Source organism: Dipodomys spectabilis, unplaced genomic scaffold (genome assembly GCF_019054845.1).
Source record: "Dipodomys spectabilis isolate Male_0828 unplaced genomic scaffold, ASM1905484v1 ptg000004l, whole genome shotgun sequence".
NCBI classification, from domain to species: Eukaryota; Metazoa; Chordata; class Mammalia; order Rodentia; family Heteromyidae; genus Dipodomys; species Dipodomys spectabilis.
The window spans coordinates 6,696,550-6,818,272 of record NW_024870681.1 but is presented as its reverse complement, the minus strand read 5'-3'; the positions used below and the strand labels follow the sequence as shown (position 1 = coordinate 6,818,272).

The 121,723-nt window shown below is 40.9% G+C and overlaps 1 protein-coding gene across 2 annotated transcripts; it reads right to left on the bottom strand.

Moving 5' to 3' along the window:
• Nucleotides 1-496: 496 nt before the first annotated feature.
• Ap2b1 (adaptor related protein complex 2 subunit beta 1) lies at nt 497-120,675 on the bottom strand. Of its 2 annotated transcripts, XM_042693795.1 has the most exons (22): nt 120,532-120,675; nt 110,672-110,731; nt 106,547-106,652; nt 99,503-99,638; nt 92,067-92,312; nt 85,820-86,010; nt 82,866-83,087; nt 82,143-82,263; nt 81,940-82,035; nt 80,087-80,202; nt 77,243-77,408; nt 75,818-75,916; nt 72,882-73,141; nt 68,244-68,436; nt 59,905-59,946; nt 58,948-59,094; nt 55,603-55,748; nt 53,858-53,987; nt 21,364-21,448; nt 20,282-20,368; nt 9,381-9,535; nt 497-1,981 (listed from the first exon to the last, which is right to left on the bottom strand). In XM_042693795.1, the coding sequence occupies exons 2-22, from the start codon at nt 110,706-110,708 to the stop codon at nt 1,907-1,909; spliced, it is 2,856 nt and encodes a 951-aa protein (XP_042549729.1). In that variant the 5' UTR covers nt 110,709-110,731; nt 120,532-120,675; the 3' UTR covers nt 497-1,906. The 2 variants fall into 2 exon arrangements, with proteins under 2 accessions (XP_042549729.1, XP_042549737.1); XM_042693803.1 differs by lacking the exon at nt 59,905-59,946.
• Between the last annotated feature and the right edge of the window lie 1,048 nt (nt 120,676-121,723).

Here is a 121,723-nt window from a genome sequence, read left to right as displayed (position 1 = left end):
CCAATGGACTCTATGAATGAGTCCCAATAAGGAAACTTTGTCAACTTGCTTTTCCACCCCACACATCACCAGCCTACCCACCTCCCACACACTCCTGTGCTATTTCCCATTTCTCATGTGCCTGAGGGGTGGTAAGAGAGGGATGTATTTTCACTCCCCCACCCAGTAATTCTTCTTTTGAAGATCCTCAAGGTTTAAGTAACTGAATTACAGCACCCACTTGTCCCCAAGCTTTGCAACTGGTGTGACACAAGGTCATTTCAGGCATAGTGTGGCAGGGGGTTGGCTTCTGATCATTTCCCACTGTCCTGAGCCCAGTGGGTTAGGTCTGAGTCCAATACAAGGCCTCTGGACCCTGGAGTGCTTCGAAATCCAGAAGAGATCTGAGAAGAGTTATCATGGTCATGGAGCCTGAGTACCAGATGCTTGGCTCTGCCTCACAGATCAAAACAGTGAGCACGATTAAGCAGGGTGGTGTATTGGGCATAATTTTTTGGACAAATCATCCTTGATGTGTCTGGGAGAAGATTTTCACATCTCCAAGGCCTCTGAAAAATGACAAGAACTACCTGACCTTCCAGGATGATCCGAATTTGTTTTGGAGCTCAAGTCACATAGAAGAGCTAAAGGGATAAACAGACATCTCTCAGTTCACTTCCTCTATGTACCTGCCAGCTGGCCTCAAAAAACATTAGCCACCCCTTTATTCTGGCATTGTATATACATTTAAGTGACTGAAAAGATGCTCTGCTGCCATCCAACGCCACTGAACAGACACGGTGCCAAAGTCAGCATGGAGGAGATAAGAGCTACAGAGCAGAAAGGGGCAGGGAAAGGAAAAGAGGAGGGCATTGAGGAAAGCAACAGCTCGAGACAGTCCTGCAGTGAAAACAGCAGGGCTGGAGCAGCCTCAGCTCTGCCACCTGATAGCTGGCAAGCCTCAGAAATAATGACATTTGTCCCGGTTAGCTTTCTCCTTCATAGAAATATGGGATTGGCTAAGCCATCAAAGTCTATTTCAATGGTGAATCTGTCTGATTTGATCTGATTTGGACCTGAAAAATACAGGGAACAAGGTTGGGAGAGGGCATTTTGGTTCCTGTTTTCCATCTCTACTTAGCCTCCTTAATTGCTAATAGGTTAGTTTGGTGGAAAGGAATGCAGAAAACTCTAACTTCTCTCAGTTTTGGAGTTGACAGGCCAGGCCCTATACTTCATGCACCCTGAAGCACCATTCAATGAAATGCCATTGTGGAGCAATGAGGTAAGAGGCAAGGGAAGTGTGAAGGTTTGGAGTTTGGAGAGGAAAAAAAAACCAAAACTACCACCTCCGAGAATCCAAATGACCAGGGACAAGGCTGCAACAGCTCAAAGGTCTCACAGAGTCGGGTGGTCATTGTATCTCTTCCTCTAAGACTGCAGTTAAGAGTGGTCAGTTGTTTCAACACTTTCTTCTGGTTATTCCACCTCAATTTCTCATATGTACAAAAGTATAAAACAATAAAGTGCAGTTTATGTTTCAGTGACACTTTTCCTTGCTTTAATATTTGTTGTCCTTTCTGCTTTTGAAATGCGCTTTCAATTACAAAATATTAAACTACACTCAAAAGAGGTGTAGAAAAAGCCAGCCATTCGGCACAGCCTGGAAAAGCTCACAAGCAAGGATGGAGAAGTGCAGAGGTTGAGAAGTGACTGAAGCAGTGGCTACAAATGCTCACAGGAAGCTAAAAACTATCCAACAGGGTATGCTTAATGTCAGCACAGGGTAGACTGGTCACTACCAGAGTAGGTGGCTGCATTATGATTGACTGGGTTAAGATTCTACACAACAGTACAATGTCTTTCCAGTTAAAGAGTTCTTGGTCTGCACCGATCACAGGGTGGCTGGGGTTACTGGATCAGTTTATTAGTTTTTCAAAATGCTGTCGTAGACCTGATAGATGTATTGAGAGACTTCAGGAGCTCTACACTTCAGCGACAGCTGTTGGAGAGAAAAGAGAAGGAAGATTAGCATGGAGGTCCACAATGAAAAGTTATCCACACATTCAGTCAACTTCTGACGCAATGAAAGAGGACCTTCTATTCCAAGAGTGGGCCAACAAAAGAGTATGTTAATAGTGAGCATTTTGTAATTTCAATAATACCAATGTCTAGTTGTGCTACATTCTATATGGGTCTATGAGGTAGGAAACCTGATTACAGGATGAAAAGATGCTCTGATGCTTTGTCAAGAGTTGTGGGGCGTCATTACCAAAAGAAACCCGTTGGCTTAGCAACAGTCATTTTACTTCTCTGCCTCTGTCCCTCAGGATGTAAAAAAGCCATTGCATAAAAGCCTAAGGTAAATTCAAGGCACTAGGCCTCTTGTGTATTATGGAGAATGATAACACAAAAAGACACTCAGTATGGCTGGACAACCAATCATGTCAAACATTTAATTCTTTCATTTTCTGCCTTGTTAGACATGCAAGTCAGTTATTTCCAATACCACTCTACTCCTCTCCTACTGTTGTTCTTTTAATATAATCATCATCAAGGTAAACATCAATATTAAAAGATTTCAATGTTGAATCTGAGCATTTAACTCTGTGAGCAGACAAAATTTAAACCCTTAAACACTAATAGCTTAGACAAAATCCTATCAACAATAATAGCATGTTATAAGCATTTGAAATGCATTTTAGAACCAGGAAGATATACATTTTGTATTACTGACATCAATGCTTAATGTATTAGGGAAGGGTAACAAAAGTTGTTTTAGTCAGGTGCTAGTGGCTCCTGCCTATAATCCTAGCTACTCAGGAGGCTAAGATTTGAAGACTGTGGTTCAAAGCCAGCTTGGGCAAGAAAGTCTGTAAGACTCTTATCTCCAATAAACTATCAAAAACCCTGAAGTAGAAGTGTGGCTGAAGTGGTAGAGTGATAGCCTTGAGCAGAAGCAGCTCAGGGAGAATGCCCTGGCCTTGAGTTCAAGCCCCAGGACAGGCAAAAAAGAAAAACGGCTATTTTTAATCATGTATTTCTAAGAGATTTAATTTCTTGTGCCAGTCCTGGGGTTTGAATTCAGGACCTAGGTGCTGTCCCTGAGCTTTTGTTGCTCAAGGCTAGCACTCTACCATTTGAGCCACAGCTCCACTTCTGGCTTATTGAATACTTAATTGTCCATAAGAGACTCACAGACTCTCATAGATTTTTCTGCCTGGGCTGAATCTGAACTGAATCTGAATCCTCAGATCAAAGTCTCCTGAGTAGCTAAGATTACAGGCATAAGCCACTGGTGCCCAGTTGATTTTTTTTTTAATTACCTTATAATTCTCATTAGAGATGTTGGATGATTTAAAATAGTATCAAAGGTACAAAGATACTGGCCCGACCTTGACAAAAAGCAGGTACCTTTAAAAAAGTAAAGATGATGGGCTGGGAAGGTGGCTCAGTGGTAGAGCGCTTGCCTTGCATGCATGAGGCCCTGGTTCGATTCCTCAGCACCACATAAGCAGAAAAAAAAAAGCCAGAAGTGGCACTGTGGCTCAAGTGTTAGAGCGCTAGCCTTGAGCTGAAGAGCTGAGGGACAGCGCCCAGGCCCAGAGTTCAGGCCCCACGACCGGACCCCCCCCCCAAAAAAAAAAGGTAAAGATGAATAAAAACAAACCCCAAAAAAAGAAATCATTAAAAGATACTCAAGGCCAGGCACCTGTAGAAAACTAGTACTCAGGAGGGTGAGATCTGAGGATCATGGTTCAAAGCCAGCCCCAGGCAGGAAAGTCCGAGAGACTCTTATTTTTTTGGTTGGTGTGGGACCTGAACTCTGGGCCTGGGCGCTGTCCCTCATCTCTTCAGCTGAGGCTAGCACTCTATCACTTGAGCCACAGCACCACTTCCGACTTTTTTCTGCTTATGTGGTGCTGAGGAATCAAACCCAGGGCCTTATGCATTCAAGGCAAGCACTCTACCACTGAGCTACCTTCCCAGCGGCCCCTCCTTCCACCCCTCCTCCCCCGCCTCTTATCTCCAATTAACTACCAGAAAACTGGAAATAGTCCTGTGGTCCAAGTGGTAGAGTGCTTATCTTGAGTTGAAGAGCTCAGGAACAGTGCCCAGGCTGAGTTCAAGCCCCATGACTGACCAAAAAAAAAAAAAGATACTCTACCCTTTATATAACAAATACATGCTAGTTTAAAAAAAAAAAAAAAGAAAAAAATATTATATTTAGAGCTTAACTCTTCAAGGCATTTCCTAAAGTGCTGCTTAATATCATCCAGGAAAGTAATTCCAATGAGCATAAAAACCCAAAACACAGCAACCAACCAACCAATAGTAAGAATATAAATATGTGTAGAAAAAAACCCTTCCTTCTTTGGTTCAAGTTGCAACTTTCTTCTTTATCTTTTGGCTTCCTACAGAGGCAATCCTTTCCTTTCCTTTCGTGGTGTGTGTGTGTGTGTGTGTGTGTGTGTGTGTGTGTGTGTGTGTGTGTGTGTGTGTGTGTGTGTGTGTGTGTGTGTGTGTGTGTGTGTGTGTGTGTGTGTGTGTGTGTGTGTGTGTGTGTGTGTGTGTGTGTGTGTGTGTGTGTGTGTGTGTGTTTTAGAGAGAGAGAGAGAGAAAAAGAGAGAGAGAGAGAGAGAGTATGTGTGTATGTCCTGGGGCTTGAACACGGCACAGGCTTTGTCCCTGAGCTTTTGTACTCAAGGCTAGTACTCTACCATTTGAGCCATAAGGCCACTTCTGGTTTTTATTGGGGATAAGAGTCTCATGGATGCCCAGGAGTGATCCTCATATCTCAACCTCCTGAGTAGTTAGGATTACAACAGGTGTGAGCCATGGGTGCCTGACTAAACTTACTTATTTTCTTTCTTTCTTTCCTTCTTCCTTCCTTTCTTTCCTTCCTTTCCTTTCTTTTTCTTTCTTTCTTTCCCTCCCTCCCTTCCCTCCTTCCTTCATTGTGGGGCTTGAATTCTGGGCCTGGGCGCTGTCCCTCAGCTCTTTAGCTCAAGGCAAGCACTCTACCACTTGAGCCACAGCGCCACTTCTGGTTTTCTGAGTGGTTTATTGGAGATTAAGAGTCTCATGGACTTTCCTGCCCAGGCTGGCTTTCAACCGAGGTCCTCAGATCTCAGCCTCCTGAGTAGCTAGGATTACAGGCGTGAGCCACTGGCACCTGGCTAAACATACTTTCTTAATGAAATAAAACAGGAGTCAGGGTTGGGGGAAAGGTGTTTTATCTCTTAGGATTCCAAGACACTATCAGTTCTTTATGCACTGTTATTGACTCAAGTGGACTTCTTTCCTCCTAAATACAGGCTGAGATAAGATCAATGGTGTATTGAATGGGCCTTGAAGGTGATGGAGAGAAGGCAATGAATCTGGGTGATTTTGATGTCTAGAGCACTGCTTAAGGGCAATGGACCTAAGTCAGGTGCTGCCTTTTAATGAGGATCATCTCATACAAGGAGAGAGCTCATGCATGGGTTAACTTTGCTATGAGCTCTGTATAGCACAATACTCAACTTGAGTCTTTGTTCACCTGGACATATCTAATTACCAGTTCAAACCATGAGTGGGGAACATCTGGCCCATGGGCCATATGTCAAAATCATTTGGTATATGAGAAGGCAGACATGTATGCTTCTAGTCATCTGTCTGACTGCACTGATTATTTTTTATGTCCATAGAAGTTTCTAAGTATCTTAATTGTCATGGGCAGAAAAAAACCAGTTCCCTACCCCAGCTAAAGCATTAAGTTCAGCACTATTCTGCATTTTTTTTTCTTCTGTCAGTCGTGGGGCTTGAACTCTGGGCTTGGGCGCTGTCCCTAAGCTCTTCAGCTCAAGGCTAGCCTTCTACTGCTTGAGCCACAGCGCCACTTCCAGTTTTCAAGTGGTTTATTGGAGATAAGAGTCTCACGGACTTTTCTGCCTGGGCTGGCTTTGAACTGTGATCCTCAGATCTCAGCCTCCTGAATAGCTAGGATTATAGGCATGAGCCACCGGCGCCTGGCTCTATTCTGCATTTTCAAACATGTGCAGCAGCATTCAGTGTTCTTTTTAGGCCACCGACCCTGTGGCTCCACTGTTTGGCTTAGGCACACCTACCAACTCCACCACTGTAATATGGAATGGCACACAGGGCTTCTGCAAAGTGTCAGCTTGAAGATACTTTGTGTGTGTGGATTTTTGGGTAGGAATGCCTTTTGATAGCATAGATACTTTCAAGTGTTCTGAAAGTGCCCATGAAGACCCAAATATCTTCATTTGCATGCTTATGTTTTAAGTGAATAGAGATCACTTTCAGAGAACTCCTCAGGCTTCTATAGGAAAAGCTCCCTCACTATTTCTAAGAACCATGTGCAAATCTGTAACTCTCTCAAAACACAAATTAAACAAAATAACAAAATATATAGGAAGGCTCAGGCAAAACAGCTATAATTCCAGTGTCTCTATTCCTCTTCAGTTAATATGGAGCCCATGGTCTATGCATATTGTCAACTACTTCTTGATCACAAAAAAGGACAAACTTGCTGATTGCAGGTGACTCATGCCTGTAATCCTAGCTAATTATGAAGCTGAGATATGGAGGATCACAGTTTGAAGCCAGTCCAGGCAGAAAAGTTTGTTAGTGTCCATTCAAAATAACCAGCAAAAAAGAGGAGTGGAGGCATGGCTCAAGTGGTTAAGTGGTAGGTGAACTTATACACATCTAGTCAAATGATAAAATTGCATAGTACTACATACTGCCCAATCGAAAAAACGGATTGGGCAGTATGTAGTACTGTGACTGGGGGAAAAAAAAAGCCCAGAGAGTATGAAATATAAAAAAGTGGTTGGACACCAGTGGTTCACACCTATAATCTTAGCTATTCAGGGTGCTGAGATCTGAGGATCAAGGTTCCAAGCCAGCCTGGGCAGAAACTGTGAGACTCTTATCTCCAACTAATCACCAGAAAACTAGAAGTGGTGCTGTGGCTCAAAGTGGTAGAGCACTAGCTTTGAGCGAAAAAGCTCAGTGACAGCCTCCAGGCCCTGAGGTTCAAGACCCATGACCAACAAAAAACAAACAACAAACAAACAAAAAAAGAGAAAATGACAAAAACCTGGTAAAATCTGAATAATGTCTATTAGTTAACTACAGTGCATTATACCTATTTTGTAGGTTTTTTGTGTGTGTACACATGCATATGTGCACAAGTACGTTGGTCCCGGGGCTTGAACTCTGTCCCTAAGCTTATTTGTTCAAAGCTATTGCTCTACCACTTGAGCCACAACTCCACTTCTGATTTTTTTGGTGACTGGCTGTAAATAAGCGTTTCAGACACTTTCCTACCCAGGCTGGCTTTGAACTGTGATCTGTAGATCTCAGCCTCTGAGTAGCTAGGATTATAGGTGTGAACACTGGTATTTTCTAGTTTTGAAAATATAATACCAGTATATAAGATATAAATAGGAAAAACTGGGAAAAAGAGACACAGTACTTTATGTCCCACTAAAAAAAAAAACTCATGACATAAGGTTCTAAAATTTTTACACAAACTATATTTATAACAGTGATACCAAGGTACCAAGAAGCCCTTCTCAAAATAAAGAATATAGTTCAGTAAACATCAAGAAATGCAAGCAGCTGGGTGCAGGTGACTCAAGCTTGTACTTAGGAGGCTGAGATATAAGAAGCACTGAAGTCAGCCTGGCCAGACATGCCTGAGAAACTCCTTTCCCCAAATAACTAGCAAAAAGCCAGAACTGGAGGCATGGCTCAAGACAGCTAAGAGTGAGAAATACGTGTGCACACACACACCTAACAGGACTTGGGGATCTTACAGTGAAAATGTGTCCTTTCAGCCATATTTCAGAGGTTTCCTTTTTTGAGGAACTTAGCAAATGACAGGGTAAGTTACTCTCCAAAAACACAAGAGATTGGTGGGGAACAGAAATGGAGGAAAGTATACTTTATGGAGGAGGCCTTTAACTTGACAGGATATAACACCACACACACACACTCACACACACACACATGCACCCATGTGCGTACACGTACAGACTTGGGACTGCCCCACACACACACACATGCACCCATGTGCGTACACGTACAGACTTGGGACTGCCCATTCCAGCTTACTTCAAGAAAGAGAACCAGTAGAGAAAAAAATATAGTTCTGGATATGCACTAGTGAAAAGATAGTTGACAAAGTTAACAAATAGGGTCACATGTATGTTTTCCCTCATATGTGGAAGCTAGATCTAAATTACAACATACATAATAACATGTACAGGGTTTTATGCATATTCACGCAAACTGACTAAAATATGGCATACAAAACAAACACAGGAGACAGAAACAATTTTTTTTGGGGGGGGCAATGGTGAGCACAGGAATGGAGGGAGGAAGGCACAAATGCAGGCATTATATTCACATTATGTAAAAAATGAACTACGTAACGAGGGCAGGAATGGGAGAAGGAAAATGGGGAAGAATGATAAAAGAGGTGATACTAAGATGTACTGCACTCATAACCTAACTTATGGAACTGAAACCTCTGTGTACAATTATTTAATAAAAAAAAGAGAGAAAAGAAAAATGAGGCCACATCTTTTTCTTAGCTAAATGGTTGGAGGGTTTCCCAAATCAACTTATTATTCACCTTCCTCAGAACTAATAAACACTGAGCCTCTTCTCCTCTCTGTCACTTTCCTCTTACCTTTCAAAACACTTTATGCTACAAGATAAGGTATTTCCCTTCATCTTAAGGGTCTGTCCTTCATTTTACAAAATGCAGATTACTGGAGAACATTATATAACAGCAAACAAATGACCAGTGCTTAAGGAGTCAATCTTTGCTGTTCAATGAAGCTTCTACCCTATAAAGTAGTACCTGAATTTTTATATTAGTTCCTTTAATGTAGTACTGAAGGAAGTTTTCCAAATTAAAGGGAAAACTGGTAGGCTGGAAAATGCCCTCCTGGTTAAGGAAACCATGATTAAGAATGATGAATGACTTGTTTAGAATTATGTAATTCATTGACAGGTGTCTTGATTCTTCCTATATCATAATCTATTTTGAGAAGGTTCACTTACAGGCTGCCGAGTGTCTTCTACTTTGCCTTATCTCTCATGGGTCATGTGCTTGTGACTCTAATATCTTTAGGTCATAAGCTCCCAAAATGAGAGGGATGAGTTTGTTGCATACCCTGCTTCCAGAGCCACAGCACTATTCTTGTGGTTGGGGCAGCACTGCAGCAGGAAGGTTTCATCAAGGCAGCTGAGGACCTCTTTAGTTTTAAGTTCCTCAGGACTGTGGACTGCTTGTTAGATTTCTCAAGTCCGAAGTACCTCCCTTCTAAGCCTTTGCAACCTGCTCTAATTCATCTCACCTGTTCTGGGAAAGGTCTTACCGTGTAATTAGGGTTTCCTGGCTGAATACGCAGCTCGGCCAAAATCCAAATGCCATTAGTGAGCTTCAGGGATTGGTACAGCATGTCCTGCCCTTCCACATTCCTCTTGGCAATAGTGTAGACATTATTGTTTTGCAACTTGCTGGAAACAGTATCTAGAAATGTAAATGCAAAAGCTTCAGTTACATTTCAGACAAATGCACTCTCTCAACACTCTTTAAGAGCCACATATGATCAAGTACCATCATGTGAGCATCTGTGCTATTTCAGGAAACCTCTCTCTCACAAACAGCAAAATGAAGGTTTATCAAGTCCCGAACTATCGGATTCTCAGACAGTTAGTGCACTATTAGTTTAAGAGTTACTTACAGGCTGTGAAATAGATGGCCCTAAAGATGTTTTAGTAAGATTAAACTAGTGCTAGATGGTGAAAATGCTATGAAAAGTGTATGGGGTGTCACAGTGGCTGTTGGTGGTGATATTCATTTCTTGAATACTAGGATCAAGCTTTTGATCAAATCCACACACTTCTTCACAAAGTCACCATTACTTCACAGTGATCCACTTGGACCTCAATTGCCAGGATCAGAAAAGGACACAGAATGAAGTTCTTTCAAGTCAAATTTATTAATCTGAATGCTCAAGAAGTTTTTCTTTCTCCCTACAAAAGGAAATTGGGTCAGGTGCTGTTGGCTCATGTCTGTAATCCTAGCTCTCAGAAGGCTGAGAGCTGAGGATCACAGTTTAAAGCCAGCCCAACCAGGAAAAGTGAGACTCTTTTCAATTAACCTCCAAAAAAACAAAGCTAGAAGTGGAGCTATGGCTCAAGTGGTAGAGCACTAGCCTTGAACAAAAAAGTTCAGGGACAGTGTTCAGGCCCCAAGTTCAAGTCCCCATTACTGGCACACAAAAAAAGGCAACTGATTTATCAGATGATTGTATCAAAGATTGAACAAGAGCCCCTATGTGTGCTGGGTAGGCACTTCACCACTTGAACCAAAAGTCCCATCCCTTTTGTTTTGCATTTTGTTTTGTTAATTTTTGTGTAGGTTGGCTTCAAAATTTCAATCTAGATTTTCTTGTAGCATGTATCACCAAGCCTAGCAAGCAAATAAATTAAGATAACAGACCTCTAAATAAATAATGAAACAATGTGTCAACAAAGATTGGGGATGATAGAATGTGCAAAGGTGACTTCTGTCAGACTCTCAAATCCCCGATGCAACTCCTAGTCAGATGGAAGTGTGGAGACACCAAAGGATAAGCATATATTTGAATTTGACTCTTACTCAGGATTACAGCATCAGAGACACAGGAGTTCATAAGTAAAGGTCATTTCTCTTTCTGTGAGATGCTATAGCTTTTTTTTTTTCTGGGTCCGGTTGTGGGGCCTGAACTCTGGGCCTGGGCACTGTCCCTCAGCTCTTCAGCTCAAGGCTAGCACTCTACCACTTGAGCCAAAGCACCACTTTCGGCTTTTTTCTTATGTAGTGCTGAGGAATCGAACCCAGGGTCTCGAGCATGCAAGGCAAGTGCTCTACCACTGAGCCACCTTCCCAGCCCCGCTACAGCATTTTTAAGATAAGAAACTTTAAGAACAGAGATGACAAACACAGCTTGTTAACTGTTTGTTATGTTCATTTCTGATGAGAATTCAAATTACTCATGCCTACTCCAGGAACTAAATTCTCCCACATAAAAATCTGTCATATTCTAGTGCTCTCTAGGAAAAGGAAGTCATGGTGGACAGCCACTACCCTCATAAACAGTAAGCTCCCAGCACAGGGATCCTGAAGATGTCCCATCAGGGATACAACAGATAACCTGTCATCAGTATCTGTGACGACGTCTCTGATTTAGATCCTGACTTAGCAATATTCCATAACGCTACCTTCTGCTCTGATGTAGGCTGCTTTTGGAGGTGTGTCTTACTGTGATGTCCTTCCATACTCAAATCAGTGATAGCTATGTGGAGGAGGCACTAAGATGTCATTTAGTATTCTCACCACAGTTAAGGGCTCTTACAATTTACACTTGGTTGTTAAGCACCATCACCAGTTGGAGTTTGGCTACTGCCTTTTGACAGAACTGTCTTCAATACACAGGGGCTTGATTTTAGTTGTGAAAGCTACACATGGTAGGAACCTTTGTTCAAGAGTCTTCCTGTTGTATGGGCGCTGGTGGCTCACGCCTAGCCTAACCCTAGCTACTCAGGAGGCTGAGATCTGAGGATCGTGGTCCAAAGCCAGCCCACGCAGTGAAGTCCTTGAGACTCTTATTTTCACTTAACCACCAGAAAACTGGAAGTGGTGATGTGGCTCAAGCGATAGAGCACTCACCTTGAACTAAAGAGATCAGGGACAGCGACCAGGCCCAGAGTTCAAGCCCCATGACTGACCAAAAAAAAGGCGTCTTCCTGTTGCATAGGTATACATTGTAGGCTATACACAGATGCTATAGACTTATGAAGATTTCACCACTTGTGTAAGAGTAACAGGCCAGGAACTTGGTTTTGCTCATACAGTATGGCTGTATTGTGATTTCTATTAGAGGATTAAATGAAAGGAGAGTTCTATAACAAAGTATGCATGTTTTAGACCTTTTATCTACTTTTAATTTTTACAGGACTGAGGATTGAACTCAGAGCCTTGTGCATGCTAAGCAAGTGCTGTACCACTGAACTATTCTCATAGTTCATACATTTCAGGTACCAAGTTTGAATTTGAAGATTTATAGCGTAAAGGATAATTGGACTCTGCTAAATGTTATACAGAGTGACAATGGTGGTGGTACATGCCTGTAATCCCAGAACTTAGGAGGCTAAGGCCAGAGGATGAGGAATTTGAGACTAGTCTTGCCTATATGTAAGACTGATCTCAAAAATACCACCACCACCACCAAACAAAAAACTGGTGGCAATGAGAGCCAGATATAAGGAGGCTTTAGGAATAGACTTCTTTTTTTTTTTTTTGTCGGTCGTGGGGCTTGAACTCTGGGCCTGGGCGCTGTCCCTCAGCTCTTCAGCTCAAGGCGAGCGCTCTACCACTTGAGCTACAGCGCCACTTCCGGTTTTCTGGTGGTTTATTGGAGATAGGAGTCTCACGGTCTCTCCTGCTCGGGCTGGCTTTGAACGGCGATTCTCAGATCTCAGCTTCCTGAGTAGCTAGGATTACAGGCGTGAGCCACCAGCGCCCGGCTAGGAATAGACTTCTTGAGAAACTATGTGAACTCTTGGGAAACAGGAGGAAACTTGCAGTTTTGAGTCTTTGGGAATGCAAATTATTTCAATGTGTGCTAATGATGTAATCTCAGGCATAAGACACTGAGATCTGCCCCAAAGTACAGGGGAAAGAAAAATAGTCAAATACCATCACACCAGCTTCAAGATGTAATTTCCTCTGGTTTGTTTCCTTCCATAAGTTTAGATTTTTGGATCTGGTGTTTGAACTCTTACAAGGTATGAATATGGTTATCTTTCACCTTTCTTCTTTATACAAGGTCAATAAAGGAAGTCTGTGAGGCTCTTTTCTCCAATAAACTACTCAGAAAAAGCCAGAAGTCGCACTGTGGTTCAAATGGTAGAGCGCTAGCCTTGAGCACAAAGAAGCTCAAGGATAGTGCCCAGGCCCTGAATTCAAGTCCAGGGCTGGGGAGAGAAAAAGAGAGAGAAGGTAACTCAAGCAGAGTTTGGGAATGGGAGAATTTGTATCAAAACCACTAGGTCTGTTGAAAAGATCATTTGTTACCACCTGAGCAAACAAACTAGAATGAAGTGCTAGCTAGAAAAGTTCTTTTTGTTCTGGTACTGGAGCTTGAACTCAGGGGTACCATGTGCCAAAGGTTTGGAAGAAATGCAAGGAAACAGAAATTGAACTCAGTTTTACCTAGTGCCTATGCTTGAAGAAATATTTCTCACTACAGTGCCTACCTAGTGACAACAGAGTAACCTTATCTCTGAGCTTTGCAGAACACTTATTTGCGCAAACAGATCTCAATACATATAGAAACAACTAGCAGTAGGAAGTTAATAGTCCTGTCCATTTAGAACCTTCCTCTTCTTTTCATTTTTTGAGATAAAGTCTAAGGAGTGTTGCCCAGACTGTTCTTCCCTGTACTACACCCCAAGCAATAAATCATCATCATCATCTTTTTTTTTTTTTTGTACTGGAGTTTGACCTCAGGGCCTTGTGCTTGCTAGGCAGGTGCCCTACCACTTGAGCTATGTGCCCTAGCCGTCAGAACCTGTCTTACCTAAAAATAAAAGAAACAACTTATTTTTTGTTGGTTGTGGGGCTTGTCTGGGCCTGGGCGCTGTCCCTGAGCTCTTCTATTTATTTTTGTTGTTTGTAGTCCTTGAATTTAATCTCTGGGGCTTTATGAATGTTAGGCAAATATTGAACCATTTAAACCAATCCTCCAGCTCTCATTGTTATTGTTTTTGAGATAGGGTGGTGCTGCCACCTTTGCCCTGGCTAGTCTGCCAGTGCCTTCCAAGTACTTGGGGTTATAAGCATGAATATCTGGCTACTTCTTATCTAAAATTTTCCGGTATTTAAAAATCAGTGTCTTCATCAGCTCCCAATCATCTATAATTTTCTATCAAGATCTGACTATTTACTAAGCCTTGGGAAGATATCTTCCTTTTTTCTTCTTTTTAAAAAGAGATGAAAAAGCAAAAGTAAAAGCCTAAAGCTAGACTGGTAAAGTCCTTTAAGGCTATGACTTCCTGTAGCCCTCAGTACTCGCTTCATCTGTAAATGTCTACACTAGCAAAGAAAAGCTATTTTAAGTGTTGGTGCTATTGTGATTAGGGCAGATCAGCTGGAAAGGATGGTATTTTTAGCTCTCAGCTAGACACAGGGTGTTGAATCAGAAGGCACAAAACCAGCAAACACTTCTGTTAATAGATCCCTTAAGACTAGAAGGAAATGTAAGGCCCAGGGCATTCTAGGGTGGAGCCAAAGGAAGAGGTATGAAGAATGAGTTATAGAAAGTGGACTAGTAAGATTGGCAGTGATTTACTGTTAAAAATGATGGCCTTAGCCTCCATGTGCTCTGCTGCTATATAGAGCAATGTGTCACTAGAAAACAGGCTTGCTGTATTTGGAACACCTAAGGCAGGTGGGACTGGCATGGGGCCATGGCAGAATTAATCAAAACTGCATCTGCTCTAAGGACAACATCAGAGGATACAACCTCACTGGGAGAAAGGCCAGACATTTCCTCTTTGGCAAGATCACATAACCAAGGCTCAGTAAAGGTTTAAAACTCGAATCTGAAATACATATATTTTCTTTCTATTATATTTTGGCAGGCTGGACTTAAGTCCTTGGTCATCCAAACTTTGTGTGTGTGTGTTTGACAAAAGGGTCTTGTTATGTAACCCAAGCTGTCCTGGAACTCATTATGCAGCCCAAATTGGCCTCAAACTCACAATCTTCTTGCCTCAATCTCCTGAATATGGAGATAACAGGGATGCCCCACAATTTTCTTTCTTTTCTTCCTTTTTCCTTCTTTTCTTCCTCTTCCTCCTTTTTTTTTGGTCAGTCATGGGGCTTGAACTCTGGACCTGGACACTGTCTCTCATCTCTTCAGCCCAAGACAAGCACTCCTACCACTTGAGCCACAGCACCACTTCTGGTTTTGTGGTGGTTTATTGGAGATAAGAGTCTCATGGACTTTCCTACCTGGGTTGGCTTTGAACCTTGATCCTCAGATCTCAGCCTCCTAAGTAGCTAGGATTACACGTGTGAGCCACCAGTGCCGGGCTCACAATTTTCTTTTAAGGAAAAGCATGTCCCTTTTACACCAGACCAGAAACAAAACCAACTTTCCCAATTACTTGGTCTTTGGTATATGCATATAAATATATCTATGTATATACAGATAAATAATATATGTATCTATCTGCATATTTATCTACTATGCACACAGAGAGACAGACAGACAGAGTCAGAGACAAGAGAGGCCAGGTCTTCCCAAGTATTATGTTCAAGGAACAGTGGTGTTTCCATGTTAATAATAAGCACTGTCTTTGTGTGTATACTGGTCCTGGGGCTTGAACTCAGGGCCTGCCTACTATCTCTAAGCTTTTTTTTGTTCAAGGCTAGCATGCTACCACTTGAGCCACAGCCCCACTTCTAGCTTTTTGTTTGTTAATTGGAGAGAAGCATTTCACAGACTTTCCTGCTTGAGCTGGCTTTGAACTATGATCCTCAAATCTCAGCCTTCTGAATAGTGAGGACTATAGGTGTGAGCCACCAGCACCTAGCCTGTCACTTTAAATTTCATGATCAAATAAATCTAGTTAATATCGAATTAAACATATTTGTGAAATGCAGGACTTTATTATCAGAGATAAATGTGCATCAGGAACTTCTAAGAGGACATATCATATGCTGTTATTTTTTTTTTTTTTTTTTGGGTCCGGTCGTGGGGCCTGAACTCTGGGCCTGGGCGCTGTCCCTCAGCTCTTCAGCTCAAGGCTAGCGCTCTACCACTTGAGCCACAGTGCCACTTCCGGCTTTTTGCTTTTTGCTTATGTGGTGCTGAGGAACCAAACCCAGGGCCTCAGGCATGCAAGGCAAGCACTCTACCACTGAGCCACCTTCCCAGCCCCTAAATTAGGATTCTTTTTTTTTTTTTTTTTTGGGTCCAGTTGTGGGGCCTGAACTCTGGGCCTGGGCGCTGTCCCTCAGCTCTTCAGCTCAAGGCTAGAGCTCTACCACTTGAGCCACAGCGCCACTTCCGGCTTTTTTTCTTTTTTGCTTATATGGTGCTGAGGAATCAAACCCAGGGCCTCAGGCATGCAAGGCAAGCGCTCTACCACTGAGCCACCTTCCCAGCCCTGCTGTTATTTTTTAACCTTGTTTGAGTGACAAGTATTCTCAGTATCATACTATCTCAAATGTTGCCATCAGAACAGCTGCTACAGAATGATGGTTAACTCAGAGCGTGATCTCTACCAAATGGGCAGTGATGGCTTCTCTAGGGAAATCTACTCTGGTTTTTACAACCAGCCTCTGTGGGACCACCCTGAAAAGCTGCCTAATCTCCTATGCTTACCAAGTGAGTTTTACAGTAACTGATTCATGATCACAGTGAGGAACAGATAATACTGTTGCCCACTTAAAAATGTGGCACAAGCTGGGTGTTGGTGGCTCATGCATATAATCCTTGCTACTCAAGAGGCTGAGATCTGAGGATCACGGTTCAAAGCCAGCCTGGGCAGGAAAGTCAGTGAGACTCTTATCTCCAATAAACCACTCAGAAAACCGGAAGTAGTGCAGTGGCATAAGTGGGAGAGCACTAGCCTTGAGCTGAAGAGCTGAGGGACAGAGTTCAAGCCCAGAGTACAAGCCCCATGACCGACCCCGCCCCCCCCAAAAAAGTGGCACAAAATGAACAGACTCAAATAACTATATATAATGAAAGAAATCTTAAAAGACTGTCTCCTCACACTCCTCTCCAGTGGCTGGGATATTAGATAACCCTTATCAGAGATAAGCTTCTATCTCAAGTTTCTATACTCAAAAGATGTCATTTATGTCTCAGGGTTCAAGCATGGCTTCAGGCTCCTAAAAGTACCATAGAGGGACAATAACATTAGCACATTGAAAGGGGGGAAATCAAAGGAAGAAGGTGGTAACTATGCAGCTGGATTTCAAAATCTTTGTATGAAAAGATCATTCCAAACATAGAAGATTAAAAACTATGCATGGAAGATGAAATGATGGATAAATTAAAAAGGAAGTACCAAGGTTTACTTTCATTCTAACTCACAGTTTTATACTAATCTCTGAAAGAGAGGAAAAGGCTGGGTGTCAGTGGCTCACCCCTGTAACCCTAGCTATTCAGGAGGCTGAGATTTGAGGATCACAGTTCAAAGTCAGCAGGGGCAGGAAAGTTTGTGAGATTCTTATCTTCAAGTTAATTATTCAAAAGCCAGAAGGAGAGTTGCAGCTCAAGTGGTAGAGCACTAACCTTGAGCACAAAAGCTCAGGGACAGCACCCAGATCCTGAATTCAAGCCCAGGACTGGCACAAAAGAAAAAAGGAGGGCAGGGAAGGTGGCTCAGTGGTAGAGCGTTTGCCTTGCATGCATGAGGCCCTGGGTTTGATTCCTCAGCACCACATAAGCAGAAAAAAAAGCCGGAAGTGGCACTGTGGCTCAAGTGATAGAGTGCTAGCTTTGAGCTGAAGAACTGAGGGACACTGCTCAGGTCAAGGAAAAAAAGATGTGTGTGGGGGGGGGGGGGGCGGCAGAGGGGGGAGGGGGAAGAGGAGGTGGGGGAGGGGAGAGGTGATACAAAAGACAGGACTCCAGGAAAACAAAACCCCAGACTTGACACCTGCTCATTTCTCCACTTGGATTACCCTATTTTATGTCCTGTAATCCTAGCTACTCAAGAGGCTGAAATTTGAGGATCCTGATTCAAAGACAGTCTAGGCAGGCAAGTCCATGAGACTATCTCCAATTAACCACCAGGAAACAAGAAGTGGTGCTGTGGCTCAAAGTGGTAGAGTCCAAGCCTTGAGAGAAAAAAAGCTCAGGGGCAGCAGCCCTGAGTTCAAGGACTAAGATTGACCAGCAACAACAAAAAATTAACTCTAAAAAGGTTTGAGGATTAATAGTAATTTAGATAGTAATTATGTGACACAAGGCAATAAAGAAATTTCCAGCTAGGCTTTAATCAACTATAATGCAATCTTTAATCATAAACAGAATTTTATTCTATAGGGTCAGAAAAATAACCACCTTCCTTTTACTACCAAAGGCTAATATAAAAGATGAAGTAGGTGGGCTGGGAAGGTGGCTCAGTGGTAGAGCGCTTGCCTTGCATGCATGAGGCCCTGGGTTCGATTCCTCAGCACCACATAAGCAGAAAAAAAAAAAAAAAAAAGCTGGAAGTGGCACTGTGGCTCAAGTGGTAGAGCACTAGCCTTGAGCTGAAGAGCTGAGGGACAGCGCCCAGGCCCAGAGTTCAGGCCCCACGACCGACCGGACCAAAAAAAAAAAAGATGAAGTAGGTGAGGCCACTGGTAATCTGTAATCCTAGCTACACAGGAGGCTGAGGTCTGAGGATTGTGGTTCAAAGCCAGTCTGGACAGACAAATCTGAGATTTATTTTTAATTAACTAGTTAAAAAGCTGGAACTGGAGGTATGGCTCAAATGGTAGAGTTTCAGGCTTGAATTAAAAAGCCAAGCAAGGGCTGGGAATGTGGCTTAGTGGTTGAATGCTTGCCAAGTATGCAGGAAGCCCTGGGTTCAATTCCTTGGTACCACATAAATAGAAAAGGCTGGGCACTATCCTTGAGTACAGAGAAGCTCAGGGACACAAACAAGGTCCTGAGTTCAAGCCCTAGGACTGGCAGAAAAAAAAAAAAAAAGCCAACCAAGTGTGTGAAGCCTAGAGTTTAAGCCTCAACACTAGCACAAAAAAAGAAAAAAAAAAGATGACTAAATGGCATTTTCACAATAAAAACTTATTAAAAAAAAGATGATTAAATAATCTTTTGGTCTTTTTTTCTTTTTCTTTTTTTTTTTGTCAGTCGTGGGGCTTGAACTCTGGGTCTGGGCGCTGTCCCTCAGCTCTTCAGCTCAAAGCGAGCGTTCTACCACTTGAGCTATAGCGCCACTTCCGGTTTTCTGGTGGTTTATTGGAGATAGGAGTCTCACGGTCTCTCCTGCCCGGACTGGCTTTGAACCGCGATCCTGAGATCTCAGCCTCCTGAGTAGCTAGGATTACAGGCGTGAGCCACCAGCGCCTGGCTCTTTTTCTTTTTTGCAGTACTGGGGATTGTACTCAGAGCTTTGTGCTTGCTAGGCAGGCACTCTACCACTTGAGTACATGTCCAATCCCTTTTTACCTTTGTAATTTTCCAAATAGGGTTTTGCTTTATGCCTGGGCTGTGATTCTCCTAATCGTGCTCCCTGTGTCACTGGAGATACAACAGACATGTAACACCATGCATTGGTTGCAAATTTTGTTTTGCCTGGGTTGGCCTTGAACCACAATCATCTGACCTCTGCCCTCCCCAAGCTCCTGGCATATGTGCTTGAGCTACCATGCCCAGCTGAAATGGTCCTTTCCTGCTCTTCTGTTTTTTGTTTTTTTTTTTTGGTTGGTCATGGGGCTTGAACTCTGGGCCTGAGTACTGTTCCTCAGCTCTTCAGCTCAAAGCTAGCACTCTACTACTTGAGCACAGCGCCATTTCTGGTTTTCTGGTGGTTTATTGGAGGATAAATCTCACAGACTTTCCTGCCCAGGCTGGATTTGAACCACAATCCTCAGATCCCAGCCTCCTTAGTAGCTAGGATTACAGGCATGAACCACAGGCACCCATTTTTTTTTTTTTTAAATTAATTTCTTTAGAGATAAGGTATCATTGTGGAGTCCAGGGTAGCCTTGAACTTTTGATCTTTCTGCTTGAATACTGAGTATATTTCTTCTGAGTATTGGCATTACAGGAATGTATCACTATGACTGACTGACATCTCAAGTTTTTAATTTTTTTGTGATGGTCCTGAGGCTTAAATTCAGGGCCTGGATGTTGTCTCTAGCTTTTTTGCTCAAAGCTGGCATTATATCACTTGGGCCACAGTTCCACTTCTGGCATTTTGGTCGTTAACTGGATATAGGAGTCTCACAGATTTTCCTGCCTTGGATGGCTTTGCACTACAACCCTTAGACTTCAATTTTTTGAGTATTTAGGATTATAGGCATGAGCCACAGTGCCCAGCTTTCAAGTTTTTAAAGAGAGGGTTGCAAATGTGCATAACACATACCCACCAAAAACATGTTAGATATGGAAAGAAAAGGCAGGTAGAAGAAAGGTGAAACAGTCAAATATCTAATTTGACTTACTAAGATGAAAACTAAATAAAAGTTACTACTCACCAGCATTTAAATGGCATTCCTTAATCTGAAACTGGAGTTCATTTTCATTAGGAATATCCTTCCATGTTGCAAGAAAGACCTGGCGCTCTGCAGGAGGAAGCAGAGAAGATGGTTTCCTAGTTTGTGATTTCTGATGTCTGTCACTGTTTTTCTCTGGCTTGCAGCTCTTACAATACAGCTACCACAGCTATGCTGAAGTGCTACATACTCAAGCCAATTAACCCATCATCATTATCACTTACACATACTGAAGAGTTTACATCCGGAGGTTTGGTTCCCTAATTTTCCTAATTTGGGTGACTCTGGGAAAGTCTTGTGACCTTTCTGTGTCTTAATTTCTTCACATATAATAACATCTGTCCTAAGTCACCTAAAAAGCCACTGATAAATCAAGTAAGTGCCAATAAAATTTTATATGTACCAATGAGCTAGTTTTATTGGATGGTGGTTTCATAAGTATAAGAAATGTCAATAGCCATTTGGGGGTATTATAAACATAAATTCTTAAATTACTGAGTTTATTATAATTACTTAATTTTTATTCTTAGCAGTCTAAACTCCACACAAGGATATATATCTATACCAGTATATCTGTAGATATATATTATATCATCATTAAATCATTATAAAAACAATTTTTATTTTGCACACTTGGAAACTGAGAAGCTGAGCATGTAGCTGGGGGCATAGCTCATGTAGTACAGTACCTGCTTAGCAAGTTCAAGGCCCTACATCCAAGCCCCCCTCCAAAAAAGAGAAAGCTAAGAATCTCACTTGTGTTCACATAGCTAATAAATGGCACAGCAAAGGTTCAATCTACATCTATCTGTCCCCAAAGCACTTACTCTATATCCTGTGATGATTCAATTTTTCAGATAATAGGCTTAGTGATTTAGACACCAATGGCAGAAAAAGAACAATGACCTTAACAAATAAATAACAAGCAATTATTAGAGCTTTCAAATATCTTTACCCAATTTTTTAAGTCTCAAAATAACTTGTACATCTGAGGCTATGCTATGCCTAATGTTCAGAGGAAGAGCAAAGGTATATTTAGCCAAAGGACTGGAAGACACACTTACCCATTTTACCATCTTCTACAAAGAGCACATTGAGTGGGATGAGGCAGCTGAAGTAGAAGACATCAATATTGTTTTTAACAGCCACCTGCCAGGAAAGCAATAGGGAAAATGAGGACATCAATGTGGAGGCCAGGTTGATGTGTGTCTAGAAATCTACCTCCCCATTACAGTCAGTGTACGCCTCTCCAAATTAAAGACACAGTGGCCCATATACTGCAAAACACATACTCCACTGTCAGAATTGTGACCACCTGCAGTTTACTTCTCTCTAGGAGAGCTGTCTTCATGGTACAACTTCTATATAAAGATCAATCTATTAAGTTATTTTTTTGTTTCTGTATTAATTTTTAAAGACAATTTCTATGATTATGCTACTACTAAATATATACTAATAACACTATTTATAATCCTTTTATAAGTATCACAAAGTATCATTCCTCTCTCATTTTACAGATAATAAGAAAACCAAGCAACTTGCATTTTATGTCACATAAACTGTCCAGAAGATTCAGGACTCAAATTCAAATTTGTCTGATCCATAAAACTTTTTTTTTTCCCTTTCATAAAAACTACAGACTGCTGGGCGCTGGTGGATCATATCTATAATCCTATTCAGGAGGCTGAGATCTGAGGATTGAGGATCAAAGCCAGCCTGGGCAGAAAAGTCCCTGTGGGACTCTTATCTTCAATTAACCACTCAAAAGCTGGAAGTGGCGCTGTGGCTCTAGTGGTAGAGTGCTAGCCTTGAGCACAAAAAAGCTCAGGGACAGCGCCCATGCCCTGAGTTCAAGCCCCAAAACCAACCAAAAAACCAAAACCAAAAACAACACACACACACACACACACACACACACACACACACACACACACACACACGAACATACACCTCCACAGACCTTCTTTCTCCTATCTATCTATCTATCTATCTATCTATCTATCTATCTATCTATCTATCTATCTATCTATCTATCTATCTACCTACCTACCTACCTACCTACTTACCTACCTACCTACCTATCTACCCATCTATCTATCTGTATAATTGGTGGTGGTGTTAAAGTTGTTTCCCAGGTCCTATTTGTAGGAAAAAGCTTGTTGGGTCAAGTACTGGTAAGCCTGATGATTGTTAGAAGAAAGCAAGCAAAGAAATACATTTTCTCACAATACAAACTTGTGATTTATGGTGATTTATTCAATTCTGAGCATGTGGCTTTTAGAAAAAATGGAAGTATGGCTCAACTGGTACGAGGCTAGCTTGAGTGAAAAAGCAAAACAAGAATTTACGACCCTGAGTTCAAGACTGGTACCAGTATGCACATGCACTCACAAATGTATACATGCATGCCAGCATGCACAACACAGTATCATAACAATGTGCTAATAGACCAAATTAAAAAATAATAAAAACAAATCTTCAACTTTACATTAGGTACTTTTATTTGGGGTGACATCAATTGGTGCAGAAATTCTAAAACAGGCAGATTTTGCTGCAGCAGATTATAGGATCCATATTAAGAAAAAGAAGAGAGAGTAGGGAAAGAACTGCTCTAAACCATCACCTCCCACGGGTTCAGTCATTACCGACTTTTCTACCTATGCTCTTGGTACTATAGGAAAACACTTCTCTGGGCAAGTTTTGTTATCAGTAACCATGTCTATTTTGTTCACTGTGATCTAAAGACATAACTGAAAAAAAAAAGTGCTTATCTAGTCTATTTTCCTCCGCCTTTCTACGGAAATTATGTACACTTCAACTGCCTATCTATTTCTTCATCAAAATGTTGGCTATGAAATCCAAATATCTTCTTTATGACATGCCTATAGTCCTTTACACTCATTACCCAAACTCATCTTCTTCCTTCTCCCTCTGTAACTGTCAGGTATGTCTCCTGGTACCTGTCTTCCTGATCTCTCCCAGAAGAACCCCTCCAATTACTTCCTTGTCACTTGTGCTTTTAACCTTTCAATTATTTCCTGGAGTTTCTTCCCAAGTTTCTTCCTCCTTCCATCCTTTCCTTCTTTTCCTTCTTCCCTCCCTCCCTCCTTCCCTCTCCCCCGCCCCCATTTTTTGAGATTAAGAGACACTAGTTTATTCAAACAGCTTTCTTACATTACAAGAGGGATGCATTTACACAGTTTAAATACTTAGCCAGATCTACTTCAGAACCATGGCATACTTCCCAAGCTCTTACATCCAACTATATGAAAATACTAAGCCTAGGAGTTTGTGACCTACATCATATAGCTTGATACTCAAAGCACTGAGATGGCAGAACTGTCACAAAGACTGAGCCTGGTTAAATAAGGGAGAGTAAGAAAGATATTCATTAAGGTTCATTAGAGGACCACTTTCAAAGATGTAAACTAACTGCGGGCTTCTGAGAAGGAGGTATTTTCTAATTCACCTGGCATTCAGTAGGTGACTTAGAGAAAGGAACTTTTATTTCAAATCAGGCCACCAAGAAGATCAGGCTTGGAAAAGGACATTTAAAAGTGAAAACTTGAGAAATGAGTAGGGCACAATAAAGGTATCATGTGAAATATGTGTGACTATCATTATTCTCACCTTTGAATAAAAAGCAATGATAAGCCAAGCATCAGTGGATCATGCCTATAATCCTAGCTACTCAGGAAGGTAAGATCTGAGGATTGTAGTTCAAAGCCAGTCCATGAAACTCTTATGTCCGGGGCTGGAAAGGTGGCTCAGTGGTAGAGTGCTTGCCTTGCATGCATGAAGCCCTGGGTTCGATTCCTCAGCACCACATAAGCAAAAAGAAAAAAAGCCGAAGTGGCACTGTGGCTCAAGTGGTAGAGCACTAGCCTTGAGCTGAGGGACAGTGCCCAGGCCAAAAGTCAGGCCCCACGACTGGACCCAAAAAAACAAAAACAAAAACCCTCTTATCTCCAATTAACAACAAAAAGCAAGAAGTAGAACTGTTCAAGTGGTACAGTGCCAGTCTTGAGCAAAAAAACTCAGGAACAGTGCCCAGGCACTGAGTTCAAACCCAGAATTGGCACATACACACAAAAAAGCAATTATAACTTGCAATGTGCCATCAAGTATTTATTAATGTTTATTGTGCTATTTAGATAAAGAAAATCTAATCCTTGTCCCCTTGGGAGATATTGGTTCTTAACCAAAGACTTTTATTAGAATCACCCAGACACATGCCAGGGATCCACTCTGAATGAAATGATAACAATCTCTATATCTGGGACCTGGCATGAGTATTCCAGAAAAAGTAATTAGTCTGGAATAATGTTTCCTAAGAAATATGAATGAGTCCATAAACAGCTGCTCTTACAAGATCACTATTCCACTCAGAGACCTTTAGTAAAAGGCCACAAAACATTTGTCTATGCTAGCTGCCTTCTTAATTTTTTTTTTTGTCAGTCATGAGGCTTGAACTCGGCCTGAAGACTGTCCTTCAGCATTTCAGCTCAAGGCTAGCGCTCTACCACTTGAGCCACTGCACCACTTCCAGTTTTCTGAGTGGTTTATTGGAGATTAAGAGTCTCACGACTTTCTGCCTGGGCTGGCTTTGAACCACAATCCTCAGATCTCAACCTCCTGAGTAGCTAGGATTACAGGCATAAGCCACTCTCACCCAGCTCTCAATTATTTTAAAACAGATGAAAGCCAGGAACTGCTGGGGGCTCACGCTTGTAATCTTAGTTACTGAGGAGGCTGAGATCAGAGGATCGAGGTTCAAAGCCAATCCAGGCAGGAAAGTCCACAAGACTCTTATCTCCAATTAACCATCAGAAATCCAGAAGTGGAGCTGTGGCTCAAGTGATAGAGTGCTTGCCTTGAGCTGAAGAGCTGAGGGACAGCACCCAGGCCCAGAGTTCAAGCCCGAGGAGTGAAAAAAAATGGAAAAGAAAAAAAAAAAAAAAGAAAACCAGGAACCATCGTGCTGAAAAATGCAGAGGTGACAATCTGAGACAAACTATAGGCATTCCAGGACACCCTGAAAACTGCCCCTAGACTTCTATCCTCTGAGAAGTAGGGATACCCTATAAGAGGCAGCAGACACAAGTGTTTAGAGCTTAGTCTGCGGAGCCAGAACACCCGATTTCAAACTCTGTAATTGGTACTTGCTAGCTGTGGAACTGGGCAATAGTATTCAGATCAGTTTCCTGTCCAGAAAAGGTCAGAATGGTGCTGCACTCACTGTTGTTATATGGAGAGTTGGTATTCAAGACGCAAATAGAATGCCTGACTTTGCCTACTCAATAATGGAAAAAACAACCTCTGCTTGTACCATCTTCTATTTTACCTTCTTACCCAGAATTTTTCATAGTTAACAGTGACCATATTAGACTTCTCTGAAATTTTTGTATTGTTTTTATGGTAGAAATAGGTCAGAAGATGAGTCTTTAAAAAGCTTATTGGCAAAAAAAAAAAAAGAAAAAGAAAGAAAGAAAGAAAGAAAGAGAGAGAGAGAGAGAGAGAAAGAAAGAAAGAAAGAAAGAAAGAAAGAAAGAAAGAAAGAAAAAGAGAAAGAAAGAAAGAATCATTGAAGATCTCTCCACACAGACACTGAATGCAAGGAAAGCCTGGGAAAGTACCATCCGAGCCCTGAGAACCAATATCTGCCTGCCCAGATTGGTATATCCAGCAAAGCTAGCATTCATATTCAATGGAGAAACTAAAATTTTTAATAGTAAAGAAAAACTAAATGAATTCATAAACAATAAGCCAGCATTACAAAGAATATTAAGAGGGGGATTACAATCCGAAGAAAACAATCAAGATCAGGGATCCATACCAGGTAGATATTGTTAGGAGAGCAACTTAGTAAACACAGAAGGAAAGAAAAGAAGAAAAACCTAGGAAAGTAGGAAAATAACAGGAAACACAATATTCCTCTCTATAATAACCATAAACATTAGTGGACTCAATTCACCAATCAAAAGAAAAAGGACTGCAGATTGGCTCAGAAAACAAGATCCATCAATTTGCTGTCTTCAAGAGATCCACCTCACAGCAAAGATAAAGCAAACTCCAGTGAAAGGATGGAAGAAGATATACCAAGCAAATGCCCCCAGCAAGAAGGCAGGAGTTCCCATCCTGATATCTAATAAAATAAACTTTACATTCAAATCATGACGAAAAGACAAAGAAGGTCACTACATATTAATACAGGGAACAATCCAAGAAGAGGATATCACCATTGTCAATCTATATGCCCCAAACATCGGTGCACCCAAATAGATTAAGCAAATACTCTCAGATTTACAGGAAAAGATGGATCCAAATGCAATAATACTAGGAGACTTTAATTCTCCACTCTCACCAAAAGACAGGTCTACCAACCAAAGAATTGTCAAAGACCTCTCTGAATTAAGTGATACCCTATCTCAAGTGGACTTAACTGACATATACTGAGCTTTCCACCCAACAACAACCCTGTACTTCTTCTCAACAGCCCATGGAACTTGTTCTAAACAATATCATATCTTCATTCATACAAGGAATTTAAGAAAGTACAAGAGGATCAACATAATCCCCTGTATTCTATCTGACCACAGTGGAATCAAACTAGTTCTCAACAGAAAAAACTCAAACACATGAAAACTAAACAGCACACTACTGGGCAACACCTGGGTCACAGAAGAAATTAAAGAAGGAATTAAAAAGTTCCTATAATTCAATGAAAATGAAGATACATCACAAAGAAACCTATGGGACACTGCCAAAGCAGTCCCGAGGGGCAAATTTATTGCTCTCCGTGCACACATCAAGAAAACAGAGACAGACCAAATAAACAATCTCATGATGCAACTAAAACTGCTAGAGAAACAAGAAAAAGTTGAACTTAAAGTGGCTAGACAGAGCAAGATAACCAAAATAAGAGCTGAAATTAACAAGATAGAGACTAGGAAAACTGTAAATAAAATTAATAAAACAAAAAGCTGTTTTTTTTAAAAAAATCAATAAAATTGACAGACCACTGCAAGATTAACTAAAAAAAGAAGAGAGGAGACCCAAATCAATAAGATCAGAGATGCCACAGAAAAAATTACACCAAACATCCAAGACATCCAAACAATTATAAAGAAATATTTCCAGATTCTATACTCACTAAGGAAGGAAAACCTAGCAGAAATGGATGAATTTCTAGAGAAATACAAATTGCCCAAACTGAATCAAGAAGAAATAAATCAGTTAACTATGCCAATAACCTACAATGAGATAAAGGAAGCAATCAGAAACCTTCCAACAAGAAAAAGCCCAGGAGGAGATAGATTCACTGTGGAATTCCATAAGACCTTTAAAGAGGAACTAATACCCATACTCCTCATGCTCTTCAGAGAAATAGTAACTGGGAGTAATCCCAAACTCATTCTATGAAGCCACTCATTCCCAAACCAGGCAAAGACCCAACAAAGAAAAGAACTACAGACCAATCTTTTTGATAAACATAGATGCAAAGCTCCTCAATAAAATTCTAGCCAACAGAATCCAGAAACATATCAAAAAAAATCATACATTATGACTGAGTAGGCTTCATCCCAGAGATACAGGGAAGGTTTAACATACGTAAATCAATAATGTAATCTATTACATCAAAAGATCCAAGGTCAAGAAGCACATGATTATCTCCATTGGAGATGGAAAAGGCTTTTGATAAAATACCACACTCATTCATGTTAAAAGCTCTGGAAAATATAGGAATAGCAGGAACATTCCTTTTTCTTTTTTTTTCTTTCTTGTCCGTCATGGGGCTTCAACTTTGGGCCTGTGTGTTGTCCCTCAGTTCTTCAGCTCAAGGTGAGCTCTCTACCACTTGAGCCACAACGCCACTTCCAGTTTTCTGACTGGTTTATTGGAGATGGAGTCTCATGGACTTTCGTGCCCGGGCTGGCTTTGAATCTCAATCCTCAGATTTCAGCCTCCTGAGTAGCTAGGAGTACAGGCGTGAGCCACCAGTACCCAGTGAAGGAACATTCCTTAAAATAATAAAAGCCTTATATGACAGACCAACAGCCAATATTATACTTAATGGGGAAAAACTACAACCAATTCCCCTAAAAACAGGAACAAGACAAGGATGTCCACTCTCTCTACTCCTCTTCAATATAGTTCTGGAATCCTTAGCCAGAACAATAAGGCAAAAAAGGACATTATTAAGGGGATCCACATAGGGGAGGAAGAAGTTAAACTATCTCTTTTTGCAGATGACATGATTTTATATCTTAACGATCCCAAAAGCTCCATCCCCAAACTCTTAGAGCTTATAAACCACTACAGGCTACAAAATTAACCCACAAAAATCAGTCACCTTTCTGTACACCAATAATGTACAAGCAGAAAGGGAAATCAAAGCAACAACCCCATTCACAATAACCTAAAAAAAAAAATGTATCTAGGAATTAACCTAACCAAAGATGTAAGGGGTCTATTCCATGAAAACTATAAAAGCCTAGTGAAAATGACCTTACTGCCAAAATTGATATACACATTCAATGCAATTCCCATTAAAATCCCAATGATGTACTTCACTGAAATAGAGAAAACAGTCCAAAAATTCATATGGAACAAAAGACCTAGAATAGCCACAGCAATTCTAAGCAAAAGAAAGAATGCAGGAGGGATCACGATACCGGATTTCAAGCTCTACTATAGAGCCATAATAACAAAGACAGCTTGGTACTGGCACAAAAACAGACAGGAAGACCAATGGAACAGATTAGAAAACCCAGAAATAAAACCGCATACGTACAGTCAGTTAGTATTTGACAAGGGAGCCAAAGACATATAGTGGAAGAATGATAACCTCTTCAACTGCTGGTGCTGGGAAAACTGGTGGCCATATGCAGAAAAGGGTGGCCATATGCAGAAAACTAAAAGTGGACCCTGGCCTGTCACCAGGCACTAACATCAACTCAAAATGGATTAAAGACCTTACTATCAAACCTGAATCTCTGAAACTACTGCAGGACAGAGTAGAAGAGACATTTGAACTTATAGGCACAGGCAGGAATTTCCTGAACAGAGTCCCAGGGTCACAACAAATTGGAGAGACTCGATAAATGGGACTACTTTAAAATAAAAAGTTTCTGCACAGATAAATAGCAACCAAACTAGAAAGAAAGCCAACTAATTGGGAAAAAATATTTATCAGCAATATATCCATTATATACAGGGAACTCAAGAAACTACTCCCTCCCAAATCTAATAAACCAATCATGAAATGGGCAAGGGAGCCAAAGAGAGGCTTCTCAGAAGAAGAGATAAAAATGGCAAAGAAACACATGAGGAAATGTTCATCATCCCTGGCTGTAAAGGAAATGCAAATAAAAACAACACTAAGATACCACCTTACCCCAGTCAGAATGGCCCACATCCTAAATTCAGCCAACAATAAATGCTGGAAGGGATACAGATAAAGAGGAACCCTACTGCACTGCTGGTGGGAATGTATACTAATACAAGCACTTTGGAAAGCAGTCTGGAGGTACCTCAGAAAGCTAAATATAGACCTCCCCTATGACCCAGCCATACCACTCCTAGGCATCTACCCTGAACAACAGGAACCAGGATACAAGGACACATGCACATCTCCATGTTTATTGGAGCACTGTTCACAATAGCCAAGATATGGAAACAACCCAGATGTCCCACTACTGATGAGTGGATCCAAAAATTGTGGTACCTATATACAATGGAATATTAGAAAGGACAAAATAATGGCATTTGCAGGGAAACGGATGGAATTAGAGTTATTTTGAGAACAAAGAGACAAATGGCTTTCCTGATATGTGGATGCTAAAGCCGAAATGCAAGGAGATATGACAAAGTAAACAGGACTCAAGGACAGCCACTCATTGCTAAATGACTCCATGTTCCTGACCATATATAATGGTATATATATAAACACAACAGAGGGAAGCCAGAAGGAGGATGCAGAATAAGTGGGAAAGGGAGCAACATACAACAGAGGGACCCTTTGGATGCACAGGATATAGAAGAAAAAGAACTGCCGGGCGCTGGTGGCTCACGCCTGTAATCCTAGCTACTCAAGAGGCTGAGATCTGAGGATTGCGGTTCAAAGCCAGCCCGGGCAGGAGAGACCGTGAGACTCCTATCTCCAATAAATCACCAGAAAACTGGAAGTGGCGCTGTAGCTCAAGTGGTAGAGCGCTCGCTTTGAGCTGAAGAGCTGAAGGACAGCACCCAGGCCCAGAGTTCAAGCCCCATGACCGACAAAAAAAAAAAAAAGAAGAAAAAGAACTAAGCAGCCCAGACAGAGATGGGAAGGGAGGAATGAGAGGGAAAGAGGGAACAGCCTACACTAAGCAAAAGGAAAGAAATGTAGCCGGGCGCTGGTGGCTCACGCCTGTAATCCTAGCTACTCAGGAGGCTGAGATCTGAGGATCGCGGTTCAAAGCCAGCCCGGGCAGGAGAAACCGTAAGACTCCTATCTCCAATAAACCACCAGAAAACCGGAAGTGGCGCTGTAGCTCAAGTGGTAGAGCGCTCGTCTTGAGCTGAAGAGCTGAGGGACAGCGCCCAGGCCCAGAGTTCAAGCCCCACGACCGACAAAAAAAAAAAAAAAAAAAGGAAAGAAATGTAAACATCACCTGATGTGGAAGAAATAATTGTATTGTCAAAGCGCATAGAATTCACAATTTATAGACCATGATAATGATAATTTGCCTTGTGAAGGTTAAAATGTCATTGTGACTTTAACTAAGTATTACTATCTACAATACTGTGAAATATGTGAAATTTATGTAATCACTTAATCTCAATTAAAAAAAACAAAAAGATCTGGGCGCCGGTGGCTCATGCCTGTAATCCTAGCTATTCAGGAGGCTGAGATCTGAGGATCGAGGTTCAAAGTCAGCCCAGGCAGGAAATCTGTGAGACTCTTATCTCTAATAAACCACTAGAAAACCGGAAGTGGTGCTGTGGCTCAAGAGGTCAGAGCACTCGCCTTGAGCTGAAGAGTGCAGGGACAGCGCCCAAGCCCAGAGTTCAAGCCCTACCACCGACCAAAAAAAAATAAAGAGAGAAAAGGGATGGGTTAGGAGCGATGGGTGACAATGTTGTCAGACACCTCGTATCCATATACTATTTTGTAGAATTGGAGCTTCTTTGTACAACTACTTAAAGATAATAATAATAATAATAAAATGTTAAAAAAAAACTCATTGGCAAATTGTTAGCTTCTTAAAATTTTTACTGGTACCAGTGGGGTTTGAACTTAGTCCTGTGTTTGCCCAGGCCTCTACAGCTTATGATAGGTTCCCATCCCTCTTTTGCTTTAGGGTCTGGAGTTTTTGCCCCAGGGTATCCTCCTAATCTCTCTTTTTTTTTTGTTTTAAAGCCAGTTGTAGGGCTTGGACTCAGGGCCTGGGCACTGTTCCTGAGCTTCTTTTACTCAAGGCTAACACCCTACCACTTGAGCCACAGTGCCACTTATTTTTTCTGTTTATGTGGTACTGGGGAATCGAACCCAGGGCTTCATGCTGTCCCTCAGCTCTTCAGCTCAAGGCTAGCGCTCTACCACTTGAGCCACAGCGCTACTTCTGGCTTTTTTCTTTTTGCTTATGTGGTGCTGAGGAATTGAACCCAGGACCTCAGGCGTGCAAGGCAAGCACTCTACCACTGAGCCACCTTCCCAGCCCTACCTCCTAATCTTTTTAACTTAGCTTCCTATGCCTGGACCAACTTTTCTTTTTGTCATATAACAATTTTATTTTTAATTTTCCCTCCAAATATTGCAATTTTAGCATTCAGAGAAAAGCTAATTATATTGAATTTATAACATATGAAATTTGTAACATAATATATAATTACATGGAAAAGTGTAATGATCTTTCTTGCTAGCATGTCTTGGTAAAATATCATCTTTTAGGCCCAAATGCACAAGTCAGTTGGGAAAATGTGTAATCTTTTTTTAGATTTAAAAAATCTGTATGCTGGGGCTGGGAAGGTGGCTCAGTGGTAGAGAGCTTGCCTTGCACGCTTGAGGCCCTGGGTTAGATTCCTCAGCACCACATAAGCAAAAAGAAAAAAGCCGGAAGTGGCGCTGTGGCACAAATGGTAGAGTGCTAGCCTTGAGCTGAAGAGCTGAGGGACAGCGCCCAGGCCCAGAGTAGGCCCCACGACCGGACACCCTCCCCCCCCCCCCCAAAAAAAAAACAAAACAAAACTGTATGCTTGCTGGGTACTGGTGGCTCATGCTTATAATCCTATTCAGGAGACAGATCTGAGAATTGTGGTTCAAAGTCAGCCTATAGGGGCAGATAAATACAGGCCACTCCTTGCTTCAATTAACAGCTGAAAGCTGTAAGGGGGAGGTGTGGCTCAAGTGTCAGCCTTGAACAAAAAAAGCTAAGCAAGAATGAGGCCCTGAGTTCAAGCAGGAGAGTGCAAAACAAGCAGACGAAAAAAACTAAAGAACAAAACAAAACAAACCCCATTGTATATGTATTTTGTGGTTTTCAAACTTTTACCATTGGCTAGTTAGTTTCAAGAGCAAATGCCTCTTGGATCTGACTCCTGTCTAACGTCTCCAGGCTATTTTCCTGACAGTACACTTACTAAAATTACTTCATTCTCCAATATTGAGGCTCACAGCTGTCTTCGAAAAAGTTGTTCTTCCAGCTTAAACAATTCTACTCTTTAAGGTTTGACTATCTAAAGAATAGTTATTTAATCTTAAGACTCAGTTCTGTCTTGGACTTTCTCAGAAAGCTCTAACCCTTCTAGCAACCAGTGTATATGCTTCTATTACAAAACAGAACATACTACTTGTTTACATTGGGCTCATTCAAAATACAGAGAGCTCTGAGAGTGCAGGAGGCATCTTTCATCTCCATTAGCTTAATGTCTGACTCAATAAACACTGGTTGGAAGAAATTAAGGTTTCTCAACTTCTGTCTACTACCTCATTCATAATATAATCCTACATTGGGAACACAGATTCTGAATGAGGCAAAAAGGGGGAAAATGGGATGGTGTGGAAGTTCTGGCTTCAAATCACTGAGCTAAAATAGTATTTACGTATTTTAAGAAAGAATAACATAGGTAATGGATCATAATCCAAAGTATATTAGATTTTCCACAGATGTGCCATTCATTCTTTGGATGCTTAGGTAAAAATGGAATCAAGGGGAAGCCAGGCGCTGGTGGCTCACGCCTGTAATCCTAGCTACTCAGGAGGCTGAGATCTGAGGATTACGGTTCAAAGCCAGCCCCGGCAGGAAAGTCCGTGAGAATCTTATCTCCAATAAACCACTTGAAAACTGGAAGTGGTGCTGTGGCTCAAGTGGTAAGAGTGCTCACATTTAGCGGAAGAGCACAGGGACAGCGCCCAATCCCAGAGTTCAAGCCCCACGACTGACCAAAAAGAAGAAGAAGAAGAAGGAATCAAGGGGAAAATATAGTATAGAACCAGTTAAATTTCAATCCTGATGTTGACTACTCTTATCAGAACTGAATCAGACTAAAAGTGCATGATACAGACTAATGGGGAGAAGAAAGAAACAAAATGGATTCAGGGGAATTCCTTGTTTTCTTATTTTAAGATTCAGTCTCCCAATAAATTCAGAATAGCAAGATATAATCTTGAAAAGCCAGAGAACTATTTTCCAAGAACTTTTAATACTGTACCCATAGAAATCTGCCTACTTTGTATATTCACTTTGATAACAGATATCCCACAAGGAACCCATCCAAAGTCAAACATTTTTTTGTTTAGCTGAAGTAGAACTTGGAATCAGGGTGTTAATTTACTACTTGAACCATGTTCCTAGCCCAAATATAACCTCCTGACTATGTGTGTATATGTGGCCATTCTAGGGTTTGGACTCAGGACCTAGGCACTGCCCTTGAACTTTTCTTACTCAAGGCCAGTGCTCTACCACTGAAGCCACAGCTCCACTTCTGGCTTTTTGGTAGTTTATTGGAGATAAAACTCATGGACTTTTCTTTTCTTTTTTGCCAGTCATGGGGCCTGAACTCTGGGCTTGGGTGCTGTCCCTCAGCTCTTCAGCTCAAGGCTAGCGTTCTACACTTGAACCACAGCACTACTTCTGGCTTTTTCTGCTTATGTGGTGCTGAGGAATCAAACCCAGGGCCTCATGCACGCAAAGCAAGCACTCTACCACTGAGCCACCTTCCCAGCCCGAAGCTCATAGACTTTTCTGTCCACGTTGGCTTCAAATCAAGATCCTCAGATCTCAGCCTTCTAAGTAGACAGTATTTCAGGTATGAGCCATCAGCCCACAGCTTAACTTTAAAAAAAAAAAAATCTGTGTGTACAATGTTAGGGCCTTGTACATGCTAGGTAGTGCTCTACCATTGAGTTGTATCCCCAGCTCTTGTTTCTTTGAGACACAGTCTTGCTATGAAGCCCAGGCTGGCCTTGATTTCTCAGTCCTCTAGACTCAGCCTCCAGAGTGTCAGGATTATAAATGTGTACCACCAAAACCAGCTTCTTTTTATCATTTTAGATAGCAAATGGAATATAGCAGAGCCTTTTCTTCTTTCTTTCTTTTTTGAGTCAAGGTCTCAATATGAAGCTCATGATGGCCTTGAACTTTCTTCTCCATCCTCAATTCAGTCTCCTAAGTGCTAGAATTACAGGGATGGATCACCACCCCCAGCAAAGCAAAGCCTTCACATCAGTCTTCTGAGTGCAGGGATTACAGGCATGCATCATCAACCCCAGTACAGCAAAGCCTTTTAATGTCTCCCTATTAAAGCATTTTGTCTCACCATCCCTCTGTAACTCCCCCTTCACAACACCTAGCTTCCCCTATCTATTCTCAACAAAGCAACCAAAGTGATCCTAAAATGTAGGCCAGCTCATAAATCTCTGCTCAAACTTCCAATGACTTTCCATTTCACTCACAAACCATGCTAATTTTCCCCTGCCAGCTCCACTGCAGCCACTGAGCACACTGCTGTTTCTTGCATAAACCAGTTGTGTTCCTACTTTGGGTTTTCACATTTGCTGTTTCTTCAGTCCAGCATGATAGAAATTTGCATGACACATTCTTGACCTCTTTCAGGTCTTTCCTTTGATCAAATTTCATCTTTAGGTAGGTCTTCCACAACCAACGTGTTTACAAAATCACATCATTCACCTCCAATCTTTCCAATATTTGTTTTGTTTTTTTAAACTTACTTGTTGGCTTATGGCTTGACCTAATACCACATTCTATCTCTAAGAGAATATACCACAAAGGAAGAGATTTTGTTTGTTTTTACTTACCGGAGGATTTTGCTGTTTCTAGATTAGTGTCTGGTACAGAGCCAAATTTTAAAAATTTGAGAAAGAAAACATCACCATACATCTCATAAACAGTAATATTTCCAGTTTTACTTTTGTGTATGTACTGTGAGTACATACTATGTAAAATACATCTCTCACTGTATGCTGCAATTTAAAAAACATAAAAGCTACAATATTCACACTTCAAACTCAAAAGTATAGAGGAAATAGGTTCAGTGAGCAAAGGAATAGAACTCACACCTCAGCTTCCGCTTTGAAGCTGCCCAAAGTAGATCACAGATGGTACCAAGAAGTGGGTTACCTAAGCCTCTCTTCCTCAGGCAAGTCACGTGCGACATGTGGCCATAACAATATTAACTTGCTTCTCAGAGACACCAATAGGAAGAACAAACAGAAATGATTATTATAAGGCACTTTGAAACAAAAAGCAGGCTAAGAATGCTTAATAACAATAATGTTATTTAAAAGTTACTTTCAGTGGCTGCTGGGAAAGAGCAGCCTGTCAGCTTCAGCCTGTACCTAGCAATTAGTTTCTTTCCATAGTATAAGAAGTCTGCCGCAGTAGCTGTAGCCTCTTTGTGGAGGCACAGCTGGAGATGAGCAGGCTAAATATCCTAACCTTGCTCCAGTGCACTCCAAAAGCACTATAAAAAGGTCTGAGATGAACTCAGTGTGACCTCTGGCAAATCAGGCCTCTGACCACACCTTTCAGCACAGGTAACCAAAGGAGGCACTAACCTACATCCAGCGGCCCAGGACTCACCTTTGAGTGAGACGAGCTCATCTATTCTTCCATGACGCCACTTCTGACCTTTCAAGCCTCTGAGTGTTTTTTCTTTTATTCTCTTCCCTATTTAGCTTGTGGAAAGATTATTTACAGGCTGGTCCAAGTTAGGACTAGGCAGTGACGCCAGCCATCCCCAGTTCTCTGAGGAATGATGATTCAGATGTGTTTTTTAAGCACCACACAATCTAGTCAACAGATCCTAGGAGAATGGCTCTGAGTGGCAAGTTTTTCATGGCATAGACTCCAACTGTGTGATATATGTCATCAGAGACCAAACATAAGTGCCAGCTAGAGGAGTTAAATCAACCTGTAGCTCTATTCTAGTCAAAGCCAAAAATGGCTTCCATCCCAATTTAAAGAGTGTTCCATTTCAAACCCTAATGACCAATGAATTATCTGGGAATTATCAGAGATAAACTAACAAAACAAAAAGGTCTACCTACAATGTTCAACAATATCTGAATACAGTTACAATATAGCAGAAACTGGCATGAAACCCTCCATAGAAAATGTCAATTTAAGCCGGGCTACGGTGGCTCACGCCTGTAATCCTAGCTACTCAGGAGGCTGAGATCTGAGGATCCAGGTTCAAAGCCAGCCCGGGCAGGAAAGTCTGTGAGACTCTTATCTCTAACAAACCGCTAGAAAACCAGAAGTGGCGCTGTGGCTTAAGTGGCAGAGTGCTTGCCTTGAGCTGAAGAGCGAAGGGACAGTGCCCAAGCCCAGCGTTCAAGCCCCATGACCCACCAAAAAAAAAAAAGGAAAATGTCAATTTACTTTATTTCTGATACAAATTAAATTTTAATCTGCATAGCAGCTTTAGTTCAATTTCAAAGCTTCTAAGATTCAAATAAAAACTCTCTAAACTCTCTTTATATTCCTTCTTAGGCCACTGAAAGATCAGAGAGGATTATATGAAAGTTAAGCAGCCCTAAAACAGTATCAACCTACTGTGCATCCTAGATAAAAGACATACTTATTTTATTCTCAGGGGATATTAGAGCATTATATTCACTGTTAAGAAGAGTGTGTGAGGGCTGGGAATGTGGCCTAGTGGTAGAATGCTTGCCTTGCATGCATGAGGCCCTGGGTTTGATTCCTCAGCACCACATAAACAGAAAAAAGCCAGAAGTGGTGCTGTGGTTCAAGTGGTAGGGTGCTAGCCTTGAGCTGAGGGACAGCGCCCAGATCCATAGTTCAGGCCTCAGGACTGACCCTCCCCCCCCCCCCCCCGAAAAAAAGTGTGTGTGAAAGCCAGATGCCCATGGCTCATGCCCATAATTCTAGTACTCAGGAGGCTGAGATCCAGTGGATCAAAACTCAAAGCTACCTGGAGCAGAAAAGTCTGTGAGACTTCATCTCCAAAACAACTAGCAAAATGCTGGACTGGAGGCATGGTTCAAATGGTAGTGCCAGATGAGCAAGCAAGTGAGAAGCCCAGAGTTCAAACTTCAGTATTGGGAAATAAGTGTTGACAGTAGAAGCCCTGACAAGGAAATAGTCAATTCAAGGTGTGCCTACTGCCAGTCATAAGTGGAATAAGGGAAGTAGTAAGCAGATGAAGCCAATAATCTTGTACAGTTTCATAGAACTCTGTCTTCTCTGCTTAGAAAAGTAAGGATGCAAGTGATATGAGTGATCTGGTTATATGAGTTTAAAGATAACAAGCTAGTGATGAAGAAAGAGTTAAGCAACTTTCACAACTCTAATGGACCATTCCCATGTCAATGGTGGCTTCCAGGTGCCTCATAAGGCACTGCATGGTGAAGAAAATATTCCAATATACACTGCTTCTGTTCTCATTCAGGTAGCTTTTTCTTTCTTTTTTCTTTTTCTTTTCTTTTCTTTTTTTCTTTGTCAGTTGTGGGGCTTGAACTCAGGGCCTAGGCACTGTCCTTGAGTTCTTTTGCTCAAGGCCAGCACTCTACCGCTTTGAACCATAGCTCCTCTTCCCATTTCCTGGTGGTTAATTGGAAAAAAGGAACTAACAAACTTTCCTGCCTGGGAAGGCTTTGAACTGCAATCCTCAGATCTCAACTTCCTGAGTAGCTAGGATTCCAGGCGTGAGCCACCAGTGCTGGGCTTAACTTCATTTTTTTTTTTTGTTTGTTTGTTTTTTTGGGTCCGGTCGTGGGGCCTGAACTCTGGGCCTGGGCACTTTCCCTCAGCTCTTCAGCTCAAGGCTAGCACTCTACCACTGGAGCCACAGCGCCACTTCCGGCTTTTTTCTTATGTGGTGCTGAGGAATCGAACCTAGGGCCTGGAGCATGCAAGGCAAGTGCTCTACCACTGAGCCACCTTCCCAGCCCTTAACTTCATTTTTTTTTTTTTTTTTTTGTCGGTCGTGGGGCTTGAACTCTGGGCCTGGGCGCTGTCCCTCAGCTCTTCAGCTCAAGGCGAGCGCTCTACCACTTGAGCTACAGCGCCACTTCCGGTTTTCTGGTGGTTTATTGGAGATAGGAGTCTCATGGTCTCTCCTGCCCGGGCTGGCTTTGAACCGTGATCCTCAGATCTCAGCCTCCTGAGTAGCTAGGATTACAGGCGTGAGCCACCAGCGCCCGGCCTTAACTTCATTTTTTAAGCTTTATATCTTAAGCAAAATAAGCTGGAAACTACAGTAACTGTATATATAGCCTTTCTGCCATATTCACTCACCTATGATACAATACTGACCAATGTGATGACTGTCTTGAACCCTTTGTTATAAGCCTCCAAATTCTTTCCTCCTTTAGTAGCCCCCAACAGAATTATTCTATACAGTTTTAGCTGCCAGAAATAGCAAGCAATAATGTTATAGGCCTTTCAGATGCCTGATAGGCAAGACTTCAAACCCTAAAATCCTTCTCTAAACAGGTTCTGGGAGTCATTATATATGCAAGAAACACCATTACCAAAAAACAAAAGAAGCATGCCCACAGGTACCAATCTTTCTTTTCCCCTTGAATATAGCCATGGTACCTTGCCAGGACAGCCTGGGTTGCAGCTGTCTCATCTTATGGTATTATTTATAGTAATATTAGGGGGACAGGAAAACAGAAATCATGAGCTCCTATTTGCTGCAAAGAGATTGTTTTTTTCATACTGACATTTTGGTGGAGCTGGGGATGAAACTAAAGACCTGCATATGTTAGGCAAAGTATACCACTTTTGTGCTATACCCTAAGCCCTTGTTAAACTTTAAAACACAATAATACTGTAATGAATGACAAGATAGTGAAGACAATACTGGTAAACTGCTAATTAGAGTGACACTCCACACTCCAGTCTGGTATGGTTTAGAAGGCCTCAGACATAATGGTTTCAGTTTAGTTAGCTGCAAGCTGTAAATCAAATGGCATTCCACTTGTGCTTTTGTACTTCTAGATGTATTATCCAACCTTATGTGGGCAAACAGAGAATATGTGGCTGTCAAGATGCCTGGATAGGCAGGTCACCGAGCACAGATGCTGCTTCTGGGTAGTTCACTAGAGAAATGGTTCATTTATAAAAGGGACAAGATCGAAAGGAGTAAGTCTTGAGGCTGGGAAGGTGGCTCAGTGGTAGAGCGCTTGCCTTGTATGCATGAGGCCCTGGGTTCGATTCCTCAGCACCACATAAGCAAAAAGAAAAAAGCCGGAAGTGGCGTTGTGGCTCAAGTGGTAGAGCGCTAGCCTTGAGCTGAAGAGCTGAGGGACAGTGCCCAGGCCCAGAGTTCAGGCCCCATGACTGGACCCAAAAAAAAAAATAAAAAAGAAAAAAGAAAGGACCAAGTCTTATGGCTTCTCCTTCTGAGTATTTGTCCTCCAGTTCCTTGAATGGGTCCTGGAAATGTTGCTACCAAGCAACTCCTGGCATTCATTCATATGCTTTTCAAAAATGACTTGTTAATATCTTTGTTTCTAAACCATAACGGATTCCAATTATATTTTCCAGCAACTTCTAAACTGAGAATTAGGCTGATACCTATACAAACGAATTTCTCTAACCTAAGCTTTCCTGAAGTAGAATAAAGGGTGGCATGCCTATAATTCCAGATACTTGGGAGGCTGAGTTGGAAGAATTGTCAGTTTAAGCCCAGCCTGGGCAACAGAGACAATGCCTTGCCTCATAAAACTAAATAAATAAAAGAACAAATGAATTCAGACTTACGTTCTCATTATATGCCCACCTCTGACTGACTTTGCATCCCATTTGCCTTGAAGAGTTAACTAGTTTCCTACTCATAATACATCATGCTATAGCAATCACGTAAGTACAAATGAAATGACATAAATACAAATAAAAGCAACATATAACTCTAAAATGGATTTTAATCCATCTTAGGAAAATCCCAGTGATTGTCTTTAATTCTAACTCATAATGTGCCTTAAGGTTTTTTGTTGTTTTTTTTTGGTCATGGGGCCTGAACTTGGCCTGGGTGCTGTCCCTCAGCTCTTCAGCTCAAGGCTAGTGCTCTACCACTGTGAGCCATAGCGCCACTTCCGGCTTTTTCTGCTTATGTGGTGCTGAGGAATCGAACCCAGGGTCTCCTGCATGCAAGGCAAGCACTCTACCACTGAGCCACCTTCCCAGCCCTGCCTTAAGCTATTGTGTAAAGAATATCAGCACTATTGGGTGCTGGTAGCTCATGGCTATAATGATAGCTATTCAGGAGCTGAGATCTGAGGATCACAGTTCAAAGCCAGCCCATGTAGAAAAGTCCCCTGATACTCCAATTAACCACTCAAAAACCAGAAGTAGTACTGTGACTCAAGTGGTAGAACTCTAGCCTTGAGCACAAGGCTCAGTGACAGTGCCCAGGACCTGGTTCAAGCCCCACAACTGACCTTAAAAAAAAAAAAAAAAAGAGTATCAAACACTAAGAGGGTACCTACCTATATTTAAGATTCCCTAGTGCATAAAGACCATAAAGTTAAAGCTATTTCCAATCATATAACAAACTAGAAATCCAAAATGGATATTTTCTATCATCATGATATAACATAATTATTATATAAAGATGGTAGTTTTAATAAATCATTTGTATTTTTACTTTAGGACTACATAAAATTCAACATCCTTCACTTGACATGGGCTTCCATTCCTTGGGCATTGTGACATTGTAGGCCCCTTTAATGAGGAATTTAGCGTGTGTGTGTATGTGTGTGTGTGTGTGTGTGTGTGTGTGTGTGTGTGTGACATTGTAGGCCCCTTTAATGAGGAATTTAGTGTGTGTGTGTGTGTGTGTGTGTGTGTGTTGGTCTTGGGGCTTGACTTCAGGGCCAGGATGCTTGCCTGAACTTTTTTGCTTAAGGCTAGTGTTCTACCATTTGAGCCACAGCTCCTCCTTGGGCTTTTTGGTAGTTAATTGGAGAGGTCAAGTGTTTCATGGACTTTCCTGCCCGGGCTGGCTTTGAACTGCAATCCTCAGATCTCGGCCTCCCACTGAGTAGCCAGGATTACAGGTATGAGCCATCAGTGGCTGGCTTTTTAGCTTTGGTGTTTTGAGAACAAAATTCTGAGTGTAGACACAACTGTCTCCTGTCATTGTGCATAGGTTTCGGATCCATTAGACCACTTCTACTTATACATAATTCTTCCTTACTGCTTATGTGTGGTAATTTGAACACAGCAACTGCTACTAATTGTCCAAAAATGTGTGATGAATATGGGTTAAAGAAAGACAAAAGATACTGCCTTCAGCTGGGTGCTGGTGGCTCACGTCTGTAAGCTTAGCTACTCAGAAGGCTGAGATCTGAGGCTCATGGTTCAAAGCCAGCCTGGGCAGGAATGTCCATGAGACTCTAAGCTCCAATTGAGTACCAAAAAACTGAATTGGCACTGTGGCTAAAGTGGTAGAGCACTAGCCTTGAGCTGAAAGAGCTGAGGGACAGTGCACAGGCCGAGTTCAAGCCCCATGACCGACAAAAATCAAAATAAAGAAGTATAGACAAAGACAAGTTAAAAAAAAAAAAAAAAGGAATATTCATAGGATACTACAGATACTAAGTATACATAAAATATTAAATTTCTCAGACAAAAATGAAAGGATATAGGTATAATCCTGATGACATGAAAGAATATATCAAATTGAAGCAGCAGTCACAAAAGGTAATTTTCTAGTTTCTTTGGTGAGTAAAATGTTTTAATCTTCCATAATGTAGATTCAATTTACTTACATATTATTTCTAAAATATTTTAGGACTACTTGGATTATGATCTATTTGTATGACCTCAGAATCTTTGCATAGTTCCTAAAACCACACAAAGGGAAGTGGCACTGTGGCTCGAGTGGTAGAGTGCTGGCCTTAAGCTGAAGAGCTGAGGGACAGTGCTCAGGCCCACAGTTCAAGCCTCACAACTGACAAAAAAACAAAACAAAACAAAACAAAACCTCCACACACAAAGATTCAATATATATACAAGCAGCACTGTAGTTCCATAAAAACCATCGGAGTGTGTAGTCCTCAACTATGGATCTTGGAAGGCCAAAGCAGGCTTTAACACTAAACTTGTTTGGATTGCACAACAGTCAAGAAAAGTCCGTAAATGCCAAGCCAGTTTGTTTCATTTGATGGAAGCTGCTGAAAAGGTCTTCCGTTTGGAAGCAGTTACCAGTTTTTCTGGTACAATAGCTACAGCTGTGGGCTTTGAGTGTGAATGGACATACGCAAGACATGAAATATCAGGGACAGGCACCATCTGCAACTGACTGTCTCACCAGGCTGAGGCTGAAATGTAGGAGTCACAAGGGACAGAATTTGCTCAGGGATGTACATTTGCAAATCCCCCTTTGGCTGACAAAAATCTTAAAAAACAAGAATAGTACAATTGGAAGATTATGTCCTTTGTAGCTAGTATCTTTAGTACTTCCTGCCCTCACCATCCAAAGGCTAATGAACAGAACAGATGAAAATGGCTTTGTTTTAGAAGAGACATTCCAAGAAAAAAAAAACATAAGAGATAGCTTCTTTTCCCTAAGTAAAATTTATCTTCTATTCAATCATGTTTATGAAGTTTAAAGGTGGCAAAGAGATTTTTTTAAAAGGTGGGAAAGAGATAAAAAAAACTATGTAGTTTGAAAGAGTCAACCCCCCCCCCCCCCAACCCGTCCCGCCCCAAGGCTGGTGTTCTACCATTGAACCCTATTCTCCACTTCTGGCATTTTGTTGGTGAATTAGAGATAAGACTCTCACAGAAGCTGGGTGTCAGCAGTTCACACCTGTAATCCTAGCTACTAAGGAGGCAGAGATCTGAGGATCATGGTTCAAAGCCAGCCTGGGCAGGAAAGTACTTGAGACTCTTATCTCCAGTAAACCACTAGAAAACCATCTCCAGTAAACCACTAGAAAACCGGAAGTGGTGCTGTGATTTAAAGGGTAGAATGCTCATCTTGAGCGGAAGAGAGCAAAGGGACAGTACCCAAGCCCGGAGTTCAAGCCCCATGACCGACCAAAAAAAAAAAAAGGTCTCACAGACTTTCCTGCCCTGGATGGCTTCACATTGAGATTCTCAGATCTCAGCCTCCTGAGTAGTTAGCATTACAGGAATGAGACATAAGCACCCAGCAGGCCTAGTTATTTATACCCAAATTCACCTCCAAGGTTCTTTTATAGTGAGGAAGTGAGTCAGGGAAGGGGAGAGGGGAAAGGGAAGGGGAAGGGGAAAAAAAAAGGGGAAGGGGAAAGGAAAAAATGGGGAAGGGGAAGGAAATGAGGGAAGGGAAGGGAGGGAAGGAGGGAAGAAGAAAGGCAGGGAGGAAGAAAGGGAGAGAAAGAAGGGAAAGAGGAAGGGAGGGAGAGAAAGAGGAGGGGAGATAGGGAGAGGAGGGGGGCAGAGGATAATTTTTAAGAAAGTACAATCAGTCCTTCAGGAAGACTTAACATCACATTTATTTCCTATGGCAGAAATCCTTACATAATTAGGGGGAAAACGATTTTTGGTATATGTGTGTGCCAATCCTGGGACTGAACTCAGGATCTGAGTGTTGTCCTTGAGCTTTTGTACTCCTCAAGGCTGGCACTCTACTACTTGATATACATCTCGCCTCAAATTCCAGCTTTTTCTGGTTAACTGGAGATTGTTTTAATCTAATGGACTTTCCTGCCCAGGCTGGCTTCACACTGCAATCCTCAGAACTTAGCCTCCTGAGGAGCTAGGATTATAGGCATACGAAGGGAAAATAGAAACTGCAACAAAATCTTTGTAGCTGAAAATAAATTAGCAATAACACCAAAGAATTCTCAAAGGTTTAGGACCTTTGGAAATATACGGAATAGAGACAAGGGGCCCTTAAAAGAAAACTGCCACCACCCCTTCAAAATAAAAGAAGAGAAAAAAGGAGGATGTCACGAAGAGTCCTAGATCTCTACCTCCATTCCGTACTAGTAAGAACTACTTGAATCCCGCCCCCCCCCCCCCCCCAGCCTCTGTGTAAAATTAAAAATTGATCTGCCAGGAGCCCTGGTACGCCCATACCCCCATCCACCTGCCAAGTTCCCAAAGCCACTACCCCTCCCTTCTGCTGGGTCCACTCCCTCCCCATCTTCCCCAGTCCTCCATCTCCTAGCTCTCCCATCCAAGGGCCTAGCCCGAGGGCATCTTGGCTAGAGGGGGCGAATGCCCTTGCTCTTTCTCAGAGACAACTCAGTCCTCAGTCCCTGCACTGGTCCTGGAGGTTCCTGGCTCTGTGCCTCCCTCCCAAGGGTCTTGGCCAGCTTATCTGGGCCTTGGCTGGAGGCTATCTCCCCCAGGGCAGGGGCCAGGCCTCCCTACCCCTGCCCTAGCCTGCCAGGCTTGGTGGGGGCTTTTGTGGTCCAGGCTTGTCCATCCAAGGGCAGAAAGAAGTGGATGCCAGACAAAAGTTGAGGGGTAGTGGAATAAGTGAACTTCTGCATACTAAATGCTAAGACTTCCCAGCTTTCTCTCCCAATTTAGATCCCAGAAGGCTGGCAGAAAGCCTTTACATTCCAGACAGGAGACACAAATACAATTTTTAAAAGAACCAAGCCAGCCCAAGTAAAAAGACATGGAAAATATTTACATAAGTGTTCTAGCTGCTGTTAGTGAAGGGCAGGTAGAGAGCCTGTCCTGGGCCTGAGGGTTCAGGGGGCCAATACTCTGACCCTCCTCTGGTCTTCCCTTCTACAGGGTTAAATAGCATTGCCCCGCCAGAACACATTGAATTCTCAAGCCATTTATCCCCAAAGTTACTTCTGGGTTCTTCGGAGACTCTTCTACAGGTCACTTTTCCTAAGAGTCAGTAAACATCCTTCTAGGCCCAAGGATGGCTTATACATGAAGGGTGGGGCTAAAGGGAAGTTGGTTTTCAGTTGTACCACTGAAATGAACAGAAGGGAGAAATTCAGCAAATGGAATCCTAGAACCCAACACAATATCTGAAATAAAAAAATGTGCTCATGTACTTACCAGAAAGTTGTTGTCTTTTCTGGTGCTGAGAATTGGACAAAGGGCCTTGCATTTGCAAGTTCCCCTCAATGAGCTACATTCCCTACCTAGCTGTCTATAGTCAGTTTATCTGAAGACAGATCAGTAGGAACTACCCAATGTGAAGAACAGAAAAATGAAACAACAAAATAATCCCCAGAACAATAGTTTCAGAGATCTGATGGATGATTTTAAGTTGTCCTAATATGTATGTGATTATACTTCCAGAAGGTGAGAAGAGATGAGAGTAAGAAAAAGAATGACAAAACTTTTCCAAATTTGGGAAAAACTATCAACTTACAGGAACCAGAAACTTTGTGAGATACAACACAGGAAAAAAGGAAATCCTTATAGTAAAATAAATAAAACTACTAAAAGTCAAAAGAAATATGCTACAGGTATCATCAAATAAGCACTATCCAACAGAACTTTCTGCAGTGATGTAAATGTTCTACCTCTACAGCTTACCAACTACTAGCCACAGGTATATTTTACATATGGCTAATGAACAGGATAAATGAAATATTTGATTTAATTTTAATTCATTTAAATGTATAAAGCCACATGAAGTTAGTAATTATATTTCACAGTATAGCTAGGAGGATGTAGCTTAATAATATATGCATCAGTATCATAACAGGTGAACTTTATTGATTAAACAGTAGCAAATAAAATAACACATATTAAAATAATTAGAAATTTGAATGTTAAATGACTAATTGACATTAAGGAGTTCTGAGAAAATTTTTTTTTAAGATACGAGTTTTGTGTGCTTTGAGAATATACACTGATGTATGTACAGACCAAGTCATGTAAGTGGCCGGGATTTACTTCAAAATAACATAGAGCAAGCTTTGGAAAGGAGTATAGATTGTATAAACTTACATTAAGAATAGAACAGGGCTGGGAAGGTGGCTCAGTGGTAGAGCGCTTGCCTTGCATGCCTGAGGCCCTGGGTTCGATTCCTCAGCACCACATAAGCAAAAAGAAAAAAGCCGGAAGTGGCGCTGTGGCTCAAGTGGTAGCGCGCTAGTCTTGAGCTGAAGAGCTGAGGGACAGAGCCCAGGCCCAGAGTTCAAGCCCCACGACTGGACCCAAAAAAAAAAAAAAAAAAAAGAATAGAACAGACACAGTAAAGGATGAAGAATCAGAATGACTTAAATAAGTAGAAAATAATTTCTAGCCTGAAATTTTATACAACACCAAACAAACATGAAGATAGAATAAAGGAGACATTTAAAAAGTGAAAGCTTAAGCAGGGCGCTGGTGGCTCATGCCTGTAATCCTAGCTGCTCAGGAGGCTGAGATCTGAGGATCGCGGTTCAAAGCCAGCCCGGGCAGGAGAGACCGTGAGACTCCTATCTCCAATAAACCACCAGAAAACCGGAAGTGGCGCTGTAGCTCAAGTGGTAGAGCGCTCGGCTTGAGCTGAAGAGCTGAGGGACAGCGCCCAGGCCCAGAGTTCAAGCCCCACGACCGACAAAAAAAAAAAAAAAAAAAAAAAAGTGAAAGCTTGAAAACTGTCCTATCTCAAAAACTTTCCCTACTTCCCTATTTGAAAGAAGTTTACTGGAAGATATGTTTCATTAAAATAGAGGAGTGAAGCCAGGCCTGAAGCTTAAGCCTATAATCCTAGCTACTTACGAGGTAGAGATTGGAGGATTGTGGTTTGAGACTAGTCCAGGCAAAAAGAAATTGGAGACTCCATCTCAACTCAATGGCTGGGATGTTTGCATGTGCCTGTAATCATCAGCAACATGGGGAAGCACAAGTAGGAGGACTGCAGCCCAGCTTGGGTATAAAGTGAGACCCTACCTCAAAAATAACCAAGACAAAAAGGAGCTGGAGGTATGGCTCAAGTGGTAGAGTGCTTGCCCAGCAAGCTCAAGACTGACTTCAATTCCTAGTATCACCAATGAAGGCAGGGAGGGAAGGATGGGAGAGAGGGAGGGAAGGAGGGATGTAAGTGTACCTAGAGAAGAAAAATAAAATTAAATAAATGAGAAACCTAACATGGTTGAGATGAAGGGAATGAATTCTCAGTATGGTGATGAAGGGAGATCTCAGAATGACAGCTATGTTACAGGTATTTAAGAAAATCAGACTGGTATAGTTTAACATAGTCAAGAAAGAAAAACTGACAGACTGTTTTAAGGATCTGAAAATGATAGAACTGGGTCTGAATTACATTAAGAATTCAGACAAAATCAGATAGGTATTAATTCCAATTATAAAAAGTTTTAGGGGAAAAACATCGTATCTTACTATATGGCTCAGCTTTGAAGAGTACATGTTATTACTAAGCACTGATTTAAACAAAGTCCAAGGTGGCTATATTGGAAAAATGGAAAGTAGGGAGTGCAAACAATGGCAGTGAGAAGGAGAGTGAAGAATTCCTAAAACCCAGAAGTACCAATGAAAACATGTTATTTACAGATAGAGGGGTAAATACTGAAAGAACCAACTAAAAGGCAAAAGAGGCTCTGTGGAAGGAAAAACTGGGCCCGTGTTGGACAGAGAAGGCTGAGTCCAGAGTTTTTCTTAATTATAGAACTAGTTGACTCTTTAAACTGCAGCTGTTATAACCTTGGTAAATATTAACTTAGAAGAATGAGGCTCTCAATGTTCTCATGAGTCAACAGCTCAGTGAACAGGGAAGCTGAGCAGCTGTGGGGATTCTACAGCATCTATGCAAAGACCATGAGCATCACCCTGGGATACACACACAGTATGCTATAATTCCATTGTCTCTTTGTAAATACTGACTAGATGAAGCAGTCACTTGCCAGGTTTTTGTTTATTTAAATAGAGGGAATCAATTTCCTTAAGAATATAATTATATGATATAAATAAACTCAAAAGTGGTTCACAATGGGCACAAGCTTAACTTTGTGTAAGACAAGCTGGATTCTTTGAGTTCTTATATGTGTGTATGAGGGGGTTTCTGGGGAGCTTCATGAATGCCAAATTAGCATTCTACCCTGAACCAAACCCCTAGCCTACAGTTGGTATAGCAGAAAAATTCTTCTAAGTTAAAAATCTCTATTGGGGAAAAAAAATCTCTTTTGGGTATTTAATTTCTATCTCTAAGGTATAATCTATTTACATCTTAAGAAGGAATGGTATATAGTTAATCCTTAAGTAGTATTTCAGATGATAAGCCATTAAGTAGTTTAATGAGCATGTTACTGTTTAGTTTAAAAAATATGAGGGCTGGGAAGGTGGCTCAGTGGTAGAGCGTTTGCCTTGCATTCATGAAGCCCTGGGTTCGATTCCTCAGCACCACATAAGCAAAAAGAAAAAAGCCAGAAGTGGTGCTGTGGCTCAAGTGGTAGAGCGCTAGCCTTGAGCTGAAGAGCTGAGGGACAGTACCCAGGCCCAGAGTTCAGGCCCCACGACCGGAGCCCCCCCCCCCCCAAAAAAAATAAATAAAAAATAAAATAAATAAATAAAAAATATGATCCATTATAGTTTTTACAGCTGTGCTTGCTTTATTTGTTCTAAAGGCTGATTTAGTTAAAACAGTGAAAATCCACATGGCATTTAAAGTTGCTCTTTCTCAGTTCCCAAATATTTTTTCTTTCCTGGCTTTATGATCTCAGAGTACTAAAAAAGTGCTAACTTTCCAACTTTAACTCTAGAATCTAAACATGTAAATATATTTAAATACTAAATTAATCTTGACCTAGCTTTAGCTGGATCTATCTACATGATCTAATTTGTTGGAATTAAGAGATTTTCTTAGTTTTTTGTTTTTTTTTTTTTTTTTTGGGTCCGGTCGTGGGGCCTGAACTCTGAGCCTGGGCGCTGTCCCTCAGCTCTTCAGCTCAAGGCTAGCGCTCTACCACTTAAGCCACAGCGCCACTTCCGGCTTTTTGCTTTGTGGTGCTGAGGAATTGAACCCAGGGCCTCGAGCATACAAATCAAGCGCTCTACCACTGAGCCACCTTCCCAACCCGTTTTTTTGGGTTTTTTTGCTTCCAGTACCAGGAATTGAATTCAGAGCCTGTGTGTGTGTACATGTCTCAAGCATTGGAATTAAGTTTTGCTGCTTTTTTTATGATTATTGTGAAAATACCGTACAGAGGGGTTACAATTACATGGGCAAGATAATGAGTACATTTCTTATCAAACATTGTTGCCGGGGCTGGGAAAGTGGCTCAGTGGTAGAGCGCTTGCCTTGCATGCCTGAGGCCCTGGGTTCGAATCCTCAGCACCACATAAGCAGGAAAAAAAAGCCGGAAGTAGTGCTGTGGCTCAAGTGGTAGAGCGCTAGCCTTGAGCTGAAGAGCTGTGGGACAGCACCCAGGCCCTGAGTTCAGGCCCACGACTGGACTTACCCCCCACAAAAAAAGGGAAAAAAAAGCATTGTTATCTCCTCCTTTGTTTCCCCTTCCCATCTTCTCCCTCCACCCCGCCCCAAGTTTTGCTTCTTCTTGATCATAGGGATACGACTGCAAAATAGAAGCTGAAATTTAACATAACTTACTCATCTTTAGCTAGCCATTAGTTTCAATTTCTACCAGCAGATGCTAATTATTAGAGTTGTTCTAAGGGGGAATTTTTTTCCCCAAGTTTTGCTTATATTCTCTATTGGGAAATACCAATTAATTAGAAAGCCATAATTATGGCTGAAAGAAGAAACTTTTTTTTTTGCAAATTTTTTATTGTGATTACATAATTTTGCAATATTGTAGGATAGTGATGCTTAGTTAAAGTCACAAACACATTCTAACCTTCATGGGCAAATTGTCTATCATGGTCTATAAAGTTTATGAGTTCTATGGGCTTTGACTATACAGTTATTTTGAAAGAAGAAACTTAAAGGGATTTTTTTTTTGGTGTTGGTCCTGAGGCTTGAACTCATGACCTGAGTGCTGTCCCTGAACCTCTTTGTGATCAAAGCTAGTGTTCTACAATTTAAGCTTGTCTCAGGCCTGTAATCCTAGCTACTCAGGAGGCTGAGATCTGAGGATCACACTTCAAAGCCAGCCCAGGCAGAAAAGTCTGTGAAGCTCTTACCTCCAATTAATCACAGAAAAGAGTCAAAAGTGACGCTGTGGTTCAAGTGGTAGAGCATAAGCCTTGAGCAAAAGGAGCCAGCAACAGTGCTCAGGCCCAGAGTTCAAGCCCCAGGACCAGAGTGAGGGGCGGGTGAGGGGTAGCTAGGATTATAGGTGTGAGCCACCAGGTGCCTGGCTTTTTTTTTTTTTTTTACTTTCTTTTTAAGATCTAAGAATTTGCTCTGCTTTCTGTGACCCAAATTCTCTTTTCTGCTTCTGAAGAAAAGTATTCTTGCATGCATGCTGACTGTCCTCAAATATTAGCCTTGAGGCTTTGTGGGCCAATGGGAGGCACAATTGCAAGAAAAGAGATTAGATGAAGATTTGGGTTAGTTACTTTAGGACCATGAGCTGGAAAAAGCACTTTAACACATTACTTTCATCATAGTAACAGCCAAATCTATCTGCATAGTAATTCTTGTTTTATTTTATTCTGAGCCAAGATATATTGTGACTCATTTGTCTACTCTCTAACTGTTACTCCTTCTGCAAAAAAAAAAAAAAAAAAAGCAAGCAAAAAAGCAAGCAACAACTGTGGTAACAAGGTAGTAACCTGGCGAACATGTGGGTACACTGGAATTGAAATACTAAGGGCAGTTTAACCTTACCTCTAAAGCTCATTTACTGTCTTCTCACAATCAGTAACTAGTATCTACATTGCTCTTTGTGAAAGGTCAAGAGATGGGGATCTTACCTAACTTGACAGGAAAGTAGAAGACCAATATTTTTCACTCATCATCCTAAACCTTTTTCAGTCTCATTCACACAGCTCTATCATCTCAATTCCTAGGAGAGACACCAATCCTTTTCCCTGGGGACTTTGTTTACAGCACAATTTTTCCTTTCCTGTTCTTTTTGTTAAATTGTGAACTTACTTTCGGTAGAGATTTTCTTCTCAGTTGGGGGTCCTAATGGCTCTAAACCTTGGAACTACAGCTGAAGAGCTGTTCTCTATTTGCTTTTGCCAAGTACTCTAGGTTTCATTCATCCTGGGCCAATTTTACCTTAATTTACTGATGTGGAGAATATTAGAGTAATGTATAACTAGTATAAACTTGTACTATATATTGGTGTATGGCATGAGTGGGCCTTAGACTTCTCACAAGAGTCCACCAAGAACTCTGCAGAGAGGGAAACTTTTCTTTTTTTTAAACCAGCCCTGGGGCCTAAACTTTGGGTCTGGGTGCCATCCTGAGCTCAAGACTAGAATTCTATTACTTGAGCAACAGTCCCACTTCTGGCTTTTTGTGGTTAACTGAAGATAAGAGTCTCACAAACTTTTCTGCCCAGGCTAGCTTGCAATGGCAATCCTCACATTTCAGCCTCCTGAGTAGCTAGGATTACAGGCATGAGGTACAGGTATCTGGCTTCTGAGAGGGAAATTTTATCACTCCTTTCTTGGATGTCAGAGATATTTTTCTAATTCCATATCTCAAATTGCTCTAATGAAGTTTACTTTGCTTTTGTGAACATTCAAGACACAAATCTCAGCGGGGCTCAATAGCACATGGCTGTCAGCTATTCAGGAGGTTTGAGACAGGAGGACTCAAGTTGGGAGGCTAGCCTGGGCTACAGAGCAAGATGCCATCTTAAGAAACTTACAACCTGCCGGGTGCTGGTGGCTCACGCCTGTAATCCTAGCTACTCAGGAGGCTGAGATCTGAGGATCGCGGTTCAAAGCCAGCCCGGGCAGGAAAGACCATGAGACTCCTATCTCCAATAAACCACCAGAAAACTGGAAGTGGCGCTGTAGCTCAAGTGGTAGAGCACTCGCCTTGAGCTGAAGAGCTGAGGGACAGCGCCCAGGTCCAGAGTTCAAGCCCCACGACCGACAAAAAAAAAAAAAAAGAAACTTACAACCTGTAGGACTTAAAGCTGTGCAAATATCCCATCAAAGCTGCTACAACTTTAGCTTAGGAGGCTACTACTCTACATTCATGTTGCTTGAACCCAGAAGGTTTACACAGAAACTTTCCAACCTAAGCATACTAATTGTCAAGGCTGTGAGGCTCTCGTAATCAGCTAAAGTCCTTAGCTCCTTAAGATGCTACAATTATCTCAGCTATGTGCTAACAGAGACATTTAAATCCAAATAACTCAGCTACTTGCAGTCCAACATGCAAAGATAAATATATAAATTTCCTCTGAAATCTGTTGTTAAATAAATTACATTCAAATTTTGCTATAGAAGCCCTTACAGGAAAAAATTTGCAAATAAGTTTAAAAGTTTCTAAATGGGGCTGGGAAGGTGGCTCAGTGGTAGAGTGCTTGCCTTGCATGCATGAGGCCCTGGGTTTGATTCCTCAGTACCACAGAAGCAGAAAAAGCCAGAAGTAGCGCTATGTCTCAAGTGGTAGAGCACTAGCCTTGAGCTGAAGAGCTGAGGGACAGAGCCCAGGCCCAGAGTTCGGGCCCCATTACAAAAAAAAAAAAAAGTTTCTAAATGTTAGAGATTAAAAGAATGAGTAATTCTTTATGGCTTCTGTTTTTCTTATGAAAAGAAAATAAACTCTTCTCCACAAATGATTTCAAACTCTATTCAGAGAAAACTAACCTAAGAAAGAGAGGACTAAGGAGGAAAGGTCTGTCCTGTTGCGAGAGTGGGCCCTCAGTGTGCTGAGGTTGAGGTGGGAAAATAGCCTAATGACAGGTTCTTCTGGGACTCTGCTCAAAAGATTATGTTTTCATTTAAAAAAAAAAAAAAAAGACCTTCCCCTATCCTGCTTTTGGATTCTTGTCTTGCCACCTGACCTTTCCCTGTTACATGACATCTGCAACAACGAGGCTATAAACCAAAGGACAGAACCAACGACAAACAAATGTTGGCATCGTGCTCTTAAACCTACCAAGCTAAGTCAGCCTCTTTTCTTTATGTGGCATTCAGCAACAATAAACGTACTACAACAGAGGGGCTGTTTTACATATAAGTAAAAATCAGCAAAATGTTAATCAGTACTACTCAAGTGAAGTAAAACTCTGACCTGCAGATTATTCAGAGGTTCCATCTTCATGACTGGGCCCAAGGTGTTGAGAGGCAGGGAGACATCAATGCTCTGGTTTGGCATCAGTGGGGTATGGATGGCCAGAGGAGTGCTTGGAATGACACCAAAGCTTAGGGAGGAGATGGAAGAAATCATAGCATTAGTTAAGAGGCTGGATTGAGCGACAGTTCTAGGTTTCAATGACTTTTTACCCTAATTGAAAGAAACTTTTTATTGATAGTGCTGGGAAAAGAAACAATTTCTTTAAATTACTTTTTATTTAAAAATTTTATTTTTATTATCTTTAAATAGTTGTACAAAGGGCTTTCAGTTCAACATGACTACTTCAATATAATTAAGTAGAAGGACTAGCAGTATTACTCTGTGATAAGCTGAAGATTTGTATTTACAAATGATTGGATCTACCAGGCGCTGGTGGCTCACACCTTTAATCCTAGCTACTTAGGAGGCTGAGATTGGGGGTTCATGGTTCAAAGCCAGCCCAGGCAGGAAAGTATGTGAGACTTTTATCTCCAATTAACTACTCAGAGAAAGCTGGAAGTAGAGCTCTGGCTCAAAGTGGTAGCAGAAAAGAGCTCAGGGACAGTACCCAGGACCAGCACAAAAACAAACAAACCAATAAACAACAACAAAACCCACAAATGAATGGATCTCTCAGGTAGCCAGTTCCCCTCCCTCTTCCAACCATGAAATTTAATGAAAGCAATTGGTGCTACAGCAACTACAAAAATATCAGTATTTTCTCCTCTTTATTAAGGCAGAGAATTCATTGCTAAGAACCTGTATGTGGCTATGTAGTTAGTATAAACGGTGTTTGTTTTCTCATATTTCTAGTACCAATCGAAGTTCATATTTTCTACCAAAATATGAACTTTAGATGCTTGGTTCACTACTCAAGTACCTAGAAATTGTCTGGCATACAGATCTCAACAACAATGTGTAAATGATAAATAGGTTCCAATTAAAAGCATTAAAATATTGTATTACCAGATTTTTGTTGTTGTTGGTCGTGGGGCTTAAACTCTGGGCCTGGGTGCTGTCCCTGAGCTCTTCAGCTCAAGGTGAGTGCTCTGCCACTTGAGCCAAGGCACCACTTCTGGTTTGCTGACAATTTATTGGAGATAAGAGTCTTATAGACTTTCCTGCTCAGGCTGGCTTTGAACTGTAATCCTCAGATCTCAGCCTCCTGAATAGCTAGGATTATAGGCATGAGCCACTGGTGCCCAGGTTACCAGATTTTTTTTTAAAAGAAAACAATTAAGTTCTAGTTTCTTCCTTACATATGGATGTTCCTCTAAAATATTCTCTAAGGTCTCTAAGAACTGAAGCTGACAACCAAGTAGACTTGCAAGAGCCAAAGCCCACTCTACATTCAGAATTTGCCATTATGTGACTTCTAATTTCTTGTGCCAATACTGGGGCTTAAACTCAGGACCTGGGTACTGTCCCTGAGCTTTTTCACTCAAAGCTTGTACTCTACCACTAGAGCCACAGCTCCATTTCTAGCTTTTTGCTGGTTAATTGGGGATAAGAGTCTCACAATTTTCCTCCCCTAACTGGCTTCAAATTACGATTCTCAGATCTCAGCCTTCTGAACAGCTCGAACTACAGGCATGAGCCACCAGCACCCAGTTTAATATATGACTTTTTACCCAGTATTAAAAGGATTTTCTTGCTGGACACAAGGTACAATGCTGACATCTGTCAAACTCTCTATTTCTTACCTATTCTTGTTGAACTGGATTGCAAAGTCTGTCATATGTTGCAGAGCTTTATTGGTGAAGTTCATTTCCATATAGATGTGCCCTTGACGGTGAGTAAATGTTCCTGAAATCTCCAAGCCCTTAGCCTTCACTGCAGGTAGCCAGACCTAAAACAGTATATAAAGCCCGAGAGAACCAGGCACAATTTATCTTGATGCTATTTAATTTATAACATGCAAAGGTGAAATTAACATTTCTCTTCTTTAGGCAATTATGATGATTTTTATACTATAAATAACAAGTCATTGTGAAAGGTCCTGGACTAGATAAAGTATTATTTTCTGAATTTTGAGATCATTCTCAACTATTTAAGAATACCAAAACCCAGCCTTTTTTTCTACCTTAATTTGGGCATTGTATTGAAAAACCAAATCTATAAACAAGTAAAAGAGAATTCCAATGATTATGTGCTTTTCTGTTACATTTGATAAGAGTTTAAAGAGAAGAAACAAAATCTACTAATGGAAACAGTATGCCTATAATCTGAGAATTAACTGAAGATATGAGTCTCATGGACTTTCCTACCTGGGCTGCCTTTTTTGTTGTTGTTGTTGGCTGTAGGGCTTGAACTCTGCACCTGCGTGCTGTCCCTGTGCTCTTCAGCTCAAGCTGAGCGCTCAACCACTTGAGCCACAGTGCCACTTCCGCTTTTCTGGTGGTTAATTGGAGGTAAGGGTCTCACAGACATACCTATCCAAGCTGGTTTTGTACCATGATCCTCAGATCTCAGCCTCCTGAGTAGCTAAGATTATAGGTGGGAGCCACTGGCAATTCTTCTTTCTTTTCTTTTTTCTTTCTTTCTTACTTCTTTCTTTCTTTTCTTTTTCCTTCTATCTTTTCTTTTTCTCTCTCCCTTCCTTCCTTCCTTCCTTCCTTTTTTTGTCAGTCCTGGGTCTTGAACTCAGGGCCTGGGTGCTGTCTCTGAGCTTCTTTTTCTTTTTTTTTAGCTCAAGGCTAGCATTCTACCACTTTAGCCACAGTGCCACTTCTGGCTTTTTCTGTTTATGGGGTACTGAGGAATCAAACCCAGGGCTTCATCCTGGGCTGGCTTTGATCCTCAGATTTCAACCCCTTGAGAGTAATTAGGGATAAAGGCATGAGGTGCTAGTGCCCAGCTGGATAAAATTTTAATTTAAAAAAGATGGAAGGCAAGGACTTTCAATGAAAGCTATCCATCAATAAGGCAGTAAAGAAGGTTAATATACTATAAAATATAAATGTATGTATGTCTGAAGTACAATTTAAAAAAAGACTGTGGAATATCTGGCAGAGTAGATCTTATGACAAAGCTACTAAGATGCAAAAAAACAAAAAAAACAAAGCCGGGCGCTGGTGGCTCACGCCTGTAATCCTAGCTACTCAGGAGGCTGAGATCTGAGGATCGCAGTTCAAAGCCAGCCCGGGCAGGAGAGACCGTGAGACTCCTATCTCCAATAAACCACCAGAAAACCGGAAGTGGCGCTGTAGCTCAAGTGGTAGAGCGCTCGCCTTGAGCTGAAGAGCTGAGGGACAGCGCCCAGGCCCAGAGTTCAAGCCCCACGACCGACCAAACAAACAAAAAAAGCTACTAAGATGTATCAAAACACTACCGCAGCCAAGTGGCAGTGGTTCACACCTGTAATCCTAGCTACTCAGGAGACTGAGATCTGAAGACTGTAGCTGAGGACAGGAAAGTCTGTGAGACTCTTATCCCCAATAAACTACTCAAAAAGCCAGAAGTGGAGCTGTGGCTCAAGTGGTGAAGGACTAGCCTTGAGCAAAAAAGTCAGGGACAGCACCTGGGCCTTGAGCTCAAGCCCTAGGACCAGCACAACAAAACAAAACCCCATTAAGGTTCAGTTTTGAGTCACACTTTTGGTTGTTCTATTCAATGGATGTACACACACACACACACACACACACACACACACACACACACACACACACACACACACACACACACACACACACACACACACACACACACACACACACACACACACACACACACACACACACACTACTAGGCTCCCGGGATGGAAAACTGGTTTACCTCTCTACAGCAAGGACTCCCCACATGGTATCAGATGCAGAGGCAGACAAATTAGTAAGCAATCAGGCATGATGAGATTATGCAAAGCCTACCCTAGTCTGGCTACAACTTTTCCAAAGAGCTTATATGAACTTCATTTATCAGTAGTTTCTTGTCTTCAGTTTCAATCTGAGTGACATCAAGCAAAGTCAAGAATTGGAAGAGCCATAGTGACACAAACCAATCAGCAGTCTAAGGAGGTACACTAAAAACCTATGAAGACCAAATCTGGAGGAATGGCACTCTAGAATCCACCTAGAATTAGTCTAGAATCCATATGTAATACCAATGAGGAAAGTGAAACAGGCAGTAACAAGTAAAAATGTTACTTCTCACACTGTAACCAAACAATTCACACCTGTAATCACAGTTACTCAGGATGTAGAAATCAGGAGGATTATGGTTCAAGGCAAACCCTAGCAAAAAGGTTACCAAGACCCAAACTCAATAAATAAGCAGGGCAACATGTGCCTGTGATCTTAGCTCCTGGGAGAGGACAAAGGTAGGAGAAACTGGCTTGGGACAAAATCTTGAAAAGACACAAAAGCTAAAAAAAGGGTGAGAAAGGGAAAAGTATAGCTCAAGTGTTAAGAGTCCTTGCCTAGCAAATGGAAGGCTGGTTAAAAATCTTAGTATCATTAAAAACCAAAACAAAGCCGGGCGCTGGTGGCTCACGCCTGTAATCCTAGCTACTCAGGAGGCTGAGATCTGAGGATCGCAGTTCAAAGCCAGCCCGGGCAGGAGAGACTGTGAGACTCCTATCTCCAATAAACCACCAGAAAACCGGAAGTGGCGCTGTAGCTCAAGTGGTAGAGCGCTCACCTTGAGCTGAAGAGCTGAGGGACAGTGCCCAGGCCCAGAGTTCAAGCCCCACGGCCGACCAAAAAAAAACCAAAACAAGGTTGTGATTCTCTACAGTTTTTTTTTCTCCTGCTGATGCACTGTATGTCAGGTTTTTACTAAATTCACTTCAAATACTATACAAAATATTTCTAAACATGAGATCAAAACTCAAATGCTTAATATTTCTAGTTTTAAGTCTAATTATAGAAATGTTTAATAAGGATGCTAACAGTGTTCTCTGCTCAGTCTGAAGCCACTTTTCATCTTTCTCATATATCTCCCAGAACAAAGGCTAAACTTTACATTTATTCCTACTGGATGTAATATAAATATTAGAAGGAACTTGGGTTTTTCTCATTGAGTAAGTGGTGTTATGCAAATTCTTTACTTACAGCCTTAGGAGCCACATATCCTCCAGGTGCCATGCCTATCCCCGTGGAGAGTTCAAAGAGGTCATTGAGACCACTGCTGACCACAGCAGGAGTAGGTGAAGGAGCAAAGGTTGCAGGCACTGATGATGGGATAAAGGACTGTCCCACCTGCAGGGAAAAAAAAGGGAAGAGAGATCAGGAAGAACAGATTAATAGTCCTTAAAATGTTGCTATTTTAACAGCATTTATACATCAATTGGAAAACACCACAGTTCCAACACTCAGTGTAAAAAGCCAAATTAGTAGATATTTTTTCATCACCAATAAAAGACAGACACTTCAGAAACTTTATCAAGACAAAGTACTCAGAAGGATATAGGAACACAGTGATCCAAGACTGCATCTGTTTCCAATTTTAGCTTCCATGATTCTGTGCAAAAGGCCTATAGGTATCTTAATGAAAGAAGAGTTTGTTTTTTCTACAGAAAGAGGGAGGAGCGTCCTATGTAATCAGAAGTTCCATTTCCACTTGGGTTCAGCCATTTTTTACTCCCACTTTAGGCATAAATATCTAGCAGGAAGCTCTCCTGGGGGAGATGATATTCATACTCCCAAACCAACTCATTTATGAGAGTCTCACTCTGAGTCAAGCTGACTCTCTTAAAACTTTCTAGATGACACCAGGAAATAAAAGCATTCTCTAGTCCAGAGGGGATGTTCCATTTCCTTCAGCTCTTTAACGTCAGAAACACAAAGATCTCTACTGGCACCAAGCATACCAATCCCTAAAGATGTCCCTATATCACAAGTGCTGCATGGCCCCCAAGATTCCAAGTAATCCTATTCTACTTTAGACTCCTAAAGAGGTTTTGGCATGCAGTGCTAGAGAGCAGCAGTGGCCAGTATGAGTATGTGTGCAAAGGAAAGGCATCAAATGGGGCAGCGCTTCTCATGGTGAAAAAAATGGATGGCACTTACTGCCGGACTTCCTCCAATGCCCCCGCCAAGGTCACTGCCAAGCTGAAAGAGAGAAAGGAGAGAGAGGAGAGAGAGGTAGAGTTCATTTAGCTAAGTACTAGATGCCCATATAGAATCTGTAAATTTGCTCTACCAAGTTGCTGGAAATATATGCCACTCACTATCTCCTAAAGCCTAAGGAAATTCTGGATTGCTACAAATATGTCCTAGGAGAACCAAGTGTTGGAGTGATGGGCTATGGGTGTTTATAAAAGCTTAGAAAGATGGAGCTGAGATACCTCAGGGATGTTTCAGATCCAATCTTTCTATCAAGATATGCAGGCACAAACCAAACAGGATTTAGAGTCTGCATATTCCAAAAAGTTCTATTCCCAAGCAGTAATGTACTGATATGTTTTGTTTTTTCTTTAAAAAGAAATGTAAAAGGGAAAGGGAGTGGGCACGCAAAGAAAAAGTAAACACACTTTGATTTACAAAGCTAGCTGTATCACTGAGGTGGTGAACACCAAACTAGTATTGACCTTCAGAAACTATAGGTAAAACAAATTATTTTTAGAGTTTAAGCATTGCTAAGAAAGCAAATAGCTGGTACAGAAAGATAGCTCCCATTAGGGGGAAGTAGGGAGGCATCTCTCATAATCAATACTACTAAGTACATATGCTATGATTTATTTATTTGGAGAACATTCAAAAGGATGCTAAGCATTGGAGAATTAGAATAACTAAGCTAGATGACAGGAAAATAAGTCCACATAGTCTTAGTGTCTACATAGTCTTTCATAACAAAAGTATTAATTAAAGAAGAACTGAAGCTAAAAAGAACTGGCATACAAGAAGTGCAAAACACATATATGCAACTAATGACAATGTTTACAAAGTAGAACCTTTCTTTTCCCCAGCAGTTCCACATTTCTTCCTCTCTAGTTCTCAATGTACATCTATACAGCACCTTTTTGAATCATCAAATGCCTTGTCTGCTCTAAAAACAGACTGAGAGTCTAGATACTGTCCTTTGTAGTCTCATTATGCTACAGTTATATTTAAGAGATGGTATTGTGTCCTTAGGATTTGGGAATGAGGATTTATTGATCTTCCCTATGAACTGAAAGTAGTATACAAAAAAGCATTGGAAAAAGTGTAATTATCAAACCACTAAAAAAATAATGTGAAAAGAAACCCAGCAGGTGCCTAGTAACAGCATGCAGAGTTTCTGCCTTACACTACAGGGTACTCAAATCACAGAGCCGACTGCTTCCTGAAGTCTGCTTCCTGAAGATTACTTAGTGGCTGGTCATAGGATAGAAATCATACATTTGGACAAATAGAAAAAGTCATATCTATCAAGAATTTGAATAACTGGAAGAGCATGAAAGCAAACAGAAAAGATATTATATATCTGCTTTCTTCCTGCTTCTATAATAGTGCATGTTTACAGCATGACATTGCAAAAGCATAAAATTCTTTTTATTCTAAAGTTATACAACATTACTGCACAAAAGGCATGCAAAGATGCAAAGTAATAAAGGGACTACACAGATAAGAAGTAGGCTTTGCAAATTGACAGGAGAAATGAGAATGTACACCCACATATAATAAACTCAAGTAAAAAGAGAATTCTGAGGGGAAAACCCTCCTTTTGGCTAAAGGATATGAACTGAAGTTTCAAAGGACACTGTAATGTGGGATTATAATGGGAGTGATTTTAGAAAAGCAAAAATAGGTGTGGGGCATTTCTTTTACTATTTCTTTCCTTTTTAGGAGCCTTGAATAACCAGCTTTTTGCTGGTTATTTTAGAAATGGAGTCTCTCAAGACTTCTGTCCTGGCTGGCTTTGAAATGTGATCCTCAGGTCTCAGCCTCCTAAATAACTAGAATCATAGGCACGAGCCTATTGTGTCCAGTTGCATTTCTTAAATACCATGCACAAGAACTGAAGAAGCAGGAGTAAAATCACGATCAGTTAAAATAAATAGAATAACTAAGAATGAAGCCCACAGAAGATGTGTGGGTTTATTTATTTAAAAAATAAATACAAAGTAAGTTTGCAAAGTCAATAAAATTTTGGGAGGTCTTTAGTTTGTATTTTCCCCCTTCTAAAAGCCTGGAGGCAGGCTAGAGGTGTAGATCAAGTGTTAGAGCACCAGTAGAGCAAGCAAATGAATCAAGACAGAGGCCCTGAGTTCAAACCCCAATACTGCTGGGTGAGAGGGAGGATAGGAAAGGAGACAGGGAGAGAAGGAAAGAGGGAGAGGGGGGAGAGAGAAGGAAACAAGAAAGGAGGGGGGGAGGAAAAAAAGACAGGAAGGGGAAGAGAGGGAGGAAAGAAGGAAAGAAGAGGGAAGGGAAAAGGGAGGAAAGGAGAAAAGTAGGAAAGAAGAGGGACGAGAGACAGAGACAAAGGGAAGGAAAGAAGAAAGAGGCCTGGAAGACTGAGGTTCAAAGCCAGAACAGGCAGAAAAGTTCATGAGACTCCAATGCCAAAATAATCAGCAAAAAGCAGGCTACAGGCATGGCTCCAAGCCATTTTCAAGAAAGCAGAGAGAGGGGCTGGGAAGGTGGCTCAGTGGTAGAGCACTTGCCTTGCATGCATGAGGCCCTGGGTTCCATTCCCCCTGCACCCACATAAGCAAAAAGAAAAAAAGCCAGAAGTGGCGTTGTAGCTCAAGTGGTAGAGTGCTAGCCTTGAGCTGAAGAGCTGAGTGACAGTGCCCAGGCCCAGAGTTCAGGCCCCACAACCGGAACACCCCCCCCCCCCAAAAAAAAAAGAAAAGAAAAAGAAAGCTGAGTGAATAGAGTTCAGGTCCTAGTACCAGCACCAAACAAAAACCTAGAGGTTTCTTAGACTATGATTTCAATTTTCAATAGTACTAGTAATAATGTTCCAGTAATTATTATTTCAACCTTAAACAACAGAATCAATCACCTGTGTGTGTGTGTGGGGGGGGGGGTGCTTTTAAAAACTTCAATTGCCTGAGCCTTATTCCCAGAGATAGTGATTTATTGTTCTATAGTATAGTCTGGGCATCAGAATTTTGAAAAGATCCTCTAGTTCATTCTAATGTACAGCCAACCTTCGAGAACTAATTACTACTTGGAGTCAGACAAAATTCATCTGTTGAGGAATGACTTTGAACAGAACTTAAGCAGAAAGAAAAACGCTTTCTAAGAAAAGTAAGAAAGCCAAACAAAAAAATCATGAAAAGGCCTCCCTAAAACATCTCGTTTGTCCTATACTCTGATGTGGTTTGATGACTTTTTTTTTCTTGTAGGTCATGGGGCTTGAACTCTGGGCCTGGGCGCTGTCCCTCAGATCTTCAGATCAAGGCTAGCGCTCTTGAGCCACAGCGCTACTTCCAGTTTTCTGAGATAAGAGTCTCATAGCCTTTCCTGCCGGGGCTGGCTTTGAACTCAGATCTTAGTCTCCTGAGTAGCTAAGATTACAGGCATGAGCCACTGGAGACCCACCAAGCCCTTAATTTGAACTCTAGTGCTGCTACAACAAAACAAACAAAACAAAAATACCACTAAGGTATTCAGTTACTGCAAAGCTCCTCCAAAGGAAGAAAAATTGTTGGTACAAAACTCCTTTAGATGGTGAATTTCTTTTCTTTTTTCTTTTTTTAATTTTTGGGTCCAGTTGTGGGGCTTGAACTCTGGGCCTGGGCGCTGTCCCTCAGTTCTTCAGCTCAAGGCTAGCGCTCTACCACTTGAGCCACAGCACCACTTCCGGCTTTTTTCTTTTTGCTTATGTGGAGCTGAGGAATCGAACCCAGGGCCTCAAGCATGCAAGGCAAGTACTCTACCACTGAGCCACCTTCCCAGACTAGATGGTGAATTTCTTGTAGACTAAAAAGCTCAAAACTATTAATGAAGAAGCTCATGACAAAATTTTATTATATTATTATTATTTTGCTTAAGGCTAGAACTCTTCTACTTGAGCCACAGGGCTTTTCTTTTTCTTCTGTTTATGTGGTACTAAGGAATCAAAGATAGGGCTTCATGCATGCTAGGCAAGCACTCTACCAATAAGACACATTCCCAGCCCCGACTTTTTTTTTTTGCCTGTCATGGGGCTTGAACTCAGGGCCTGGACACTGTCTTTGAGCTTCTTTGGCTCACGGCTAGTGTCCTATCACTTGAGCCACAGTGTCACTTCAGGCTTTTTTCTGTTTATGTGTACTGAGGAATTGCACCCAGGACTTCATGCATGTTAGACAAGCACTCTACCACTGGAATCACATTCCCAGCCCCTGATAAAATATTTTTAAGATTAAAAAACAAAAAGTGTAGAGTGAAAAATATATACTAAGAGTTTGTTTGTTTTTGCTTTTTTTTAATACTAGGAGTTTTAAAAAGGTAGCTTCTCCATGCCACTATGCTTCATGAAAATACATTTCTTTTTTTTTTTTTTTGTCGGTCATGGGGCCTGAACTGTGGGCCTGGGTGCTGTCCCTGAGCTCTTCAGCTCAAGGAGAGTGCTCTACCCAGCGCTCTACCGCTTGAGCCACACTGCCACTTCTGGTTTTCGAGTAGTTTATTGGAGATAAGAGTCTCATGGACTTTTCTGCCTGGGGCTGGCTTTGAACCGTGATCTTCAGATCTCAGCCTCCTCAGTAGCTAGGATTACGGGCGTGAGCTACCAGCTCCCGGCTGAAAATATATTTCTTTAGAATAAAGTCCTTTGCTAGCATACAGCAAAGGCATTTGAGAGTTTCCTTTCCATTTTTTCTTTTTAATATATGATTATTATTTTATCTAGATCGGGGGTGGGGAATGTCCAGCTACAAGTCTTATAAGTCCCTTGAAATCACTTTGTCTGCCTAAGATAATGAAATTTAAGAAATCTAGGAGCTTTTTCATGGCAGAAACATCAATACCAGCTAACATTCCACATCAAATGGCTCTTGACAGAAAAGAAGTTCCCCACCTTCATCTAGATAGAATCATGCATAGCACCTAGGATGAACAAAAGAATATTTACTATGAGCCTCTGTAAACAGACTGAAAGTAAAGGCAATAAGTTAATGAGGTTCAATGGTTATTTCAGCAATCCTCACAGATGTCAGCATCCTAAGCATATAACACATACAAAGAATTGTACATGTGGGCATCAGGTCATTTCCTACACTACACCAAACCAGAAGGATTTACTGTAAGAAAAACCATACTACCCCATCCAAAACAGGCAGTTTTGTAGGTTAAATATCAAAGACATTACATTCTCATCCTCTCCCTCTCCCTCTCTCACTCTCCCTTTCTTCTCTCCCTTTCTCCCACCCTTCCGTATACACACATACATATCAAAGATCTAATGGGAAGAGCAGCAAGATACAAAAAGGAAAGAATAAAAATATCCTACAATGAATATGAAGTTCAAAAGTGGTCAGACTTAATTTCTAGCCAACTTCTAATAACAAAAATTATAATGTAAAAATATTCTGGAGAGAACAAAGGTATACGAAGGTAAAGTCAGATGCTAGGCTTTTTAAAGATGTGTCAAATGAGGCTTTCCGTGTGTGTGTGTGTGCGCGCGCGCGTGTGCATACGTGCGTGCGTGTGTATGTTTGTAGAAGCCACCATATTGGCTTAGAGATCAACCACCTAACTACTGGAATTTTATCTGACTAAATTTCATAAGCCTGTCTGCAAAATTAAAACCACCTGTATAACTTCCTAAAAATAGCTATGTCTATGTCTTGCCTCAGTTTTGTTTAATTACTATTGGCCCTAATACTGACAGTATTTTTTTTAATGGTATTAATGTTATTTAGCTAGAATTAGAGCCATAAAAAGGTTAGGAGCTGTCAGGCAATATATATTAGCAGTACACCACTGACTTCTAAAGGTAAGGTTCTGGTCTGATATAAAGAGATGTCAAGCTGGACATCAGTGGCTCACACTTGTAATCCTAGTTACTCAGGAAGCTGAGATCTGAGAATCCAGGTTCAAAGCCAGCCCAGGCAGCAAAGTATATGACACTCTGATCTCCAATTAACCATCCAAAAGCTGGAAATGTGCTGTGGCTTAAAGTGGTAGTAGAGCACTAGTAGCCTTGAGCACAAAAGCTCAGGGACAGTGCCCTGTCCTCAAATTTAAGCACAGGACCAAAACAAAAAACAAACAACAAAAAAAGGAGCTGTAAAGGAATTTGGGAATATGGCTCAAGTAATCAAGTGCTTGCCTAACAAATGTGAGCTTCTGGAATCAATCCCCAGCACCACCAAAAAGAAAGAAAGAAAAAAAAAGTGAGACATAGGTAAGAAAGAAACATGATAGTTTTGAGCATAGTGCCCCATGCTATAATCCCAGTACTCAACTGAAGCAGAAAGAGAGTAAAGTTGAAGTTAGTCTGGGCTATATAGCAATACTCTGTGGTTTGGGGGACTGTCAAGACCTAAGAAAAGGTAGGCACCAGTGACTCACACCTGTAATCCTAGTTACTTCAGAAGGCTGAGATCTCACAACTGCAGTTCAAAGCTGCCCCAAATCTCTCCAATCAACCTTCAAAAAGCCAGAAGTGGTAGAGCACCAGCCTTGAACAAAAAAGCTAAGGGATATGGCCCGGGCCCCAAGTTTAAGCCCTAGTAATAACTATTTTCTTTTCTTTTTTTTGGGTCCGGTCGTGAGGCCTGGGCGCTGTCCCTCAGCTCTTCAGCTCAAGGCTAGCGCTCTACCACTTGAGCCACAGCACCACTTCTGGCTTTTTTCTTTTTGCTTATGTGGTGCTGAGGAATCGAACCCAGGGCGTCAGGCATGCAAGGCAAGCGCCCTACCACTGAGCTAACTTCCCAGCCCAACTATTTTCATTTTATAAAGGATTCTTTGGGACCTCCCTAAATATTTAAATACTCAATGGTCTACCTTCAAGTCAATAAGAAGGCTATACCAACAAAATATGGAATGACCTCATGAGGAAACTATTCTGCTTATATAATCAGACAAGCCCACTTGTTAAAGGTAAGAATATGAAAAAAATGTGATATTCCCAAGAGAGACAATAGGAGTCATCATTTGTCTTAATAAGCTGGAGTCCACTGTCCAGTGTATAGATTCTGGAAGCAGTACTGCTTCTTTCCATCAGTAAATGTACACCCCACAGATATATGACTATAACCCTACTTCCTTAGATTCTCTGCCAACCAAAATTTACTATACCTGCACTGACTGGCATATACAATATTGTCCCTAAAGTATGACAGTAAGCTGTTTGTTTATATAATCTATGAGAACATATTATCTTTTTATCTATGGTATCTACCTTCCAGTGATGCTCAGAAGCAGATTTGTTGGGCATCTTTGTAGTCATCAAGTTGCCAAATGTCTTTTTCAAATGCCTAGACAAAAGATCCTTTCTAATTCCATTATAGTTAAGCATCTAGTTTAAAGGAAGCCAGGTATTTAGACCTGTTGTTTTCCTGGCCATCTCTCTACAGAGTCAGGGTCACACTTAGTATTTCTCATTCATCTTATACAGGACAAAACAATTTGTTTCCCATTGATAGCACATACCCACAGATATTCTGGACTTTGGAGCCTTTTAGTATTAGAATCCTGGAAGCTAATTAAATTGGAAATATGAGAAGAAAGTGGAAAAGAAGGGGAGAAAAAAAAACAGTCAAGCAGTTTTTCTCAACTGTAATGAAAGTACATTTTATACAAAAATGGCTCAAACAACTGCCTCAAAACCTTTCAGAATTGAACATGGAATAAGCCAATGAAACATTTAAAATACAGAGGTTTGAAGTTTCAAAATAAGGTGAACATTATGAAACCATTTTAACAATTTTTAAGTCAAATTTGCGGTGGTTATCCAGAGTTAACACGTAGGAGCACTGGGCACCAGTGTCTCATGCCTGTAATCATAGCTGCTCAAGAAAGTGAGATCTGAGGATCCTTCTTCAAAGCTAGACAGGGCAAAAAAAGTCTGCAACAAGACTTATCTCCAACTGACTACCAAAAAGCCCAAAGTAGAGCTATAGCTCAAGCAGTAGAGCACTACCCTTGAACAAAAAAGTCAAGGTACAAAGCTCAAGCCCTGACTTCAAACCCTAGTATCAGTACCAAAAAACAAACAAACAAAAATGAGCAATAATAAACTCTGGAAAGGATATTAATCATTTGGATTGCTAGAGTAACAAAATAATCCTATATACTTGCAGATATGCCCAATACTAGTGATGAACAAGATTATAATTAACTCTCTAAAGACTAATAGTCTTGTTCTTTATCAAAGCACACTGCTGATCATCCACGAATAGTCTATTTCTAAAAACTGTATAACATTCTTTAGTACATGAAGAACTATAAATAACCGAAGAAAAAGGAGGAGGGATGCTTACCAGACTATCTAGTCCTCCTCCCAAGAGATCCACAGCTCCCATCTGCATGGATGACACCTGTGGCACATTGACAGGGGGACCGAGGTCAAGATTTAAAAGATCCCCGAGAAGATCACCTTGAGAGGGGATAACCTGAGGCTGCTCCAGGTTGGTTGCAGTGGTGTTGCCAACAGGGCTGTCACCTGCATCAGTGCTACAGTCACATACAAACAGACAAATGAGAAAAGTTAATTTCATCAGGGATATCACAAGGTAGCAAATGAATGTAAGATATATAATTATCAAATAGTATAAAAATTCATTTAATAAATAGAAACAAAAATTTTAAATCTAGGTAAGATTTTGACAACACTTGAATACAGCAGAGAATGAAGAGTCAATCTACAGAAAATAAGCAAAAACTAAGAAGAAAAAGATTAATGATAATCCTAATAACCAGAGGAGAATCTGTAGGGACAATAATCAGATGTGCAGGGATTGAATCTAGAGCCCTGCAAATGTTAAAAAAGTGTTCTACCACCAAGCTATGCCCATTGTCACAAGATGCTCAGTTCTTAATTCTATTAAGTTTCAAGTAAAAAAATAAGTAAAGAAGACTAAAGGCAGGTCAGGATAAGAGACTAGCAGTCAGTAAGCGTGGAAGAAATTTATATACACATCTCAAGTGAGTCACCAGAGGAAGGTGTGATGGAAAGGGCAGGGGTTTAGAATCGGAAGACTAAGATCATGAGTTAGCTCCCCTAATGGCTTGTTTCATAATTTGAGCAGATGACAACTTCTCTGAGACCAAGTTTCTTCATCAATAAACCAAAGCAATATTCCCAAGCCAACGTTGGGAATATTGGTTGGTTATAGCAAAAAATAAGTGTGCCAGGGACTGGTAGCTCACACTTGTAATCCTAGCTATTCAGGAGGCTGAGATCTGAGGATCATGGTTCAAAGCCAGCCCGGGCAGTAAAGTCTGTGAGACTCTAATCTCCAATAAACCACTAGAAACCGGAAGTAGCTCTGTGGCTCAAGCGGTAAAGCGCTCGCCTTGAGCTGAAGAGCACAGGGACAGCGCCCAAGCCCAGAGTTCAAGCCCTATGATCGACCAAAAAAAAAAAAAAAAACAAAACCAAAAACCAAAAAACTGGAAACACCATGCCCAAAACGGTGAATTTTGTAACGTACAGTAGTAGCTATCATTGTAAGCTGTACAACTGTCAGCTATAGTTCCTCAGTCAAGTTCCCCGAAGGACTACAGGGGAAGTATAAAAAGAGGAGGTTCAGACTGAGCCTTTGAATTCAAAAGCCAAGATTATAATCAGAGAAGGAACATTAACACAGAACAGCAGAGAGAAAAACATTCTAAGACTTGTGATGAAAAAAATGTCAAGAGAACCACATGAGAAGGGGCAAACTATAAAAAATGAAGCTAAATGGGAAAGATGGTATCATAGACACACGGCAAGAGATATAGATCAGTCTCTACATATGTAATTCTGCAACATATGATTTGTTCCATTTAGGGTATGTGACAGAATGCATGGATTAGTACTTCTAAATAGAAAGTAGAAAACAATGAACATTATTTCTTTTTGAAATGCCCATATTTTTCACTATAATGGAAAAGAAAGCATAATGTGAGACGACAGAGGTAAGTCAGATGACAAGAAGTAAATGATCTTGCATTTGCAGGACAAATTATTAGCACACAGTGGAGAAAATGGGAAATTCATATGAACACATTGTGAGCTCAGGGGAAATAACTAAAAGTCATCAGGGCAATATATATATATATATATATATATATATGTATATATATGTGTAAATTTATTTTTATTGGTTTGGGGCTTAAACTCAGGGCCTGGGTGCTGTCCCAAGCTTTGTGCTCAAGGCTAGTATGCTACCATTTTGAGCCACGATGCCACTTTTGGTTTTCTGGTGGTTAATTGGAGATAAAGAGTGTCAACAGACTTTCCTGCCCTGTCTGGCTCTAAATTATGATCCTAAGATCTCAGCCTCCTAAGTAGCTAGGATTACAGGTGTGGCCCACCAGTGCCCAGCTAAGGTAATATTTTTTTTTTTGGGTCCGGTTGTGGGGCCTGAGCTCTGGGCCTGAGCACTGTCCCTCAGTTCTTCAGCTCAAGGCTAGTGCCCTACCACTTGAGCCACAGCGCCACTTCTGGCTTTTTTCTTTTTGCTTATGTGGTGCTGAGGAATCGAACCCAGGGCCTCATGCATGCAAGGCAAGCGCTCTACCATTGAGCCAACTTCCCAGCCCATAAGGCAATATTTTTAATGATGAGCTTTTTCTAAATTAGACTGGTTTGCCACCACCTTCATAATAGCAGCTAAATAATAAATACAGTAAGCACCCAAGAACAGAGTACTTCTCCCTTTCCTAAGTGATTTTAAAAGACTTAGTGAACTTATAAGCATTTTTAACCTCTGCAAGAGGCAGAATAAGGCTTTATTGCTTTATTTAATGTCAGAAGTGTATCACTTAGCATCTTGTGAGACAGCTAGGTAATGTCAATGCACACATTTGCAGCAATACATCATCTCCATTTTCATCAAACGGTATTTTCTATTATTTATACATTCTTTAAATAAAAACAAAAAGCAAGCAAAAAAGCCAAAAAGATTATTCCAGAAAGAACTACAGAAGCACCAGAAAGGTAACAAACAAAAAGGCTAATATTCAGATGAAGACTCTGTGGTTCTGTTTTAGATAGTTTAAACATTGGTTCTTTTCTTGTGTTCAAGAGTTATTCCTGTTTGTTGATTTCCTCATCTCATATGAGGGTCAAGTTATCAGAAGGCTAAAATAAATGGGAAATGTCTACATAGGTATGTTACAACAGAAATCCCTATCTATATAAAAACTTGGAAGTACATACCAGAAGGAGTACTTAAAGAAGTTAAATTGTTACAGCTAAGCTGAGCGCCAGTGGCTCACACCTGCAATCCTAGCTACTCAGGAGGCTGAGATCTGAGGATCTGGTTCCAAGCCAGCTAGGCAGAAAAGTCTGTGAGACTCTTATCTCCAATTAACCACCTGAAAACTGGAAGTGGTGCTGTGGCTCCAATGGCAGAGTGCTAGCCTTGAGCTAAAGAGCTGAGGGACAGCAGTCCAGGCCCAGAATTCAAGCCCCACAACCAAAAAAAAAAATTAGTTATAATGAAAGAATATGAAACCTGTTTGTCTGCAAGGAAAAATGTTCCAACTCAGTATAAGACCTAATCCTTATGAATTCACACATCTTTGGATTAAAATCAAAGTACAAGTCCTAAAATCACAGATCCAAGTCAACTAGGGCCCATCAAAGATTAATAATCATTTTCCTGGGTGTTACCCTTTCTCTTTTGTTTTCTGTGCCTACAGACACTGAAATAAAGACTATGACAATTTGTAAAGTAATAAATTCTATGCTTTGGCCACTTATTAACACTTAAAACAGAAATATAAATAACAGTAGAAGGTATTCACTAACAAAAGCCTGATTAGTCTATTCTGGGAACATATTTCATTTAGATTTACGGTTGGTTATGATTATAATCAGATTCTGAAAAACTTCTGAGATATCTCTATCATATGAGTTTATTAGAGTACTTCTCCTTAATTTTTTTTTTTTTTTTGGTCAGTCATGGGGCTTGAATTCTGGGCCTGGGCACTGTCCCTCAGCTCTTCAGCTTAAGACTAGTGCTCTACTACTTGAGCCACAGTGCCACTTCTGGTTTTCTGGCGGTGTATTGGAGATAAGTGTCTCACGGACTTTTGTGCCTGGGCTGACTCTGAACCACGATCCTCAGATCTCAGCCTCCTGAGTAGCTAGGATTACAGGAGTGAGCCACCAGTACCTGGATCCTTAATTAAAATTTTAAGATAGCTAGCTAGAAAGCAAAAGTTCCATGCTATCTGGAAGTAGGTGCATAACAAATTTTTCTTATTGCTAAAATCAATTTGATAGGCCGGGCACTGGTGGCTCACGCCTGTAATCCTAGCTACTCAGGAGGCTGAGATCTGAGGATCGCGGTTCAAAGCCAGCCCGGGCAGGAGAGACCGTGAGACTCCTATCTCCAATAAACCACCAGAAAACCAGAAGTGGCGCTGTAGCTCAAGTGGTAGAGTGCTCGCCTTGAGCTGAAGAGCTGAGGGACAGCGCCCAGGCCCAGAGCTCAAGCCCCACAACCGACAAAAAAAAAAAAAATCAATTTGATAAAGAAGGTATATGTAACTAACAATCAATATTCATATACAGAATTTTTTCATATAAAACAATCTTGAAAATAGTTTCATTAATATTTTTATGAGTTAAGAGAAGCAGCATCCACTAACTTTATCCATAAGCCTCAATCAAAGCTACCATAAGGAAACAGATTCTACATATACAAATATGCTTTTTTTTTCAACTCAGGGAATATTTTTTGCCCCATCTTACTGAAGACCTAAGCAACTTTTAGACTGTTTGGAAGGTCTTCATCATAATTTTCTAAAGCTTTTACTGTACTTTTAGATTGGAACAGAGGAAGACCCTACAGCAGTAATAGCAATAGGTATGCATACCACGTTCTTTTCCAGGATTCATAAGCAGGAAGATCAACTCTGTCTAAACAGAGTCACTTCTTACTCAAATCTAGTTCACAGCTTACCTCCCATGATGAATTGGCAAGTGTTTGCGATGGATCCCATGACTCCCTTCCACAAATGCATTGGGAGGTTTATGGTACACAGAGGCCAAAGAACCAATGTGGCAGATAAGTTCATCCAGTAGAGTTGGCTCAATGAGGTCTGTCTCTTCAGAGATGAGGGGCTTCTCAGATAAGACTACTTCTTTGGCAGTCACAGGATCAGTTGAGAGAAGGCGCCAATAGATGTAGCCCCGATCTCGAAGGTCAGGATTATCAGAATCCTAATGAAAAGATTAATATATATATAAATGTATAATATATGTGTATAATATATATTTATATATAGTGTATATATACATATATGTATATGTTTGTGTGTGTGTATATATATATATATGGAACCAGTCTCCACACAAAAACTGAAACTGTTAGATCTGTAGTGATTTATGCAGACTAGTGATTATATATTTAACTGAGACTCAATTACATTTTTATAATTTTGTAGTCTCTAATGTTTTAAGGAATTTTAACATGAACAGAGATGATTGCAGTGTTAAGATGCAAATCCTAAAGCAAGTTAGAAAAGGAAATAAACTTAAAATTGGTAAGTGAACTGGTTTGAGATGACAATGGGAAAATAATATTTTTAAAACTATAAATATTAGCAAGAGTATTCATAACACACATTATATCTTACATTATTTCACTAATACCTTCCTCCCCACCCTTATTTTTTTTTGGTATCGGCTTTGAAATCAGGACCTTGCACTTGCTAGTCTGGTGCTCTACTATTTGAGCCAGGCCTCTAGTCCAGCCTTATGCTGGTTACTTTGGAAATGGAGTCTCATGGACTGTTCTGGACTTTAGCTTAGCTAGGATTACAAGCACATACCTTCCCCTTCTTGACTCAAATATTTGTAAGCATCTTACAAACCTTGGTTAGGCTGTGGAAATAAGGGGATCACACAAAGTACCTAAGGAGCTCAGAATATTAGAGTATCAAAATATTGTCAAAAAAAAGCACATTAAAGAGAGCATGTCACTTTTCAAAATGGGCAGGACTTGAGTTTAGTGGCCTTTTACTGTTGTAGTTTTAAAATAATTTCATATATGCTCATGGCTAAAAAAATATTATTAATGTTATGCAGCACAATTTAGCAGTGTGTATAGGGCTGGAAGCATGGCTTAAGTAGTAAGAATGCCTGCCTGGCAAATGCAAGGCCAGAAGTTCAAACTCCAGTACTGCCAAAAAATAAAACAAGAGTATGTCATTACAGAAAGAAATCTCCCCTAATCATTCAAACCCTTCTACCTCTCATTTCCTCATCCCCAAAATAATAATAATTAACAGTATGGTATTTGTTCTGATAGCAGCCAAGCTTTTATGCTCAAGGATAGCATTCTACTACTTGAACTACAGCTGCACTTCCAGCGTTTTGGTGGTTAACTGCCCAGACTGGCACTGAACCGCATCCTCAGATATTATCCTCCTGAGTAGCTAACATTATAGACATGAGCCACTGGTACCCAAGACATGTAATCTGACCACTAACGCCACTGGCCATATTTCCAAGTCAAAACCCAGCAGAATTTATTCAGTTTTATAGTTTATATAATTTAAATTCTATTTATTTTACTTTTTATCTCTTTGCAGCACATTTTATTGGCAGTAAAGTAGACACATAGTATCTGCAGGTATGTGGGTCAAAGACAAAGCCATTGAGGAGAACCCACAATTGCTCACTACTATACTCAGTTCAGTACTGTATCAGGAATGCTTGATCCATTCTTCCCATAGCACTACCCAATTTCCACTAAAGATCTTCCAACAAATCTAAAAGTTTACTTTATTATTTAAATTAAGCGTATTATTGCCCCCTTTTCCACCTTTGTGAGTTATCATAACATTTGGTTGCTTTTTGGACACCATTTTCTTTTGAGGAAGTATGTTTTCATAAAGTTAGTAAGAGCAGAGGTATACTCAGAACACAAAAAGTAAACACAATTGACAATAACAAGAGTCTGAGAAGCTTCTCTGTATTAACTGAGCTTAATAATGCATATGTGCCTGACTTGTTGGTTGAGATGGGGCTCTCACTAACTTTTTTGCCAGGGTTGGACTTAAACCATGATTCTCCTGATTTCCTGAGTAGCTGGGATTATAGGTGTGTGTCCCTATGCCTGGCTCCAAATCTTTTTCTTCTGATCAAAACTATCACATAATTCAGAGGGCTAAAATCATTTTTTTAAATCCATGGAAGTAGCAGAAGCACTCTGATACGAAAGCTAACTTTGGGAAGTGGCGCTGTAGCTCAAGTGGTAGAGTGCTCGCCTTGAGCGACAGCGCCCAGGCCCAGAGTTCAAGCCCCACGACCAACCAAAAAAAAAAAAAAAGGAAGCTAATGTTGCCCTGAAGCTATTAGACTCAAAGTTATTTTACATACCTTCATTAACACTAATCTAAGTTCAGGTGGGTGTTGGTGGCTCATGCCTGTATTGATAACTACTTAGTAGGCTGAGAACTGAGAACTGTTTAAAGCCAGCCCAAGCAGGAAAGTCTGTAAGACTCTTTTATCTCCAATATAGTTCATAAAAAGCAAGAAGAGCTGTAGTTCAACCGGTAAAACACTAGTCTTGAGCAAAAAAGCTCAGGGACAGCACCCAGACCCTGAGTTCAAGCCCCAGGACCAGTTTAAAAAAAGTCTAAGTTCAACTTCTATGAATTACCACTTAAACTCAAGTCAGCCAACCTAATATTTAAAAGCTGTAAGAAATCAATTACAATTGAGTGGAATGCGTTGTGTTAAGAGGTATTGTTTTACTATTGTCACAAAATTTAAAGACTGCATTTCTTATAATTAACACATCCCAAAATAAACCTTCTTGAAAAGAAGAGTTTAATAAACTCTTACAGTGTGAAACATGGAATATCAACTCACTTTTTTCAGATTTCTTACCTGTGTGGCCAAACTTAAGACTTGCTGGACCAACTCCTGTGTTTCTGATGGCTTCTTGAGGAACAGCTTCACTATGGCAGTAAGCAGAGTAAGCTGCACCTAAACAGGTAAGATTTGATTAAGAAAAAAAAAAAGTTATATGGGTTTTCCCTTGGGATCATCTCCAAAACAGTGACTCTATGAGAATAAATTTCCAAGGATTCTTTCTGATTATGGTTATAGACAAAGGATGAAACTCAGCCAATAACAATATAGCAACCAAAGGTTTCTCTGAAAACTCATTAGCCTCTTAGTCTCAAATTGCACTTTGGCACGATGGCTTGTTTCTAGGACTGATTTACCACCTGTACTTTTTACACTGCACACTAACATACTGATAGTGATAGAAGTGGGTCCTGATCAAACGTTATACTATTTACTTCTATCAAAACCTAGAAGTTTAGGGGATTATGGAATTACCTGTTATACTGGGGAAAAGGCCAAAACAGTAAATTATGTCATATTACAGCTATTTATTTATGTTATATTACAGCTATTAGCTGAGCTACTATTAACTGCCATTAGGCCCATTAAAATTAAAATTGTTGTAATAGATTACATATATAAACTTCTAGTTGCTGTGAGAGGAAAAGGCCTAATAATTGATCTGCTTCTCTGGGCCTGTGGCTTCTATGTTGTTCAGGAAGAGGGATAGATAGGAAAGTCTTATCCAGAGAAATCTTTTCATGCCTTGCCACAGTCTCAGGTAAAAATCTCTGCTGTAAGGAACCACAATAATTGCTAAGATGAATGTACAATCATTATTAAATAACAGAAAACAAAAATTTGACTACTGCTGAGATTATTATGACCAGTTGCTGTTAAAGTATAGTTCTGAACCACCATGAGTGGGAACAGCAGCAGCATTCTGAATCCTGTAAGAAATGTGAGCACATAGGCCCATCTCAGACCTATGGAGCCAGATACTCTGGGGCAAGGCTCAGCAACCTGTGCTTCTTCAACAATCCCCTCAGGTGTTTCTGTTTGTTTGTTTGTTTTTTGTTGTTGTTGGTCATGGGGCTTGAACTCTGGGCTTGGGCGCTGACCCTGCACTCATCAGCTCAAGGCTAGCGCTCTACCGCTTGAGCCAAAGTGCCACTTCCAGGTGTTTCTGATGTTCATTAAGTTCTGAGATTCACTAACCTAGGTTATGCAAGTTTGTTACACTAGACTCAGTACAACTGAAAAAGTCATCCCTTTGCTTTGGGTAGAAAACTGATTACACACACACACACACACACACACACACACACACACACACACACACACACACACACACACACACACACACACACACACACACACACACACAAGCACACACAAACAGGAAACTGTCTCTGATATCTTCCCAAAGAGATCTAGGACATGGGACAAAGGAGAACTTACCTGAGTACTTTCATCATGAAAACCCTCCAAGAAGCTCTCTAGTAACTCATCTGCATTGTCAATTCTCTCAGCATATTCTCCCACAATCCAAATCATAGCTGCTCGAGCATCTGGCTCATCTAGGGAGTCTAAGTTTTCACAGAGTGTGGCAATAATACTTTCATACCTGACACAACAAAATGGACTATGGTTACTAATGACAAAACTAACAACTACTCGTAATAGTGAAGCTTAAGGGCAAACTATCGACAAAAGATTACACATCAAACTATCAAGAGTCACTTAGTCAAGAGACTTATATGGTCTATAAGTGAGAAGTTTATAAATGTCTAACGTTTCCTCTCAATTACGTTTTAAAAGCTAGGTTCTAACTGGTTATGAAAACTTACCAGAAGCTAGCTCATCCTTGTAATCCTAGCTACTTGGAGTAGAGCCTAGGAGGATTGCAATTCAAGGTCAGCTTGGGCAAAAGTCTGAGACCTCATCTCAACCTCAATTCAATCAATAAAAAGTGAGTATGGTGGTTCACACCTATTATTCTAGCTCTGCAGGGAGCATAAAATAGGTAGATAGTAGTTCAGGCCAGCCAGACACAAATGCAACTCTATTCGGAAAAATAACTAAAGCGAAAATGGCTGGAACACAGCTCTAGTGGTAGAATGCCTGCCTAGCAAGCACAGGGAGCTAAGTTTAAAAAACAGTGTATCAGCCAGGGGCCAGTGGCTCAAACCTGTGATGCTAGCTACTCAGGAGGCTGAGATATGAGGATCACGGTTCAAAGCCAGCCTGGGCAGGAATGTCTGTGAGACTTTTATCTCCAATTAACCACCAGAAAACCAGAAGCAGCGCTGTGGCTCAAGTGATAGAGCTCTAGCCTTGATAGAGCTCAGGGATAGCACTCAGGCCCAGAATTCAAGCCCTACAACCAATCAACAAATCAACACACACACACGGACACACACACACACACACACACACACACACACACACACACACACCCCAACAACAACAATCCAAGCCACACACACACACACACACCAACAACAACAATCCAAACCACACACATACACACACACACACACACACACACACACACACACCCCACCACCACCACCACCACCACCACCACCAACAACAACAACAACAACAACAATCCAAGCCACCCCTCACAAAGAAAACAAAACCCTCTCAGGTAGTCTTTTCATAGAGAAAAATCAACCTGTGGTTAGACAATACCACTATCTTGAGTTTCTAATAATCATTTTTAAAACAATCAGAGAACTTCCCTTTTATGTCATTTTGCTGCCAGAAATCAGTTTTTAGAAAATAAAATTAGAAAACAGGATCGTCCAGACTAGAAACAGTAACTGTCACTTAATTGTACCCATCTCTCTTTCAGTAAGAGGCCTTTAAGTTCTTTGTCCCTACAGCACACACATTGATCTGCTCCCCCTAAGAAATAAGTAATTTAAATATTTATTTTTATAATCTCTCTCATGTTCATCATGTTGAATCCCTTTCCTTGGCTATGTTCATTTAATTGCCCACCCTACTTTTACTGATTAGAACAGGCTCTTGGTTACTTTCTTAATCTTAAAAGTAAACTGTCATAACCACTCATAAACACAAATGAGACATTTCTCTATTTAATCACAGTGACATAAATGTCTTCATCTTTAGTCAAAAATTTTAGAAACCTGACCCTTTTCTAGGAGAATGATAAAAGTTTATGGTCTCCTTTCCAAAAGTACTATTTCTAAAATTTAAAAAGTATGGACTTTATTTTCAAGCTTAGTAAACCATTACTTTGTCAAAATGTTTCTATTAAATCTTAAATACATTTTAACTTACTACAAGTTGCTTCATTTAACACTATATTTAAAGACTAATCAGAAGCTTTAACACAACATATCTTCATGATTATACGGCAAAATGAGATTTAGAATCTTGAGAAGTGAGCTGGAGGCAAGGCTCAAGTGTTATTATAGCACCAGCTGTAAGCAGTGATGTTCACAGACCTACTCTTATTTCACTCAGATTTCTTTGGGTCCTGGGGCTTCAACTCAGGGCCTGGGTACTATCCCTGAGCCTCTTTGTGCTCAAGGATAGTGCTCTACCACTTGAGCCATAGCACCACTCCTAGCATTTTCTGAGCAGTTTATTGGAAATAAGAGTCTCATGGACTTTCCTGCTTCAAAGTACAATGTTCAGATCTCAGCCTCTTTAGTAGCTAGGATTACATCCATGAGCTACCAGCACCCAGATCACTCAGCTTTCTTAATTGCTTGCTTTCAGAATCAAATAGAAAAAGTTATTTTTAGTGCATAAACTTAGAGGCCTCAATCTGAAACAAGTGTGAAGTTAAAAGGCAGATTTTTGTATGAGAACAGCAACAATACTTCAGAAAAGGCTGGTGATTTATTGCTATATTATTTTCCAGAGTGAACAGTACAGCTGCTACCTTGCTGGCTTTTATGACCAAGTGGCCACATGGTATATTCAAATGGAAACACTGTGAGAGGGAAAAGTCCCATTCATTCAAATGGGTAGAACAGAGTATGCTCATACAACCTGGAATAGTTCCCTACTTAGAGGTAACCTTGCCATCAAAGACCTGAAATGTTAACTTTATGCCATATACAGTGCATATTCAAGCAGAGTTTCATTTCTTCTATAAGTAATAGTTTTATTCCTTGTTAGCTAATTACTTTAAATAGAATTTGTGATTTATATGAAGTATCCCACTATGGCTGGTTATAATAAAAGCAGTGATTCTTAGTAAATTTTAAAGTTCCTTATTTAAACATTTCCCAAATGATCTGAAAAAGAAAAATTCAGACATACTTGTTGGGGTATTTGCGGAAGATGTCCCTGATGACAACAATTGCTTCTTGGACCACATAATTTACTTTTGTCTGGATTAAATCAAGCAATGTGCTCACACAGCGCTCTGCAGATTGCTAGGAAAAGGAACATAAAAAATGAGAAGTCATATGATGTATCCAGTAACATGTCCATCACATTTCAATAAAACACACTGTTCAATAAACAAGTTGAACAAGTACTTAATTCGACCAACCTATACTGCAGGTTGGCTATCTGATTTATGTCTACATGAGAAGTTCTAGATATGCACAAAATCTTACTCATTACTAATAAATTTGATAGAGGATTTTTCTTTTCTTGTCAAGGCAGAGTCCAAGGAAGCCATCAGCCAGACTGAAATAGCAAGACAAGACAAAGAGAGATGGGCCTAGAAACACAGGTGATTTATGGGTCTAATATTATGCTTGAGGAGCTGAAAGGTGACAGGGGTGTAATAAAGACACATGTTAGAAAAAGAATTATTTGTATTATATCCAACATATTCGCATATAACTTTTAATACCCTATAGTAGAAAGAACAAGTAATAAAGACCTATGATCATAATTTAACAAGGTAACACAGAAACAAAGACCTCATACATCTGGGTGTCCTAGCTCACACCTGTAATCCTAGTTACTTAGACAGAAAATGTAAAGATTGGGGCTGGGAAGGTGGCTCAATAGTAGAGCGCTTGCCTTGCATGCAGGAGGCCCTGGGTTCGATTCCTCAGCACCACATAGGCAAAATGAAAAAAGCCTGAAGTGGCGCTGTGGCTCAAGTGGTAGAGCGCTAGCCTTGAGCTGAAGAGCTGAGGGACGGTGCCCAGGCCCAGAGTTCAGGCCCCACGACCGGATTCCCCCCCCCCCCAAAAAAAAAAAAGAAAATGTAAAGATTGAAGTTTGAGACCAGTCTGAGCAAAAAGATCCAGCCTGTCATCCCAGCTAAGCAAAAAGCTGAGATAGAGTGAATCATGGTTCTAGGCAGCCCAGGCAAAAAAGTTTGCAAGACTCCATCTTGATAAAAGAAACTAGACATGGTAGTTGGTATATGTCTGTTATTCCTGCTCTATTGGAAATATAAAGCAGGAAGGATATGTACACTGTGGGGGGGGGAGAAGAAGACAGAGAGAGGAGGGGGGAGGGAAGGAGAGAGAAGGGAGAGGGAGGAAGAGGGAGGGAGAGAGAGAAAGGGAGAGAAGAGAGAGAGAGAGAAAGAGAAAGTCAATATAATCACTGAAGAAAAATGGCTGGAGATGTGGCTCAGTAGTTGAGAGCCTGCATAGAAAGCTCAAGGACCTGATTTCAAACCCCAGTAAACAAAGAAAAACAAACCGATAGAGAAGTGTGAATGGTGAGATATATGAACTCAGCTTCTTTTTTCAAAGCAGTAAATTAAGATTACAAGCCTGTAATCCCAGCAGTTAAAAAGCTGAAGCAGATGCTGGGTGCCAGTGGCTCACACCTGTAATCCTAGCTACTCAGTAGGCTGAGATCTGAGGACCACGGTTCAAAGCCTGCCTGAGTAAGAAAGATCTGAGACTCTTATCTCCAATTAACCACCAGAAAACCAGAAGTGGAGCTGTGGCTCAAGTAGCAGAGTGCTAGCTTCAAGCCAGAGAGCTAAGGGACATTACCCAGGTCCTGAGGAGTTCAAGCCCCATGACTAGGGGAAAAAAAAGAGGGGGTGGAGGTGTGTTTCTGGTGGTAAAGCGCCAGCCAACAAGTAAAAGCATCAGATACCGAGTTTGAGTGCTGGTCTTGGAGAGAAAATAAAAAGGGAAAAAAGAGAACATTATTATAAAATGCAATTTCAACTTCCAGTGGACACTAACCTCTACTTTGATGGCACATCGTCCAATGGCTCGAACAGCTTTTCGAACAAAGTCAACATCTACCTCAGTGGCATATTCCTTCAGTTCTGCTAGAACCTGTCAAATACCCAGAAAGCATATAAACATCAGGCCTTCTCAAACATCAATCTCATGGACTAGTCTCTTCTGAGAGCCAGATTTTCTGAGACTGCATAAAGCCGGACCTGAGCAATGTTGGCTTGGGATGCCAGGCGAATCATGATGTCCAGCTTCTCTAGTTTAACATAGATAGGATCATTGTACTTCACAAAGAAGACTTTGATTTCCTGCTTCAAGATTTCAGGTCTACACAAAAAATATAGGAAAGACAAGTGAATATATGTATTTACTGATAGATCCTCCTGGGTTGGTATTAATATCTAATCAGTGTCTCTCTCTCTCTTTCTTTTTCTCCTCTTATAAAGAAAACTCATCAAGTTCCTCTATACTTCTCTTTTTTTCTCCCAGTTACTAGGAATCAAACCCCAGGACTCATACATTCTATGTAAGTGATCTATCACTGAGCTATATATCCCTAGCCCATCTATCCTCATCAGTTCCATCTGGCAGACTATTTTTATCCTTTTCAAGTAGCAGGATACAAGCTGCCATGATGAATGGCTGGAAGAAAAACAAACTAGCTCTAAATTACAGCCTGAACCTATCAATAGCAATATATCAGGAACAGATCCTTCAGAAAACAAGCTTCACTACAAAGCAACATCAGACATTTACTACAAAAATACACTGGCATCAACTGTAAATCCAATGATCTTTGATCTTGCTCTGCTAACATTTTTATTTCCATACAGTAAAAAGAGATTAAGATTGGCCTACTAAGCATTTATATTACTAAGCTTAATTCAAATTCATAAAAACTTTAAGTTATCAATTCACTATTTCCCAACCTTTTCTGGACAATTAGATTGATGTTCCTCAGGGCGACATATTGCACTTCTGGCTCTCCAGACAGCAGTGTGACAAGTGGAGGAGCTAACTTCTTCAGCAGCATATTGTAGTAGTCAGAGTCCTTGGGTAGCAATTCTAGAAATTTCATTAGGACCTTTACTGCTGAAAGCACCACTGCTGAGTTGGCATGTGATAGCCGGGGAGTTACCCGCTCACAGATGCTGGGGGTAGAAAAGGAACAATTAGAGCTTGAATTACAGTGTCTTTGTCCAATCCACTCTATAAGGTAGCATTTCAGAGTCCCATGGCCCAAGTAACAAGAAACTCAAGAATCAGTTAGAAAAATTAAAGCTCCATGCTTAGGTCAAATTGGGATTCAACACCGCAGAAGCCATATACCCAGCAAATTACAGGCAGAGCAGGAACACCAGAACACTTTAGGAAACCAGCAGTAGGGGATGTTCAAACTATAAGGAAACTAGCAGTACCCCAAAACACATGAACTCACACTGATTACCTTCTTGTTTTACAGTCCTTTGTCTCCCCATATTATGTTAGGCCTCCCTGCCTTACAGCCCATTTCTACTCAACCTATAGGAAGTCAAATTAAGCATTCTGAAACACATTTCACAGTGTGAGTGATTTCAACTCACTTGTGACTTAAGATTTCACTGAAAGGTACAGGAGAAGGTGGGTGGACAGGAAAAACTACCCCCTCTCCAACCTTCCGCTTTCAAGTTAATAAGGAAAGCTCTGAATTTTTTTTATTGTTGTTGCTGATTTTGTCTTATTGATTTATTTTTACTTTGTCAGTCACAGGGCTTGAACTCAGGGCCTGGGTGCTGTCCCTAAGCTCTTTTTGCTCAAGGTTAGCACTCTACCGTTTTGAGCCACAGCTCCACTTCCAGTTTTCTGGTGGCTAATTGGAGATAAGAGGCCCACAGAGCCAGTGGCTCACAATCCTAGCTACTCAGAAGACTGAGATCTGAGGATCACGGTTCAAAGCCATCCCGGCAGGAAAGTCTGTGAGACTCTTATCTCCAATAAACCACAGAAAACCAGAAGTGGTGCTGTGGCTCCAGAGGTAGAGCACTAGTCTTGAGCTGAAGAGCTGAAGGTCAGTGCCCAGACAACAAGTTCAAGCCCTACCACTAACCAAAAAAAAACCAACCAAAACAAAACAGAGTCCCACAGACTTTTCTACCCAGGCTGGCTTTGAACCATGATCCTCAGACCTCAGCCTCCCGAGTAGCGAGGATTACAGGCGTGAGCCACCAGCTCCTGGCTGGTTTTAAGTATAAGAACAGCATTGCATTATTCTCCCACGTCCTCTTTTTCTCCTAGCCACTCCTATGCTAAGATTCCTCTAGAACTCTTAAGCTATTTAACTATCAATCAGTAGACTTTGATCTAAGTTTGATAAGCTCTCGATCAATCTACTGAGTAGGTCCTTAACCAAATAGGTTACATTACTCTTTTTTTTTCCCCCAGGGCTGAGGACCGAACCCAGGGCCCTGCGCACGCCAGGTGGGTGCCCTTCCACTGGGCTTAACCCCCAGCCCCTACATTACTCTCTTTTTATATTGTATCCACTTGGCTGATTCCTTACCTCCTTCAGATCTTTATTCAAATGCTAGCTTCAAAGTGAAGCTTTCCCCTCACTTTTCTAAAAGATACAATTCCTTAATCTCTTTATCTTTGTTAACACTCATCACCCTTGATATATTTACATACTGTATTGAAAAAAAAACCTCGGGCTGGGAAGGTGGCTCAGTGGTAGAGTGCTTGCATTGCATGCATGAGGCCCTGGGTTCGATTCCTCAGCACCACATAAGCAAAAAGAAAAAAAGCTGTGGCTCAAGTGGTAGAGCACTAGCCTTGAGCTGAAGACCTGAGGGACAGCGCCCAAGCCCAGAGTTCAAGCCCATGACTGGACCCCCCCCCCAAAAAAAAAACACAAAACCCTCAATACACACTCACACACGTACAAGTACATGTACACCTATACCCATACTCCTACCCCCATCCTCAGACTAAGTGCTCTATAATGTCACAATTTGCTGAGTGAATGAACTGAATAAATGAGTGCAATGTCAGTCAATGACCAACAGAAAATAAAATTTTAGATAAAGTTCTTTTCAGAATCTATTTGTATTCAAAAATGGAAAGAAACTATCAAGGGCTTTAGTTATAGTTCAGTCTGTCCAGAGGGAACAATTTCCCAGACAAGCAAAGAACACTTACATTCTAGTAGCTTGGAAATCAGCTTCAGCCAGGCAAGGAGGGTTCTTATCTACCATAATTATAATATATGAACTTTAATGAAGAGCCAACATTTCTTCAGAAGTATATTGCCTAGTACAGTGCTTACCCAAAATATTCAGTAAAAATTGGTGTTAACTCCAAATTTGCAAATTAAAATGTATATGTGTATGCATTTAGTAGGTAGCTTGCTAAAGTAAACTTATACCACACACTAAAGTGGTAAAAGGCTGAGCAGCATGATCAAGATGTGCCTTCCAGAATCTCCAAATTCAGACTGACGATTTCTGTATATAATGGGATGCAGTATACACTTTGCTGACACTAATATATTTTCTCTAATACTAAACTACAGGTGTTACACAGCTCAATAACAAGTATGAAACACTTATCTAATAGAGTGGAGCAAGTGCTACAGAGAGAGATTCAAGGGAATTTGAAGCCAAGAGAACTGTACTGTTCAAACAAGAAGTGGGAAACATACATCTCAAAAACAGCAATTTTTGTCTGGCTCCATAACCTACAGTGTTCCTAAATCCAGTGAGAAAATACCTCGGAGTGGAGGGGTAGCAATGTCTGCCCCAAATCTGCTGACTTTCCTCAATTGATAAGACTCTTAGGGTAGTAACAGAAATGAGACTTTATTCCATCAGTCAAGACTATCACATATTCTCCAGAAAAATGGACTGACCTCTGAGCTTCCCGGTCATCTTTAGGGTTGTAATTAGACAGGCAGTCCAGGATGAAAATCTGGCCCCATTCAGTGCACTCATTCAGGGCTGTCAGCAGCTTATTAATATTCTGTGGGTTTAAATCGAGTAAGTTGCTGTTTGGGTGAGACTCACTGATTTCAGACAATGCTGCTACAGCATTAGCCACCACCTGAGAAAGAAACAAGACACAATTTTGCTGACCTAGAACAGCATAGCCATAACAAACACTCTTCATAGGATTTCTCACAATTTTCCAATTCTGCAACATTATGGATATATAAACTAGGTAGGGTTTTACAGCCTAGGCACTATTGACAGACCAGATAAAGCTTTGTGGTGTTGATGGGGCCTCCCATGCGCATATGGGAGGTTGAAAGCATCCTTGAACTCTACCACTAATGCTCCTCCCACAGTTGTGGCAACCAATTGTTTTCAGATACTTCCAAATATCTGCTATGGGAAAAAAAGAAAAAAATCACCCCGGACTGAAAAACATCATCATCCCATGTGGTGTGTGCCTGCTGACTAACACACCATTAAAATACACATTTCTTTAATGTTTTCCTTCAAATGTTTTTCCAGAAAAAGTTCAAATCAAGAGGATTTGGCAGTTTAAATAGAACTTTTATACCAGCCTAAAATGAGGCTAATCTGATGGTACACCTACTCAAAAGAACCCTTTTTACTGATGAGGTTACAACTTTCTCAGAGCACTGAAAAGGGGTATCCTATGAGCAGCTCTGAGAGAGACAGAAGATGTGAAAGAAGGAGATGACAGGAACAGCAAGCAAAAGGCTTTGGAATAACTGAGCTAAAAACAAAAACAAAAAGCCCAAAGTACATGTGCTGGGATGCTAACGAAATTTTTCTCGTGGCAAATTAAACATCAATATGTTAACTGAAGTTAGAATATCCCCAGTTTACTCTGAGAATAAAAGGGAAAAAAACCACATACTCAAAAGTATATTTTTTTCTTGTGAGATGTCTGTCATTTCTAAAATGCTGGCATCTGTAAAAAATTCATAGGAGACCTGTTTTCCCCTAACTCCAAATTGTTTCTTCATTCTGAATATAGATTAACTTTCAAATATGGACTAGTAAAATACACATCTGAGTTGGGTGCTGGTGGCTCACATCTATAATCATTCTCAGGAGGCTAAGCTCAGAGGATTTCAGCTCAAAACCAGTACAAGGCAGAAATCTATATGAGACTGTTGTCCCCAGTTATCAGCAAAAAGTAGGAAATGGAGATGTGGCTCAAGTGGTAAAGCACCAGACTTGAGTAACAAAGTTAAAGGAGAATGCCTTGGCCGTGAATTCAAGCCCAATTAGTCTTGAGCAGAAAAAGCTCAGGACAGTACCCAGACCCTGAATTCAAGCTCCATGACTGGAAAAAAACTAAATTAAACTAAATTAAAAAGGAAGATAAAATGTAATAGAGTTTCTATTCCTTACAGCAAAGCACACTGTTGCTGGGAACCAGGCAAAATCAATATAAGCCTAAGAACTGCCAGCTTTTTTTTTTTTTTCTTTTTTTTTTCAAAAAGGGAAGAACAAAAAAAGAAAAAAGAGGAAAAAAACAGAAATCCCAGCTTTCCTGACTATAAGCCTTTATCCGAGTCACGGCACCATTTATGTTAGGTTTTTAAAAAGAGGTAGCCGAGTAAAAACTGCACCTGCACGCACGTGGTATTCAGGTAAGGGGTAGGTTTATTCAGTAGACCTGCTGGGACCAGGCAAGGTTGGCACTCCACGTGGCTGGGAAAGAGAGAGGAAAGAGCTAGAGCAGAGAGAGAGCTAGAAAAGAAGAGCAAGAGCAAGAGCTAGAAAAGAAGAGCAAGAGCTAGAAACGAACAGAGAGAGAAAAGAGGAAAGAGCTAGAAAAGAAGAGCAAGAGCAAGAGAGCTAGAAAAGAAGAGCAAGAGCAAGAGAGCTAGAAAAGAAGAGCAAGAGCAAGCTCAAGAGCTAGAAATGAACAGAGAGAAAAAAAGAGAGAACTGCCAGCTTTTGATCAACATTTTCCTCTCTTATTAAAGAGTTTCCCAGTCATTTCTGCCATTCTGGTGCTTTCACATCTAGAAACTCCTTTTGGTGTGAGTTACAAGACTACTAAGGCAGATTCCTTTCCTGTGCTTGTCCCCAAGCATCCAAATACTTCTATAAGAGAATCGGTATTTGCTGGTTCAGTGCTGCCACCATGTGGAACATTCCTCAAGAACAGTAAAATGAGTACTCCTCTCCAGCATTAGACTGAGGACTGACATAATTTCATAGAACAGGATATTTATGTGTTCAAAATTGTAGCCATTTAGAGGAAATGAAGTAAACTTAAGTGTGTGAATTTTATATATACATGTATACATACACACATATGTATACATTGGAGAATCCTGGCTATATTACTACCAACTGCATGAACTCGGGGTATTTTAGTCTGAGTATACCATTTCTTCATATGTACTGTGCAATAACTTCCACTTTACAGAACAGATATAAGTGAAATACTTGCATCGAAGTATTTACTATTGTGCCTGTCATAAAAGGCATTTTCATTTAATTATCTTTTCCTAGTGTCATGGACCATCATCAGCCTTAGGAGTTTTTGAGAAGTTTGAGTTACTGAACCTTAATTTCTACCACTAGACCATGGGTAGTACTTTGCATTCATGCTCTCAATCTATTTTTCCCATCAACATTTGACCCCACAGATTAAAAAAACAAAAATCAGTGTGATGATTAAAATACCTCAAGGTTGATTTTTTTGGTAACTTTTTTTCTTTTTAATTGTAATTGTTTTTTAAGGTTAAAAAATAAAGGAATAGCCAGACACTGGTGGCTGACACCTGTAATCCTAGCTACTCATGGGGCTGAGATCTGAAGATCACAGTTCAAAGCCAGTCCAGGGAAGGAAAGTCTGTGAAACTCTTATCTCCAATTAACTACCAGAAAATGTGCTAGCCTTGAGCTGAAGAGCTCAGGGGCAGCATCCAGGCCCAGAGCTCAAGGCCCACAATTGACAAAAAAAGGAATAATGTTGAGATCAAAGTACAGATTCAATTATTTTGTAATACAATATAAGTATATGTGGAAAAAAAAACAAAGAATCTCAATGAAAGCTGTGGAGGGCAGGGAAAGAGAAATAAGCTCATGTTTCTAATTTCAACTATCTTTGAAGGTTCGCTTAATAAAAAGCATAAACAAACAGCATACACATGTCATTTGAGTACTATGAAGTGGATGAAAACAAAACCAGATCTACCAGGGGAAAGCAGACAAATTAGGTCAGTTCCAGAAACTTTGTATTTGGTGAAGTGATCTAATAAAAGATATGTAAGTGCTACTGGGTTTAAAAAAATAAATAAAAAGGGGCTGAGATGGTAGCTCAGTGGTAGAGTGCTTGCCTTGCATTCATGAGGCCCTGGGTTCAATTCCTCAGCACTACATAAGCAGAAAAAGTGGACTGGGAAGGTGGCTCAGTGGTAGAGCGCTTGCCTTGCATGCATGAGGCCCTGGGTTCGATTCCCCAGCACCACATAAGCAAAAAGAAAAAAAGCCAGAAGTGACACTGTGGCTCAATTGGCAGAGTGCTAGCCTTGAGCTGAAGAGCTGAGGGACAGCACCCAGGCCCAGAGTTCAGGCCACACGACCAGACCCTCCCCCCCACCCCAAAAAAAAAGCAGAAAAAGGGGGAAGTGGAGCTGTGGTTCAAGTGGCAGAGTGCTAGCCTTGAGCTGAAGAGCTGAGGGACAGCACCCAGGCCCAGAGTTCAGGCCCCACGACCAACAGAAGATAAAATAAATAGATAAATAAATAAAAAGACTACTAAGTCATCAGTCCTTCTGTCCCAGAATTTGACAGGTTCTGTATGGAAGAACTGACATCAGTGGGAAAGATGACTTTTTCACTTAAACTCTTAATTGCAGAGGTTAGAATTCATATCCACCTTAAGCCCTCTTTAGCATCATTGAATAGCTAAGTTTTATTTCATAAGGTTATTTAATATTGTTTATCTGGTTGATGCCTGGAACCCTAGTTGTTCATCTTCTCTATGTTCTCAAGTAGAAAATTTCAAAGATGGCTGCTCAGAGTGACAGTATGAATTTTAGTAATGATAAAAACACACAGAAAACTTGGGTTAACCTTTTGGTACTTGTGGTAACAACTTACGAGGAGTTGTAGTTTAAGCACTTCCACCCCACCTTGAAGACTACAAAATGGCAGAAAGATTTCTGATATGACAATCAGTATAAGAAATACCTTTTTCAATTTTAGTTGAATTAATTTATTTTTTTTGTGCTGGTTCTGGGGGAGCTTGAACTCGAGGACTGGGCACTGTCCCTGAGCTTTTGTGCTGAAGGCTAGTGATCTACACTTGAGCCACAGCTCTACTTCTGGCACTTTTTTTGGCAGTTAATTGGAAACAAGTCTCAGGGACTTTCCTGCCTGGGCTGGCTTTGAACAGCAATCCTTAGATATCAGCCTCCTGAGTAGCTACAACTACAGACATGACCCACTGGTGCCTAGCAGAAGTATCCTTTTTTAAATGTAGCTTGTTTCATCCTTTGATTTTACTACTAATCTAGGAAAATAATAAACAAAAGCTACCCATAAACTAAGATAAACCAAAAGAGATGTCCAAACACCTAGCTGAAGCAAATGAAAGACAAATGAGAGCTGATACCTATTTCAGGTAAATTCCAACTCTCCCTCCACTGAGAAAGTTAAATAACAACAACAATGTAAAGGTAGCCAGGCACCAGTGGTAATCCTAGCTACTCAGAAGGCTGAGTTTTAAGGATCACAGTTTAAAGCCAGCCTGGGCAGGAAAGTCCATGAGTCTCTCATCTCCAATAAACTACTCAGAAGCAGCCTGAAGTGGCACTGTGGCTCAAGTGGTAGAACGCTACCCTTGAGCACAAAGAGGCTCAGGGACAGCACCCAGGCCCTGAGTTCAAGCCCCAGGACTGGCAAAAAAAAAAAAAAGAAAAGGCTCACCCCTTCTAGTATTATTCACCTTCAAGTAAATGTTGCACTAGGCAAAAAAAGGAACACTTTAAAGAAACTCCTCCAACTTCTCAGTAACAATATTTAGTGACCAATCAATTAAAATGAGCTTGAGGTATTAGCAGTCAGTTTATCACTTTGCACTTGAATACATCCATTCTAAAAGTAAAGTTTAATTGGAAATAAGTCTCACAGGCTTTCCTGTCCTGGCTGGCTCTGAATGCCTCCTGAGTAACTATGATTATAGGTGTGAGCCACCAGCGCTGGCTAAGAGAATATTTTTTTAAACACCAATTTTAAGGGGTTATGTTAATGATAAACACTCGAACATAATCAAGTTGGCTTTTCTTTAAAGAGTAGACAATAAAGATCACTTTGATTCAGTTCTAGTATCATCATACCAGAATATACCACAAATTTCTATTTGAAAAAATAATCTTTAAATAAACAACTAAAAAAGAACAAAAAGTGTGTAGGGTGTGAGACAATCTGTGATTAGGAGAAATTGTGTTTCCCAGAGGTATTCTATGCTCCAGTGTCCGAAGACATTTGTGTGAAACATGCCTGGAAAAGAGAGCATTTTAAATGTTGCTCTTTTTGATTTTTTGTTTTTGAGATAGTCTCACTATATGTCCCTTTCAGGTCATTATGTACCCAGGTTTGACCTCAAAATCTCCGTCCTCACTTGCCTCTGAAGTGATCACAATGTGAAGTGATCACATTGGTCCCAAAGTAATTCTGTTGTTGTTTTAAATTTGTTTTGGTATTTTGTACTGCTGGGGATCAAATCCAGAGCTGTGCACATGCCAGGCATGTGCTCTACTACTGAGCTCCATCTCTAGCCCAGCTCATGCACACACATGTTCTCTCATCTAATTTGTGTGTGTACGTGTGCACATGCATGAGTGTGCTGCTACTGGTACTTATACTTTTTCTTTTTAACTCTTCAATTGTGTGTGTGTGTGCTGGTACTGGGGCTTGAACTCAGGGCCTGAGTGCTGTCCCTTAACTATTTTTCTCAAGGTTGGCACTGTACTACTTGAGCCACATTTCTACTTCCAGCTTTTGCTGATTAATTAGAGGTAAGAGACCCTCAAATTTCTCTGCCTAGTCTGGCTTTGAACCCCAATCCTCAAATACCAGGCTCCTGAGTAGCAAGGATTAGAGGCCTGTGTCATTGATGCTCAGTTTGCTCTCTTTATAAAAGCAGAAATTTATTACCATTGGATTTGAATCAGCTATGAGATCCCGTAGAGAATCCAGAAATCCTTGATCTTCCACCATTTGGGCATTGATATCATGGAGTTTTGCCACACAGACTGCTGCCGTTTTTCGAACATAGGGGTCTTCATCTTTCAAGCACTTGCGGAGGGGCTCACAGAGATATTCTGTAATCTTATCTACCCGGATGCATCCCATGGTTCTAACTGCCAAGGCCCGAATCAAAGGATTGGGATCTTCACAGTCCTACAAAAAACAAGCATCAGCTGTAAGTATACCAAATGACTCAAAGGAAACAGTCTGCCTACCATGCAAAAGTCCCTAGCTAATAATCCCCAGATCCAAAAATTAAGTGTATTACATTAAGTTGTTTCCAATTACATTCTACATCAAAACCCAACCTCCTATGCTATTCCTCTCCAAGAAGGAGCTGGGTATCGGTCATTTGCGCCTATAATAGTTTTGGAGTTTTGTTAGTAGTGCAGATTGAACTCAGGGCCTCTCTGAGCTATGCTCCAATACTTTTTTTGCTCTGGTTATTTTTGAGATAGATCTTGGTTTTACACAAACTGTACTAGACTGACATCCTTCTGTCTTATACTTCCCTCCATAGAGGAGATGTCAGGTGCATACTACCCCATTGCAACTTTAACTACTGAGAGGAGGATCTATCAAAACATTTTTCCACAAGTTGCCTCAAACTGCAATCCTCCTGACCTTGATTACCTGAGCAGCTAGGATTACAGGCATAAAATCATTTTTTGTGCTTTTTTTAACTTATTTATTGTAAAGATGCTGTACAGAAGGGTTATAGTTACATGAGTAAGGCAATGAGTACCTTTCTTTTTTTTTTTTTGTCAGTCGTGGGGCTTGAACTCTGGGCCTGGGCGCTGTCCCTCAGCTCTTCAGCTCAAGGCGAGCGCTCTACCACTTGAGCTACAGTGCCACTTCTGATTTTCTGGTGGTTTATTGGAGATAGGAGTCTCACAGTCTTTCCTGCCGGGGCTGGCTTTGAACCGCGATCCTCAGATCTCAGCCTCCTGAGTAGCTAGGATTACAGGCGTGAGCCACCAGCGCCCGGCTTACATTTCTTGTCGAGCAGTTGCCCCTTCCCTTGTTGTTCTCCCACCATCCCTTCCCTCCCCCACTTCCCTTACTCCTCCCATCCCCTGCAAAGTTGTAAAGTTTAATTCCAATATACTGTCTTGTGGCTATCATTGTTGCAATGGGTCATCCTGTGTCCTTGTTTCAGCATTTTGTTACTCCCCTCCCCCTCCCGAAATTAGACAAATGTATACACAAGATACAGGATATCAAAAGCAAGTAGTACAGTGACAGCAGGGGATACACCGTAAGGGGAAGAACATACAATGGAAACAACAAAAAAAAATCACGTAGTACATTTAAAACAGCAACAATGAGGAAAGGCCTCTTGTGTCTATATCTTGGGGTTCATTTCACTTAGTATCATCTTATATGGTCATATGTACATAGCTTTTGAGCTTTTTCTGCTCATCTGATAAAATTAGCCTAGACATATACTAGTTATTGCAAGTGAGGGAAACCATGGCACCTATATTTCTTTGGGTCTGGCTTACTCACTTAATATGATTTTTTCTAAGTCTTTCCATTTCCTAACAAATGGGTGGTGTCATTCTTTCTGATGGAAGCATAGAATTCCATTATAGGGAGGGTGTGTGTGTGTGTGTGTGTGTGTCACATTTGTGTGTGTGTCTCACATTTTCTTGATCCATTCATCTACTGAGGGATATATGGGTTGGTTCTATATCTTACTATAATGAATAATGCTGTGATAAACACAGTTGTGCTGGCCTTTAGTATGCCTAATTTGTGATCATTTGGGTAAATACCCAGAAGTGAGATTTCTGGGTCAGAGGGGAGCTCTATGTGTAGTCTTTTGAGGAACCTCCATACTGCTTTCCAGAGTGGTTGAACAAGTTTACGCTCCCACCAACAATGCAGTAGAGTTCCCTTTTGGCCACATCTCCTCCAGCATCTGTTGTTATTAGATTTCTTGATTATAACCATTCTAACTGGGGTGAGGTGGAATCTCAATGTTGTTTTGATTTGCATTTCTTTTATAGCTAGAGAAATTGAGCATTTCTTCATGTGTCTACTGTCCATTTCTTCTTCAGGGAAGTCTCTCTTTAAGTCTTTTTGTTTTGTTTTGTTTTTGGGTCCAGTCGTGGGGCCTGAACTCTGGGCCTGGGCGCTGTTCCTCAGCTCTTCAGCTCAAGGCTTGTGCTCTACCACTTGAGCCACAGCACCACTTCCGGCTTTATTCTTCTTGCTTATGTGGTGCTGAGGAATTGAACCCAGGGCCTCATGCATGCAGGCAAGCACTCTACCACTGAGCCACCTTCCTAGCCCCTCTCTTTAAGTCTTCAGCCCACTTGTTAATGGATTTGTTTTTGGAGGATTTAATTTTTTGAGTTCTAAGTATATTTTAGATATGAGGCCCTTGTCTGTTGTATGGCTAGTGAAGATCTTCTCCCAATCTGTGGCTTTCTATTGATCTTATTAGCTATGTCCTTGCCATGCAGAAGCTCTGCAGTTTCATGCAATCCCATTTGTCCAACCTTTCTTTGATTTGTTTTGTTTCTGGGTCTTTATTAAGAAAATTTTGGCCTGGGCCAAGGAGCCCTAGAGCTTCTCCTATTCCTTCCTGTAATGTTTTCAGGGTGTCTGCTTTTACTTCCAGGTCTTTGACCTATTTGGAGTTGATTCTGGTGCAGGGTGATATATAAGGATCTAATTTTGGTTTTCTACAGGTGTTTAACCAAGTTTGCCAGGGTGATATATAAGGATCTAATATTAGTTTTCTACAGGTGTTTAACCAAGTTTTCTAGCACCATTTACTGAAGGCGCTGTCTTTCATTCTATTTTGGCTACCTAATCAAAGATTAGGTGGCTATAGGTCTGTGAGTTTATTTCTAGGTCTTCTGTTCTATTCCATTGGTCCTTAGGTCTGTTCTTGTGCCAGTACCAAGCTGCTTTGAGTACTATGGCTTTGTAGTAGAGGTTGAAGTCTGGTATTGACATTCCTCCAGCACTGTTCTTTCTGTTAAGGACTGTTTTTGCTATTCCGGGTCTTTTATTGTTCCATATGAATTTTTGGATTGCTTCTTCTGTTTCCTTGAAGAATGAGGCTGAGATATTAATGGGTATTGCATTGAATTTGTAGATAGCCTTTGGCAGTAATGCCTTTTTCATTATGTTAATCCTCCCACTCCAGAAGCATAGGAGGTTTTTTCATTTTCTTAGTTCTGCTTTGATTTCCTTTTTCAGGTTTTTAAAGTTTTCATCATAGAGGTCCTTCACTTCTTTAGTTAATTCCTAGGTATTTTATTTTTTTGTGGGGCCATTACAAAAGGGAATTGCTTTCCTGATTTCAGCTGCACTCTTCACATTTTTGGCATACAGGAAAGCCATTGATTTGTTGTTGTTTTTGTGGGGCTTGAACTCTGGGCCTGGGCACTGACCCTCAGCTCTTCAGCTCAAGCTAGCACTCTACCAACTGAGCCACAATGCCACTTCTGGCTTTTTCTGTTTATGTGGTGCTGAGGAATCGAACCCAGGGCCTCATGCATATGAGGCAAGCACTCTACCACTTAGCCACCTTCCCAGCCCAAGTCATTGACTTTTGAGGGTTAATTTTATACCCTGCTACTTTGCCAAAGTTTCAAATCAGCTTGAGTAACTCGGGAGTGGAATCCATGGGATGCTTTAAATATAAGATCATGTCATCTGCAAAGAAGGAGAGTTTTACTTCATCTTTCCCTATTTGGATACCCTTTATGTTTGCATCTTGTCTTACTGCTCTAGCTAGGCATTCTAATACTAAAGTGAAAAGGAGTGGAGAGAGTGGACACCCTTGTCTTGTTCCTGGGTTTAGAGGAAATGGCTTTAGCTTTTCGCCATTAAGTATAATGCTGGCTGTAGGTTTGTCATACACAGCCTTTATTACATTGAGGAATGTTCCCTGGATTCTAGTTTCTCCAGAGCTTTCATCATAAAGGGGTGTTGGATTTGTCTAATGCTTTTTCTGTGTCTATTGAGATAATCATGTAGTTCTTATCCTTGCTATTGTTGATGTGATGAATTACATTAATTGCAAATCAGTTTTTTATAAGAGTCTCACACTTTTGTTAGGGTCACCCTCAGACCACTATCTTTACTGCTTCAGTAGGTAGGATTACAAGTGTGCACCACCATGCCCTGCTGGTACTGTTATATTTTTTTTAAAGGAGATTATATTCTGAGTCAGGCATTGTAAAATATGGCTATAATCTCATTACTCAGAAGGCTGAAACAGGATGCTTGTGAGTTCCAGGCCAGCCTGGGCTAAAATCTCAGCTAGTGAGATATTATTCTTAAATTTGAGAATCTTTTTTATTTTTTTGCATAGCTGCAAATGAAACACAGGGCCTTGTACTTGCCAGTCACGTGCTCTTCCTCTTAGCTAAATCCCTAACCCCTTCATTTGTTAATAAATGACTACACAATATGTTTACAAAGTTCCTGAGCCTATAATTTATAATTTTTAGTTTCAGTTGGAGACCTGATTTTGTCCTTTAGATATTAGGGACAATGATTTACAGCTTTAGTTAAGTAGAAATTTGCTGCTTGATATGTTGAGTTTGTTTGTTGTTTTTGTTTCTTTTTTTGCTAGTTCTGGGGCTTGAACACAGGGCCTTGGCTCTGACCCTGAGCCTCTCAGTGCTTAAGGACAGTGCTCTACCACTTGAGCCACAGAGTCAGTTCTGTTTTTTCTGAGTAGTTTATTGGAGATAAGAGTTTCACAGACTTTCTTGCCTAGGCTGGCTTCAAACTGTGATCCTCAGATCTCAGCCTCCTGAGTAGCTAGGATTAAAGGTGTGAGCTATCAGCACCCAGTTTGAGTTTGTTCTTTTAAAAACACAAAATTCAACTCTCTTTTTTCCTGACTTATTAAGAGCATATTAATGAAAATGCATCTATTTCAGAGCTGACTTTAAAAGGTAATTTTTTCACTTTGCAAAATGTAAAGGAGTAGGTTAGTAGCATATAGGGTGACTGTAATAATATTTATATAAAATTTACTTTCTCTATTACACAAATGTAGTAACAGAGGCAATAACAGGCACTGAGCCAAGCACCAGTGGCTCATGCCTGTAAAATTCTAGCTGCTCTGGAGGCTGAGATCTGAGGATTGCTGTTCAAAGCCAGCCTGGGCAAGAAAGTCCATGACTCTTATCTCCAATATACTACTCAAGTGGAAGAGCACTAGCCCTTGAGTACAAAGAGGCTCAGAACGGCTCTGAATTCATCCCCAGAACTGGCAAAAAATAAATAAATAAAACAAAATAAAAACATTTCTGGGAAATAGATAGAGCTGTGGCTGAAGTAGCAAAGTTCACCTTGAGTGAAAAGGCTAAGGCACAGAACTACCCAGGCCCTGAATTGAAGCTCCAGTACCAATTAGGAAAAACAAACAAACAAAAAGCTCTTTCTGAAGGATAAAAAAAAATGACTGATTACAAGAGACTTATTACGTCATGGCTTCAGCAATAAGGGAAGGGAATGATTATTTGAATATTTCTATTAAGTATATTCAACTATTAAGGGAAGTAGGGAAGGAGGGAGGGGGAAAGCACAGCATGATGGTACAATCTGAAACTCCAGTCACTTGGGAGAATCACAGTTCTGAGGCTGCCCCAGGCAAAAAGTTACCAAGACTCTATGTCAATCAATAAGCCAGAAATGGCGGCATACTCCTATAATTGAAGCTGTGGCAAGCACTGATAGAACTGAAGTCTGAGGCCAGATGCAGACAAAAAAAACAATCAATCGGCTGGGGATGTGGCTTACTGGAAGAGTGTTTGCCCAGCATGCACGAAGTCATGGGTTCAAACCCTCAATACCACATAAACAGAAAAAGACGGAAGTGGTACTGTGGCTCAAGTGGTAGAGTGCTAGCCTTGAGCGAAAGAAGCTCAGGGACAAAGCCCAGACCCTGAGTTCAAGCCCCAGGACTGGCAAAAACAAACAAAAAAACAACAACAAAAGATGGGCTTTGCCAGAGCTGGTAGCTCATGTCTGTAATCCTAGCTACTCAGGAGGCTGAGATCTGAGGATCACGGTTCAAACCCAGCATGGGCAGGAAAGTCTATGAGACTCTTATCTCCAATAAACCACCAGAAAACCCAAAGTGGCTCTGTAGCTCAAGTAGTAGAGCCTTGAGCTGAAGAGCTGTGAGGGACAGCGCTCAGGCCCAGAGTTCAAGCCCTACGACTTACCAAAAACAAAAAACAAAATAACAATAACAACAAGAAAACAAACAATCACAACCACAAGACCCTACTGAAAAATAACTAAAAAGCTAGGTGCCAGAGCACCTGCCAAGCAGGTGCAAGCCCTTAAGTTCAAACTCCAGTAGTACAAAGAGGGTGTGGGGGCAACAATCTGATTGATACATGTAAAGAAGAAATGATATGTTTATCTAGCAAGAAAGGACATAGAGGTGAGAGAGGTCTCCAGAAAGTATAGAAGCATCCAGAAAGTACAAATTAACCATTAGTGTCCATACGTCAGTAATGTTTAAAATTACACGATAACTTAGAAATCTGTTAACTATTCCCTCTACTTGAATGTTTCAAAAAAAAAAAATCATTAACTCAACCCAAAGTAATAACTTTGGCTTTTAAGCCAAAAGCCTCATTTTTACAAGGATAAAGCCTCAGGGAAGTAATGATATGCCTAAACTTTGTCAGTCTTGGAAGGTATAAACAGTGAGGTTTCACCTGGCTTTCTTCTACCCATCTGGCAAAGATGCATGTACCAAGTCCCACTAACAGAAGGTTTGCCATATGGTTTCAACTTCCCTAGTTGACACATGCTGGCAAATAGATTGCTTAAAACATGAAACTGCCAGTCCTTCTCTAAAGGTCTTCTAAAGCACCAGTGACTCAAACCTCTAATCCTAGTTGCTCAGGAAGCTGAAACTTGGAGAACTGAGGTTCAAAACTAGCCCAGAAAGAAAGGTCAATGAGCCTCCACCTCCCATTAACCAGAAATATGCCCAAGTGTGGCTCAAGTGGTATAGCACCAGCCTTGAGTAAGAGCATATGGCCCTTGGTACTGGTGCACACATGTGCGTTTGTGTACACACACACACACACACACACACACACACACACACACACACACACACACACACACACACACACACACACACACACACACACACACACACACACACACAAGGTTATCTGAGGGCCGGAAAGGTGGCTCAGTGGCAGAGTGCTTGCCTTGCATGCATGAGGCCCTGGGTTAGATTTCTCAGCACCACATAAGTACCCCTCGACTGGCAAAAAAAAAAAAAAAAAGGTTATCTGAGGTAGAGGAAAGTGGTCTTAAGTCCTTGGATACGTTACCTTCACGAAGCTGTTGACAGCCATGATAGCCATGTCTGGCTGACTCTTGGCATAGTTCATCAAGTAGAGATACACAAGCTTCTTTAGTTCCAGGTTGTCAGTCTGCATACAGTTCACTACATCTGGAAAGAGAGAGCTGAAGACAGAAAGACAGTCAAAGAAATGTTCTTAAACAAGGGCTGGGAATATGGCTTAGTGGTAAAGTACTTGCCTAGCATACATGAAGCCCTGGGTTCAACTCCGTAATACCACATAAACAGAAAAAGCTGAAAGTGCATTGTGGCTCAAATGGTAGATGCTAGCCTTGAGCAAAAGCTCAAGAATAGTACCCAGGCCCTGAGTTCAAGGCCCCAGGATTGCCAAAAACAAAAAACAAAAGAAAGAAATGTTCTTAAAAAATAATTTGATACATGAAAATAAATTGCTAAAAAAAAAAAAGTACAATCCCAAGGTCTCAAACAGGGGTTGTTCTTTTATTCTCTCTCTTTTCTCCTTCCCTTCCTTCTCTCCCTCTTTTCCTTCCTTCTTTTTGTTTTAGAGGTACCGGGGATGAAACCCAGGGCCTCATGTATGCTAGGCCAGGACCATATAGCTGATCTACACCCATAACCTCTATATCATTTTAAATTAAGTTCTGCACATTGTATCACTTCATCTATAATATTTCACTGTACATCTTTAGGAATCTTTTAGAAAAACCATTACATTATCATACAAAAAAATTACCAATAATTATTCTCAGCCCACTGAAATCTCTAAGTACTTACAGCAGTTACACTTTCCAATGTTCAATGTTCATAAGTAGAAACTTAGTTTCTGAGTTCTTGTGCTGTGATCCTGGATTTTCAATCATTTCTTTGCATTCTCAAATAACATGATATGTGATATCCAGGCTCAAGATTACAATTCTAATCTAGATCTACAACCATTCTAAAACATCTTGGTTTCCTTTTAGTGGAATTTACTTTTTTTAAACATTGCACATTTCTATGTATTAAGATTTGATTATAATAAAATAGAAACATAGTCTATTCCTTTCCCAAGTACTAGACATTTCATGATTTAACCTTCTGTAAGTCACAAGAAAGAGATACATGTTTCCATTCACAAATAGCACCATTTGCTTGGAAGCACTGAACTTGCTGGATTTTAAGTTATATTTTTGTTTTTGTGGGGTGTGTGTATGTGTGGTGTTTGCCAGTCCTGGAGCTTGAACTCAGGGGCTGGGCACTGCCTCTGAGCTGCTTTGGCTCAAGGCTAGCACTCTACAACTTGAGCCACAGTGCCACTTCGGGCCTTTTCTGTTTATGTGGTGCTGAGCAATAGAACCTGGGCTTCATATATGTTAAGCAAGCACTCTACCACTAAGCCACATTCCCAATCCAAGCTATATTTTTGCTTGTTTTCTTTGTTTTGTGTGTGTGTGTGTGTGTGTGTGTGTGTGTGCCTTTTCTTTTTTGGTCCTGGGGATTGAACCGAGGACATTGCACCTAGTAGCACTTTGCTGCTGAGCTACATATCCCAGCCCTAAGCTATATTTCTTAAAATGTAGATTAACTATAATTTTATGGAAAGTTAGTAATTAACTATCCCCCTAAGGTTTTTTTAGAATATTTACAAATTTTAAATATTTTTAAGTATCTTACTACTAGTATAGAAGAAAAGATAAAGAACGTCAGTGTATTTCCACAGACAAAAGAATGACTGAAATAACTGGTCACATCATATAACTCCTGTGTATACACAAAAAAGGGTACAGAAATATTTACAAAAGGGAAGATGTACTGCATATTCAATCCATCACATCTTCAATGAACCACAAATTTCTCTTTTGCAAGGGAACAAGCTATTAGTTTCAGCATACCTGTGGGATCTCATGTACTTCTAGATACATTTTAAACTCTCTCCTAAATGAGTTTCTGCTTTCCATTTTCTAGAATAATTCATGTGTAAAATTGCTGCAAAATTAGTAAATGTCAAACATTAACTAGTAATAAATTGCTAAGAGCCTAAATAATGCTAGCAACCTACACAGGATCAAGAAGATAAAGTTGGATGAGTATGTGAATACAGCAATTAGGAGGTACTTGAGAGTTTTTGTGTTTTTTTTTGTTTTTTTTTTGTTGGTCGTGGGCCCTGAACTCTGGGCCTGAGCGCTGTCCCTCAGCTCTTCAGCTCAAGGCAAGCGTTCTACCACTTGAGCTATAACGCCACTTCCGGTTTTCTGGTGGTTTATTGGAGATAAGAGTTTCACGGACTTTCCTGCTCAGGCTGGCTTTGAACCATGATCCTCAGATCTCAGCCTCCTGAATAGCTAGGATTACAGGCATGAGCCACTGGCGCCAGGCTGGTACTTCAGAGTTTTGAACCAACCTGAGCTAGTCTAAAAACAAAAACAAAAAATGCAGGACGAGGAAGAGGAAGAAGAGGAGGAAGAGGAGGAAGAGGAGGAAGATGAGAAGGGAGAAGGGAGGAGGGAAGAGGAAGAGGAGGAAGAAGAAGAGGAGAAATTTTTGTACTAATCAGGAGCTAAAAGTAGTTTTTTTCAGATGAGCATGTACAACTGAATTGATGACAGCAAATACTAGTTATAAACCTAAGTTAAACAAAATGTTTTCACTGGATGTCAGTGGCTCACGCCTGTAATCCTAGCTACTCAGGAGGCTGAGATCTGAGAATCACGGTTCAAAGCCAGCCCTGGAAGGAAACTCTGTGAGACTCTTATCTCCAATAAACCACTCAGAAAACTAGAAGTGGCGCTGTGGCTCAAGTAGCAGAGCGCTGAAGAGCTGAGGGATAGTGCCCAGGCCCCAGTTTAAGCCCCATGACAAAAAAAAAAAAAGTTTTCAACCTGATAAAAAATAATTACATTGCTCTCATTGGCAGACCTGTAATACAAAATGTCATACTTAATTATTATTACATGAATTTCATCAAGAAATCGTGAGCCAGGTGCTAGTGGTTCATGACTGTAATCATCATTACTCAAGAGGCTGAAAGGACTGAGGTTCAAAGCCAGCCTGGACACGAAAGCCTATGAGACTCTTATCTCTAGTTAACCACCCCAAATCTGGAAGTGGAGCTGTGGTTCAAAGTGGTAGAGCACTAGCCTTGAGCAAAAAAGCTCTGAGACAGCAACTATGCCCTGAATTCTATTCCCCAGGACTAGAACAAAAAAAGAAAAAAATGTTTCAAATTTTTTTCTTTCTGATTATAAATAAATGTAATATATATAAATAATATCCTCTGTTCTGCTTCTTTTTAAGAAGATGTACAAGATTCACTCTGCCAGTCCCTGCTTTGCTTCTTGGTCTGCTAACTCCAAGTATGTACTACTTATTTGTCCCTTTCCAGAAAAACTTTTATCAATCCCAGACATAGATGGCCACTGATCAGCAATCTAAGAACCAAATGTCATTACAGGCTAACAGACAAAACAACAGAAACAGACATCCACAACCAACTTAGGCAACAGCACCTGGAACAGTCATATCTAGAACTACTATTTCTATCTGGGTTTCTTGTCTGGTTATGGGAACAGTTCTCAACTTTTTGATTTCAGAATCCTTTCACACATAAAATTACTGGAATCCCAAAGGATTTTTGTTCACGTGGGTTATACATCTATTAATATTTTACCGTATTAGGAAGAAAAACTAAGAAAAATTTAAAATAGCAATCCACTTAAAATATCAAACCCATTTCGAAACACAATAAGTGAAAATTTATTATAACAGTGTTTTATATTTTCTCACATCTCTTTATTGTTGTTCATCTTTTTGTAGAATGAATGCTTTGGTCAAAGTAGAAGACAATCCAGTTTCATATACATAAATAAGCTAGAAATTTCTTATTTTAAGTTTCTATATTTTTAATTTTACTTATAATAATTTTATATTTAATAATCATGTCACTATAATATTCTTAATAATAATTTTATATTTAACTTTTCTTAAAAGTTATTAACATTTTGAAATCTTTAATATTTTAGTTACATTTTCATGTACAATATTTTACACTGAAACTATACATGTGGCCAAGTACCAGTGGCTTACACCTGTAATCCTAACTACTCAGGAAGCTGAGATCTGAAGATCAGAGTTCAAAGCTAGCTGGGGCAGAAAATCCCTCTGAGAGTCTTATCTCTAATTAACCATTCAAAATGCAGAACTGGAGTTGTGGCTCAAAGTGGTAGAGCACTAGCCTTGAACAAAAGAGCTCAGGGACAGCGCCTAGATCCTGAGTTCAAGCCCCAGGACCGACAAAAAAAAAAAAAGGAACTACACATGTGCAGATTTTTCTTTTTAGTACACAAGAAAAATTCCTTAAAAGTTATAGTGAACAATCACTCTGAAACATCAATACTTGATTGCATTAAAATCTAAAATACTTATCATGTATTTTGAATGGATCTGTTACTGCATAATTTTGTGATAATTTACAGATCTTTTACTGCATAACTGTGATACAAGCATTGGTCCACAACAAGACATTGGGTCACTGAGCCATTCAGAGCTTCACAATGTTGACACATTTCACCGTGTAACAAAAAAATAACTGCATTAACTTATTTCACCACCAATCTTAGTAGACAGGTGCACAAGTTTCAAGAACGTGGCAAGCTCAGTGGTGAGAGATACAAGTTTTACAAAATCCTAATTTTATATTTATCTTTTAAAATCAGAACAAGTATTATGTGACTAATCACAGAAATTCTAAGACGAACTGGATGCAGCAACAGCTGCTCTCTTGGGTTTAGTAGTTGTTCACAAAATCTAGGCCTAAATCTGCCTCATTCAACTAGTGTAGTATTTCATTTCTCAGCCTTGGCACTCCAGTTATTCTTCCTCTTAGGACACATTTGTCACATGCCAACTTCTGAAGGTGTTGGCCTTGCCACCACAGGGCTGTACCAAGTGTCCATGTCCCTTTTTCCACATCTCAAAAGACCCAAGAGCGCTAATTATTTTTTGTTGTTGTTGTTGTTGGTCATGGGGCTGGAACTCTGAGCTTGGGCGCCATCCCTTAGCTTTTAGCTCAAGGCGAGTGCTCTACCACTTGAGCCACAGCGCCACTTCCAGTTTTCCAGTGGTTTATTGGAGATAAATGTCTCACAGACTTTCCTGCCAGGGCTGGCTTTAGACCACGATCCTCAGATCTCAGCCTCCTGAGTAGCAAGGATTACAGGTTTGAGCCACCAGTGCCCAGTTAAGAGCCCTAATTTTTACTTTAAAGTTCAAAATATATCTGTCAAAATTTCTCCCTTGAAGTAACAGGTTCATTTTGTTCACTTTGATCAAATGTCCCCCAAATACCAAAATCTAATTAAACATCCTCTATCAATCACTCTTTCACATAAGGGTATTTGCAATTCAAATAATCACACAGGGCTTTTTTCTTAATCATCATCCTTTACAATACAAATAAGCTTTATGCATAAATCCAATTTCATCATCACAGTATATTAAAAAGAACTGTACTCAAGGTTCAAATTTTTGTGGGTTGGAGAGTACTACTGGGCTTTGACTCAAGTACGCCCCATCCGTTATTCACTCTGGTTACTTTTCAGATCTGAAGCTTAAGGTTGGGGCCATCCTAAGCTGGCCATCCTATCTAGGCTTCCTACATAGCTAGGATTACAGACATGTGTGACTATACCAGGCTTGTTTGTTGAAATTGGGTCTTTTTGCCTAGGCTGGCCTCAAATCAGGATCCTCCTGATTTCTATCTCCTCTGAGTATAGATGGAATTACAGAAATAAGCCACCTTATTTGGTCCAAAGTTCAAGTTTTAAGAAAATAAATGTACAATGTGTTATGAAGGGCAGTCCTTTTGTCTTGTAAGGACATGGTGGTGAAAAAATACAGTGACAGCCGGGCGCTGGTGGCTCACGCCTGTAATCCTAGCTACTCAGGAGGCTGAGATCTGAGGATCGCGGTTCAAAGCCAGCCCGGGCAGGAAAGACCGTGAGACTCCTATCTCCAATAAACCACCAGAAAACCGGAAGTGGCGCTGTAGCTCAAGTGGTAGAGCGCTCGCCTTGAGCTGAAGTGCTGAGGGACAGCGCCCAGGCCCAGAGTTCAAGCCCCACGACCGACAAAAAAAAAAAAAATACAGTGACAAATGGCCAACCCCACTGCTTTGGTTTACATTGAGACACTGGCAATTTTATGCTCCACTGATTCACATCATCAGTGTAAACATCAATATGGGAAAAAAGACAAGTAATATGTAAGTATTATAAGACAATTTTGACTTCATATATACTGGGAAAGAATCTCAAGATCATTAAATTATAGAAATGAACAAAAAAAGACGAAATGAATTTTGTTAGCACTGATTATCATCTTCAATTCAACAAGCAAATGTAGAATTATAAAGCTGTGGGCATTGGATTAAGCCAATTAATTATATGAGCTTTTACTTACAGTATGTTTTTTTATCATCATCAAAGTATCTCATGCAACAGATTTGTAACTGTGCCAGCTCTCAGATTTTAGGCTAAGTCTGAATGCAACAAAATCAGTGCTCTAATAAAAGCAAACACTTAAATCAGAGCATTAATATAAAAGCACCATACTACCTGATATTTCCAGGGAAACAAACTTTTTTTTGTTGGTTGTGGGACTTGAACTCTGGGCCTGGGCACTGTCCCTCAGCTTCTCAGCTCAAGGCTAGCACACTACCACTTGAGCTATAGCATCACTTCTGGTTTTCTGGTGGTTTATTGGAGATAAGAGTCTCACGGTCTTTCCTGCCTGGGCTGGCTTTGAACCGTGATCTCCTTAGCCTCCTGCGTAGCTAGGATTACAGGCGTGAGCCACCAGCGCCTGGCCTACAAACCTTTTAGGTTTTAAGACCTACTATGTTGCCCAAGTAGTGCCCCAACTCTTGGATCTGAGGAATACTCCCACCTCAGCCTCTTGAATAGCTGAGACTATAAGCATGCTTCACTATGCCCCACAAGTCTATGATTTTAAAGTACAATTAATAAAGGCCCTAAAAGGGGTATCGCTAAAGTAATGATGGAGTAAATGTTCTTACCTCACATCTTTTCCCACAGTCATAGCAGCAATGACTTTCTTCACAGCCTCCTTCCTCTTTTCTTTCTTTTCATTATTGAGTTCAGCTTTTAATTCAAAGATTTCCCCTACAAGAGATGAGCGGAGGTGGTTGAGATCCCAGGACCACTAGAACAGAATATTGAACTATGCAATAACACCAGGAGAGCAAGGCAGCAACTGAAATAAATTATTAAAAAGTTACAGAGCCAAGTGCTGGTGACTCATGACTGTAATCCTAGGTACTTACTCAGAGGCTGAGATCTGAGGATTGAAATTCAAAACCAGCCAAGTCAGGAAAGTATGTGAAATTCTTATCTCCAGTTAACTATCAGAAAACCAGAAGTGGCTCTATAGCTCAAAGTGGTAGAGCACTAGCCTTGAGCAAAAGAATTCAGGAATAGCACACAGGCCCTAAATTCAAGCTTTATGTCTGACCAAAAAAAAAAAAAAAGTTATGCGTTAGGTAAATGTCACAGCACTAGAATTGTAACTGATTAGGTTACCACCAAAAGCTTTAAAAACTTTTAAAATTACAGCTTTAATATACAGTGAAGATGCTTAGGACCCGCGTAAGGTAGAAAAAAGCAAATTTCATGTATCAAATATAATAGGAAGAGAATACTGAGGAATAATTTTCATCCAAATTTTAAGATCCTAAGAACAAAGTAAATGTAGATAGGGAACAGTTTTAGAAATCTGCATTTGTCTCATTATTTATTTATTCATTCATTCATTTTTGCTACCAGTACTGGGGTTTGAACTCAAGACCTGGGTGCTATCTATTAGCTTTTTTGCTCAAAGCTGGTGCTCTACTACTTGACCCATACCTTCACTTCCAGCTTTTTGGTGGTTAACTGAAGATGAATCTCACAGACATTCCTGCCTGGGCTAGCTTCGAAATGCAATCCTTGGATCTCAACCTTCTGAGTAGCTAGAATTATAGGCATGAGCCACAAGTGCCCAGCTATTCCTTGAATCCAGATGTTCCAATCTTGGCCACACACTCCTCAAGATAACAATTATATATGTTCTACTCAGGATAACAGGAATCAGTACTTACAATGACTTGAATCAGAATGTCAAGGAGATCTCTATCATGAATCATTTGCTCTAATCATTGCTCTAATCCCTCCCAACCCACCCTAAGGTTATAGTCTTATCCTATCCAAGCAATGTAACAAGAATAATTTTTTTTTTTGGGTCCGTTCGTGGGGCTTGAACTCTGGGCTTGGGCGCTGTCCCTCAGCTCTTCAGCTCAAGGCTAGCGCTCTACCACTTGAGCCACAATGCCACTTCTGGCTTTTTTTCTTCTTGCTTATGTGGTGCTGAGGAATCGAACCCAGGGCCTCAGGCATGCAAGGCAAGCGCTCTACCACTGAGCCACCTTCTCAGCCCATCAAGAATAATTATTAAGCTGGGTGCTGGTGGTTCACACATATAATCTTAGTTACTCAGTAGGCTGAGATCTGAGGTCCACAGCCAACCTAGGGCAGGAAAGTCTGTGAGACTCTTATCTCCAAATAAACACCAGAAAACCAGAAGTGGAGTTGTAGCTCAAAGTGGCAGAGTGCAAGTCTTGAGTAAAAGAGCCTAGGGACAGGGCTTGGACAGTGGCTCAGTGGCAGAGTGCTTGCCTTGCATGCATGAGGCCCTGGATTTGATTCCTCAGCACCACATAAACAGAAAAGGTCAGAAGTGGCACTGTGGCTCAAGTGGTAGAGCACTAGCCTTGAGCAAAAGAAGCTCAGGGACAGTGCCCAGGCCCTGAGTTCAAGCTGCAGGTCTGGCAAAAAAAAAAAAAAACAGAGCATAAGGACAGTACCCACGACCAATGGCCCTCCACCCCCTCTCCTCCCACCCCCCCCCAAAAAATTATGAAGTTAAAAGAATAATACAAGGGCTGAGAATATGGCTTAGTGGTAGAGTACTTGCCTAGCATATATGAAGCCCTTGGTTCGATTCCTCAGTACCACATAAGCAGAAAAAGCCAGAAGTGGCACTATGGCTCAAGTGGTAGAGTGCTAGCCTTGAGCAAAAGAAGCTCAGGGACAGTGCCCAGGCTCTGAGTTTAAGCTGCAGGACTGGGGGGGAAAAATAGTACAGAGCAGAGTTATTTCTAAAGGCATAATCCTGAGTTACTGTTCAGACCTAGTTTTATAAAATGTTAGAGACTTCCCATTATTTTAAGGCTCACTTATCTTAAGAATGCTGGAGTCAAAACTTCTTAAAAGAGAGGAAGAAGGGCTGGGAAAGTGGCTCAGTGGTAGAGCACTTGCCTTGCATGCATGAGGCCCTGGGTTTGGTTCCTCAGCACCACATAAGCAAAAAAAAAAAAGGCGGAAGTGGTGCTGTGGCTCAAGTGGTAGAGCGCTGGCCTTGAGCTAAAGAGCTGAGGGACAGCGTCCAGACCCAAAATTCAGGCCCCACGACCGGACCCTCCCCCAAAAAAAACGAGAGGAAGAAGGGAAGACTGGTCTCCCAGTTCATTTTACCCAGATCTCATTTGCCAGTATGACTGTACACAAAGACACTCAGAACTAAAAAAGCTTGCTTCATCAATATCCATCCCTAAAAGGCAAGCAAATTAGTACAAAAAGCTATTTCGTTTAATGAACAGCTGCAAAATAGCACAGCTGGGTCTTCAAAGAGTCATTCACCTTTTTAACCACGTCCCATGCTGCCAAGTCTAGCTCTTAGAGCTCCCCTCATTGACTTCTGGGAAGAATAAAGGACAAACAGCAGGTTTCAGAAAGTCTGAACTGTGAATAGCAGCAGGAGCTACAGAATGAAAACAGGATGTAGCTGAAATTATTCCAGTACTGAGCATAAATTTAAAGAATATGTTCCAGTGGCAGTTCTGGTGGGTGTTGCAGGAAGCAAAAGGAACACAGTCTATCCATTTTTAAAAACATGGTATTTATCTAGCAATGACTCAATCTTTAAATCTCAAACTTTTATGCATAATTTTAAAAAGGTCCTTTTCCTGCCCAAACTAGACTTGAATGTTGATCCTCAGATCTCAGCTTCCTGAGTAGCTAGGATTACAAATGTGGGCCACCAGTGTGCCTGGCTGATAGTCTTATTATTCACTGATCATGATCCACATGATCCATCATGATCACTTATTTTGCAACTCAAATTATCCATATTTTACAAGTGGGGACCATTTCAAGCTGTGGTGCTCCTCCTTGGTATGTCCTATCATTTGAGCACTTATGAGATATTCATGTCCAACTTGTACATTTCCTCAACCAACCCTAGAAGTTATTTCTCCAAGAAATTCTGGTTCCTTTTAGTGATAAATGATATTTATAAACCAAGATTTGTGTAGTAGGAGTCTTCTATATCTACTCTGACTTGGAGGAAATTTAATATTTAAATTAATACTTAAATCAAAAACTCCAACATCAAGCTGTACATTGTAGATACTCAATATTGACTAACTAGTGCAATACAGACTGTAGTGTGTAAGCTCAGCTAAATATGGAGACAATTGTACCAGTAAATACTACAAAGAAACAAGAAAGTCGAATTCAGGGCCAGAAAATTTGAAATATAGCCACTGGAGGAGAGGAGAAAACATACATCTGAGAAGCAAGACAAGCTACTGAAGAACAAAAGAAAAACAAGAACAGCAGTTGGTGTCATGCTCAGAATACATCAGTAACTATGAGGCTTACTGAATACAAAGCTCAACTAAGGGTACAGTAAGTGGAGAATAACTGGACTCATCTGTCTTTGATAGAAGGGCCAACCAGATTTCTAGAAATTAGCTATTTAGGAATGATTTTACAGAAGAGGGCAGGTTTGACTTTCCCAAGACGAATCCTTAGTTCTAGTCTATAAGCATATATAAAAACTAGTTATATTTTGATCACAAAGATGAAAGTAATAAAAAAGAGCTAGAAGTCATTGCTCATGAGTGGAGCACTTGCCTAGCATATGTGAAGTCCCTAGCACTGCAAAATAAATGAAAACTCTATACTGTAATAACTTACTCAGATACACTTATATGTAGAATTTGTAGCATATCTGAAACAGGAACATTCTACTTGGGGAAATTTTTGAAAAATGTCAAAAGATGAGATGAAATTCTACTACTTACCCTTTTTATTGGTGGTGAAGTACTTGGAGTCAGTCATGGTTTTGGATCTTTAACATGCACCTATGGCAAGAGAAAAGAATGTCTTTATCCTAATTATGTATGTGTATACATGTATGTATATGTGTGTATATATACACACATATATATGTATATGTATATATATATATATATCTCCAGCAAGGCATATTGCTATTATTTATTTTTGCCAATCCTGGGGCTTGAACTCAGGACCTGGGCACTGTCCCTGAGTTGTTTTGCTTAAGGCTAGCACGCTACCACTTGAGCCACAGCACCATTCTGGCTTTTTCTGTTTATGTGGTACTGAGGAATCGAGCCAGGGCTTCATAAATGCTAAGCAAACACTCTACCACTAAGCTACATTTCCAACCCCCAATTAATTTTTAAGACATTCAGTTTTATCAAAATGCACTCCAGGAGGGGCTGAGAAGGTGGCTTAATGGTAGAATGCTCGCCTTGCATGCATGAGGCCCTGGGTTCAATTCTCAGCACCACATAAGCAGAAAACGCTGGAAGTGGCCCTGTGGCTCAAGTGGTAGAGCGCTAGCCTTGAGCTGAAGTGCTGAGGGACAGCGCCCAGGCCCAGAGTTGAGGTCCCACGACCGGACGCCCCCCCCCCCCCCAAAAAAAAGACAAAATGCACTCCAGGAAACACACACACATACACACACAAATTCAGCTAGCTTAAATTTTTTTTTTTTTGGTCAGTCTTGGGGCTTGAACTCTGGGCCTGGGCGCTGTCCCTCAGCTCTTCAGCTCAAGGCGAGCGCTCTACCACTTGAGCTACAGCGCCACTTCCAGTTTTCTGGTGGTTTATTGGAGATAGAAGACTCACGGTCTCTCCTGCCCGGGCTGGCTTTGAACCTTGATCCTCAGATCTCAGCCTCCTGAGTAGCTAGGATTACAGGCGTGAGCCACCAGCGCCTGGCTAGCTTAAAATTTTATATTTCAGAATTTCTGCATTAAAAAATGAGGGCTTCTTCCTATCATCAATACTGGTAATTCAAGATACACAGAAAACAAAAGATAACCCCCCTGCCTCCAGGAGCAAACAGGAACAAAGTCTAAAGGCCAAATCAAATGCAATACTTATTCCATGCAATATTATGGATTTGTGACTTTTTTTTCCTTCTTTTTTTTTTTTGGGGGGGGGGGGGGGCGGGTTTAAGTCCTAAGGGCCTCAGTGCTGTCCCTGGGCTATTTTGCTCAAGCCTAGAGCTCTACCACTTTGAGCTACAGCAACAGTTCCGGTTTTTCTGGTGGCTAATTGGAGAGAAGAGTCTCATGGACTTTCTTGCCCAGACTGACTTTGAACCAGGATCCTTAGATCTCAGCCTCCTGAGCAGTTAGGTTTACAGGCATGAGTCACCAGTGCCCAACTACTTTGTGATTTTTTATCCACTATTATCTCTCCAAGGACAAAAGTTACCATTCCTTGTAAAATATTTTCAACTATTCACCCAAACATTTAAGGTAAGAAAAAGGTTGTTTGGCAGATCTCTTCCAAACTGTACTCCCTTCCCAGTTTGAGCCCAAACTACAGCAAGACCCAAGGGTGTGTGGGGAGGGAAAGATAGAATTAGATATAGATCTCAACCTCAACCCTAATTCTTTTTTTTCTTCAAAATAATTTTTTTATTGTAAAAATACTGTAAAGAGGGATTACAATTACATGGGCAAGATAATGAGTACATTTCTTATCAAGCATTGTAGCCTCCTCCTTTGTTTCCCCTTCCCATCCCTTCCCATCCTCCTCCCGCCCCTCCACCCAATCCTCCCCGCTCCGCCCCCACCAAAGTTGTAAAATTCGTTTTCAACATAACAACTTGTACATCTCACTGTTGCAATGGGTCCACCTGTATCCCTATTTAAATGATTTGTTTTTCCCCTTCCCCTCCACAAAGTATACCAACAAGAAATACAGTGAAAGCAGGGGTTATACTGTGGGGGAGGGACATACAAAGCAACAAAAAAATAATCTTATAAATGAGTTAGAAACAATCGCATGAAAGAAAAAAAACATTTCAATACATATCCTAGGGTTCATTTCCCTAACATCACCTTATCTGACCTTTTCTGCTTGACTCAGACATATACTAGATATTGCAAATAAGGGAAACCATGGGACCTATGTTTCTTTGGGCCTGGCTTACTTCACTTAATATTAATTTTTTCCAAGCCTTTCCATTTCCTAACAAATGGGGCAATGTCATTCTTTCTGATGGAGGCATAGAATTCCATTGTGTATATATACCACATTTTCTTGATCCATTCATCTACTGAAGGGCATCTAGGTTGGTTCCATATCTTAGCTATAGTAAATAGTGCTGCAATAAACATAGTCGTGCTGGTAGCTTTAGTGTGTTCTTGTTTGTAAACATTTGGGTAAATGCCCAAAGGTGGGACTGCTGGGTCATAGGGGAGCTCTATGTGGAGTCTTTTGAGGAACCTCCATACTACTTTCCAAAATGGTTGAACAACAACCCTAATTCTTCTGCCTTAATTCCCAAGAGAATTTATTCTGTGGATTTGTGTCTCCACTACTTAAATAAACAAAATAAAGATAAAATGGTCTGGTTACATTCCCACCCCCCCAAATCATAAGATGATGTTTTAGACAGTGTCCAAAGTACTTAACTCTTTAAATATGTTCAATTTTCATTAAATGACATTTCTCTGTACTAAAAAAAAAAGTGTATCTTTCTCAATTACACCATCATCAATAATGCTTTTTTATTAACTTTCAGGTGAGATATCTGGTACTCATTATTATCAGGTCAATATAACAAGCAATAATCAATGGCAAACTCAGTTGGTGCTGGTGGCTCACACTTAAAAACCTAGCTACTGGGGCTGGGAAAGTGGCTCAGTGGCAGAGCGCTTGCCTTGCATGCATGAGGCCCTGGGTTCGATTCCTCAGCACCACATAAGCAAAAAGAAAAAAAAGCCAGAAGTGGCACTGTGGCTCAAGTGGTAGAGCGCTAGCCTTGAGCTGAAGAACTGAGGGACAGTGCCCAGGCCCAGAGTTCAGGCCCCACGACCGGACCCAAAAAAACAAAAAGAACAACAACAACAACAAACAACCTAGCTACTTAGGAAGATGAGACCTTTATGGAGCCAGCTTGGGTAGACAAATCTGTGAACCAGCAAACAAAAGCAGAAACTGGAAGTGTGATATAGTTAGTAGAGCTCCAGCCACATGCTAACTAAGCAAGAGCATGGGGCCCTGAGTTCAAGTCCTAAAGCAAGCACACACACCCACAAAAAAGTATGCAATAACGCATTTATAAGATTATCTCTTTGTTGCTTTGTATGTCCCTCCCCCACAGTATAACCCCTGCTTTCACTATATTTGATGTCAGTATAACTTGTGGAGGAGATGGGGAAAAACAAGTCGTTTAAGGATACAGGTGGACCTGTTGCAACAATGAGAAGTACAAGTTGTCATGTCAAAAACGAGCTTTACAACGTTGGGGGGGGGGTTGGGGGGGGAGGGGTATGGGGGGAGAATTGGGTGGGGGGTGGGGGGAGGCTGGGAAGGGATGTGAAGGGTAAACAAAGGAGGAGGCTTGATAAGAAATGTACGCATTATCCTGCCTATGTAATTGTAACCCCTCTGTACAGTATGTTCACAAAAAAAAAAAAAGTGTGTAAATTCAAATGATAACATATTTGAAAATAATAAAATAATGAATGGAGCTTAGAGGGGGAAAAAAAAGACCAATTATCAAAAAAAAATAATCATTGTAAGTAAAGAAAGGGAAAATGAGCCAAACAAACCTAAAATATGAAGTGAGTCTGGTTTAAAATGATCTTTGGCTGGGAATGTGGCTTAATTGTAAAAGTGCTTGTCTAGCATGCATGAAGCCCTGGGTTTGATTCCTCAATACTACACAAACAGAAAAAGCCAGAAGTGGTGCTGTGGCTCAAGTGGTAGAGTGCTAGCCTTGACCAAAAGAAGCTCCGGGACACTGCCCAGGCCTTGAGTTCAAGTCCCAGGACTGGTTTTTAAAAAAAGTAAAATGAGGGCTGAGAAGGTGGCTCAGTGGTAGAGTGCTTGCCTTGCATGCTCAAGGCCCTGGGTTCGATTCCTCAGCACCACGTAAGCAAAAAGGAAAAAGCCGGAAGTGGCGCTGTGGCTCAAGTGGTAGAGTGCTAGCCTTGAGCTGAAGAGCTGAAGAACAGTGCCCATGCCCAGAGTTCAGGCCCCACGACCGCCCCCCCCCCCAAAAAAAAAGTGAAATGATCTTTACAATGTGCTTCTTGCAAAATCTAATGGAAAGAAGATTAATTTGATATCTTTTCAAACTGCCATTTATTACTTATTTCTCTAGATCCTGATAATTATATATATAAGAAAGAAAGAAAGAAAGAAAGAAAGGAAGGAAGGAAGGAAGGAAGGAAGGAAGGAAGGAAGGAAGGAAGGAAGGAAGGAAGGAAGGAAGGAAGGAAGGAAGGAAGGAAGGAAGGAAGGAAGGAAGGAAGGAAGACAGATTTTTTTTTGGAATGGGGCTTGAACTCAGGGCCTGGGCACTTGAACTTGGGAACTGGGGCACTGAGCTTTTTCACTCAAGGCTATCACTCTACCACTTTGAGCCACAGAGCCACTTCTGGTTTTCTGGTGGTTAACTGCCCAAGCTGACTTCAAACTGCAATCCTCAGATCTCAGTCTTCTGAGTAGCTAGGAGTACAGCCACCAGCACCTGGCTAATACAATAGTTCTTTAAGTTGTACCAGAACCTAAATTACCTTCTAAGAAAAAATGTGCCAATACCATGACTGACTTCAACTGCTTCACAACCAATGATTTTATATCATTATAAAATACAGAGGAAGTGGCACTGTGGCTCAAGTGGTAGAGCACTCGCCTTGAGCTGAAGAGCTGAGGGACAACACCCAAGCCCAGAGTTCAAGCCCCACTACCAACAACAATAATAATAATAATTTCTATCCTGGATAATTAAAGTTAATCTGTAAGAAAGACTTGACTTATACAACATTTTCATAATGACTTTGTAGCAAAAATTCAGAGTACTATAATCATTTAATCCATTCACATTGTAAACTAAATATGGAATAGACTCTTGGAGGAGATCTTCATATAATAAACATTTGGAGGGCTGGGAAGGTGGCTCAGTGGTAGAGCGCTTGCCTTGCATGCATGAGGTCCTGGGTTCCATTCCTCAGCACCACATAAGCAAAAAGAAAAAAGCTGGAAGTGGCGCTGTGGCTCAAGTGGTAGAGTGCTAGCCTTGAGCTGAAGAACTGAGGGATAGCACTCAGGCCCAGAGTTCAGGCCCACGACCGGACCCAAAATAATAATAATAATAAACATTTGGAATAAGTCTGAAATCATCTATGAATTTACCTGTGCAAGCTGAAAAACCAATATATAGAAATGATTACTAGAGCCTGAGGAGGGTCCATTATGGTCTGTCTAGGATATTATGCCATTTTAAGTACTAGAAGATCATCAAAACTTTTATTTATTATTTTTTTTTTTTCCGGTCGTGGGCCTGAACTCTGGGCCTGGGCACTGTCCCTCAGCTCTTCAGCTCAAGGCTAGCGCTCTACCACTTGAGCCACAGCGCCACTTCCCGCTTTTTTCTTTTTGCTTATATGGTGCTGAGGAATGGAACCCAGGGCCTCATGCATGCAAGGCAAGCACTCTACCACTGAGCTACCTTCCCAGCCCTATCAAAACTTTTAAAACTTGCTTAGGATTTAAAAACAGAATTTTCTTGGAAATTTTCACCCAGTTTCTCACAAAAAGTGCATGAAATTATTTTGTTCTCTGAAGTTCTCATATATATCTATCTATGGATAGATTAGATAGATAGATAGATAGATAGATAGACAGACAGACATACCCACATTAAATTCTTAATAAGAATTTTCATCACATTCTGTTAAATAATAAAATACCCTAATTCTTAAGTCATGACTTTATTAGCAGTTACGCTATTTCAATATCTCTCCTAACAAATTTCAATTTAAAGCATATATTTGTCCTGTTTGTTGGGAGAATTTTATCTTAGAGAATAATGTACCCCAATCAGGTGCCAGTGGCTCATGCCTGTAATCCTAGCCACTCAGGAGGCTGAGATCTGAGGATCATGATTCAAAGCCAGCCAGGAAAGTCTGAGACTCTTATGTCCAATTAATCACCAGAAAACCAGAAGTGGCGTTGTGGCTCAAGTGGTAGAGTGCTAGCCTTGAGCTGAGGAGCTCAGGGACAGCACCCCTGGCCCAAAGTTCATGACCTGCGACCCACAAAAAAATAAAATAATGTACCCAACCCAAAAATATTAGGGAAGAAAGGAGTATCAAATATCTTTAGAAGTTGAAAACACAGATCTTAAACCAAGACTTTCTGCTCTAAAAAAAAAAACAGACCCAGCTACTGGGCAAGCTGGGGCAGGAAGATTGTAATTTCAAGGTCCAGCCTGGGGTAATGTATTGAGATCATTTCAAAAGTAAATAAAAATACTGGGGATGCAGATCAGTGACATCATCTCAGTCCCTGGTTTATTAGATGGCCTAGGTTCAATCCTCCTGTTTCACAGTTGTTGTTGTTTTTTTTTTAAGGACAGCCAGAGAGGCACAGGGACAGACAGGCAAGGGATGTAGCTCAGTGGTAAGAGAATTTGCATAGCAGGTTAAAAACCTGCCCTCCCCCAGCAAAAAAAGACACAAAAAATAAAAGAGAAGAAAACATAACTCTTAGCTGACACCATGGAAAAAATTACAAAGAAATATTCAGGAATGTGGCTCAGTGGTAGACAGCTTGCTTAGCATGCATGAAGTCCTGGGTTCGATACCTCAGTACCACATAAACAGAAAAAGCCAGAAGTGGTGCTGTGGCTCAAGTGGTAGAGTGCTAGCCTTAAGCAAAAGCAATTCAGGGACAGTGCCCAGGTCCTGAGTTCAAGCCCCAGGACTTGCAAAAAAAAAAAAGTAAATAAAAATATTCCCTATCTATATTGTCAGAGAAACATTATAACAAGTTAGTCTCTGCTTTAAGCCAGAAGAATCAATGCCCAGGCTGGTAGCTCATGCCTGTAATACTTGCTACTCAGGTGGCTATGATATGAGAACCAGGATTCAAAGCCAGACCAAGTGGAAAAGTCCATGGGTTTATCTCCAATTACCACCAAAAAGCTGGAAGTGGAGGTGTGGCTCAAGTGGTAGAGCTCCAGCTGTGAGTGAAAAATCCAAAAGGCCCTGAGTTCAAGCCCCAGTATAGGAACAAAAAACAAAACAAAATTAACTCTCCAAGAAAGATGAAAATAATCTAAATAAAAAGCAAGAGAAGATGGTTATACACTCTGAATTTCCTAAAGGCCACTGAATCGTCCATCTTAAAACGGTTTTTATAAAAATTTCACCTCAAAAACCTTTGCATACATATTTTTAAAATAAAGTGTACCCAACATTTGCCAGATACAAGAATAGCCATATTTTCTAAATTTAGGAAGGTAAAAACTGATGCCTTGACTAAAAGGTTCAGAAAGCATGGTCAGGATGAAGCCAAAGAAAATATAATTTGCTAAGAAAAATTATTCTTATAGTACCTGCCTAGTAAGCACTGAGTTCCTGAACCCTAGGAGGACCTGAGTTCAAACCTCCAATACCATCAAATAAAAAATCTAAAATATTAATAATTTACTGAAGCGCCTCAAGAATAAAAGTTCTTCTGAGAGACAAGAGAAGTAATGTTCCTCAGAAGAGCCTAGAATAGAAATAAAGCCGTAATAGAATTTGAACTCTACTACCTTTCTACCAAATCAAACCCAAACCTGAAAAGTACTCCCTGGCTGTTCTGACTGATGGATTGTATGCACTAGGGACATTGTTAAACAATAAAGCTGCCCCAGTCAAAGCACATAATCACTTATTTGTCCTAGCATAAAGTGTGATGTCACTATATTTCACAGAAGGTTGCCCTGGACAGGATTATATATCTAGATTTAACATAACCTAGTTTCTGCCAAATATAGGTTGTGAAAGTCCCTCCTCTCCTTCAATTCCGTCCTCCATCCAGTTCCTCAATGAGAAACAAGATTAACAGTTTAGTAGTATAATTTTTTTTTAAAAAATAGTGTCTTAATTTCAAATGGCTCTGGTAAATTGTCCATTTTTGCACATAAGCCTAAAGCACAGTTCAGTGGTCATAGTAAGAAACTGCCCAAAGTCAGGCAAATAGTAAAGCAGCTTTTTATTACAAGTCTTAAAGGTGTTAAGCTCATTTTCATTCAAATATTCAGTAACAAAGACCAATGGGATCTTCCAAGTATTATTTAGTTCATCAGAAATCATGAAACATTTTACAGCTAAAAATCTCCTTTTATTTAAACATGACTATAAGTTATTGTTAATATAGTATCATTCTGAAAAAAGGGCTCAACAGTTTTACATCCAACTGTTAATGAAATACCAAGCCAGCCTGAGAAGACTGTGTTCTGTCTAAATACTCCTTGTTTCACTGAGTTCAAATCTGTCCCTCAATTGTGATCATCTAAAATAGTGATCTTTTAAAAAAGAAAAAAAATCACATAGGAGAAATGAACCTGCTTGAGTCTCTTAAAATGTTTGCTTTATATTAATTTTATCACCCAACTTCCAGGGGGCCTGTCGCAGGACACACTATCCTTTCTGGTTCTCCAGGAGTTCTAGTTGTTAAGATACCTGAAATGGCTCTCACCTTGCCACCAGCTTAGTCATCACTGGAAAGTGTTTCTTGTACAGCTGCTTTCTATTATTACTTTGCAAGTGCACCCTGAGGCTAAGCAATAGAACTGTACAAGGAAGGTAATTAATAATTTAAATTGTTCCATATTGACACCACCTTCTTTCTTAGTCATCCAACCTTTCAGAGCTAATAACATTTTCTTTACTCTTCCTTTTAAACAACCGTTACAACAGTGTTAGGCAGTTAAAAAAGCGCTTTTCTTTCTAAATGTCAAAAGTCTAATGACGGACCAGGCCACATTTCCCAGTACTTCGTAACGAAGCCGAGTAAATGAGTTCAATAAAAGCCAAATTAAGAAGTGTTTTGAAAACAAACCAGCACACATTCTCCGAATGCAAATTTGGGGAAAAAAACCAAAAAAACAAAAACAGGAAATTCTAGTTTTTTTACTTCTAATGGAATCTAAAGGCTTTCCCAAACTAGTCAGTTACTGCGAGACCCGGGAGGGGGGGGGAGGGGGGAGGAGGAGGGGGAAGGAAGAAAAAGAAAAAGACTTCCTCCACTCTCCCTTCGGGTCAATTATGGAGGTTAGTTCTGGCCAGGCTCGAGGTGTCAAGGAAGCCCTCTTCCTTCCCCCAGATGATCACAGACCCTCGGGGTGTGTTCTTCATCCTCCTATCAGATAGCAAAGAGACAGGGGTGCCTCCAAACCTCAAGTTCTGGGGGCAAAGGGTTGGGGACCCCTTTTTTCCCCCTTCTGTTCGCTGGACACCTCCCTGTCCCTCGGGAACCACCCGGAAAGGGGAAGGGCTGCCCTCGGCCTCCACTCTGGCCTCGACCCGCCACACCCCTGGCCTCCGCCCTCCGGCCAAGAAAGCCCCAACTCGGAAGCCCACTCTTCCCTCCAGGGCACCCCCAGCCCCCGCGGCCACCCTGAGCACTCCCTCCCTGCTCCCACCCGGGCGGCAGGCAGCGGGGACGGCCCCCCGCCGACCTTCCTCCTCACAACGGTCACCCCGACGCTGCCCCCATCCTCAACCGTCTCGTTTCCAGGATCCAGCCCCGCCCGGTCAGCGGCCCAGCCCCCCGGGGTTCCCCTTCCTTCCCATCAATTAGGGACACACCCCAAAAACAGCCGCCCGAAACTCACCAGGGGCGAGGGCGGGGGTGGCGGCAGCAGTCGGAGAGCACAGCCCGGGAGCGGTTGTAATGGTTTCCTGCCCGTCACGATTCTTTCTTTAGGTCTACACTGCGCAAAACCCAATTTGCCAGGCACAAAGATGGTAGGCCGGAAACCTTAACGTCAGAGAGCCTCGCCGCGCGACGTCATCGAGGTGCGCGGGAGAAGCAGGAGGCGGTTACCTGGGAGACGAAAGAAGGACACCTGGACCCCTGGTTGTTTTCTGTATTTGTTTCCTCGCACAGGGATTTTTTTTTCTTTTCAAAACTTAAACACGGGGGCTGGGAAGGTGGCTCAGTGGTAGAGTGCTTGCCTTGCATGCTTGAGGCTCTGGGTTCGATTCCTCAGCACCACATAAGAAAAAAAAGCCAGAAGTGGCGCTGTGGCTCGTGGTAGAGTGCTTGCCTTGAGCTGAAGAGCTGAGGGACAGCGCCCAGGCCCAGAGTTCAGGCCCCACGACCGGACCAAAAAAAAAAAACTTAAACACGGGTGTGTGTGTGTGTGTGTGAAATATCTTGTCCCTTTCTTTAAAACAAACTATCCTGGGAGGCTCAGATTCCCTCAATGATGACACAGCCCAGGACTACACACACACACACACACACACACACACACACACGTGCAAAGACACACACACACACACACGTGCAAAGATGGCATCAGTTCAAATCCCTGCCCTGAGTGGCTCCACAACCTCTTTAAGTCTAAATGTTACAAAATAAAATCCGTAACTTAGTTTTTTCCCAAAATGAATATCTTGATTCCAGGATCTGGAAACTGGAGAAAGGCTGATGAATGAAACTGTCATGAAAATGAAACTGTCCCTAAAATTCAAAGGTGTACTGTTAAGAGAGCAAGGGGTAGATTGCCCCCACATTTGCATTTTTGCTCATCAACTCTGTGAGAGCAGAAAAGTTTATGCATTAAGTCATTCTCAGGAAAGTAATGACGTGTTAAAATTTCCTATGATATATGTGTGTGTATGTATATATTCTGGGTATCGGTTTACAGTTGCCTTTTAATTGTATTTTCCAACTTTAAGGAATATATATATATATATATATATATATACATTTTATTTTCTAAATATACCATCAATTCAAAATCTTTTCAACTTTGTCTTGTTGGATATGTGTGTGTCTATCTGTCTCTCTCTCTCTCT

What these genes read in the sequence shown, in the direction of transcription:
- Ap2b1 (XM_042693795.1), bottom strand. Translation starts at nt 110,708, where the DNA reads ATGACTGACTCCAAGTACTTCACCACCAATAAAAAGG. An exon ending in TTGCCAATTCATCATGGGAG is followed by an intron (nt 68,437 to 72,881) that starts GTAAGCTGTGAA and finishes ATGTGACTGTAG; the next exon opens with CACTGATGCAGGTGACAGCC. An exon ending in CAGGAAACCCTAATTACACG is followed by an intron (nt 1,982 to 9,380) that starts GTAAGACCTTTC and finishes TCTCTCCAACAG; the next exon opens with CTGTCGCTGAAGTGTAGAGC.